Source organism: Rhododendron vialii, chromosome 13a (genome assembly GCF_030253575.1).
Source record: "Rhododendron vialii isolate Sample 1 chromosome 13a, ASM3025357v1".
NCBI classification, from domain to species: domain Eukaryota; kingdom Viridiplantae; phylum Streptophyta; class Magnoliopsida; order Ericales; family Ericaceae; genus Rhododendron; species Rhododendron vialii.
The window spans coordinates 15,205,429-15,349,607 of record NC_080569.1 but is presented as its reverse complement, the minus strand read 5'-3'; the positions used below and the strand labels follow the sequence as shown (position 1 = coordinate 15,349,607).

The following is a 144,179-nucleotide window of genomic DNA, read 5'->3' as shown; positions in this document are numbered from 1 at the left end:
CTCGAATCAGTGGACAATGTATATTTGAGAACAAGCCTAGTTCATTTCAATACGTAATGATTAGGGCTGCCCGCGGATCGGTTTGATGCAGATTGGTCCGATTCTCAATCCGATCCGTTCGCGTCGGATTGTCGTTTTCTTCATCCACCCTAAAGTCTAAAGATAAACTATTACATTATCCAATTAAGTTACGTTCATCCATAAAAATTTTGAAAGTCCAAAATGACATCATAATAGAGAAGGTTATTAACATTTTCAACATAAAACATAAAAACATCATAGAATACATGTTTATTACTTTATTATCTGTGGAATTTTGTTCAAATTGGTCAACATCATTCATAACCTTCCATAGAGAAATAGGAACATTACAGATTGACAGATTGGTGTGGGCTACCAAAGCCCGAGATGGGCCTTTTCGGAGGCCATCCCCTGCCGTGTGCTCGTTTGAAAATTGAAGAGTCGCCACCCGGGTTTTTATAAAATGGTTTGCTACCCGAGAAAACCTGAAATTTGAAAATGATATTTGAATTTTGAAAATAAACCAAAGATTGGGTTCGGGAGCCAGATTACGAGAGGGAAATGTTTTGTTTAGAAAAGCACCCCCGTTGCCCGATAAAATTGGTCTTTATTAATATTTGTGGGATTTAAAATTATTTTATTGCTTAACTTTTTTAGGCCACACAAACAGATATAGCACATAAACAGTTTATAGCACATAAGCAGATAATAGGCATGCTTTGAATCATAACATAGTCAAAACAGTTCAAGCTAATCACTGGAATTAAAAGACATGCTTGTATATAACCACTTAATTTGCAGAAATAACTAAACTGGCATTTTGTTCCACGAGAATACTACTGTACGGTAGAAGGGAGTGCCGTACGGCACAGGTCATTTGCACATAAACCATTATAGCATGCAGACAGAAACATGTATTAATTGATAACATGCTTAAACGTAAACATCTAATTACAGGATGCAAACGGGACTTTATCCCACAACTAACACCACCGTACGACAAAGCTTGTGCCGTACGGCACTAGGTTTATCTAGCATGTGGTTATTAGAAGCATGTATGCATTTTTTCATAGAAAACAACTGATGCCTATTCCGGAATATAATATAAGACTAACATGCTTTGCTAATCCAAAAAAAAACACAACAACAACTTAGCATGGTATATATTACTTAAATTCAGAAAACAGTTCTTCGCTGCAGATTGGTTGCTATGAAAAGAGTAAGGAATGAAACTTGAACGAAACTATCCCCTTGAAAGGACTCTGCCGTATGACAGTCATGTGTGCCGTACAATAGAGTTACGCGGGGTACCAACTTTATTTTCTTGTAAACGTCTAAATCATTTAGGCCCAAAACTGGTATGAGGAACCAGCTTGAGATTAATGGTGTACCCCTCAGAATACAAAGCAGAAAATCATACCTTTTGAAATGCAAGCCTTCTTTGGATGATTGAAGATATGGGAATGTCTTTGGCACGGTTTCGAACGACCGGGTTCGTATGCTTTGGTATACTACGGCAAAAAAGGCGTGGGTCTTGTTTTTGGATTGTGGGTTGCTTTTGAAAATGGTTTTGGACTTGGTTTTGGAAAAGAAGATGATATTTTTAGTGCTTGAAAAAAGAATGAAGAGATGTATTGATTTTCAAAACCGTTTGAAGCTGTTTTTGTCAAAAAAAAAAAAGTATTCCTTTTTTTTCAAAAAATGTCCCCTCTCTCTTTCTTTTTCTTCCAAAAAATTGTATATCATGTCTAATGATAGGGGGAGGTATTTATACGGCAAAAATGGCTTGGAAGCCAAGCATTTCGGCCTTCAACTGATTACCACCTTCCTGACATTTTTGACCAAAAGTTAGTCCACCATACGGCACTAAATATCTACCATACGGCCCTAGGGTCCACCGTACGGCACATACTAACCGACTTAAGTTAAGGCAGTTAAAAACTCTACCATACGGTAGATATATGTCCACTGTACGGCACAGTTGACTGCTCAACAGGTTGAACTTCGCAAGGCCGCCTTGGACACTCTGGAACTCGGTTTTGCGTGTTCTTTGAACCGTTAGAAAGCTCGTTAAGTCTACTTTCTAACCCAAGTGGTTTGGATAAAAATTATTTTTCACATCAAAAGATATGACGATTTTACCCTCAGGTGGTTGAAAAAGAAGTCATTTAGGCAAAATCCTCGTGTCTCCCTCATTTCAAATCGGATTAAGGGTTATCATATATCGATAAAGAGGGTTTTGAATGTACTAAAAGATGGTAGACTCAAACCATAAAAATAAGGACGTTTAATTTATGAAAAATGGGCTGAAAGCAAACTAAACCGAAGACCGATAGTGCCACGATGACCAAAACACGTACTCACTCATTCTAAGTGTCACTTGGCATTCTCATACCTAATTCTTAAGGTGTTTCCTCACTCCTTTGAGTGCAAAGGGCATTTTTTGAAGCCTTTCAAGGCAAATTTTATTATTGGGAAGCTTATCGGCCACTTGTGTACGGTTTCGAAAGGTAGTGCTCCAAAAGGTTTAGACCAATCCAAAGGTTTAAATCATGCTTTGTTTATCATCATTGGGGACTTAAAAAGTTATCCGGGATTTTCAAATTGGGGTGTTTACAATTGGGTGGATTGAGCGGAATTGATCCGGAGCCGTCAGAATTAGTATTTTTAGATCCATATCCGTCCTTTTGGATTAGTGCAGATTGGATGGATTAGATGGTTCAGTTCATCGGTTGAACAGCCCTAGTAATGATAATTGGCACTCCTCTGCATCCCATGATCTCCATCTAATCACTTGCTTTCTGATTTTGGTTTTGGTCAATTCTAATGGGTATACGAATACGATGCTTTTATTTTTGTGTGTGGGTGATGATCAGGATTGGTTGTGGCCCAAAATTCATGGTTTTCGCAAATCAAGAGGCTTACGGGTGCCGTCCCGCACGATGATGATGACCAATTTTTGTTGGGATTTTCCCCCTAAATTAATCCCACCCGCAAATAGAAGCATAATTGGAAAAATTAACACGCATAAACAAAGCACAAAGAGAACAATCAATATACGAGTATGTGGTTTGGCCTCAATGCCTATTCCACGGGGAGAGAGAAATTTCCACTACCACCAAAGTTTACAAAGTGTTTACAAAGAGATCAAAAATCTCACAAAATACCTGGCCTATTTTATAAACTAGATCTCACCAAATACTCTCCAACACGGCCGGAAATGAAAGCCCGAAATTGAGATCAAAACAGCAGTTACAGTCCCAAATGTCGTCAACAAGCTGCCATTGATTCGTCTTGACGAGAGGAATTGAAAAATAATTTTTTTTTTACATTTACCCAAATATTTTGAGAAATAACCATTTTTTACCGCTTTTTGTTCTAAAAAGTGTTTATTTCTCAAAATACTTGGGTAAAAATAAAAAAATTTACTCTTCCGATTCCTCTTGTCGAGATGAATTAATAACCTACAAAAGTTTATAACAAAACTAATAAATGCGAAAAAAATTCAAATAAAGACAATTTTTAAATTTAAGTTAAGTTCATAAGAACTCAGAGAACCAATGGCTGCCCTATAGCTTTCCCCTTTTCACCGAGAACACTCACACACAGTGCACATTCTGGTTTTTCCTTTTCCAGCCGTCCAAAAACCCTTAAACTAGCTTCCAAAGAGAAGCTAAATAAAACCCATGTGCAAGACGTGCCAAGTTGTGTATTCCACCCACAAACTACTAGCCCACAAATTAATCTTTGAGCTGAATACTATTGGGCCTATTTTCGTGTGCAAAAACCTAACAATTTTCTGGCCCCCATTATGAAAATGACGGTGGCGGTGTGGAAGTTTCTGCATTTTCAAGCTCAATCAGATCATTTCGAACCCTAGTCAACCTCTTTAAAGTTCAAAATCGAATGGATCAAATCAAACTGCGGTGGACTAGCATTGAAAAAGTTTCTCTGATCGTTGACCCACTGTCTTCGAGAGTTTCAGCTTGTCGGGTTGTGTGGTTTTGGAAAAAGGGAAGATCAAAAAATTCATAGAATATTTGCAAAATTTTGTCATGAAAGATGGCAAATTTGGCAGCATAGTTTGCCCCTTTCTTTGTTTTTTTTCAAATTTGTTCACAAATGGTTGTTGTAAATCGAAACATTCGGGAATATTTTCATTAAATGTGTCATGAAAAAATGATATATTCGTATGCAATGTTTTCTTGTTTGTTGTGCCTAATTTAGTGCCGAAATGATTTTTACATTTAACTTAGGAGATCATGGAATATTTACATAAATTTGTCATGAAAGTACATGGTCTAGTTGAAAGTACATGATCGATTCAATCATGTTAAATCAATTTGCAGAAATTTCAAATTTCACTACATAGTTTGCCCTTTTTTTTGGTCCAAATTGGTTCACAAATGTTTGTTGTGGTGAATCGAAACATTTTGGAATATTTTCATATATTGTCATGAAAAATATGATATATTTGAATGCAATGTTTGCTTGTTTGTTGCGCCTAATTTCGTGTGTGCCGAAATGATTGTAGTTTGTTTTCTTTTTTTTTTGTCCAAATTAAATTTGTTCACAAATAGTAGATGGTAAATTTGAATTTAGGATTTCTTTCGTTAAATATAGAAACAAGATTAGTCTCACTTTTTGAATTCCCTAATCAAAGGTAAAGAACATTAATTCTGTTGCACTAAGTTAGGAAACAATATAATGGAATCCCAATAAGATAGGAAATACTATATATTTATATATGTGTATATGATAATGAAAGGAAAAGATAAATCATATGTCAAGAGGAGGTAAACATAACCCGAAAGGTGTGCAGGATGAAAACTTACGTGGTATGTTCACTCAGGATGATTATTTAATTTCCTCTATTTTTATATTAAAAGGCAAAATTGATTTTTCTTGTTTAAACGAAACATGACATATAATATTAGGATAAAATTAATGCATATCAAGTAACTTTGTCTTTTTAACTCCAAATTTTGTATAATTTTTTGTTGTGTTATCAACAAGCATGTTGAATGTTTTGGTTTTTTAATTAAATGAAAAAATAAAAATGTTTTTGGGTTTGAACTTTGAACCATGAATCAGAGTTTGGGTTTATTTTTGTTTCAATAACTTCCTACCCTAAGCCCAAACAAGGAAAAAAAAAAAGAAAGGCCCAAATCAAAGGAAGACTACAGGTCTCTCTCTCTCTCTCTCTCTCTCTCTCTCTCTCTCTCTCTCTCTCTCTCTCTCTCTCTCATACATAGATTACTTTAAAAATTATTTATAGAATTGTAATATATATTAAATTTTGCAATATTAAAAATGAAATGATAAGTAGCTATAGCGCACTGGTGGAAGTGGTACTTTAGAAATTGGGGGATCTCAAGTTTGAGTCTGAGTAACCAACAAAAGTAGAAATAATTTTTTCTAGTTTGGTCAATTTTGGCCATGAAAAAAAGTTTTTCCGCCAAAATCATTCAATCAGCGAAAAAAAATTCGTCACTAAAAATGGCGACCTCTTCGGAATGAAACAAAGAATGACAATTTTTTGTCGCGTTGGCTATGGGCCTTTGCAATTAAAACTTAAAGGGCATTTAGTAGGAATATTGTGACAGTTAAAAGGGTAGTTTCGATAATATAAATTGAGTCGGTCTCAATTTTGATTTCACACCAAATGTTGCTCTCTCTTTATAAATACTCATTCCGTCCTATTTTATTTGTCTCATTTTTGAATTTTTATTGTCCCATATTATTTCTCCATTTTAAAAAGTCGTAGAGAGAATTCATATAAAAATACTATTTTACCCTTCTTTGTTGATTTGGAGTGATTGAATTGAAGTGTATTTGTGAAAAGAAAGTGTATTTGTGAAAAGATCAACTTTTTAACATGGAATGATTACATTTTTTTAATAAATTAAGGCTCTGTTTGTTTGAGTTTAAAATAATTTTCGGTAAAACATTTTACCTATTTTCCGATATTTGGTTGTGTAAAAAATAAAAAAAATATTTTATATGTAAAATATTTTTCATTAATTAGATGAAAATGACTTACCCTAAAATCTTCTGTAAATTATTTTCCGAAATGAACCTGCTGCCTTCTACTGCAATTCTCAATGCTCAGTTTTATTGATCGTGAGTTCTGACCCACGTTCAATTCCAATATTCTCAAATCTCTCCACTGTTTAAGCTCCCCTTTCTTTCTACACTATTTTGGTGATTTTTGAAAAAAAATTTCAAGAAAAAAAATTTCAAATGCCAACTAAACATCGAAAAATAAAAGTTTGAAGTTTGTTTTCTGAAAAAATATTTTACATGGAAAATATTTTATATTGTAAAACATTTTACATCGAAACAAATGGAGCCTAATTTCTCCAAAATTAGATACTCCCTCTGTTCTATATTAAGAGTCCCACTTTCTTTCTCTTGCCATTTTTCAAATCAAAAAATCAACTACTTTCGTGTATAATTTTTCGAATTTTTTCGTACCGTATAAAAGATCTCGATTAGTACTTTAATTTGGCACGAAAAATTAAAAAAATTATACACTAAAGTAGTTGATTTTTTTATTTGAAAATGGCACGACTTTTCAGTGCGGACTCTTAATATGAAACGGATGGAGTAAATAAATTGGGATGGAGGGAGCAAAATAGAAGATGTATTGTTCTCGTTTCTTGTGTTTTCTTCACACATTAAATGTTTAACGCATTTCTAAGGGATAGGAATGCGTAAGCAGCATACGGGTGGCAGAGGAAGATGTTTTTTTTTTCGATCGGCATGGGAGAGGAAGATGTTATCAACTACTACATCATGCACTTGCGGCTTGCGCGCTTTTGGTGAGAATTGAACACTCACATCCACGTGGAAGAGGTGAGGAAGTGTCATTAAGCACGTGTTAAATTTTCCCCCTTCTAGCACGTGTCCCTCCCACTTCTAAATCCTAGTTTGTAATTTTAGCAGCAAATTAAAGTACGTATATATTCTAGCTCGACAAAATGTATTTTCCAACCTTCATTGCTTGTAGAAGTTAAGTTGTACACATCAGACAAAAAATTCAAAACCTTCATCGCATGTGTCTCTTATACTTTTTCTTTAGAAATTCATAGTGAGGACCAAAATAAAAGGGATCCCTAAAATTTACATATTTTGGGGTCTTAAAATGATCACACTTTGAGTTTTTGTTAAGAGTTGACATTACGCTATACTGAAAAAATTGCATCTTGTCCAAATTCAGGCCAATCCGAAGAGTTTGGATATATTATCCAAATGGTTAGACGGGGCTAACCATTTGGATAATATATCCAAACGCATTCAGGCTTGATTGAAAGGAATTCCTATCGCTCCAACAAATAAGCAAATAATTAAGATCAGTAGAAGTAGACAAAATAAGATTATATTATCTAATTCATAAAGATATAAAAAAATATTATTGGAAATATTATTAATAGATGTCTTTCACAACCAACTCAAATAATGAGTAACCACTGTATTTTAAATCTAAGAGTGGTGACTTTGGTTTTTTTTTTTTTTTTTATCAATCGATAGAAGAGATTATTTTACATCAGATATGTAGTACAGAGTACAAACTCGGGACACTACATCAATTATGAGACTGCATGAGACAACCAAACTCAACAACTCAACTAATACAAAAAATAAACCCATTATAAAATAGAGAAACAAAGAAAGAAGGGTAAAGTATGGGTTACCTCTCTGAGGTTTGTTCGTTTGGCAGATGACCTCTCTGAGATTCAATAATAACCACATCACCCACCTGTAATTTTGAAGTAATGATTCAATTATGCCAAAAGTTACGGTGTCTTCAAAAGGGGTGGGCATAGTCGTTCCCCAAACTCCTTGACATACGCAAACAAATGTTGTGACACGAAAGAGTCTTTTCAATGTCCAACGACCTTTCCAATTTCCTGATGAGGAGTCCTTTTCCGAGGAGTTGGGCCCGAGACTTGATTTGGGTTTCTGAAAACAAAATTCTAACTCTACCGAGTCACCGACAATTACACAAACAAAGACATTGACAACAACAAGTATTGTGGGTCCCGCACACATTGTTCCACATATAAATAAATAAACAAACAAAGATTAAAGAAAAACAAATGGGGTTTGGTGCAGTTCAGGATGCTCAGTATATGAAAGTGTCTAAAAAAGAAAATGAATGATCCAAATTCACAGTAATAGATGGTACTGTGAATCTAAACCATCAATTTTATTTTTCGGGCACTTTCATAGACCGAGTGTCTTGAATCCTAACACTTTTGAAAACAAAGACGCACACTCACTATTATGATGGGTCCCACAAACAAATGCACAGGGACATGCTATATATAGTTATATCAAGTGATTGAATATTTTTATTCGCAAAAGGAAAAAATTGCATTGACATTCCTTGTTTATGAGTAGTATATTGTACTAATACAGAAATAGGCTTAGGTGAGCATCAATATCATTTTTTGCATTAAAATAAAAATGAACGTTAGCACGCACAATATATCAACAGATGTCACCTTATCATTATCCGGCACAAAAAGACAATGCGAGCATCTTAACGATAATAGTTTAGTAAAACAGTTCCTATGTCAAACGTTTATTCTAACATCTCCGTTTAAAACGTCAAAGCATTATATTGATACATTTTTTCACAATATATAATTATTGTTATTATTGTTATTATTATTATTATTATTATTATTATTATTACTAGGCTCCATTTATTTTATCCAAATTCATTTAAGTGTTTCAACATTAATTGCTCCTTCTTGTTGCCATCGTGTCTTTGGTCCTTTTAGTTCTGTAATTCAGCTTTAAAGATTAATATATAAGTTATTTTTCTTCTTATAAAAAAACACCAAATTCATTAAGACAATAAACACTACCGCTAAAGGAACCAAAATAATTAAGCTTAATAACATCACCAGTTAACGAAATAAAGAGTAATATGTTGTAATTTGTTAGTAATATGTTTGTCCTAGTAGTTCTTTTTGCTTTTTTAATACTACAAACGTCAGTCCTTTTGTTGCTTTACAAATTTGTTTCTATTGAACTCGAAGCAAAAATACCATAAATATTTTTACATTTTTGTAATGGTATCTTTTGAATTTTTTTTTTGTACCGTATGAATGCTATACATGAGTCTGCTTTGGGTTCCATAAACTCAGCACGGACCCAATCAACGCCGTTGTTAGAAAGAACTGGTAATGATTAATAAAAAATCATTAGGGGACTAGGTCTTAGGAATGTCATGATGACTAGGATGGCTAAACTCGTACCATTTCATCCATCTATAAAAGTAGTCCAAAGTGATGTATATAATTTCACAACTCAAATCATTCTTCTCCTAAATAGGTTCTACTTCCTCAGCTGATCTCATAATCTTTTCAATTTGTACTCCATCCCCAATGGCTTCTCATGTTCTTTTGCTAGGGCTCTTGGCTGTAAGTTGTTCCATTGCCCTAACATCTGCTGAAAGCCCTCTTCAAGACTTCTGTGTTGCAGATCTTACGAGCACCGGTACCATAATCTCTGCACTGTGATCAATTTCCAAATTTTCTTTTGCTGCCTAGACTTTGAATCACAATGTTTGTACTTTGTAATTATAGTCTTATAGAATTTGACATAATCTAACATATTTTTTTTGTTCAATATGGCAGTTGTAGTGAATGGCTTTGTTTGCATAGACCCGAGTCTCGTAGATGCAAACAATTTCTTATTCAGCGGGTTGCAAATAAAAGGGAACACAACGAATGCACTTGGATCAGCGGTTTCACTAGTAACAGTTTCGCAATTGCCCGGACTTAATACACTTGGCATCGCCATGGCCCGTATTGACTATGCACGGGGGGGCGTCATCCCTCCCCATACACATCCACGAGCCACTGAAATCTTTACTGTTATCAAAGGCACTATCGATGTCGGGTTTGTCACCTCGGCAAATATTCTCCTAACTAAGGTACTTAATGAGGGCGATGTGTACGTGTTTCCCCAGGGTCTAGTGCACTATCAGCGTAATGTTGGCCATGGTCATGCAGTTGCTATCGTAGGCTTAAGTAGCGAAAATCCCGGTCTGATTGTCATTCCTAATAATTTGTTTGGGTCGAAACCAGCAATCCCTACTGATGTTCTCGAAAAGTCATTCCAAGTGAGTAAGACTGTAGTTGAGGGTATCGAGTCTAAGCTCTGAGGAATGATGTGAAACTACTTGAAGAATTAGGTACGATATCAAAGCCAAGTGTTGATGAACAAACGTCTTGTTTAAGTTTCCTTTTCAGCATTTCAAGTTGTAATTTAGTATGAAAAAAAAATGTTATTCGTTGGTTGTATACCAAATATTAATAAAATTGTACGTTACATGCTTTTGTTATTTTGAATATATACTTTTGTAGTGATCGATGCTGGCTTGACAAGTTCTAGAAATATCAGTTAATTCAATTCTTAGTTACTTCACGAGAGAAATGGTTTGAACTTTCTCTTGAATTAATTGCATCTCCTTTTTTATTTTATTTTTCCGAAAAAATGCAGAATCTCCCCAAATTAAGTACTCACCGGAACATTAGTAACGCAAATAGTATATGGGGGTGTTTACAAAAAATTATTTTTGCTGATTTTGAGATTCTAGCTTTTCAAAATCAGTTTGGATTGTTTACCAAAAATTCTCTAGATAACAGATTCTCGAATTTTACAGATTTTGAAAACCTAGAAAAGGATTGAAATTCTGAAAATCCCAAAGATGAGTTTGGAGCTTTTTAGATAAGATTTTAGATTTTAAGTTTTATTCAAGCTGATTTTCAGCTTTTTGAAGTAAACAATAGCAGTTTTTAAACATTTTAATCTGATTCTACTAACATCTAAAATCAGAATCTACAGTAGAATTTAAAGCTAAAATCTATAACAATAGCTACGCAAACACGCCTATACATAAATATATACAGAAAGTTTCAAATGAGGATCTCTTAAAATGCGGACCCCACTTTTCTAATCGAATTTCGATGATCCGAGCTACTCAATGTGTTCAGAACGTGATTTGAAGGGTACCCGTGAAAAATCAAAATCTGCAGTAGAATGTTCAATCTGCAAACCGAGATCGAACTTAAAGAGATTATATTTTTGAACAAATAATTTTTTTTTTCAAGATTAAAATAACTCGTTGATATCTAGGTTTTTGCGGAAAAAGAGTTTGAAAGGTTTAGAAAGAAGAGTATTAATACCCAAAAAGTACACATGTTCTAAGATTAATCACACCTAATATCCTAGAAAATGCATATCGTTATTATAAGTTAATCATCATCAATAATTTATATAATACCTAAGCTAAGGGTCATCATCGGGCCGGCCAAGTCATTGCCCAAGCCCGGCCACGGGCCGGGCCTACTGGGCTTTTCCTTTTTTTCTGGGCCGGGCGGGTTGGGCTTCCTACCATAAATTGAAGCCCAAGCCCAGCCCACGGACTACCCAATTGACGGGCTAGCAGGCCAAAAGCCGAGTGGGCCAATGGGCGGGCTTAAATTTGGCCGAAACTAAATCAAAGGAAAAAAGAAAGGATTTTGTGAGATTTTAGGCTAATGGGCGGGCCCGTGGGCGGGTACCACAGGCGGGCTCAAGGGCCGGGCCTACGGGCGGGACGAGTAAAAATTCATAGGCCCAAGTCCGCCCATTACAAACTATGGGCCGGGCCAGCCCGTCCGTTTTATGGGCTCGGGCCGGGTAAAAGCCCAATGGGCCGGACGGGCTTTGGGCGGGTCATGGGCTTCGGGCTAAATGATGACCCTTAATGTAGAGACCCGTATTTTTATTTCAATAAATTTGATGTTGTATAATTGCTTACGTAAAAAGAAATATGATGTGAATATGTGAATTGGGTTCAATGTGCTCGAATTTGGGAGTTTGGGGGTGTTAGTGTGTTATGCACATGTGTACATATATATAATGGAGTGTGTGAGTGTGGAGGACAAAATTTTCCCCAAAACACACCCACACAACTCACGCCTCTCTCTCTCTCTCTCTCTCTCTCTCTCTCCCGTCCGACTCTCTCTCTCTCTTGCTCTTTCACTCTCTCAAGCTCAATACTCTTCAAACCCGTAGGGATTTATTCCTCCTTCACCTAATAACCATGATCTTGAGTTTGTATCGGTGGACTGGAGTTCGGAGGAGGTGTTCTCGGTGGATTTCGGGTCTAGGAGAGCTAGGGCTTGCTCGGAGTTCGTGAGTTCGGCTTTGATCTTTGAGGTAGGGATTTCTCACTTCTATTATGTGCTAATGTGATGATTTGGTGTTTGAATCATGCCTTAAATCGTTGGTTTTGTTGCTAGACTTGTTCTCACGAAATCTGAAATCATGCACTGAAAACCCAAGTCCTACCGGTAGAAAAGCTGTCCAGAAATGTCATTTTCGTGAAATTTTGGTCTCCTACCGGTAGGAAATGAAAAATTAGCATTTTTGGAAAACTTCAAAAGGGCATAACTTTTTCATCCGAACACCGTTTTGGGCAAATTTTATATCGAAATTCATGTACCGGAAATCTACTTTCCAATGGTGGCGGTCTCATCTCCTAATTCTTAACTGATAAGGTTTGATAGCCAAAATAAGATAGATATGTTCGAAAACATTGGGTAATCCTTTTTCCTTAGAATCGTGGAGTGAAGCACAGATGTTCTTAGGTTCACCTAAGTACTTAATTGAGTGATTCGACGAGACTAGTGGTATACTAGGCTTTGTAGTGGTCATTGGGTTCCGTATGAGTCCTTTGACACCGAAACAAGGGTTTAGAGGACAAAAGGAATATAGGTGGGCGAAGGTTGTATGTGTTGACATGCGATATGAGGAACGAACATGTAGAACACTCCTTTAAGTTAAACAATGCTAGGCGCGGGTACATGATACATTTTTCTTATGTTTGATATGTGCTACATCTCTTGCGTAACTTGTATGGTTGCATGAGTTGTAAGGTAAAAGTCTATGAATTGTTGTGAGAGAATATCCCTTGAAATGTGAGTGCTTGTATGGTGATGAGAAACTAATAACGTAATGATGGCGAGTTGATTGAGATGAGATTATCCGTACTACTTCTATGTGAATAACTAGTCGTTGAGATTCATTATATGTGATTGAGATCAATGGTTGAGTTGTGAAGTGTATTGGAGGAATTGTGGTACGGTGACCTATACGATGTGATGTGATTCAGTTCCTATAGTGAGGAAGGTACTTGTAGGGAGTAGCGGGACTCCACAAACGGCCCGGGAAGAGTACTCGTTTATGACGTGTGACGTGGATTTTGTAATGGTGATTGATATAAGTAAATGTAAGGGTTTGTTTGATGAATATACAATAGAAGTGATTGATCGTCGAACACTACCATAGAGACATATATCGATAGGTTGTTTTCTTTAAACATGTGTTATTATGACTAAGGTGAAGTCGGGGAGTGGATGGAGTATTCGGAATAGGACATTATGATTAGCCTAGAACCTTGGTGTTGTATTATCATGAACGACGGTGAGATATCTATAATTTTCCATTCCGTTTTAAACTTGAGAAATAGCATACCTATTTTATTCATTCTGTCTGTCCTCCCATTTGCATATAATGGTTGTGTAGATTTCTCTACTGGGCTAGTGTAGCTCAACCTATCATTTTTCAGGTGTGATCCCGGAGCAGTAGCATGGAGTGAAGTGCATGCATTCTAGTGCATATTTTCGGAAGGAGTGGTAAATGAGACTCATGGACATTTTGGCAAAACATATTTTGGGAATGTAATAGAACCTTAATTCCATTTCTTTTAATGATGTAATATGTTCAAACTCTTAGAGTTGGATATGTAATTTAATGACTAGGACATGGTGGACTCTTTTGGGGTAATATGTAAAAAAATGTGAGGAGTTTTATTTATGAAAAGCTATCTTTATTTATGTTGAAAATCGAGGACGTGACACTTAAACTAAGCTAAGTTTTTGAATCTTATATATATACATAAATCTAACGGCCTAGAGTAGTCCCTTGAATCCAACGGCGGAGATCCTAAGGCTGGCCATTTTTTGGAAGACCTCAATTGATCAGTCCCCCTCTCTCTCATGTTTCTCATAGTAATCCCATAGGTAAGTGTTGATTGTGAACTTGAAATCGTCATATCAACTAGGTTTGCTTATGATTATGATTTGTTTAATAGGAAAAAAATATTAAAAATACTGTAGCCATCATGTCTTAGACGATAGATTCATAGAAAAAAAAAAGCATTTGGGGTGATTCAAGTTTATTTGTGAGGCTGGTCAATAGTAAGAAGGGCAATTCAAGTTTAGATATGGACGGACAATGAAAAATCATATACCTGAACGTGGTGTTTAATTGCCGAAAATTATATTTATTGTGGACGTTTGGGTGTTGGGATTCGGAAATGCCTTCTAATTGGTACGAAATTGATTTGAACGCACGATTCAGTCATTGCAAACTCAATACTAAATTCTTCGAATTGTGCCTTCAAGCACAAGCATGCTGTAGTAGTTAAAAAACAATAGCCATTAATGTTGGTGGAAGGTTGTGAAGCAAAACAAGGATTTTTTTTTATATGGGAAAATGGGACCTAAGTACGTGGTGGTGGTCATCTCGCCTCCCTTGGAAGACCCACTCCTGAATGGGACTGAGATGGATTAAAAAGTCCCCCACTAGTCATGTTTTCTAGTTATGCCACTGATTGAGAACATGTGAGATTCATTAAATTTGATTATTAACAAAAATTTGCTAATTTTGATTATTTAAGAGCCAAAATTTAATTAGTTTAGTTATTTCAATATGAGTACTTTTTTGAACAAATTTTATTAATCTTAGCAACATTAGAGTTTTTGTTATGCCACTACGGATGCTCTAACATCTATCCTCACTTGTAGTTATAATGCTACTAGTTGCTATAAAAACTAAAAATTAACTTTTAAATCAATTAAAAGACAAAATTTGCTCCGAAAAGCATTTCAAAATCAGTTTCTCTAAAATTAGATTGTAGAGATCATTTTCAACTCTTCGAAAGAACCCAAAAGAGTCCCAATTCGAATTGTGAGAAATTTCAACCAACTCCTTCAAATTGCTTTTAAAACTCGGAATCTAAAAGCACGAATTTCTGTAATACCTTATGGTTTTGATATATGGTATTGACCCTTTAGAGAGAGAGAGAGAGAGAGAGAGAGAGAGTGAGTGGCACTACAAAAATGGCCTCAAAATGGAAATCAGACAAAGTCATGTGACTCATGTGTGTGGGGAAAATTCAAAATACCCCAGAACTTTGACTTTAATGTCTAATAGACACTCAAATTTTGTAAAACTTTAATTGAACACCTAAACTATTTATTGAAGCCTTATTCAACTATCCCCTGCCATCTAAATCCATCAACAATTCCGTCACCAATTTGACTAATTTAGACAACATGAGATAATTGAATAACGCCTCGATAGTTTAGGTGTCTAATTGAAGTTTAACAAAGTTTGGGTATTTCTTCTAGGATTGCCCTAGTTTATATAGTGAGGTGTCTTTCTTTCAAGGTTTTCCCATTGAAGTTTTGGGCTTGGTCCATTAATAAGTATCCTGTTCCAAAAAAAAAAGTTTGGGTGTCTATAACAATGAGGTCAAAGTTCAAGGGTGTCTCGTAAATTTCCCCATGTTTATTGTGGAAGGTCCTAGCTTTTAACAAAACAATGACTTCTTCAATCGGAGAGCCAAATCTTTGATGCTTCAAATACGTATGCAAATAATTTAAAATGCACCTTAACTTAATTAATATGTTTTAACAGTTCTCAGATCCCATGAAAATCCTTATTTTTCTCCTTATTTGATAATTGGAGACTCTTTCAGATGCCCAAATATTTTGCAAGAATTAAATTGTTGTCAGCATGTGCATAGCTTAATTACTATCTATTCATGTTACATGTCAGGTGAATTGTGACAGGATTAATTCATAAAGTAATTGTTATTTTCCACATGAATTTTCTTTTCCGGCTAAGTAACTTTTCGTTGAGTTGGCTATGTCAAAGATATCGTTTGATTTCCGGGACCAAAAAAAAACTTTTGTATTGTTGTGAATGTCCATTTCGACCCAAAGATATTCTCGAATCAGGCCTATAGATACTACTATAGTTTAATAGAAGGTTATAGTTTGAATTTTATGGGGGTGAACTAAGGGTTAAATACTTCATTTGTAACTTTCACATGAGGCAATCGCTGGTAGGGCTACAAATGAATCGAGTTATGCATGAACAGCTCCTCGGTTCGTTGTAGGCTTGCTCGTCTTGTTAGTAAACAGGTTGATCAAACTCGAGTTTTAAGCTTGTTTAGTAAAAATTAGTTGAGATTGAGTTAGTTGAAACTTATAGGTAAAAGTGTGATAGAGTTGTAGATGTTGGCTTATATATCCTTTATAGAGGCTTGTGCACTAAGCAAGCCGAACTAAAAAAAATCCCAATAATAAATAATCGCAAGCTCAAGTTCAATTGTTTGGAATCCATGAATTTCAAGGAAAGAATCCCGAACATCACTTTCCAACTTCTTGAAACGCTCAAAACTCTATTTTCATTCATAAGTATGCGCACCGCTGTAGTCGGAACTAATCTACAAGCATTAATTCTCAGGTTTCAAATTCTTGACAAGAATATTCAGTTTTGAAGCCTCAAAATGGTATCCGAGCAATCTACAATCTTGTTGGAGACGTGTGACGTCAGCCGCGAAACTCTCCATTTTTTACGATTCTCAAACCAACTAGCTACTCTGGAATTCGTAATTAAACATCTTGCATGGTACAGTAAATGATAACTTTACTCGACTCGAGATGTCTGAATCATAATTGGTGACATTATCCATATTTTTGAAGTGAGGGTTCTCACACCTTGTGTCTGTGTTGAGTTGATACCCAAATATAGCACCTAATCATGGGCACGGCCAACTTGATTGCTTTTTATTCGAATGGATCAAAATCCAGGGAGGTGCCTAGGCCCTGCCGCTGGGGGCCCATTTGTTATGGTATCGAATGGGCTAGAATAAGTAAGCCCAATCAATTTGAGTGAGGTGGCCCCTGGAGAATGGGCTGATTAGGCCCTTCTTTTTGGGAAAATGACGGCCAATGATGTGTTTTGATATTTAATACCTGCCAAGGACATTTTCAGCATTAACAATTGTTCTTAGTATGTCCTTGGCAGGTATTAATTATCAAAACACGTCCTGAGCTATCATTTCCCCCTTATTTTTTGGTAGTTTGGCCCATTTTAAGTGGGTTGTTGTGCATGACCTATGGGAGGAGGTGGTTATGGCCCCTAGGGAGCATCCCATGTTTTTTTTTTTTTTTTGGATAAGCATCCCATGTTGGTTGCTCTTTTAAACCGTTTTCTTTCAAGAGGCCGAGTTTCACTATGGCCTATGGGGCTAAGGAGGCTTTTCCTTTTTTTTAGTATTTTGTAAAGAAAAATAAACCCGTTTAACCCGTTTGCCTCTTTAGCCCCGTAGAAAAACTCCGCCTAAGTTTAAAGGCCGTTAGTCAAAAGGCCCGATAGTTCGTGAGAAAAGGAGATGGACTTCTTGGGTAGTTGGTTTTGGTTGCCTTTAACCACTTCGATGGAAAGAGGGTGTGAGAGCTTGGGACATGTGGCAGCATTTCAAATGGGCATGAACCATAGTTTTAGGGCTTTATCAGTTGAAGCTTTGCCTGTAAATACAAGGACCCTAGGGTTCCAACCCCGAAAAAATCACTTCATTTATCTTTATAAATGGATAGAGCTCCTGTCCATTTCCTACGTCAAGTTGGGGGTTTGGTTTTGGGCTTTTGTGGGTCCATACCTAGATCAAATGATCGAATTAGCTCGATCGAGTTGGTCAGTCCTTTGAAAAATTAGCTTGATCGAATATTGGCAGATACATAATTGAAATAAATTAGTATCTTAAAAATCTGTTGTAGCTTGAAAACCCTTCCATTTTAGTAGATCTGGGAGTTTGGATTGTTGGAGGCTTTACTTGCAACGGCGCGGCAACAAAGTCTCTGGTCCAACCTTATCCTCCCCACTCTCCTCTTCAATGATCCGTTTTTCACTTTCATTTTCTGCCAATGTCTTTGGTTTTCTCCCGTCGGTTTCACTATTGAAACCAATTTTCGGCTTAATAGCAAAGGTTGCTGATGAAGAGTTTTAGTGGTTTGCTCGTGGTTCGCTGAGTTCCCATACTTCCTTTGCGTCTCCCACGAGTGGTTTTGCAGTCGATGTGTAACGCCCCGAATTTTGGGTACGTTAAATAAGTAATTTTATTGAAAATAAACTGAGTCTAGCTCTTTATTATAACAAAACTTAAAAGAAGTACTTTTATTACATAAGGGAAGGGAACTAAGGTTCCTAACTACATCTTCGCCTGCTCCTCCATCTGAGCCAGCTCTTCAGCTCCAAAGGCCTCCAAGGTGTACAGCTTACCTTGTTCATCTACAAAGTCTGACACATTATACCAGCGTCGCCACCGATATAATATGTCAGGGTCACCAAAAGGCAACACCGTGAGCTACGAAAGCTCAATAGAAAAATCCTTACCCACTAACCCATAACTTAAAACAACAGGAAAATAATAACACATCGATTTCCACATGATACATAAATACACAGTTAATCATTGGCACATCCACATTCATTAATCATCTATCGTTGGTGTCCAAGATTTCCGGGTTTCTCCTACGCGACTCATCGTAGACCGTGTCAACATTTTCACGTACCAATTCATCTTTCAAAAATCATTTGTTTAACTCACACAATTTTGCATTGGCTCCGTACCGCGGATAACCAAGCTACACACCCAACCTCACAATGGTTTCATTTTTCCCGGATCCCATTGGAACACACACAAAACACACTCCACACAATGGGCTACCACGTCCGGCCACATTGCGGTTTCCAAAACATTTCCTTTCAAACCAAAATTTGTTTTTAACACACCCAACCTCGGTTCCGCCACGCCGGTCTCCCGAGTATCCTCACAATGGTTCCGCCGCGCCGGGTTCCCATTGGCACACAATTGCATTGGCTCCTCTCCGCGGATAACCAAGCCATACCCCACCATGGTTCCGCCGGTCCGGGTTCCCATGGGAACGCACACAACCTCACAATGGTTCCGCTATTCCGGATCTCCATTGGAACACACATAACCTCACAATGGTTTCGCTTTTCCCGGATTCCCATTGGAACACACACAACCTCACAATGGTTCCGCTTTTTCCGGATTCCCATTGGAACACACACAACCTCACAATGGTTCCGCTATTCCGGATCTCCATTGGAACACACACAACCTCACAATGGTTCCGCTTTTCCCGGATTCCCATTGGAACACACACACACCTCACACAATGGGCAAGTCCGGCCACATTGCGGATTTCCAAAACTTTTCACTCTTTTCAAATATTTCTTTTATACACGCACACACACAACTCACATAATGCCACTCAAAACCGGTCATTATGTAGTTTCAAAATATTTTCTCCTCGAAAAACATTTCCTTTCATTAACCACACCCTAGGTGTCATGTTTCTACTTTCTCGGTTCTTTGTGTCTCGTTTACATACAAAGACTCCGCGGTAGGACAAACGTAAGCAAGAATCCTAACAAGATCATCCAATTCTATATTACTCATCGCGCTCAATTACTACTTATAGCATAACGCCACATGTACGGACGCCTTTGGAGTGTATCACTTATGCTTTATTTCAAGCACAATGCCACATGTACGGACGTCTTTGGAGTGAAATCACTTATGCTTTATCGCATACCACAAGTAATACAAGCAACCCATATACGCATACTCATAACTATCTTAAAGATCAAAATACGAATACTTCTAATCAAACGATAAGTACGCAAAGATGAACTACATATAATTAGGAGTAGTAGATAGGGATAATCTACTTTATACTTGAGCAAGTAAATAAATAGGGAGTAAGTAAGGATTTCCTTACATATACTTAGAGATAGTGGACAAGGGATTCTACATTATACTTTCCAACATACAGTTCTACGTTATACGTTGAGTTAGTGGACGAGGGACTCTACCTTACTTCTTGGCGGTAGTCGGCTACGGAAGGTTAGTCGGCTACGGAAAGTACGTCGGTGGTCGGGCGGAGTAACTTCCTACGGTGGTCTCCGGTAGCTTCGAAAGAGAAAGGTTTCTCTCGAAACTTCTACTTGACTAACACTACTCTACTTTATGGATCGAAAGGGTGGTCGAGTGGCGGCTTAGTGGCGGCCTAGGATGAGTTTCTTGAAGAACTCAAGAACACTCAAGAACAAAGAAGAACTAAAGAAAGAACAAGAATTTCTAGAGAGAAGTTGGAGTAAAGTGAGAAGGTGTGAGTTGAATGCTTGGGATGGCTTGCTATTTATAGGCCAAGGCATGCCCTCTCCTCTCTCCCAAGGCCGGCCCCCCTCTCTCTCTCTCTACCTCAAATTTTGACACATGGCATGCAATCTTTGAAAGATCAAAGCCTAACCCTAGGCTTGCATGGCTAAGATTAGTCCTTGGATTGGACTATGGGAGATTTGTTGGAAGATTTGGAGACAATGGTACAAGATTTGATTTTAAACAAAGTATAGAAGTACAAATGGGGAGTTAAGTTTGGTTAGGAGAAAGATTCTCCAAGGATGAAGAAAGATCAAGGAAAGATCAAGCATGGTACAACCAACCTTCCTCTCTCCTTCCTCCTCTCTCTCTCTCTCTCTCTCTCAAGTACACACACACACATGTATATATATATATATATATATATATATATATACAAATGCAAGAAAGAATAAGAAAGGTACAAAGTACAAGATTTTCAAAATCAAATACCTATTAAAGAAATCCAATTAGGCACATGCCCTTTTAAATAAATAAACTAAGGTACTTTGTAATCTAGATAGATCACACCTCCCATTAAACAAATCCAATTGGGTACAAAACCCCAATAAAATAATAAAAGGGTACTTAAGAAAATCTTAGGCTTTAAAGGCTACTAAGTACTTTTATAATAAAATAAAAATACTTCATCACATGGGTTTTAAGAAAAAGACTAGTTTAATAGATTCATGTACTTGGTTGAAAGAATAAGGCTATTACCCAATGGATAATAAAATCCCTAACGGTTAATAACCAAAGGATAATAAGGTAAGAGTACTTTAAATATTAAACTAAGTCTTTGAAAAAGACTACATGTCCTTTTTATTATTACACATGCTTATATATAAATGTACTTACCAAATAAAATAAAGGAAAGGCTTTTGTCCAATGGGTAAAGATTACCCTAACGGTTATTGTCCAATGGTCCAAGGTTACTTGGGTACTTTTATTAGAAAAAATAATCAAAAGTACTTTTCAAAATAATTATAAAAGTCTATTCAAGTACTTTGCTCAAAACCCATTTAATATAAAGAATTGGGTTTCTATTATCCAATGGATAATAGTTCCCCTAACTTTTATTGTCCAATGGACAAAGAATAAAACCAAATTAATAAAAGGAAATAAATAAGTAATTTCTAGGGTTGAAAAAGGTTGACTAGTCAAATCAACTTTATTGGAAGGTTCCCTAGTTACATCGGTACTTTATTTGGTCAAAAGACTTTATTACTCAATGGTTACTAACTTCCCTAGCGGTTATTACCCAATGGATAATAATTTCCCTTGCGGTTAATAACCATTGGACAAAAGAGTACAAGTACCATTTATTTTAAAATAAGATTTTGAAAGACTACATGTACTTTTATAATAAAAAGTTTATTATCCAATTGACAAAAATTACCCTTGTGGTTATTAACCGATGGATAATGGAGGGGTGGGAGAATCCCCAATAAACAAAGAATAAATGTACTTTGCACATGTTTTTATAAACCATTAAAATACTATATCTTGTACTTACCAAAATATTTTAATAGGAAGCCTATTGTCCAATGGATAAAAATTACCCTAACCATTATGGACCAATGGGTAAAGGCAAAGGTTCAAAAGGTCCAAAGGTCAAAAAAGTTCATCGAGTAACTAGGTACGTTGGTTGCTTGGTTCCTCCAAGTAGTCGGTTGGAAATTAACTAAATTGGTCACGTAGGGTTTCTAGTCGAGAGTTTAACCAACGACCGAAATCTAACTACGACGGAAAATAACAAGAATCATATAGCCACTCAAGAGAAAATAAGTAATTTAAATAAAATTCAAATTTTTAACGAAATTTTTACTGACCAAAATTCAGGGTCATTACACGATGAATGTCGGTTGCTTAGGTTTGGTCTTGAGCCTTCGATCAGTGCTTCGTGAGTTTTCCCTTGTAGGTTTTAGAGACGCCACGTGCTTCTCAGTGTTGACTGCGATGGAGGCTTAGTGTTGATGCTACCGATGAATATTAGATGCTTCGTCTTGGGCTTGGGTCCATCAGAGCTTCTGGAAGATCTTCTCTTGCAGGTTTTTAGAGGTGGCAACGGTGGCCGTCGGTCAGTGGTTGGCAAAGTGGGGTTTTGGTTTCGGTGGCTAGGGTTGCTAGTGTTTGTTTTGTTTAGGTTTTTGGGATCGTCTTTGCCCATTAGGTTTTGTTTTAGGGTTTGAGCATAGGCCAGTTGGTGTTTAGACTTGGCCCGTTAGTTTTTCACCCAATTTTCTATTGAATGCTCGATGAACCCTTATCAAGCTTTAAGAAAATGTCACTTTTGTCTGTAAAAAAAAAAAGGATCACAAACAGAAACGGGAAGCATCAGGGTCACTTGCACTAGGATTTCCCTAGCTCCCAACAATTTCGGCAAATTATAAAGTCTAAGGTATATCATGGATTAATACAATATCATTGCTTATGCAAGAAAAGTATGCCAATATATATCAAAAGGGTAAAGCCAATTATTCAGGAGTAAAATGTGCGACATTAAAGAAATTGAATATGATGTCTCCTGAAAAGATAGGCTCAAGAATAGTCTAAAGAGTAATTAAGTAACAATTCCGGTAAATTTCAATTGAATGAGAAAAATGAGTTATCTCATAAGGTCGCCCAACTTTCCCGCCAAATTGAAACTTTACATCTTAGCAAAGTTGCTGGGGTGGCCTCTGTGGCCAAGGCAGAAGAAATTTGTGTTTTATGTGAAGTTGTAGGTCATGCTACGGGAGATTGTCAAATGCTCCCCGCCGTTAAGGATATTCTCAAAGGAACCGGGCAAGCGGAGGTCATTGACGTTAATTAACGGCTTAACCCTTATTCTCAACCTTTCAACCTGGGGTGGAAAATGCACCCTAATTTCCGGTGGAGCGATCGTCAACCTCTAAGACCGCCACAAGTTCCACCACCTCAACAACACCAAGCTTTTCGGCCTCTTCAATCTCAAGGAGCGCCGAGGTTCTCTCCACATCAACAACCTCCGGGGTTTGCACCTCCCGGACCTCCTCAAGGGCCAAATCAATTCCAACCTCAAAAGTGATCATTGGAGGAAATTATGTCATCTTTCATGCAAAGCCAAACGTCCCTCAACGAGCAAACCACTTAAATGCTCGGGGAAATCAAGAATCAAATGGCAAAGTTGACCAATACGGTGGGGATGCTCCAACAAGAAAAGGGAAAACTTCTGACTCAACAACAAGCGAATCCGCAAGGAACCAATTATATGGCGAGCTCTTCGGTGCTTAGTGCCGAGAAAGCCAAGTCTATTACAACATTGCGGAGTAGCAAGGAGATTGATAAGGCCATTCCTCCCAAGCCTATCAAACCACGGGTTACACCCATTGTATCGCAAGCTCCGGACCGTCTTATTGACTCACCAACCTCAGAGCCTTTTCCCATTGGTGAGCATCCGGAAAAATCTCAAGTGGAAGAGCCAAAGGCCCCCGTGTCCCAAATTCCGGCCCCTTTTCCCCAAAGATTGAAGGCGCCGGCCCATGCCAATACCAATTCCGAGATCTATGAACTTTTTAAGCAAGTGAGAATCAATATCCCGTTAGTGGATGCGATTAAGCAAATTCCCACGTATGCCAAGTTTCTTAAGGACTTATGCACCCAAAAGCATAAGTTGAATGTTCAAAAGAGGGTGTTCTTGACGGAGCAAGTGAGTTCTATCATCCAAACCAACGTGGCTCCAAAGTACAAAGATCCGGGTTGTCCAACCATTTCCATCACAATCGGGGGTACAAAAATTGAGAAAGCTCTCCTCGATTTGGGGGTTAGTGTGAACTTACTTCCATATTCTGTTTATGAACAACTTAGTTTGGGGGAGATGAGGCCAATGCCGGTGACACTTCAATTGGCCGATAGAAGCATCCGAGTTCCATGAGGAATGGTGGAGGATGTACTTGTGCAAGTTGATAATTTTATCTATCCCGTGAATTTCGTCGTGTTGGATACTTCTCATGTACCTACCTCCCAAGCATCAACGTCAACTCCGGTCATTCTTGGGCGTCCATTCCTAGCCACAGCCGAAGCTGTTATCCATTGCCGAAGTGGTTTGCTCAATCTTACTTTTGGCAACATGAAGATGGAAGTGAATGTGTTCAACATTGGGAGCCAAATGGGGGACGATGAGTGTATCCATGAAGTCAATCTTATTGATTCTTTGGTCCAAGAACATGTGGATACTATCTTGTGCAAGGATCCTTTGGAAGTATATCTTACCGCCGAAGAGGCGACATTTCTGGACTCACCGAAGGTGGAGTATTTGAATTTGTTGCTTGACATTGAAGATGTTTGTGGGACAGACGTTTGGTCTCCGAAATATGAAGGGTCGTATCCTAGCAGCACTTCAGCGTTATGACCCCGACCAGCTGTAGAGGTGCCCGGTTCACCTGTGTACTTTAAGATCTTGTTGATGTCCTCTGTTCGGACGTTGCTTGGTACACGTCTAGGACGCCTGTTAGCGTTTTCAGCTGCAAGGTCAAAATTGAAAAACCAAAATTAGACACATAGAAAAGCTACGAGAAAGCAGTAAATGAAAAATTGCAAAGATCAAAAAAAATGAGGAGCATACGTGGGTATCCCCATATGTGGGGGCAGTGGAGGCCCACCACCTGATCATCCTCTCCTAGTGGCTCAAAGGCTCCAGTAACGTAAAGGAAATCAATCTCGTGATCCCGAGCAGAATCTGGCAAGTTGAGCACGAAACGCTTATCTGCTTTCCTAACTTTGAAATAAAAAGTGTTATATTCAGGGTTTAGTTCAATACTGTACCACCACTGAATGTCCCAAATTCCTAGCTGGGTCTCCAGAATCCTATTCAAAGCTATTACTCCCATTATCAGCCTAAAAACGTTTGTTGATACTTGCATGGGGGTGAGACGGTACCAGTTTAAGATTTGGCGGAGTAATCGGTGAAGAGGAAATCAGACTCCACCTTCGACAATGGCCACGATTGGGATACACATTCTATCCCATGAGCCATCGTCCCTATCTGCTCCCAAGGGGGCGAGTTCGAGCCCCACATTATCAGGGATGTTATACTCAGACCTAAATGCCGCCATGGCAGTTGGGGTTTCACAGAGTTTCTTAAACTTACTGGGTTTTGGAGGGTTTTCATTATCATCCGCCATGGATACGAAAGAAATGGGCAGGGTAAAATCAGAGAACTAGATGAAACCGAAACCCTATGAAAACCAAAATCTGGATCGAATCTCAGAATATGATACAAGAAGGAGTAAGAATGAGGATCTTACAAAGATACTGTGACGATTCCCTGGAAACGCAATCGAATTTGCAGAAAGCGGCAATGGCGGATAGCGGGATATATTTGCCTGATTTTAGAGAGAGAAAGAGTGAGTTTGAGTATTTGGTGAAAACCAAAAAGAATCCTCTTTGGGGTTTAAGTGCCAGGGATGGAGACGAAACGTCTCGTCTCACACCGTTACTTGAGAAGTAACGGGATAAAAGGATACGACTAACGACGTATTGACGTCGTTTAGACAAAGCGTCATTTCACATTAAATGTAAAGCGTACGAGATACGCCACGTGGAGTCATTGCCTCGAGATGGTACGAAGGCAAAGGCGCCAAAGCATCAAATGAATATTAAAATTATGACTGCACGGGATCAGAAGGGTCTGGTCAAGCTAATTTTGTTTCTAAGCTTCATATATTACCCCCGAATAGTGGTAAATAAATGAAGCTGGGGAGCAATTGTAGGGAGGTATTCCCGAACAGGTACATCTAGTTGCCGAACACGTGGTGTATAAGCACACGTGAGAAATTGAACATGACTGATAGCCGGTCAGTGCATTAAACAGCGATAAGGGCCAATGATATGAGAAGTCATGGCTATAAACTGGCTGTTCGGCAATTAGAGACATTCCGATTACATTGGACCAAGTAACATGTGAAGTAGCTGGTCCAAGCAGACTGCTCGGTTATGATACAGCCGAACAGATGAAGTAAGAACCAAGCACGTAATACGAGGGATGACGGGACAGTCATCATGCAAGGCAATAATTGATAAAGGATCAGTTACAAGTGAAGTGATTGGTCCAGACAATCTGTTCGGCGATGAGACAGCCGAACAGAGAAAGAAATCCAATCAGATGTTGGAGTAAAAAGAACACTCTAGAAGGATCCAGAAACAGTGGTATTCCGTTAAGGGATGAGATCCCAAGAATATAGGATCTGAAAAAGATACCCAACGAGTATGGGATGTTCAGCTCATTATGGAAAAGAATCCAAAGAGGACTCTTTTCAATAAACTGGTAAAGGAAACGAGAATCCTTAATATCCTGGGTTTCCTATACGAGATGGAAATCCTATGGAAACAGGGATGCTTGGGCAACAAGCATATGAAAATCTATAAATAAGAGGTAAACCTAGAGGTAAAAGGTACGCAATACATTGCTTTCTGATTGCTTTCCTACTGATAATTAGGGTTTGATTGCTAGTACGTGATACTAACTTTGGCATCGGAGGGCCTTTGCCACGAGAGGCAAAGGTGCGCTCACCCCCTGTCTATTTTGTAGATTAGGGTTCCGACGACGAATTAGGGTTCCGGTGAAGAGGCACGAGTAAGCCGTTGCAGTCCAGTTGATCCGAAGCATCAATTGTTTTCATCCCCCTACAGTCTTTTCTCGAGTGCAAGACCGCTCCCTCTAGCATTCAACCACCCATGTAACAACCCTGATTTTTAGTAAGCAAAAATTTCGTTAAAAATTTAAATTTTATTTTAATACTTGGATTCGCTTCCAAAAAATTCCTTTTGAATTTCTAAAAATCTGTCATAATTAGATTTTAGTCTTTTAAAATTATATTTCTTGGCTAGAGATTTTACTTGGCAAGTATAGTTAGATTCTAACCAATTAGTTAAAAGGATCTAACTACCAATTCATCTAGTTACTTTCTCCTAACCCTAAATGAGCCTTTTGAACCTCCTTGAACCTTTTTAACCCTCCAAACCCTAGTGGAACCCTTTGGACATTTTAACCTTTACCCATTGGATGATAAAAGTTAGGGAAACTTTTATCCATTGGACAATAGATCTTTCATCAAAGATCTTTTGATAGATTTGTTAAAGTACAAAGATATAGTTATATATAGGTATTGTAGGGAGGTATTCTCGAGCACGTACAATTAGTTGCCAAACACGTGGTGTATAAGCACACGTGAGAAATTGAACATGACTGATCGCCGGTCAGTGCATTAAACAGCGATAAGGGCCAATAATACGAGAAGTCATGGCTATAAACTGACTGTTCGGTAGTTAGAGATATTCCGATTACATTGGACCAAGTTACATGTGAAGTAGCTGGTCCAACGAGACTATTCAGTTATGATACAGCCGAACAGATGAAGTAAGAACCAAGCACGTCATACGAGGGATGACGGATTGAAAGCAATGCAATTGATATCCGAACAAATGGTACGTGGGACCATAGTTTGATTTAGACAGGACACTCATCGTGATAAACAATGTTCGGCAATATGGACCAGTGACATGAGAAGTCAATGGTCCAGGAAGGTTGTACGAGCTTAAGGACCAGTTACAAGTGAAGTGATTGGTCCAGACAGTCTGTTCGGCGATGAGAAAGCCGAACAGGGAAAGAAATCCAATCAGATGTTGGAGTAAAAAGAACACTTTGGAAGGATCCAGAAATAGTGGTATTCCGTTAAGGGATGAGATCCCAAGAATATAGGATCTGAGAAAGATACCCAACGAGTATGGGATGTTCAGCTCATTAAGGAAAAGAATCCAAAAAGGACTCTTTTCTAATAAACTGATAAAGGAAACGAGAATCCTTGATGTACTGGGTTTCCTATACGAGTTAGGAATCCTATGGAAACAGGGATGCTTGGGCAACAAGCATACGAAAATCTATAAATAAGAGGTAAACCTAGAGGTAAAATGTACGCAATATACACGGCATTCTTATTGCTTTCCTACTGATAATTAGGGTTTGACTGCTAGTACGTGATACTAACTTTGGCATCGGAGGGCCTTGGCCACGAGAGGCAAAGGTGCGCTCACCCCCTGTCTATTTTGCAGATTAGGGTTCCGACGACAAATTAGGGTTCCGGTGAAGAGGCACGAATAAGCCGTTGCAATCCAAGGTGATTCGAGACATCAATTGTTTTCATCCCCCTACAGGTATATATACACATGCCTAAAGGACATATGGTATTATTCTAGTGTATATAGTACCTCACCCTTTTATCCATTGGTCAATAACCGCTAGGGAAATTATTACCCATTGGATAATAGAATTAGTAAGTATTAGGGTTTTATTTAATAATCATTTCCTAGATTTCCCATGTGATGATATATTTGTATAAATATATATGTGTGTACTTTATAATAAAATACCCTAGGATTCTCTTGGTACAAAATCCATTATTATAATAAGAAACATGTGCTAATTTAGATTATTTTAATAAGGAATTTTTACCTTATAATTTTTTATTGGATACTTGGGATCTACATAGATTGCATGATATATACTAATATATATATTTGTGTACTTGGACTTATTTATATATATATATATATATATATATATATATGTATACTTAATTTATTCCAAAGTACACATGTGTTTAATTGAATAGTTTAATAGGAAAAATCTTTATCCATTGGACAATAATTGCTAGGAAAAATTTTATCCCTTGGGTAATAGCCAAGACTTTTGCTATAAATAGCACCCTTGTCCAAGCATTCAACTCATACCTTCACCTAGCAACTTATCTCTCTAGAAAAAGATTAGTGTTCTTACTTTGTTTTTCTTGTTCTTGAGCATTCTTGAAGTTCTTCCTAAGTTCTTCAAGAAACTCATCCTAAAACCCCTTTTCGATTCAAAAAGTTTAAGTAGTTTAGTCAAGATCAAGTTACGAGAGAAACCTTTCTCTTTCGAAACTTCCGGAAGCATACCGTAGGAAGTAACTCCGCCCGACGTACTCATTTTTTTTCGTAGTCGCCACTACCGCCAAGAAGAAAGGTAGAATCCCTTGTTCCCCTAACTCTACGTATAGAACCGTATGTTAGAAAGTAAAATGTCTTTACTCTTTATAAACATGTGTTGTTTTGAACTTTCCACAAAAGAGGAAAGAATGGATTTTTGAAAGATAGAAACTTATCGCTTGTTTAGAAGTATTCGTATTTTGATCTTTAAAATAGTTATGAGCATGCTTACATGAATTGCTTGTATTACTTGTGGTATAATATTAAGTTGGATGATCTTGCTAGTTTAGTTTCAAGATTACAATGAATGATTTATGATTACTTTCGTGAAAAGTCCTACCGCGAAGTCTATACATGAAAACGAGACAAAGAAATCAAGAAAGTTAGAAACATGACGCCTAGGGTGTGTAAATGACAAGGCGTGTTCTGAAAAGGAGAAAAAGTTTTGACACCCCAATGTGGCCGGACTTGCCCATTGTGGGAACGTGTGTGTGTGTTCCAATGGGAATCCGAAAAAGCGGAACCATTGTGAGGTTGTGTGTGTTCCAATGGGAATCCGGATCAACGGAACCATTGTGAGGTTGTGTGCGTTCCCATGGGAACCCGGAGCAGCAGAACCATGGTGAGGAATGGCTTGGTCATCCGCGGAAAGGAGCCAATGCAATTGTGTGCCAATGGGAACCCAGGACGGCAGAACCATTGTGAGGATACTTGGGAGACCAGAACGGCGGAACCGAGATTGGGTGTGTTAAAAACGATTTTGGAAATGTGATATGGTTATGGAAATGTTGATAAAATGTTGACACGGTCTACAAGGAGTCGCGTAGGAGAACCCAGAGAATCTTGGACACCAACGCTAGTTGAATAATGAATGCGGTTGTGTCGTTGTCTGTCAAATATGTTTAATCTATGTGAAAATCTTTGATTTTATGGTTTAATGTTTGTAAGTTAAGGGTTAGTGGGTATGGGTTACTCTATTGAGCTTTTGTAGCTCACGGTGTTACCTTTTGATGACCCTGACATATTATATTGGTGGCGACGCCGGTATAATGTGTCAGACCTCATAGATGAACAGGGTGAGCTATATACAGTGGAGGCCTTTGGAGCCGAGAAGCTTGCTAGGATGGAAGAGCGGGTGGAGCAGTAGTTAGGAACCCTAGTTCATTCCCTTGTTGAATAAATGTACTCTGTGAGAATTATGATGTAATAACGAGCCAGACTCCATTTGGTTTTATCAATAAAATGATTATTTAACGTTCCGAAAATTGGGGGCGTTACAACCCAAGCTTGAGTTGAAGGTCCTTCCGGAAACATTGAAATATGTCTTTTTAGGCGAGAATGAAACCTACCCGGTGGTGATCTCCTCCTTTCTCAACAGCTCGCAAGAATCCCAACTCCTTGAAATTTTAAAGGGGCATACCAAGGCCATTGGTTGGTCTATCGCGGATATTAAAGGGATAGATGCTTCAATTTGTTCCCACCACATTGCCCTCGAAGATGATGTCAAACCTTATTGCCAACCCCAACGCCGGTTGAATCCTATAATGAAAGATGTGGTAAAGGCGGAGGTTTTGAAACTCTTGGATGTGGGAATTATCTATCCGATCGGTGACAGTAAATGGGTTAGTCCTATCCAAGTAGTTCCCAAGAAATCCGGTGTCATGGTGGTACCCAATGCCAACAATGAATTGGTCCCTACTCGAGTCACTGCCGGATGGCGTGTGTGTATCAATTATCGAAAGCTCAATGCTAGCACTCGGAAAGACTATTTCCCTCTACCTTTCATTGATCAAATCTTGGTGCGGGTTGCGGGACATGCTTATTATTGTTTTCTTGACGGATACTCGGGCTATAACCAAATAGAGGTCGCCTTGCCCGATCAAGAGAAAATGACGTTCACTTGTCCTTTTGAGACGTTCGCTTATCGACGCATGGCATTTGGCTTGTGTAATGCGCCCGGAACCTTCTCACGGTGTATGATGGGCATATTCAGTGATATGATTGAGAAGATCGTCGATGTGTTTATGGATGATTTCTCGGTGTTCGGCGACTCATTTGAATCTTGCTTGGAAAATTTGGAGAAGGTGTTGGCAAGGTGTGAAGAGAAAAATTTGGTGCTCAATTGGGAGAAATGTCACTTCATGGTGACTCATGGAATCGTTTGGGCCGCATTGTATCGCCAAAGGGGATCGAAGTCGACAAGGCCAAGATTGATCTTATTGCCACCCTCTCGACCCCTAAATGTGTCAAGGACATCCGTTTTTTTCTCGGGCATGCCAGTTTCTACCGGCGTTTTATTAAAGATTTTAGTGCAATATCTCGGCCATTATGCCACCTTCTTTTAAAGGATACCCCGTTTGAGTGGACTCCGGCATGTGAGGAAGCTTTTAAGAAGTTTAAGTCAAGTCTCATTTCTCCTCCCATTGTCCAAACACCGGATTGGAATTTGCCCTTTGAACTCATGTGTGATGCTAGTGACTACGTGGTTGGGGCGGTTCTCGGGCAACGCAAGGACAAAAATCCGTACGTTATCTACGATGCGAGCAAAACTCTAAACGAAGCTTAAATGAACTACTCCACCACGGAGAAAGAGTTGCTTGCCGTCGTCTTTGCCTTAGACAAATTCCGGTCATATTTGGTGGGATCCCCCATTATTGTCTACACCGATCATGCGGCTCTGAAATACTTCTTCACGAAGCAAGATGCGAAAGCACGGCTAATCCGGTGGATCTTATTGCTTCAAGAGTTCAATATCACGATCAAGGATAAAAAGGGGGTGGAAAATGTGGCGGTGGATCACTTATCTCACCTTGAATTTGAGGACTCTTCTTCTACGCTTCCAGTTGTTGATACATTTCCGGATGAACAAATCTTTGCCGTTTCGAGTTGACCTTGGTTTGCTGACATTGTCAACTATCTTATCACCGGGTGAATTCCGGATCATTGGACCCCACAAGACCGGAGGCTTTTTCTTAGTGAGGTGAAAAGATTCTTCTTTGATGATCTTTATCTTTTCAAATATTGTTCGGACCAAATTATCCGGCGATGTGTGCTCAACGAAGACCAATGGGGGGTCCTAAACTTTTGTCACACTGAGGCGTGTGGTGGCCATTTCTCTCATAAAAAGACCACCGCCAAAATTCTCCAATGTGGATTCTATTGGCCAAATCTTCACAAGGATGCCTATGCATTTTGCTGGGCTTGTTAGCAATGCCAAAAACTAGGTGTGGTGACTCGGAGGAACATGATGTCCTTCACCAATATCCTAGTCGTGGAAGTGTTTGATTGTTGGGGAATTGACTTTATGGACCCATTTCCAAATTCTTACGTATTCCTCTATATTCTCTTGGCGGTGGACTACGTGTCCAAATGGGTTGAAGCCGTTGCTACGCGCACCAACGATCTCAAAGTGGTGATTGATTTTCTCAAGGAGCATATTTTGTCACGGTTCGGAACTCCTCGAGCCATTATAAGCGATCAAGGCTCACACTTCTGCAATCGGCCTTTTGCGGCCCTCATGAAGAAGTATGGCATTACCCACAAGGTATCCACCGACAATCATCCACAAACCAATGGCCAAGCCGAGCTCGCCAATTGGGAGGTAAAACACATTTTGGAAAAAATCGTTAATCCGAACCGGAAGGATTGGTCACTTCGTTTGACCGATGCCTTGTGGGCATACTAGACCGCGTACAAGACCGTGTTGGGCGCTTCACCCTATTGGCTTGTCTACGATAAGGCGTGTCACTTCCTGGTTGAGTTGGAATATAAGGCATATTGGGCCATAAAATCTTTAAATTTTCGTTTACCCGATGCCGGCGTTCATCGTAAACTCCAACTCAATGAACTCGAGGAAATTCGGCGGGATGCGTATGATAACACCAACATTTATAAATCAAAAGTCAAAGAATTTCATGATAAGAATATCCAAAGAAAGAATTTTGACGTTGGGTAAAAAGTGTTGTTGTACAATTCCAAACTCCATATTTTTCCCGGGAAATTGAGATCTCGTTGGGAGGGGCCCTATGTTGTGCACAAAGTTTTTCCCCACAGTGCCATTGAAGTCGTGAATCCCGCAAATGGTCATATTTTTAAAGTGAATGGTCAACGTTTAAAACCGTTTTTGGAAAACTACGTGGTGGAGGAATTGGTCGATCCGGTTTATCCGGATGATCCGTTGGTTTAAAAAGTTCTAAAAAAAAAAAAAGTTTTCACGGGGAGCTCTTGCGTACTTCTGGACTTAATTGTTTGGAAGGCTCGGCCTCTTCGGAGGTACCCATCATTGACTTGGGTTTATAACTTCGCACGCCGCTATTCAAACAAGGTTTGTGTACCCAGCTCCGGTTAGTACGGACAAATTTTTTGTGGTCTGGTATAGCCACCCGTGTTTCGCTTAAGATGTTGATAACTTGGTTCACGACACCTTCAGTGAAACATGGGGAGAAAAGTAGTACCCGTTTAATCACGTGACGATTCAGTGGTCTTAATCCTCGTTAATAGTAATTTTTTGGTGCCACACTATCACGAGCCGGCGGTACTAATGTTTTTTGTCTCTTGGAAGCGTTTCCGTTGACGAACAGTGGCGATGACGCAAAATCCTCCAACTTGGTCGAGGTATTGGGTGGTTGACATTCCACCCCGTCGGTACATTTTTTGTTCTCCCTCTCTTATTTACCCTCTTTTGCATTGAGGACACTGCATATTTCAAGTTTGGGGGGGGGGGGGGGGGGGGGGGGGGGGGGGGAGATTATATATATGGTTTACGTTTTCGATTTTGCATAGGAAATTTTAAAATTTATTGTGCAATTTTCCCTTTTAATTAGTGAATTCAAGTGCTAGATACTTAGTTTATGCTCAATTTTCCCTAATAATGGCAAGAGTCGTGCACCCCGTCGAATTTGATTATGTGTTGAATCCATGTGCATGCATATACATGAACTTTGTTGAACAAATTGAGCTCCAATGTGTGTCAAGTAGTATGCATTGTTTAGAGTTGAAGTTCGTTTGAATCATCCATGCTTGTTTGTCTCTTTTTCCGCACTTGCGTAAATAATATATGTTTGTTCATACTTGAGTAGTGTCGATATCTTTTATGCATCATTTTGGAGTTGATGGGCATGCGTAGGAAATGATTCAAGGCAATTTTTGCGTGATAAAACCACAAATGTGTCCCCTAGTTCCAAATTAGTGAACCGTAGTTCGAGTCTCCGTTTTTGAACGAGCTTAGGAAACCGGATGTGTAGAGGGTGGTGTGGAACGGTGTTTGAATTGTTGTGAGGTGGCCTGGGCGTGTGTTGAATGTGTTGGAATTGATCGAAAGTCGAAAAGTTGGTGCAGAAAATTTTTTTGGCTCGGCGTACCGGTACCGTAGAATAGTGGTACAGCTACATGCTAGTTAGATTTGAAAAAAATCTGGACTTTGACCCGTACGGTCCTGACTCAATTGTTTAAACCAAAATCCACCTTTTACCTTTAACCCATGACTCCTTAGAAACCTAATAACCCCATTCTCTCACCTCTCTTTCATTTTTCAACACAAAACCCCAACTTTCCTCCGAAAATCTCTCAAACCCACTCCAAAAATCTCACCCAAACTCCACCAATCACCAAGATTCAAACCAAAACCCATTTTTATTACCTTCAATCCACGGTTCCAGCAGAACCCTCCACCCCATTCCCTCATCTCTCTCGACTCTCAACCAAAAACCCAAATTTCCTCCAAAATCAGTCAAACCCACTTCACATCTTCAAGTTCTAACCTGGAAACCACAACTTCGACCATCAATCATGGCTGTTGGGGGTTTGAAATCAAGGATTCAAGACCGAAATCGAGAGTTCAGTGATGGGTACTCTTTCTCCAGTCCGAAATCCCCTTTAAAGAGGTAACTCTCACTCTCCTTCTCTGTATACTCGAAAATCTCGAAGTGCACCACCATCTCTCACCTTTTTCTAGCCAATACCAGTCCGAAACCCTATTTCGAACGAAGTCCCAACTTTTAGTTTAAAAATAAAAAATCGAAAATCCCAAGCCCCATTTCTGCAATTTCCTGGCGTGGATTATGCATGGGTGGTGCTTGCTGTTCTTTACTTGGTTTTAGGGCTGAAATTTCTGCTCTTTCCTCTGATTTCTGTGTTTTTAGAGTTATGCTCACTGCTATAGTTCATTATTGAGCTATGTGATTGCTGTTACTGTGGGATTTTGCTGACGGAGGTGGGCTGAAATTTCTGTTGATAGTTTTTTGTTATGAGGCTGAAATTTTGTTGCTCCTCTGGTTTTTCGTGGTTCTAAGGGTTGTGCCTACTGTCTGTAATTTCACTTGGGGCTGAGTTCTCTGTTGTGTTCTGCTGTGGGTCGTTATTTGCTGCAATGGGTAGATCAAAACTAATGGCGGATGGAATTAAAGCCTACCGGGCTGACGGAACTCGGGTTCCAGGGCATTGTAAGCCCGTGGACCCGGTTGTGGCTACTGAAAGGGAACAAGAACAGGAGGAGGAGGGGAGGAAACGAAAAAGATATCACAAGGAAACCGAACGGAGGAGTGGGTGAATGGGTTCAAAGGCCGAAATTTCACGTGCGAACGACAAGTGGACCGTACCAAATTGGGAGCTCACTGAATAATCGAGGTCATTGAACGGAAAGGTTTGCATTTCTTTTTCTCTCCAATTGAGGGCTATAAACCAAAATTGGTTGTAAATTTCTATGCAAAAATGGTTGTGCACAAGGAAAATGAGATAATTGAGTCCCGCATTGGGAACAAGACAGTAATCGTTAACCCTACCATCATAGCCACTTATTTGGGGGATTATCAACGCCCAAAGCCCCATACCATCACGTACCCGGACCACGGTTGGTCCAAAACTGAAACTGAAATCATAAACACTCTTACGGACAAACCGCTTGGAAATGAGAGATTTGTTCATGGGCGTCTATTTGAGTTGTATCGGGTGGTTAATAAGGTGGTGCACTATAATCTGTATCCCCACGGTTCTGAGCAGATGCCGCAGCAGCCAGATGGGGAGGTTCTTTATGTGTTTGGCTCTAATGATGATGTGGTTTGGGCTAGGTGGATTTGGGTTGAATTGATGAAATTTCGGCAACGTAGTAATTTTGGCACCAAGCCCAATTTTCCTTTCCTCGCTATGATCACTGCAATCTGTGAAAGCCAAGGAGTTCGAACCTCTGAACCATTCACCCCTGATTCCCCCGGTCCCATTACGGGAGGTTCAGTGGAGAAGAGCAAGTCTATGTCAAAACCTCCGTTCGTAGCGGCGAGCAGCTCTTGCCCCATCGTACCAAAAGGACCCGAAAGAAATGAACAATGGTGGGAGATCATGATGTGTCGTTTCGACACAATTCAAAAGGAACAAAGTGAGTTGAAGAAAGTAATAGAGAAAGAGTTAAGGAGACGAAAGAAGGAGGAGGATAAGATGATGAGAATGTTGAAGCATGTGTCAGGTTGTGGTGTGGGGAGTTCTAGTGAGCCCTATGTCCCCACGCAAGAGGATGAGGAGAACACCACTGAAGAGGAAGAGAAGGAGGAGGACATCATAGCAAATTCGAGCGAGCCTCGTCGCTCAGGAAAGGAACAAATGAGAGAGAATGATGTTGAAGATGAGGAGGATGATTGAGGAGTAAGCTGGAAAATCCCCAAACTTGGTCGGGGTATTGGGTGGTTGACATTCCACCCCTTTCATTTCTGTTTTTCAACTTTAGTTTTAATATGTTGTTTTTATTGTCTTCTTTGTAGCTTTCTTTTGGGCTATCCTCTTGGTGGCCGGCATGTGGCCGTGGTTGGGTAGTTTAGGGGATGGTAATGGCCAAGGGTAGTTGAAACCAAGCTAAAATTTTATGGCCGCTATCCTTTTTGTTTCCCTTTTCTTGGCACCAAGGTCATTATAAGCTCCTAAAGTCCTTAGTTGATCCTAATGTACGCTCGTCTAACTCCTTTTGATGCATGATTGATATTGAAAGCTAATCTAGTATGAAATTTCTGTTTGACTTAGTTTGTTGTGAATAATTACTTAACTCTTTTTGCTTAGCGCTCTTTTGATTAACATGCATAGCTTTTTGTTTCCTGCTATTGCGATTCTTGCTAGCGCTTATCATGGGATGTTCTAATTTTTTACTCTATGCAAGTTCATATCAGAGTATATTCTTTTGAGTCTTGGAATTGAAATTCAAGGTGGATGTGTGTTGTTTGGCCATTGGCATGATTTGTTCACCTTAGTTCATTATATGCACGTACGTGGGTTGCATGTGATTGAGTTCGAAGGAGTGTTGATTGTGGACTCTTGCCGTATCCTAAGTTGAGCATAGTTTCGTATCTTGTTTCGAGGGAAGATTGCATAGTATTAGTCGTTTACTGTTGGTTAAGTTTGCTAGGGACTAGCAAAGTCCAAGTTGGGGGGTGTGATAAGCCTCGATAGTGTATATAAATGGGCTTATCGATACCAATTTTGTCCCTCTTTCGTGCATAATTTACCTTAATTAGATGATATTCCGCGGAGTTGGTGTTTTTGGCCCTTACAGGTTAAAGGTGGAAATAAGGCGTTTTGAACGCCAAGGAATCAACCCGGGATCATCCAAAGAGTCAAGACCATGTGCACCCCACCAGCAAGTCCCAAGGAGTGTTTAAAGAAGTGTCGAAGAGTGTTCGGGACGCCAAAGGGACCGTTGGAGGGAAGAAAACAATTCAAAAGAAATCTGCCAGCAATGTACCGGTACGGAAAAAAGCTGTAAGGTTAGGTTGTTCTTCTCTTGTAAAATGAGTGAGTAGTGTAGTAAGGTTAGGTTGTGGGATAGTTAACATCTCGTAACCAAGGATGTAGCTTGTTCTTCTCTTGTAAAATCCCATTTTCTAGCTTAAACATGGCTTAGGACTAGTTTTATGTACCAAAACTTAGAGATGTTAATCTTTTTGATCAAATGAAGGCAATGGCTAAGCTATTTGCCACATTTGATGCTTGGAGCTATGTCCCTCTTTGTGTTTGTCAAAATGAACCAAAAGAGCCCTAGTCATGTTTAACACCGTTGTTAAGAAGAGAAGAATCGAGTTTATCCTTATATTATAGGTGTTAATTATCCCTAAACCTAGCCTTTAGTTTGATCTCCAATTAAAAAGTCGTAGTTAGGTTATGTTGGAATTTGGAGCCGGTCCGGGACCAAATCAGGTCACCCATGTGGGCATGACTCGGTGACCTAAATATTAAAGAGTCCTATCTCATCTTGGAAAAAAGATAGAAGAAGTTGAAGTAATTCTAATCTCTTAGGATTAGAAGACTTCTAAAACATCTAGAATGCTCTCTCTATATTTATTTCCTGCAGGATGTTCATAGAGAGATAGACAATATGATACACAAGAGATATACAAAAGAATAGAATTTTGGGAAACTCTCTCTCTTCAATAGTTCTCTCTCTCTACCATTAAAGAGCAATCCGAACTTTTTGCACCGTGGAATAGAGGGTGATACTCGATCCTCGTAGTATCACTCCATCGCAGGAATTGTCGCTGATTTGGTGCGTGATCAAGAGTTCGTAATCCATCCAAACCAAGGTCTGGATCGGTTAAAGTTCGTAAGATAACCCGAACCACCCGCTTCCACACTATGGTTATATTTTTCTAACATGGGTATCAGAGCCTTAGTTGGATGTTTTCGTGCTCTTTAGTACTTGAATAGCCATATGTATCATGCTTTAGGTGTACATATTGAATGATTTTCGTGTATGCTGGATTAACATGATTTTTCAAAAGTTCTCGGAATTGCTTCAAAATTTTACAGAACATAGTCCATAACATTTAGATCATATCTGGAAAGTTTCGTGGTTATTGGATTGACCGTTTGTGAGAAAAATCAAACTCTAGTTGTTTTTTCCGAAACTTTGACTGGACAGTGTTTTTTTTTGTGTTTTGATTTAACATGCGGGACTTGTATCATTGTGTAGCTCTTATTTCTAGCTTTGCAACGGTATATTATAAGCTTAATTTGGAGTTACGGATCAAAAGTTATGACTAACCCGAGTTTTGGTTGTTTTTTGTGAAAAACCCTAACTTGGGAATGAAGTGCAGATTATGCACACCCTCACTCTCAACCAAGAGAGAGTGAGATTCACCCCTCACTGTACCGCTGTCATATGGAAAAATTGAGAGTACCACGGAACGCGAAATTGAATTTCCTACGTTTCTGTGTATTTATTTTATTTTTCTGAAATTAAATTATTTTTCAGAATTTTAAATACAAGAAAAATAAAATTTTTGACTCGGTTTATGAGAGAGTGGGGATGCGTGCCTCCTTTGTTGGGAACCATATTTTTGGTGGCATATTCTGCTACTGTTGCCCATTGTTTGGGGTACAAGGTGTAATATTCCAGTGAACATGGTTTTTTATTCTGTATTTTCTATTTATTTTTTATTCAGGAAAATTAGAATAAAAATCTGAAAAATTATAAGTTTTTGGATTTAACCTCCTGGAATCAGAACCAATTTATAGAAGTGGTTGGTGTGATTTTTCAGTGTACGCTGATTTTTTATTCTATATTTTCTATCCGTTGATAATTTGGGAAAATTAGAATAAAAATCTGAAAAATTATAAATTTTTGGATTCAACCTCCGGGATTCAGTACCTATTCAGTGGTGTAGGTTGTGTATTTTTTCAGTACATGTTGATATTATTTAGCATTTTCTACTTGTTATTTATTCTTGGAGAATTAGAATAAATTCTGAAAATTGACAATAATTGCATGTGAGAAACTGGAAATGTACAAAATATTGAAAACGGCATTTTTAATATTTTGGACGGTTTTACATGTTGTATGTGGCATGTTTGGATAATTTTTGGCATTGTTCAATGTTTAAATTATTCATTTTGGTAGCATGAAAAATACTTTTTAATGCATAAATAGTGTTATGCACTATAATAAATTTGTTTCATGCTTGTGATATGCCATATTTAGTGGGAGGTTGTTCGGTAGAGAAAATATTTTTTTCAAAAACTAAAATTTTGAGCATGAATTAAATTAAATTGTAATAATAAAATACTTAGAGGCGCAGGAGGTGATTATAAGCTTTGCGAGTTTTCGATCTTGCGGCATGTATGGTATTATTATTTTCTAATTTAGATTCTTGCTGCAAAATAATTCTGTGTTGTGTTGTTATTAATAATCCCATGCGCATTTCTTTGATAGAGTTAAAATGGAAGCTAAGAAAGTTGTAGCCGATTTGACCCAGGTTGAGAAATTGAAAAGCGACAGTTATAATGTTTGGCGCTATAAGATCCAATTTCTCCTCAATGAGCTAGAGGTCTTGGAGACCCTCGACCATGAGATGGTTGAGCCAAAACATAGTGACTCACCACAGTATCTTCGTGATCTTGAGGCCTTTGAAAAATGGTACAAGAAAGATCAGTGTGCACGACTTACTATGGTACGCAGCATGCACAATGATTTGATATGTGAGTTTGAGTACTATGAGATTGCTCATAAGTTGTGGGAAGCTATCAAACATAAATATGATATTGACTTCTTGACTAAGATGGTCTCAAATTTAAAATGTGATGATGAACATAAATTAGAGGACATGAAGGCTAAGCGCCAAGAGGCGGTTGAGCCAAATGGTTCATACATCATAGTTGAGACTGTCCCTCGCAGGTCTGGGTACCAGCGAAGGAAGGCTAAACGCGCCCTTAAGAAAGGAGCTGCTATAGGCCTTAACCCTATTGGCGCTAGTTCTTTTAAGCGCAATAGAGGCAAGAAGAAGAGTGGTGACAAAAACAAGGCCAGAAAGGCGTGCTTTTACTGTGACAAGTTGTGACATTTTGCTCGTGAGTGCACAAAACCTAAGAAGGAACACCATATTTTTTGTTTCTCGTGTTGACCGTTTTGGAACATGTCAAGGTTTAGTTGCTCATTCTCCTCATTCGTGGGTTGTAGACTCAGGAGCAACCAACCAATTAACGAGGAAACAAGATAGGTTTGTGGAGTATCGATGAGTTCCAGTTGGAGGCTAAAGAATTTTCATGGGAAACAAGTCTAGTGTGTTAGTGCTGGGCGTTGGCAAGCTGGACATGTGACATGGGCGCACTTTGTTTTTACATGAAGTACTTTATGCTCCAAGAATTTGACGAAACTTGTTATTAGTCACTAACATGATGGGTCTAGATTTTTAATTTTGTTTGAGAGTAGCTAAGTGAGGATTGATTTGGGTACAATTTATTATAGTTTTGAATGGTTCGATAATTCTAGATGTTATGAATTTTTATTTTAATAATATTGCTAGTGATTCTATTTGCTTTGTTACATCTTCTGTTGATGTTGATTCTTTTAAATGGCATTGGAGATTAGGTCACATTGGGCAAGAAGGGGATTTGTTAAGTCAACCTGCCCATTTGTGACCATTGCCAAACAAGAAAAGCAATTTGAAAATCATTTAGAAAACCATAAGGGCATTTGTTCAACGAGAGGCGCACCAAATTGTTCAGTTGAGAATGGGGAAGAAATTCTCCTACCTCCTTGGGATAGTGGGAGCGACTTGCTTAATAACAGATTAGATTTAATGGTTATGGATTCTCAAGATCCTCTTAGGCATAGAAGCAAACATTGAATAATCTCTCGTCATCCGTTTGAGATTGAGGGGGAGTTTGTCATGATTGCTCTTGAAGATTAAGAAGAGCCCAAAACAGTGGGAGAAACTCCTTTATCGCCTGCTAGTAAGGAATGGATAGCTGCAATGTAAGATGAAATGGAGTTTATAAAGATAAACCTTGTCTGGGACTTGGTTGATCTTTCGCTTGGGTGCAATATCATTGGGAACAAATGGGTTGTTAAGATCAAACGCGAAGCAGATGGTCCCATACTGAGCAATAAGACTCGTCTAGTAGCGAAGGGTTAGACCCCAGCCGCATTATTCTAACCTTGGAACTATTTTGGGTGGACGTTAAGGCAATAGGCTAGGAGCACAGAGTTTGCAAGCTCTAACGCTCCATCAATGGCCTAAAACACGCATCTAGGCAGTGGTACCTGAGATTTCATCGAGCCATTTGGGTTTACGATGATCAATGAAGGTTATTTGCGTGCATATGAAACGGTCCAAAAATAGTTTCTTGATATTGTCATTCAATATTGATGGCATTTTAGTTGGCTGGAATGACTAGGAGATGATAGTCGCCACACAGTTGTGGTTATCCTTCACTTATGAGATGAAGGAATGGGCAAAGCAAGCTATGTGCTCAGAGTTGAGATCTTGAGGGATCTTTCTAGGAAGATTCTTTCTTGAAGAATGTTTTTAGAATGATTTCGGAGACAAAGCTGCAAACTCATAGACACTTCTATTGTTAAAGGCAAGACTTAGGGGCTTAACATGGAACCTAAAACTCCTAAAGAATTGGAACTGACGGCCCACGTGCCCTATTCAAGTACCATTGGCAGCTTATAAGTAGTTATTGGTCCAATCTTGGTCGTGATTGTTGACAAGCAGTCAAGAGGATATTAACATATCTCTAAGGGACTGCTGATTATATGCTTTGCTTCCAGAGTATGTATCTATGCCTAGTCGGGTCAAAGATATTGTTGCGCAAAAGGAAATGATTATAAAACACATAACTACGAGTCGCATAGTTGTATGCCCTTTGTCTAAGTCCATTGCTAAGAGGACTTTTGAGACTCATGATAAGACTTTAGGACTGCGTAGATGATGATAGATGTGTTTTATTTATTAATTTCATTAATCACTTCTTTCAGATTTATGGGATATTTATGCCATTTGTGCACTTAATATTAGTTTATTATTGCTGCAATTTGGATAATTGTTTATTGAACAACACATACAGAATTTAAAAATTAATGTGAGCAGGCTAGATTGGCTCACTCACATGAGCAATCGCCTTCGGCGCTTGAGATAACAAGCGAAGATGAGACGGATGGGTAGTAAGATATACAGGTTGGACCTGTGATATAGTCTGATAAGAAGAATCAGTTATGCCCACCATATGTTGCCTTGGTTGGAACCAAGATAAGGTCTATTAGCAAAAGACCAATTTCGGATAGTTCCCCTGATCTTGAGATTTGCCTGTTTTTGTTAGCCAGATGTGAGGACTCGTATAGCCCCATGAAGGCAAGCTATCTGAGAACTCGGGTTGGGCGCTAGGTAGCGAGTAGACTAAAGTCTGTATAGTGTTTGGGAGTATGACGTCGCTTTTTGGAAAAGTAACTCCATTGTAGCATGTATTCATACTACATGTGCTTGGCGATCATTTATTTTAGAGGTGAGTGAATGGATCCTTGTTTCCTCACTGTGTGAGTCTAAGCAGTCATTTAGATAAAGTGACTACATATATATTAAATGTGCTCTTTGATTTTTGACTACGTCATGTAGTAGAGATTTTGTGTTGCTACTCTAGCTTGACTACCTAAGACCACGAAATGTCAGGGTCCCATGGAGCATGTCTGGGAAAGCAGCAAGGTTAAAATGAAGTGACATGAGGGCGAAAAGAGGATCATTTAGTGATACACCCTTGCAATATATTCACTGTTGACAACTTAGGTCGCTCTATTGGGACGCGGATCGGGTGTGAATATAGAGTGCATGATGTTGGGTGGTCAAGCATGCTTTTTGGAAGGATTAAAGATGCTTGGTCTGGTGTAACTAAATGGATTCAGGGTACATGAGACACTCTTATGAGTTGATGTCTCTATGCTAGCTCTTAAAGAGTTTCTAGTGTAGAGCCCCCACTTGCAGGTGCTCCAGCGATCGCACGATTCATTAGCGCGTATGAGTTTGCTTCTTAGTTGGGTAGATGGAAGAGAGATTGATACAACTTGTCATGCCCATGCATGGACGAGTGGGAGATGTTGGAATTTGGGGCCGGTCCGGGATCAAATCGGGTCGCCCATGTGGGCATGACTCGGTGACCCAAATATTAGAAAGTCCTATCTCATCTTGGAAAAAAGATAGGAGAAGTTGAAGTAATTCTAATCTCTTAGGATTAGAAGACTTCTAAAACATCTAGAATGCTCTCTCTCTATTTATTTCCTGCAGGATGTTCATAGAGAGATATACAATATGATACACAAGAGATATACAAAAGAATAGAGTTCTGGGAAACTCTTTGTCTTTAATAGTTCTCTCTCGCTACCATTAAAGAGCAATCCGAGCTTTTTGCACCGTGGAATAGAGGGTGATACTCGATCCTCGTAGTATCACTCCATCGCAGGAATTTGTCGCTGATTTGGTACGTGATCAAGAGTTCGTAATTCATCCAAACCAAGGTCCGATTCGGTTAAAGTTTGTAAGGTAACCCGAACCACCCGCTTTCGCACTATGGTAATATTTTTCTAACAGGATAAGTAGCCAGTTAACTAAATCTTTCAGTTGGCCGTCTCAACGCCAAAGTTTGGTTGGCGGTCCTAACGCTAAAATCTCTACACAAGCTAATCTCTGAAACAAGTTATGGATGCGCTCCCTGTGGATTCGACCCCGGACTTTCGGTTATTATTATGCTTTCAACCGACCTAGCCCTATGCTTAGGGTATTCTTATTGCAACACACATTAAGGTCACAAGCACAAACTATTATGCCAAATTTTCCATCATGACAAAATTTTGACAATATTCTATGAATTTTTTGATCTTCCCTTTTTCCAAAACCACATAACCGACAAGTTGAAACTCTCGGAGATAGTGGGTCAACAATCGGAGAAACTTTTTCAATGTGGAATGCTAGTCCACCGCAGTTTGATTTGCTCCATTCGATTTTGAACTTGAAAGAGGTTGACTAGGGTTCGAAATGATCTTATCGAGCTTGAAAATGCATAAACTTCCACACCGCCACCGTCAATTTCCAATAAGCTTCACCCTTTATGAATCTATCATCTAAGACCTGATCGTTGCAATATTTTTAATATTTTCTCCCTATTAAAAAAATCATAATTGTAAGCAAACCTAGTTGATATGATGATCTCAAGTTCACAATCAACACTTACCTATAGGGATTACTATGAGAAACATGAGAGAGGGGGGGATTGATCGATTTGGATCTTCCAAAAAATGGCCAGCCTTAGGATCTCCGCCAGTGGATTCAAGGGACTATTCTAGACCGTTAGATTTATGTATATATATAAGATTCAAAAACTGAGCTTAGTTATTGTATATATATATTGACGATGATTAACTTATAATGACAATATGCATTTTCTAGGATATTATGTGTGATTAATCTTAGAACATGTGTACTTTTTTGGTATTGATACTCTCCTTTCTAAACCTTTCAAACTCTTTTTCCGCAAAAAACTAGATATCAACGAGTTATTTTAATCTTGAAAAAAAAATTATTTGTTCAAAAATATGGTCTCTAAGTTCGATCTCGGTTTGCAGACCGGACATTCTACTGCAGATTTTGATTTTAGATGTTAGTAGAATCAGATAAAAATGTTTAAAAACTTCTACTGTTTACTTCAAAAAATTGAAAATCAGCTTGAATGAAACTTAAAATCTAAAATCTTATCTGAAAAGCTCCAAACCCAACTTTGGGATTTTTAGAATTTCGATCCTTTTCTAGGTTTTCAAAATCTGTAAAATTCAAGAATCTATTGGTAAACACTCCAAACTGATTTTGAAAAGCTAGAATCTCAAAATCAGCAAAAATAATTTTTTGTAACACCCACATATACTATTTGCGTTACTAATGTTCCTGTGAGTACTTAATTTGGGGAGATTCTGCATTTTTTCAGAAAAATAAAATAAAAAAGGAGATGCAATTAATTCAAGAGAAAGTTCAAGCCATTTCTCTCGTGAAGTAACTAAGAATTGAATTAACTGATATTTCTAGAGCTTGTCAAGCCAGCATCGATCACTACAAAAGTATATATTCAAAATAACAAAAGCATGTAACGTACAATTTTATTAATATTTGGTATACAACCAACGAATAACATTTTTTTTTCATACTAAATTACAACTTGAAATGCTGAAAAGGAAACTTAAACAAGACGTTTGTTCATCAACACTTGGCTTTGATATCGTACCTAATTCTTCAAGTAGTTTCACATCATTCCTCAGAGCTTAGACTCGATACCCTCAACTACAGTCTTACTCACTTGGAATGACTTTTCGAGAACATCAGTAGGGATTGCTGGTTTCGACCCAAACAAATTATTAGGAATGACAATCAGACCGGGATTTTCGCTACTTAAGCCTACGATAGCAACTGCATGACCATGGCCAACATTACGCTGATAGTGCACTAGACCCTGGGGAAACACGTACACATCGCCCTCATTAAGTACCTTAGTTAGGAGAATATTTGCCGAGGTGACAAACCCGACATCGATAGTGCCTTTGATAACAGTAAAGATTTCAGTGGCTCGTGGATGTGTATGGGGAGGGATGACGCCCCCCCGTGCATAGTCAATACGGGCCATGGCGATGCCAAGTGTATTAAGTCCGGGCAATTGCGAAACTGTTACTAGTGAAACCGCTGATCCAAGTGCATTCGTTGTGTTCCCTTTTATTTGCAACCCGCTGAATAAGAAATTGTTTGCATCTACGAGACTCGGGTCTATGCAAACAAAGCCATTCACTACAACTGCCATATTGAACAAAAAAAATATGTTAGATTATGTCAAATTCTATAAGACTATAATTACAAAGTACAAACATTGTGATTCAAATTCTTGGCAGCAAAAGAAAATTTGGAAATTGATCAGAGTGCAGAGATTATGGTACCGGTGCTCGTAAGATCTGCAACACAGAAGTCTTGAAAGAGGGCTTTCAGCAGATGTAAAGGCAATGGAACAACTTATAGCCAAGAGCCCTAGCAAAAGAACATGAGAAGCCATTGGGGATGGAGTACAAATTGAAAAGATATTAAGAGATCAGCTGAGGAAGTAGAACCTATTTAGGAGAAGAAAGATTTGAGTTGTGAAATTATATGCATCACTTTGGACTGCTTTTATAGATGGATGAAATGGGGGAGAGGTACGAGTTTAGCCATCCTAGTCATCATGACATTCCTAAGACCTAGTCCCCTAACGATTTTTTATTAATCATTACTAGTTCTTCCTAACAACCGTGTTGATAGGGTCTGTGTTGAGTATATGAGACCCAAAGTGAACTCGTGTACCGTATTCATAAGGTACCAAAAAAATCAAAACATACCATTACAGAAATGTAAAAACATTTATGGTATTTTAGCTTCAAGTTCAATAGAAACAAATTTGTAAAATAACAAAAAGACTGAAGTTTGTAGTATTAAAAAAGCAAAAAGAACTACTAGGAGTCTAGGACAAACATATTACTAACAAATTACATCATATTGCTATTTATTTCGTTAATCGATGAAGTTATTAAGCTTAATTATTTTGGTTCCTTTAGCAGTAGTGCTTATTGTCTTAATGAATTTGGTGTTTTGTTAGAAAAAAGGAACTTATATATTAATCTTTAAAGCTGGATTACAAAACTAAAAATACCAAAGACACGATGGCAATGAGAATGAGCAATTAATGTTGAAACACTTAAATGAATTTGGATAAAGTAAATGGAGCCCAGTAATAATAATAATTCTATAAAATCATTAATTGTGAAAAAATGTATCAATATAATGCTTTGACTATTTAAACGGATATGTTAGAATAAACGTTTGACATTATGTAACTGTTTACTAAACTAGTGTTGTCGTTAAGATGCTCGCATTGTCTTTTGTGCCGGATAATGATAAGGTGACATCTGTTGATATATTGTGCGTGCTAACGTTCATATTTAATTTAATGCAAAAAATGATATTGATGCTACACCTAAGCCTATTTCTGCATGTTTTACAATATATTACTCATAAACAAGCAACGTCAATGCAATTTTTCCCTCTTGCGAATAAAAATATTCTGTCACTTGATATAACTATATATAGCATGTCCCTGTGCATTTGGTTGTGGGACCCATCATAGTTGTGAGTGTGCGTCTTTGTTTTCAAAAGTGTTAGGATCCAATATACTCGGTCCATGAAAAGTGCCCGAAAAATAAAATTGGATGGTTCAGATTCACAGTACCATCCATTCATTTTTTTTTTCAGACACTTTCATATATCGAGTGTACTGAACCGTACCGAACCTGCTTTGTTTTTCTTTAATCTTTGTTTGTTTATTAATAATAATACGTGGCACAATATGTAGAGTGGTGCTAGTACCACACCCATTTTCACACCCAAACACACACCCACCACTCACATGAGTGGTGGGTCCCACACACACTACACACTCCAGTGTGTATGGGGCCCACCACTCATGTGAGTGTGTGTGTGTGTTTGAGTGTGAAAATGGGTGTGTCACTAGAATTATTGCAATATGTATGGGACCACAATACTTGTAACCAAGAATGTAGCTTGTTCTTCTCTTGTAAAATCCGGTTTTCTAGCTTAAACATGGCTTAGGACTAGTTTTATGTACCAAAACTTAGAGGTGTTAATCTTTTTGATCAAATGTAGGCATGGCTAAGCTATTTGCCACATTTGATGCTTGGAGCTATGTCCCTCTTTGTGTTTGTCAAAATGAACCAAAAGAGCCCTAGTCATGTTTAACACCGTTGTTAAGAAGAGAAGAATCGAGTTTCTCCTTACATTATGGGTGTTAATTATCCCTAAACCTAGCCTTTAGTTTAATCTCCAGTTGAAAAGTCATAGTTAGGTTAAGTAGCTAGTTAACTAAATCCTTCAGTTGGCCGTCTCAACGATGAAGTTTGATTGGCGATCCTAACGCTAAATCTCAACACAAGCTAATCTCTAAAACAAGTTATGGATGCGCTCCCTGTGGATTTGACCCCCGACTTTCGGGTATTATTATGCTTTGAACCGACCTAACCCTACGCTTGGGGTATTCTTATTACAATATATATTAAGGTCGCAAGCATTTTTGGCGCCGTTGCCGGGGAGCGCTTTCTTTTATAGCTTATTTTGGAGGTTCGCCAACCCATTGTAAGTATCTCGTTAATTTTTACTTTGCGTGATTTGTACTTAATCTAGCAGATACCTCTAACTTGAGTTTCTCAAACGTGAGGTGTAACGAAGCTAGAGTAACTACAAATCACCTTTTCTTTTATTGTCTTTTCTTATCGAGGCGGCGATATAGCCCCTTGAAGCTGTTGTTAGGGGGTGGCGGCATAGCCCCTCTTGTTTGTTTACTTTATTCTTGTTTACCATTGTTTCTCGAGAAAGGGTGTGAAGTGTATGCGTGGTGGTCATCGTGGTGCCTTTCGGAGCCCGAGTTCTAAAAGGCTTCATAGATCATTTTTTCCTCCTCGACCCAAAACTCCTCATCGGGTTCGAGCTAGGACACCATCACCCCAAAGAACTCTTTTTTCTGTAAGAACCCCTCCTCGAGAAAGAATGACTGGAAACGGTGAAGGCGAGATGTCGCCGGTTGTGCCCGAAAGGATTATGAGCGACTATCTGAATCCGGCCCGTACTACTCCGCGGCCCACTATAGTCCTCCCGGCCCCAACCGAGGCAAATACTTTCACCGTTAAAATGCATCACATTAACATGATACCCTCTTTTTTTGACAAAGACAAAGAATGCCCGTACACTCATATGCAGACATTCGAGGAGTTGGTATCCACAATAGTGTCCACGCCCGCTCAGCTTAAGCCCACAAAGCTAAAGCTCTTCCCATTTTTCTGTGAAAGACAAAGCTAAGATTTGGTTGAATAACATGAGGCCGCAATACTTGACAAATTGGGCGGATTTATCAAAGGCTTTCTACAAGAAATTTTTTCCCCCACATCACACAAAGGAACTCATGAATCAAATTCAAACTTTTAAACAAAGAGAGAGGGGGAATCTTTTTATCAATATTGGGAGAAGTACAAGGATTTACTTAACTCCATCCCACATCATGGCTTATCGGTTTTTCAAAGAGTCGAGTATTTGCTAAAGAGATGCTTTCCGAGCACCCAACTTCTTATGGATAACATGTGTGTGAGTGGAGTCATGGCTAAAACCCTTGATGCGGTGTGGAACTATTTTGAGGAGTTATGTGAAAAAACTCAAAACTGGGATTGCTCGAATCCCTCCAATTAGCGCGCCTTACACAATTTACATTGCCAAATAGTCATTTACAAAAAAAAAAAAATTTACTCCGTATTACCCTATATTTTCAAAATTGGAACTCACATTATAATAATTAATGCCTTGTTCGTTTCCCTTTTTGGAAAAAAAAATTTAACTTAAAAAATACTTATTACTCCTACTTTCAATCATTACTCTCCACTCATTACTCCTACTTTCAATCATTTTTTCTCATTTCTCTCTCTATCTCTCTCCACCCATTACCTATATTTACAATCATTATTCTCATAAAAAAATTCTCAAAAATTCATCCAAATACAGCATAAATTGGCAACGCTAGTAGTATAGTCAAATTTCGCCATCCTCAGTCATAGTCTCACCTTTAGATTTGCTATGAATTCAATAATTCTATACAAGGAAGATAAAGACAGAAGTACTAGGAGAAAAAAAAAGATTAAGAAATTATAACAAAGTACACTATACTTTGCTAACCGAACGTTTATTAAGTTTATTTATCATATCATATTATTCTTAAAAGGAGACAGAGTATGACGACATCATAAGAAGGAGCAAGTATCCCAACTATTAAATGAATTTTGGCAAATTAAGTATTTAAATGGAACCAAAAAATGATAACAAATCTATCTATTATATATCATTGTGAAATAAAGTATCATGAATAGAGTATGAAGCAGCAAAAGAACCGTCAATGTAATATAATGCCTTTCGTACTTCTATGGAGAATTTTTTTTTTTTTTTGGGGGAATTATTCTACGGAGATTTTTTTAAATAAATATTTTTGAGAAAACATCGACCGATATGTAATAAGCAATAGAAAATTACAAAGCAGTCTATAGCCTGATTGGAGATTGAAGTTCATGACGTCGTGTGTTGACCTTTGATTTTCAAGATTCTGTTTTGAAAAATCCTGATCCACTCTTTCGATTATTTCTTCTTGTTCAACGGGCATACTTTAATTACACGACCATTTTAACTTTGGAATATGTTATTTTTTTCACCTAACTTAGGTGACCAAGAGAATCCACAGTGGAATAAGCAAAATAAAAAATTATTAAAATTAGCAATATTTGATCAAAAAAATGCTCACATTGGAATAATCAAACCTAGCAACCTCTTACCAACTCATAAAATTTTGACACTTCAATAATCAAAGCTAGCAATATTTTGTCAATAACTAAATTTTATCTCTCAATCAAGTACACCAACATTACACAAAAACCTTCTCTCTTCCATTCTCTCTCTCTCTCTCTCTCTCTTGACAATGTTTTCAAAAAATAATTTTAAAAAACTGTAACTTTTAGATTTTTTTATGTTTTTTTTTCAGAATTTTTTTTTTACAAAAAACAAATTTTTCAAAAATTTTAAAAACTATAAGTAAATAAAGTGTGTTTTTCAAAAATCTGTTTTTGAAATTTCAAAACTCTTTTATAGAAAACTGTTTTTTTACACAAAATATGTTTTTAAAAACTGTATTTATAGTTTTTAAAATTTCAAAACTATTTGTGTAAATATAATTCTTTCAAAATTTCTAAAAATTGTATTTACAGTTTTTAAGTGAACAAAAAGTGTTTTTTGAAAAACTATTTTTTCTTTCGAAAACCTTTTTTTTAAACTGTTTCTAACATAAACTATTTTTTTTTCCTTCAAAAATCACTTTTTCAAAAAATATGCATGAAATGAAGGGAAAAAGTTTGGAGGGTCCATTGGTTTTGATTATGGGCAAAAAATAACTAATGTAGGATTTGACATTGCTAACTTTAGCAACCTCTAAATGGATAATCAAAATCTGATGTGGCATGTTTTGATTATTCATATTTGCTTATTCCACTGCTGATGCTCTAGTATGTCAATCTAACGATGTTGATCTATTTTTCTAGTTACTTATCATTTAATATTGTGGAATAACAGTTGCTTTAGAATTAATTACAAATTCAGTAATAATCATTAACTTAGTGCATGGCTGCGTTCTTATGAATTTAACTTAAATCTTAGAATTTTGTCTTTATTTGAATTTTTTTTGCATTTGTTAGTTTGCATCAAACTTTGTGGGTTATTGATTCGTCTTGATAAGAGGAATCAAAAAAATATTTTTCTTTTACTTTTACCTAAATATTTTGAGAAATTACCATTTTTAGCAAACAAAAAAGGTCACTTTTTGCGCTAAAAAGTGGTTATTTCTAAAAATATTTGGGTAAAAGTAAAAAAAAATTACTTTTTCAATTTCTCTCATCAGGATGAATCAATAACCTACAAAAGTTAGGCACAAAACTAACAAATGCAAAAAAAATTCAAATAAGGACAAAATTCTTAGATATAAGTTAAGTTCATAAGAACGCATCAAAAGGTGAGTTCTCCTAAACTTATTACAAAATAAGTTTGTTTTGTCCTTCTTTGATTAATTTTTTTTTTTTGCATTTGTTAGTTTTGCACTAAACATTTGCGGATTATTGAATCGTCTCAACGAGAGGAATCGAAAAAGTATATTTTTTTTTACTTTTACCCCAAATATTTTGAGAAATAACCATTTTTTAGCAAAACAAGTAAGCTTATTTGACTTATTTTGCTAAAAAGTGATTATTTTTCAAAATATTTGGGTAAAAGTAAAAAAAATTTACTTTTCCGATTCTTCTTGTCGAGACGAATCAATAATTCACAAAAGTTTGACGCAAAACTAACAAATGCAAAAAAAAATCAAATAATGACAACAACTTATTTTCTAATAAGTTTAGGACCTCACCCTAAGAAGAGATTATCAAGAACTAGAGAGAGGGAAAACGGAGAACAAATTTAGAGAGAATCATTTCATTTCTTGTCTTTTAACCAATCTCTAGCTATTCATGGTTGAATTTACGTCAGGATTCCCTTAAACTCTTTCCCGAAAAAGTTATCTTTTCCGTGAAGGAATTTTTTTAAATAATTTGGACCATCCAAACATATCTGAACAGTCAGAATTAGTTACACAACCTACACAATAGTTGTGCACATAGCATTTTGGTTCTTGAATGATGCTTACAAGCTACGATTCCCTTTTTATACTAAAAAAAAACAATAAGTCTAGAGACCTGGAAACCAGCCCTTCCCCCAACCCAGGATAGCTGACGTCAGCTTAAAGTTTAAAAAAAAAAAAAAAAACGAAGTCCTGAAATTTTGAATCGGCCCTCCCAGGAAACCCACTCGCGCGAAAATAGAACGGAACAGAGAGATAGAAGAGGAGGAGGAGCCCAACCATCAACTCACTTCCACCATTGTCGACCATCAGCCTCACCACCACCACCGGCGGCCACCGGCGTCACCTCCACTCCGACCATGAGCACCACCGGCGACCGACCCGTTGCGAAAACCAATGCACCAGCGACGTCAAATTCACCGCCAAGGTCTCTCTCTCTCTCTCTCTCTCTCTCTCTCTCATCTATATATGTTGATATCTGTTGGTTGTCAATGAACCCTTCAATTTCAATCGATTCTAGCTAGTTCAAAAAATCCCAACATTTTGGGTCGAACCAATTAATATGACCATATTTTGGGCCTCATGGGAATTGCTTGTTGATATCTCGTTTTTATTTTGTAGCCTATTCTCACTTTTTGTATTGGGGTTTTAAACTAGAAGTAATTTTTGACTGATATACAAATCAGCAATATTTTGAAGTATTTTGATATATGACAGAAATATCATGGTCTTGAAAAGGTATTTTTTTTAGCCAAGTGCTTATTTGTTTGAGTGTTGTTTGTGTAGAAAGTAAAAAAGATTTGTTTGGCTTCTGATTCTATCTAGTTCATACTTCGCTGATGTATATATAGTGGGCTCGTATTAAGAGATAACCAATCACTTGGGTATTGTCCTTAATGCTTGTAGAGTTAAGAAGTATAAGCATTATTGCATTAAAGTTTCAGCTTGTGCTGCCACTGGTTCCGTAATTGGGAGAATGCGTGGAGGTATCTATTAATATCTGAGATTTACTTAATTTGGAAGTTGAAGCTGGTAGTTGTATTGCTAATTTATAGTATGTCCTGCACATATGTAGAAATTTACTAGCTATCATTGTTATTTCATGCCTTTCCATTTTTCTATGTTGCTTGGAAATCTCCATATGTCTGTGCTTGGGTATGCATAATTGCATATAGACATGTGAATGCATGTAACATTTTTTTATCTCTTATCCCATTCATTCATCAGCTAGCTGATTTGCTCCACAAATTATGTTGTTGCTTTGTTTTAGACTGCCTGAGAATGGAAACCCCATTTTGTTGAGGGGCTACATGGTTCCTACATGGTTCCTAGTCATCACTTTGCCTACCCCTGCCAACACCACCCTCTCTTCCTCCTCTATACATACGTATGAATTGATTGTTCATATGCATATACCCCACTAGATTGATATTGTGGTTTGCCAAGATAAGCTCATGTCATAATTTTGAGATAGTGGCTTTTACACTTGATATTTGGCATGCAATGATACTGCGGTTTGCCGAGATAAGCTCATGTCATAATATTTTTATTCTTGAACATGCAGGTTTCCGTTGCCATCACCAACATCTCTGATGTCGCCGGAGTCCGTTCCGTCGACAATGCCTCCTCGATTGTTGAATCAAAATGAGATAGATACTAATGAGGCGGAGGTATGGAGTGGACACAATGAAGATGACGAAGAGGTATTGAGTGGTTCAATAGAAAAAGAGAGTGATGAGATAGGTACTAATGTGAATGGAAAGGAGTCAACAAAAAATTTTGAAGTTAAAGTTGAGCAACCGAAAGTGGGAATGATGTTCGACACACCAGATGAAGCTTATCTATATTACTCAAGATATGCTAAAGAAAATGGGTTTGGTGTGGCAAAAAAATGTCACAAAAGGGGAAGAGATGGATCCTTGAGGCATGTAACTTTTGAATGTGGTCGTGGTGGAAAGGCGAGGGTGAGAACAGCCAATCCTGTCAAACCAAGGCCGCAAACAAAAGCTGATTGTCCAGCTCGCCTTAATTTTGCTCTATACCCGAATGGAAAGTGGAGGTTGAATCGGGTTGCATTGGAGCACAATCATGAACATAGCCCGGGAAAGTCCAAGTTTTACAAAAGCAATAGGGTTCTTGATGAACATGTGAAAGAAAGCTCATATTGAATGATAAAGCCGGAATTCCATTGCATAAGACTTATGACTCACTTCAGATTCAAGCGGGGGGACATGATAACCTTCCATATTATCAGAAGGATTGTCGAAATTATTTGGATACTGAGCGACATAAATTACTTGTTGAAGGAGATGCTGAGGCGATGCATAGTTATTTCATGAAGATGAAAGCCGACAATTCTGACTTCTTTTATGCCATGGATTTGGATGATGAAGGACGACTAAGGAATGTATTCTGGGCCGATGCAAGGAGTAGGGCAGCTTGTAAGGAGTTTGGTGATGTTGTCACATTTGACACAACATACTTGGTAAATAAGTATGACATGCCTTTTGCTCCATTTGTAAGTGTTAATCATCATGGTCAGTCGATATTATTGGGATGTGGACTCATCTCTCATGAAGACACTAAGTCATTCTCGTGGTTATTCAAGACTTGGATGACATGCATGTGGGGTTGTGCTCCAAAAGCAATTATTACCGATCACCCGACACCGGTGATGCATATGGCACATCATGAAAAAGGTGCCAGAAAAGTTGGGAATATATGATGCGTATAAATCAATTTCACCTTCTTTCCACAATGTTGTTTATGATTCACTTACAAAAGTTGAGTTTGAGGATGCTTGGGAGGTGTTCATTAAAAAGCACAAGCTTGAAGATAATGAATGGTTACATGGGTTGTACTTAGAGAGGAATCGATGGGTGCCGGCTTTTGTGAAAGATGTATTTTGGGCGGGAATGTCATCCACACAAAGAAGTGAGAATATGAATCATTATTTTGATGATTACATTAATTCGAAGACGACCTTGAAACAATTTGTAGAGCAATATGAGAACGCCTTGGCAAAAAAGGTGGACAATGAAAAGAATGAAGATACAAAAAGTTCGCAATCTTACATCCCATGCATAGTTGAAGATGAGTTGGAGAAACAATTTCAAAGTGCTTACACGAATGCGAAGGTGAAAGAGTTTCAAAATGAATTTGTTGGGAAACTTAATTGTTCTTTGCATGAAACAAAAGCCAGTGATGTTTGGTCGGAGTACGAGGTAAAAGAGTGGGTTATATTCGGAGAAGAGAAAAGGAAAAAACGTGTGTCATTTACCATCAATTTTAATGGTGAGACTAATGAAGCCAATTGTAATTGTCGACTATTTGAGTTTAGAGGAATGGTGTGTAGACATCAATTGATGGTGTTCCATGAAAGGGGAGTTCAACGAGTACCTGACAAGTATGTCTTCAGAAGATGGAGAAAAGATGTGAAAAGAGTCCACACTAAAGTTCGAATCAAGTACGATAACTCGTCATCGACAATTGAAGCACGTCGACATGACAACATGTGCAATCTCTTTAATGAGGTTGCCGATTTGGCGGAAGATAGTCAAGAGAAGTATGATAAGGTGATGACACGGTTACTTGAGCTAAAAAGAGAGTTGATTGAATCTTCGATTGTTTGTGGAGGTACTATGACTTCTGGTACTCCTAATAATTCCTTTTTAATTGGAGATGAAAGTCTACCCTCTAAAGAGAGCATGAACATACTTGACCCGGTACAACTTCATCGAAAAGGGAGACCGCCAACCAAAAGGAAGGAAGGCTTTGTCGAAAAAGTTGTTAAGAAGAAAAGAGAAACACAAAAGAAGACATTGTCGAAGGAAAAACCCAAGGTATAAGTTCATGTAAAATTTGAAATTATTTGTATTGCTAATTTCATGTTTTCTATTAAACTTTTTATATTTATGTTCTATGTAAACTATTTTTTAGGAGGTTGAGACACAAGAGAGGTTGGGACACAATAATTGTCAATTTTAGGAGGTTGGGACGCAAGAGAGTGTGATCAATATTAATGTAAGATTTTCTTCTTTTTTTTTTGTATAATTAATTTGTTTTTGCTCTACTTGTTTAATTTTTTATGTTTATGTTTCATGTTAAATTATTGGTGATGTTGTTGGGCAGAGTTACCCAAGCTACATGGGGCAGTTAATGTGGCCAAATATGATGTCTCATAATATGCGGTCAAATATGGCACAAGGCGGAAGCGTCCTCCCAGCACAAGGCGAAAACGTCCTCCCATTTTCTCCAAGTTTATGCCCAACTGCTACAAGTTTTAACCAATTTATAAACAATTTCCCGAGTTCACAAAGCACCATGCCAAGTTTTGCCGGTACTCAAGTTTGGGGAAGAGGACGATCAAGTTTTTGGGAGATCAACGTCAAGGTTGGGAAGGAGCACAATCAAGTTTTATGGAAAGTCAAGGGCAAGGGTGGGCAGGAGCACAATAAAGTATTTTAGAAATGTTGAATGCAAATGATAACGGCGAATAGTAGAAGACTTGTTTATTGATATAGGGAGTTTCTTGTATTTTGTTAGAAACTAATTTATGGTAATTCTCTCATTCATGTTTTGTGGTGAAGTGAAAATTATGTGGTGTTTCTATCATTTTGTTTAATGAAATAGGTATCACATTAAATGTTGGTAACAGTCGTGTTTGCATTTCAGTTTTGAGTTTCAATGTTGGTAATAATTACTTCATGAGTAGGTGTTGGAAATTGAGTTTCTAGAGTGCTGAAATTGAGTTTCAATTTGGAGTTTCTAGACCGGTGGAATTTGAGTTTCTAGAATGTCCTTGTGTCGTGTCTGTTTCCGTGTCGGACATGGCTCGTGTCCTAGTTTTTGAAAAATAATGTGAAACATTGGTGAGATGTGAAATTTGATACCAAACTAATTTTCTGATGCTTGGTTGTTGTTGCAATGTGACACTCCTACCATAGATTTGATCCCAAATATGAAATCTTGAAAATATTATTCAGTTGGTTCCTAATGCCATATTTAGCAAATGATGACACATTTTCTATACACTTAACTGGAATTGAGAGTGGCATTCATTTTGAAGTCAGTAATTTGGTCAACATGTAAAGTTTTGTATTTACTTCTATGAGGTATCAGGGGTGACATGAGGAGCAATTTTGGCCCCCAAAATTGATCAACTGGAGTTCAAATTATCCAAAAGGGCATAACTTCTGAACCTATTTCTCACCACAATTGAACTACTAATTCCAAATCACAGTAAGCAAATTCATAGTCCACGCGGAAATTTCGGCAGGGTTTCCCCTATTTTTGGTCCTAGCCCGACGTCTCGCGTCTTAGTCAATACAACAAGAACAACGACAGGAACAACATCAGGTTACTTACAAGCCCACATCGGGCATTTCACATTCTAAATCACCATTCACAAGCCACATTCATAGCCAAATTCCATTGCCAAGCTATCCATTCACAACAAAAAGGTCATTCTCATTTCATCCAAATAAATAAGAGTACTATCCATTCACAACAAAAAGGCCATTCTCATTTCATCCAAATAAATAAGAGTACTATCCATTCACAACAAAAAGGCCATTCTCATTCTAATTATCATTCACATCCAAATAAATAAGAGTACATAATACATTCTCCTCTCTAATGATTTAAACCTCCTTTGCAAAACAAAAATTGGCCACGTTCCAATGTTCATATTTTCAATTGTAGGACAAATTTGTCTAGGAATTACATCTCCATTTTTATTTGCCATCAAATCATTCCACTCTTCTTCGCCACCAAATCAGGTGGAGTTGCCCCGAGTTTGTTTTGGAGGTCATTGATCCTTTGCAAAAGCTCCTTCAAGTATTCAATGGCATCCCAAGTACTGAAGCTCTATCCACAAATAGAACCAAGATAACTTAGAAGCAAGTTTATTGGGAAAAGAGTGTAGCTTTAACTTCCATATGCTATGCCAGTTGTGCCATTGCCATTCTCCCTTTTTTTGCCAGATATGCTCTGCTATGCACAACAAGAAGATATTAGCTCAGTTGAAAAAGGTATGCATTATATCATTTAAGGACATAATTTTAATTAGTTCAAATGAAAAAAAAAAAAACTGAAAGCTGTAGCAACCATTGAAAAGTTCCAATATAGAGTAGCGTCCATATGGAAGCCATGTTTTTTAAGGGGTAGCTACCCAGTTTTTGCCATAGAGAAGTAGAGGAAAAATCTCATAGCAATTTCCTTTTTGATTTCTCAGTTGTAACTTGTATCTTAACGTAGGAGACAAAATTTCGGTGGCACTCTCAGTAAGAAAGAAGTGGATTTAGGATGCGATGTCTATTTTGTGATGTGATGTGATGTCCACTTGCGGTACTGGAACAGAGTATAGTGACACCATTCACTAGAATGCGAATTAGCAAAAATGGAGATAATTGGACTCTCAATATTCCAAATGGAAATGGCTTTGCTAGCTATTTCTTTGGGCATAATTTATCCATACCCAGAATGGAGAAGCAGCATTCAAAAACTGCTGCCAACTAGAGAGATTGTAGATAAGAACCTTGATGTTTTTCACCGTGATGATCCAATAACAGTAATTGCCCAGTCAAACTAAAAAGGTACATGCTTCTCATCTCAGAAAAGCAAAGAGATTTTAATGAAAATTGAGGAGGACTACCACCAGAGCTTTGTTCATTCCTTCCACCTAACACATTGTTAAAAACTTAAAATTGTTGCATTTGTGATATTGCCCTGATAGGGTTCCTTAAATGCTAACTATAACGCTAAGAGGTTTATCTTATCGTGTAAGTCTAACAAGTCTAATGATGCTTTATAGCAAACATCGGATGGCAGGCAAAAGGGGGATAACAAGTCTATAAAGCTGGAATGTGCATAAAATTCACCAAGCATCCACTGTGTTGAAATTATTAAGCTTGTTTAATCACATGGGAAGCAGGAGACAAAAATACAAGCTTAGGGTATCTCCAACCCAAAGATACGTTTCTTATTGATATATAATCCTGATTTTATGAAACCAAAAATAAAAGGCTACGGTTCGACAAAAAAAAACCCCCCAATTATGCAAACCCTAATTTTTTTTCTTGTTTGAACAAATTATAATGAAATTAAAGGCTAGAATCGACAACACTCCAGTATATAGACGAGGAAAGAGAGAGGGAGAGACCTTGGCGGTGGGTTTGTCGTCGGTGGTCGTCGGCGGAGCGTCGATTTTCGCGAAGGGTTGGTCGCCGGAGGCGAACCTGATGATGGTGGTGGTCGCCGGAGGTGGAGGTGAGGCTGGTGGTCGCCGGAGGTGGAGGTGAGGCTAGTGGTCGCTGGTGATCGCGCTATCAGTTCGTCCGTCGACCTCTTTCTCTCTCTTTCTCTCTCTCTCTCTCTGTTGGAAGACGATCAGTGAGGTGGGGGGCGATTCAAAACATTTCAGTATTTTGTTTTTTTTAGGGACGCCCAAAACGACGTCGTTTTGGGCTATCCAAGGTTGGGGCATGGGCTGGTTTCCTGGTGTGTAGACTTATTGAAAAAAAAAAACAAAAAACAAACCACAACTATTGCCACTGCCACATGGCAGTTATAACTGAAATACAAAACACTAAACACTCAACTAATGACAGCTTAATTAGATAATATCAACTAACTACAATATTGGCCTTTTAATTAATTACCCTTTCTTACACCTAGTACTACAAACTTCAAACTTTTTTGGTTTCTCGATATCTTTACTATGACGATATCTTTTAATTACTACTATAACGATGTCTTTTGATTATATTTTCTATTAAAGTACGTAGAACCCCATTTTAACAAACTCAAGGCTGGCCCTGTCAACACCGTTGTGAAGAATGACGACTATAAATCAAAACTCATTTGGGGCTTAGGCATACCTTAGACTGGCATACCTTAGACTGGTCTAACTAAAGGCGCCACTCTTCCCTATCCATCATCTATCTATAAAAAGCAGTCCAAAGTCGTACATATACTTTCACAACTTTCTTCTTTTTTCTAATAAATAGACTCTATACTTCCTCCCCTTTAAGTGATAGCTATTCAAAATTTTCCCGATGGCTTCTCGTGTTCTTTTAGTAGAGCTCTTGGCTGTAATAATTAGTTTCATCGCTTTGACATCTGTCCAAAGCCCTCTTCAAGACTTCTGTGTTGCAGATCTTAACAACACTGATACTATACCCTTCACGTTCAATTTTCGATTCATCTTTTGTTGCCTAAAGTAAAATTGTGATATTAGTAATTATATATATATATACACAGTTATTTTCAAATAAGAAGGTCCTTATTTTAGTTAAAATAAGAACCTCTCCATTCCTCCCATTTTCCGTTCGAATTTCGATGATCCGAGCTGTTCAATGTGTTCAGAACGTGATTTTAAGAGTACTCGCGAGGAATTAAAAAAAAAAAGACCGGAAAGGGCTTCATCCGAGCAGTTTTTATTTGAACCGTTCAATAAAAAACAAACAAAAACTACTCGGATGAAGTCTTTCCGGTCTTTTTTTTTTTTGCTGATTTCTCGCAAGTACCCTTAAAATCACGTTCTGAACACATTGAGCGGCTTGGATCATCGAAATTCTATCGGGAAAGGGAGGTCCTTAATTTATTAAGTTAAGCTGGTCCTTAGGAGAAGGGGACTCTCTCTCTCTCTCTCTCTCTCTATATATATATATATAGGAATTTTCAAGTGAGGGATCCCTCATTTTGTTAAAATGAGGGACTTTCATTTCCCGATCAAATTTTGAAAATCCGAACCGTTCAATGTGTGTAGAACGTAATTTTAAGGGTCCTCGTGAGAAATCAGCAAAAAAAATGACCGGGAAGGGCGTCATCTGAGCAGTTTTTTTTGAACTGTTCAACGAAAACTTCTTAGATGAAGCCCTTCCCGGTCAGTTTTTTTTTGCTGATTTCTCACAAGGACCCTTAAAATCACGTTCTGATCACTTTGAGCGGCTCGGATCATCGAAATTCAATTGGGAAGGGGAGTCCCGCATTTTAATAAAATGAGGGATCCCTCACCGGAACCAAACTCTATATAACTTATCTAACGTAACTTTCCATTCAATATGACAATTGTAGTGAATGGGTTTGTTTGCAAAGACCTGCAGCTCGTAGAAGCAAACGATTTCCTCTTTAGCGGGTTGCAAAAAGAAGGGAACACGATAAATCCTTTTGGAGCAACGCTAACTCCAGTGACTGTATCGCTATTGTCCGGACTTAATACACTTGACATCACCATGGGCCGTTTTGACTACGCACAAGGTGGCGTCATTCCTCCCCACACACATCCACGAGCTAGTGAAATCTTCACTGTTATCGAAGGCACTATATATCGAAGTAGGGTTTGTCACTTCTAATCCAACAAATCGTCTCTTCAAAAAGGTACTTCATATGGGTGATGTGTTTGTGTTTCCTCTGGTGCACTTTCATAGTAATGTTGGCCACGGCCATGCAGCTGCAATTGTAGGATTTAGTAGTGAAAATCCAGGTCTCATTCTCATTCCTATCAATGTGTTTGGGTCGGAACCAGCAATCCCTACTGATGTTCTTTCAATGAATGCCATTGCAGTGGTAACTACTCTTCTTTGTCGTAATTCAAAAGTTATTCTCTATGATTATCAACCAACCAACCAACGGCCGGCATGACATTCGTGTTATGCACCAAACATTTCACCTAGTTATCATAAAGTTAAGGTGTCACTTAAGTATGTAGCGACAAGCATATAGTAATGATGATTTTTAACCTGTTATCCCTAAAAGTTTTTGTTCAATGTGACGTGACATGTCGTCTTTGAAAACAGTAATTTAGTGGGGTTTTTTATTTTTTATTTTATGAAAAGTTAGTCCAAGGCTTGTACAAGTGACCCCTCGTAAAAAAATGAACAGCTATTTTTACTGATAAATTAAATTAGTTTCATCAGTAAAAGTTGTACGGTTTAAACTTAAACTCTCATATTTTGAAGACGGCTTATTCTCAGGCAAATGATCCAATGCATTTATTACGGAGACCTAATGACCTCGGATCCCTACACGATCTCTACAACGAACTCTTTACGATTGCTGGAAATTCAACTGTACACGGCTAAGTCGACCTCTCTTGTTGTCTTTGTTAGAGATTCAGAGAGTTCAGTGATGTTATTCGCTATGGGTTTGTCTCTACGTTGCTCGCGGTGTGCTTGCAAGTGTAGAAGACTGAATGCGGGCCTTTGTTTGGGTTCTTCCCATGTAATCCTGTTATTACTTGTTTCTTTGATCCGATTTTAGGAAAATGACGGCTCAAGACGTATTTTGATAATCAATACTCGCCAAGAACATGCTGAGAACATATGTTAATGCTGAAAATGTCATTGGCGAATATTAATTATCAAAACACGTATTTGACCGTTATTTTCCCTTGGATTTTTAATTGAAGATATGCCTTTCAAAAAAACTAGTTGAACTCTCACCTGAGGATTTTGGTCGTCACTAAATCTTTAGTGTCATCGATTTGTTGTCATGAAGTAGTCAATGACAACACTTTTCTGATTACATAATGCATTGGCATTTTATTATGTTCTTTTATAGGATTTATAATACCATGTAAAGGGAAGATCAATCACCACTTCACCAGTATACTAGAGTCTAGATGTAACTTAGGTTGTAAAAAACAGTATCAATGGGACTAGAGACGGAGTCAGGTTTCAACGTCGACCGATGTGGTACTCAAATTTATTACTATTATAATATGAAAAAAGTATACATATGTTTTGGATTACTTATTTGTTATACTGTAAAATACCCATTTTTTATAGGTTAATTAATCATTCACCAAACTATTAACTATCCAAAAAATATGTGTTGTATTATTAAGTATCCATAATTACCTGAAAAGATATGAATCTAGAGACTTGTAGTGGTGGGTTCACTACAGGGGTGTGTGTGGGCCTAGGCCCGGCCTTGACTTTTCAGAGGTTTAAAGTGAAAATTAAAAATGAAATTTTTTTGTTGCATTATTATAAGGGGTAAAAAAGTAAGAAGGGCTCCTGAAATTCAAAATTTTTTGGAGGTCTAAAGCGGCCACAACAAAGGCTTTAACTCAGGACTGACTCTGGGTTGGGCCAAAACGTTACCATTTTGTGCTACCTTTCGCTCTTACACTATAGATGGTTGTGAGGGCCTGTGGGCAGCATGCCCTTTGGAAATTTCTGGATTTTCCAAAAAATGCAAGGGCCCAAAATCGAGGGAGCACTTTTAGCTGGACGACAAGCGCTCGCAAGATACAGAGTCGCCACTCGGGTTTTGAAGATCCGACACCCAAGGAACCGTATTTCGAAGCACCTGCCGCGCTATTTTTTATTTGAAAAAAGTTAAGGAACCAGTCCGTCATAACCATATCTGGGTTCGGGAGCCAGGTTACGAGAGGGGAAGGGTTTTAAGGCACCCCTCTCGCCCTATCCGGAGATTGGTCTCTATTTAAGCATTTTGTGAAAAAGTTTATGATTCTTCTTTTATTAATCAATTTTTAGCCAATTAGGGCGGGGGAACAGTTTAATGGGGATTTAAAGCTGTAATATATTTGCAGGATGTGATTAAAGACAAAATAAATGGATGGCATGCTTGAAAGATAAACGAGATAAAACCCAACACCATTATCGGGCATTAAAACAGCGCGTTGGCATGAATTAGGCACAAGTAGCAGCCAACTTGCATGCATGGCTCTGCCAGCATGCAAGTAAACTGTCGCGCGACTAACTCACACCATCGCGCGATGGTTGTATCCCTCCAAACAGGTTGAATTTCATCTCTATTTGGGCTCTGGAAGGACCAGTGCACACCCAGGATTCAAACCAAGCAGATTATATATACTAAAAGGAAATAATTATTACAAACAGAATGAATAGGAGATAAGAACAAACCCCTAAATAGTGGGGGCATTTAAATAATGATCATGGACCAAGCTGCCCATGCAAGGGCAACTTCTAGAAACAGACCGACCATCGCGCGATGGAGTCACTTCATCGCGCGAGCGTCACAACTAGACTTCCAGGACTTGCTTTGCATGTCTGAGCTCTGAGACATGTTCAAGAGCAACCCAGGGGCATTCCAAAGTTAAATTACTAAGAGCTAGGCATTAAACTACAAATTTTAGCACGCAAGATTGGTGGGTCTGGTTTTAAACATGCTTCATAATTATCCAAAGCACTATAAAACAGAAAATAACTAGCATCCCATCCCCACGAGGACTGTCACGTGCTGACTCAAAGCGTCGCGCGATGCAGTGAGTCCATCGCGTGTGGGTTTGCTTGTTACACGGCTCTTATAACCCTGCTAACTTTAGAACCAGGACTGATATTGATTATCAGCCTTGGCTCTGCCAGCCCCCCTCAGGGATCAAAATAGTAAACAGTAAAGGAGTTATACCTTTGCTTGTGTGTTACGAAAATGGATCAAACTAGGTGGAGCGGCTTGGGAGATGAGTGTAGGGGAATGACTTGAGTAAAGAAGTAGGAGGAGTGTTTGAAAGTAGTATTGTCTTTCTTTTTTGATTTTTTTTTGTAACCCTTTTTTAAGATGAACAATGGGGGGTATTTATAGGACAAGAGAGGGTGTGAGGTGGGTGAAGGACTTGGCCTAGTGACCAGCCAACAGGGCTGGCCAGCCCTCCTTGGTGGAGGAAGTGGCCAACAAGGTGAGGGGAGTGGTTGTGAGGGTGGTACAACCCATGCACCTGCAAACGCTGTTCAGCCCACGAAAACGGGGTTCCCAGATCAGTAGCCCCCTGATCATCATAAAATCCAGCTGGAAAAAGGTGAAAACGATAGGAGTTGACCATCGCGCGAGGGACTGGGTTCATCGCGCGATGGTTTTACCCACCCACGCGACGGTCAACAGTCAAGGTTTGACTTTGACCAACACCTGGCAAGTAGAGCATCACGCGATATACTCAATGGGTCGCGCGATGGTCAACCCCTGAGGTCAGGGTTTTGACTTAGGTTGTTTTTTTTTGGGTTCAAGATGGATTTTGCCTACTCCAAGCTCAAGCCGCTTCACACTCAATACTGTTTTGACCTAATCCATCATCGAGGAAACAAGAAACCGAAAAAGAAAGTAAATCAATTGGGAAACCAGATTGGGGTGTCTACAGTAGTCCCTCTTTGACGGCACGCAGAGCACCATTGGCTGGTACGGGTAACGTCAAAGATTTCTAGACACTCATCCAATTTATCCAAAAGCAGATAAAATGGAAAATGCAAACAAGCATGTAAAAATACCGTGCGCCGATGGATCGGAAAGTTGATCAACCGTTTGAAGCAGTTCTCTTGGGGAACAAGTAGATCGGACGGATGGATAGTCGTTGATTGATAATCGGACGGACAGACCGTTGCTGATTTTGAAACTGGGACGGATGGATAGTCGTTGATTGATAATCGGACGGACAGACCGTCGCTGATTTTGAAACTTGGATGGATGGATCGTCGTTGATTGATAATCGGATGGATAGATCGTCGCTGATTTTGAAAATGGGACGGATGGATCGTCGTTGATTGATAATCAGACAGATAAAGCGTTGCTGATTTTGAAAATGGGACGGATGGATCGTCGTTGATTGATAATCGGACGGATAGATCGTCGCTGATTTTGAAAATGGGACGGATGGATCGTCGTTGATTGATAATCAGACGGATAAATCTTCGCTGATTTTGAAAATGGGACGGATGGATCGTCGTTGATTGATAATCGGACGGATAGATCATCGTTGATTTTGAAAATGGGACGGATGGATCGTCGTTGATTGATAATCGGACGGATAGATCGTCGCTGATTTTGAAAATGGGCTGTACACGGGCAGACCACTGCTGGGGATATAAATGCGCCTCGAATTTTAAAAGTCATCAACTCACAATAAACCTCAAAATTGTTGCAGCGCCTAAGTGAGAACCTATGGGCTCTTAAGGGTGGATAAGCATGATTGGGCCTGTCCAGAAGCTGCATTGGGCCTGGAGGCCCAACCAAACCATCGTGCGACAAAGTCACTCCATCGCGCGAGGGTTTCCTGTTCAGGCCTGGGTCTGTTAAGAGCCCAGACCTGGCCCAGACCTGTTTTCTTCCATACAATCGACGGGGACGTTCTGAAAACCGCTCAGAACAGTTTCAAACTCTCTCCAACTCTCTTCTCCCTCAAACCCCTAACTCAAACCCTTTGATTTCCCCATTAAAATTGATAAACCCACGCGCAAGAACACACCCATGGCGGATCACGGCAATGGTGGCGGTGGAGGAGAAGTTGTTGATCGTCCGGGGGACGAGGGAGGACGAATGGAGGTTGTCACAAGGGATCAAACGGCAACGGCGGTAACCATGGGTGCCGATGCAGTGGCTACAGGCAGCGGCGATGGCGTTCAGAGCCGCGAGCAGGAGGTTGGTGGTGGAGGCGAGCATCGCGCGACGGAGCCAGATCGTCGCGCGATGGAAGGGACTGAGACGACAGGGTCTGTTGTTCGGCCCTTGGACCTGAGGATGGCTGTGGAAGGCTCAGTGGTGATTGGTAGTGGCTCTGGAGACGCCGGTAGCGGTGGTGCTGGTAGTGATAGCACTGGGCCGAACGGGTCTCCGCCGAGGATCCGGCAAGAGGCAAGGGTGTGGCATCCGAGGATGTAGAGAGTACGGGGATCCCCTTTGCGTATAGAGAGGAGGATGTACTCTTCCGGTCGGAGGCCACATCATCGGGCCACAGGCTGATCACAAAACAGGATATTGCCGAGCTTCTGAGCGATGAGCAACTTGCTCAACTATTAGAGGACAACCCCGCAATTGGGGCTGCTATTTTAGAGGCTCGGGTGGAGCGTGAGAGAGTAATAGCAGCTTCAGAGGCTGCAGCGAGGGCCGAAAGGGAGAGAGCCACTGAGGAGGAGGTATTGAAAGGCTTGGAGGCCGAAGAGAGAGCCGGAGTTAGGGTGCACGGGCCTAGAGTGATGGCGGTGACAGAGGCGGAGGGGCTGACCCGGGCTCCTTTCACAGCAGAGGGATACGTGCCACCCACACCACACTTATTTGTGCCGCCGGGTTTCGCAGCGTACAGGCCACGGCGGACGGAGTACGACTCCGAGCTCGTTTTGAGAGATCCCGAGACCCATATTTCAAGCAACTGGACAGAGATAACTTTCCAAAATCCCCTTTTGTAGTTTTAAGTTTGAATTTGCCCACTGGTGCTTGACTGTTGAAATGTTGATGGTAATTCTTGAAAAAAAAGACCAACGTTACAAAATCACGAACTCGACCTTGAATGCCATGCATGCAACATAATAACTTGAACCAACCATCTGTAGCCAAACTGTATTGATTATCTAGAACTTGAGAATGAAAGCCTCGCATGCTAACATACCCTCTTATTGCTCGTATTATGTTTTGTGCCTGACACAGAAGAGAGCGAGGCAGAGGGATATCCGCGGCATTTGAGGTGCATGCAGCTCTTTGGCACTGTACCAGGGTTTGCCTGCTAGGGTGAGACAGTTAGTAGATGAGGCGGGCTTTGGCGAGTTCATTCAAACACTTACTTCGGTCAGAAACGATCACGCTATCTTGGGAGCACTTGCAGAGAGATGAAGGGATACTACCAACACCTTTCACCTACCGCTCGGGGAGATGACAGTGACATCGGCTGACTTTGAGGCGATTACCGGTTTGAGAGTTGGGGGAGAGCCTATTCCATTTGACTCGGGCATTCACGAAGACTCAGCGGCCTTGGAGTGGTTCTTGGGAGAGATGCCCAAAGTTGAGGAGGGGATGGCAAGATATGGTCAGTTCACCAGGTATCTTAAGAGGAAGGTGACGACTGAAGAGAAGGCGGAGCAGATGGCCCGAGCATACCTGCTATACCTTTTTGGTGCGATCTTGTACCCGAATAGGCGTAGCAAGGTTCACTTGTTGTACTTGCCCGCGCTGAGGGACTTGAGGACGGCCTCGCGGTTCGACTGGGGTGGAGCAGCACTGGGCGCGGCCTATGGCTTCTTGGGTGACTCATCGAGGACAGAGGTGAGCACAGCCGGATATTGGAGAATCTGGGAGGTATGATTTCAATAGAGTAAAGCACAATTTCATATTATACTTATTCACTTGATTGCATGGCCTGCTTGATCGTATTATTTAGATGTACTGATGACTTGCTTTGCTTGTGAACCATGCAGCTTTGGGCATACGAGGTTTTGAACATGTGCCGTCCAACGTCTAAAAGCTTGGACTTGGGGGTCTTCCCGCGTGCGCACATTTGGAGCAAGAAGAACATAGGAGAAAAGAAGGGGAGAGGCGATCTGAATGGTTTCAGAGTATACTTGGACGAGCTCCGGCCTTCACAGGTATAACATAAAACTTTATCGAGCAGAAATACACACCCCTTTCTATTGCTTTAATGATGTCGCTGACCGATACTTGCATTGTCTGTTTACCACGTGTACAAGTCGAGTGGGATCCTTGGAGGGTGGCAGGGCCGGAGCCCGAGTACTTGGCTAGAAGCAGGGTTGTGACGGCAAGTAGAGTGTTGCTGGAGTCTGCCTTTGGTTGGCAGTGGTACTTGGGAGATCAGGTGACATGCCAGTCGCTTGGCCTTTTTGAGTTCCAGGTGCCTAGGCCACTTCCACCACGGGCCTCACACACAGGAGAGTACACACTGGCCGAGCTGGAGACGTTCACGCAACCTGACACCGACCTGACACGCCATTTGCGTCCTGACATGGACTGCGCGACATACTAGAGGGAGCGTTTGGCAGGACCATTGAGAGTCCGGGAATTCAGAGAGGTCCGGAGTCAGGCTCGTAGAGCTACCGAGGAGAGGAGAGCTGCAGGGGAGAAACAGAGCGATGGTGAAGGCCGTGTGAGACGAGGCCTGAGCAGACCAGTGAGAGGTGGGCCACCGGAATTGGTGTGGAAGATAGCAGTAGTAGACTCTCAGGGCAATCCAGCTGAGCTACACTTAGCACCCGCCAGAGTGAAGCCTTCACCTATCACCGTTCCAGTAAGACACCATTGTTTCCTTTCATTGCATATCACTAGAATAGAATTATTGTTGAAATGTTTGGCAAATCCCCATTCACTATTGAAGGTACCAATCGAGTGGGCGAACGAAGCTGTTCATCGCATGCTTGCGCTGGAGAATGTAGTAAGAAGAGCAACAAGTGGTTTGCCATTGGACTTGCGCTATCTAGCGCAAGCTTCTTCATCGGCGGCTCAGAAATCTCAGGTATACCCTTTAGAAAATGATACATTCCTGCTTTCGATACTTGATATACACTTCCTTGCCTTAGACATATTACACTTTGATAGATGTTGATTTGAAATCCATCATACCTGCTTTCAATCATACAATATGCACAATGTATACTAATGCATGAATAATTACAATGCAGGCACAAAGGCAGGCGGCTCCTAGGAGGAAAAGCGCTAGAGACCCTCCATAGAAGATGCTGGCAGAAAGGGTTCCTTCTCCTCCAGCCACTACTAGATGACAGACGAGAGGCCCACAGCCGACCGCCGCGAGTGAGGAGGCAGCCCGAAAGGCTGTGGTGCGCGCTACCAAATCAGGATGCGCCAGAGGCCCTTGCAGGACGAGCCGGCCCGCAAGAAGCGACTAATCCTGCCTGAGGTCTCTGAGGAGGAGGACAATGAGGAGGAAGAAGAAGAAGGAGAGGAAGAAGAAGAAGAGGAAGAGGGGTCGTCCGATGACAGCGGCTCTGACGACACCACGGATGATCCCGGGTACAAGCAAGACCCCAGGGAGATGGATGACGACGACGGCGACGGCGATTGGCTAGGAGAGGATTGAGGGCCACCGCGAAGCCTCATTTACTTCCTGCACTTTTGATTTTTGCTTTTGGGCCTGCGTGCCCAAGTAGATAGGTAGATGGTAGGCAGACGGGCCCCAGCTGACGTTTGATTGCTGTTTTGAGGCCTGCGTGCCTTTTTGATTCACGGGCGGATGTGCCCGGGTAGACATGATGATTTTGATAGGCCAAAGTGCCAAACATGCAGTAGTTCTCTTTGCTTCAACATGGATAGATAATAGTTTAGCTATAAAATTTACATTTTCATGGTTTATTTTACTCTTACAATAGATTAGAGCAATTAAAACCTACCACCAATACCGAACTTGCATTAATGACATACTGAGACTGCCTACAGACACAAAAACATGTATAAATATGGCCAACTTAGAAGAGAAATTAAGGATACAACCTAGGACACGACTAGGATACGAGGATACAGGAAATATAATGAAATTTTGGGTAATAACTATCCAAAACTCCAAATACTTGAATCTTATGAAAAAAACGCTCCCGTGAGGTCAAATATGTACAACATGACTCGTACAAGTCGATGGAACTAAAAAATACCTTCCAGAGCAAAATTTAGACCTAAAAGTGCTAAAGAGACACAAAGAGGGACACGAAATGCAAAACATGACTCGATTATGTCTCGGACTAAAACCGACACCTCCGTACAGTCACTTTAGGCGCATATGACCTGTACAGTATGAGAGAATGGGGTGAGAACCTCTAAAACACATTTCGACTACCCGAAGTCCCAATGTGAACTTGAAATGGGCCACCGAGGGTCCAAAATCCTCGTTAAACGCGATATTCCGAATCCGACACTTGGACACAGTCACATATAACGATAGTGACTTACTGGAACCATGAAAACTGCAAAACAACCCCCGGAACGAAAAATGACCAAAGTTGGTCAATAGCTGCTGCAAACTGTCAAATAACAGACTGAACCATCGCGCGATGGACGGGAAAGGTCGCGCGATGGAAGAACCATCGCGCGATGAAGCGAGACCATCGCGCGATGGACAATCCCTGCTAAGCCACCTTTGTTTGACCAAACTTGAATCTGAGACGTTGAATGCCTTGTCACTGTCCTTGGCCGTCCAGAATACACCTGGGGCAGTTCACAGGTGTGCCCTTGCATTGAAGGGGGCAATGCCACCTTGCTTGGATATTTGCCTTGGTAAAAGGAGATATTTCTACATGCCTTAACTATAAAAGGATATGTCCTTGGAAATGTGAGGCACACCCCCCAGAGCAAGCACTTCCAACTCCCTCATAATGGCAAATAACCTTCCAGTCTTGATCAGCCCGTGACTAACGGCTTTTGTAACCGGAGATTGGCTATCCTTTCGCTTTCACAGGCTGGCCACTTTTCGTTTTCTTCGCATCGTGAGGGTCCGGCCCGAACTTCTGATGGCGGCGCTACAATTCTGGGACCCAGAGGTTCATGTTTTCAGGTTCGGGGACAACGAGCTGTGCCCAACCATGGAAGAATTCCAAGCATATCTCCAGGGGTTTGGTTCGAGTGTGATTGTCGTACTGCCTTATAGGAAGAGCATGCCAAAACTGCTGCAATCATGTCTCGACATCTCGAGGGGAGCAGCCGAAAGTCTGTTAACTGGGGGGCAAATAAACATCGTGCGTTTGGGAGAGGTACGGGCCTGAAGGAAACATAGAAGACACCGCCCTGCAGGCCCGACATCGATTTGCCCTGACGATAAGTGTATTGGCCGCTTACTTGCTAGTATCTCCAAATGGGCGAGTCAACCCTTTGCTGGTGAGCGTTGCCGCTCAAATGGGTACTCGAAGGAATGTGGTTTAGGCCATATCAGGGCTCCTCACTTGTTTTTTCACTCAAGTTTTATATGGCTCCTTACTTGTCTGTTACTCTCACCTACAGCTATGGTTATCCGACAAATTGGGATTGCTCACGACACCAGAGGCAAACTGGCCTCATCTGCCTGGTCGGATGCATCAGCGCGGGATGATCTACCCGGAGATGTCCACAAACCAGTGGTACACGTTCATGAAGGAAATGCTCCCAAATGAAATCATCTGGAGGCATGAGGCCCTGGACATACCAAACATGGCCCTTAATTCTGCAGGTTTCGAGAAGATGGTGATAGCCAGGCTGATTGCCTTCACATTCTACATTCCCGGTCGCATCCTCCGTCAACTAGGGATAAGTCAAGGATTTCACCGAGCCGGAATTGAAACTTTCAATATCCCCACATTCACTACACAGAACTTGACTGGATACGAGCGCAATTGGGGCCTGCGGCAACTTGGTGGAGCAGAACCAGACTTCAGCACAGAGCTCATGCATCGATACAAAACGTGGCTAAGAAAGGAAATTACAAGAAGACAAAGTGACTACTGACTCCTGACAGACTCCTATGATCTAGAATAAACTGTGAGCCTGCTAAGGCCTCTAGCATTTTATTCTGTTTTTATGCTTAACTGTTTTAAGGACTTTGCTCAGCTATGTAATAGAAGTAGTAGTTTGAATAAAATCGAAAGATTTAAAACTTTCCCCTGTTGACCCAAATGTTGAACACCACGCCACTTTGAACATTGAAGATGATTCCAAAATGGTAAACCACAGATCATGTTGATGGAATGTGATCGAATCTCATGAAGAGATTGCCTATGTATCCTTTTTCAAGGAATCAGGTCAGAACGTAGTTCAAGCTAAGGTTCACTCGTGTGTTTTACCTCTCCTTTTACGCTCTAACTTTTGCCTAAAACCGCCCATTCGGGTTTTCAGTCTTGCGAGCTGTCAAATATTGCCTATGTATTTTGCCTAGACCGCCTTCATAGGTTTTTGGCCTAGCAGGCTTGCTCTAACTTTTGCTTGAAACTGCCTACCCTTGGGGTTTTCAGCCCAACGAGCTTCTCTCGGGGAAAAGCCAGATAAAATGGTTTTGATAGCGCAGGATCCAGAGTGCTTTAGTTAACATGCCTCGCTCCAGGCCAATCTTGAATTTTCTAACTTGTGCTTGGCGGAACGCTGTTCCTACAAACTTGAACATGGTATGAGGCGCTGGACCTTCTGAGCTTTGCTTTACATGGTTTGGCACCCGATAACAAAGGGATTTGATGTTCCCTTATCTCGAGATCAATGCCAGGCGTGTCTTTTGAGAGACCATGCCAAGATGTCGATGAACTCTTTGAGCCTGTCTGACCGGGCGCAATACTTCTCTGGGGATAGTGTTGAACCAATTTGAATTATTCGAGGGTCTACCTCATCTTTCAAGTTTATTTGAATCTACTATTTCAATTAATAGGCTGAGCATGCCTTTCGTCTTCCCTTTCGGCGAGGGAACACATTTCCTTGAGGATGATCCCATCGAAATCTATCCCTTCGTCGTCAGGGTTGACACAGTTTATTCAAAAAGCCAGCGAAGTACTTAGAAGCAAGATAATGCATATCATAAGAAAGCCCATCGGGGTTGCCAAGTACAACAAAAGACTCGAATAGAAGTGATGACATGGAGGGCCAAAAGGCACAACCTCCGACTCAGAGCTAGACTTAGACAACTTGACAGACACTGTGTTAGACTCAGACTTAGAAGTGTCAATGCAACTAGACGCGGTTTGAAAATGCAATTTCAAAAGCTACCCTTAGTTTCCTCACAGAGAGGTGGGATCCAGCAGGTGTCAGGCCCATGGAACAGCACTTCAGCTTCCTCAGCTTCTTCGACCAAACCTACTCGATACTCCCATGAATAATGGACCTCAGCCCGTCAGTCCGCTCCTTTAGAAGCTCCTCCTGACTGTCAATCCAGGTGTTGGAAGCGAAAGTCCCATTTTCACAAACAGCAGCCAACAGGCTATCCTCGGGCTCAGACGAGATGGGTACAGTCGGCTTAAAGCTTGGGTTGATTTGAGTGGAGATAGTGAATGTCTGACCAACTTGCGAGCCAGAGTTGGACTGAGGGAAGGATTTGGAGATAGTATCGGCTGTTGATGGAGGTGGGGTTGTGATGATGCCATAATCGATGAGATCTTGAATGGCATGTCGAAACCGGAAGCAGGCATTGGTAGAATGGCCAGCCCCTTGATGGTAGGCGCAGTAGAGGTTAGGTTTGAAATTAGCAAGTGGATTCTTGGGTAATGGAGTTGGATTGAGGGGCTTGATAGAACTAGAATCAAGGAGCTTCTCATAAACTGAGGCCAAAGGTGCAGTGAAGCATGAAAAAGTCCTCGGTGGGTTTCGGCGAGTGAATTGAGAATTTAAAACGGAACCCTTGTTTGCTTTGCAATTGCACCAAATCACCTCATCAACAGGATGCATTCTTTTGCCTTTGGGGTTGAATTCATCACTAAGCATGTCCTCCCCTTTGGCAATGTTTGTGAATAAGGACCCAGCAACCTCCTTTGGGTAGGTCTTGGCCTCATGAAATTCAGCCAGGTCTTTGAACATGTCCTTCGAGCACAACTTGAGACCAACCGCAGGAGTGTGGTAGGCTTGAGAGGGTTCCTTGACTTGCCCCATATTTGGTTGCGGGGCTATAGAGGTAAAAAGGCCAATCAGTCCCTGGACCATAACCATTTGTTTGTCCATCTTGTGACCCAATTCCTCTACAGCTTTCTTGAGCTTAGTCAGCTCCATTTGTTTTGCCATTCTGGATTGATGAATGAGGAAGGCGATATGACCTTGGAAGCAAAGATGTAACAGCCTTGGTAGATGTCCCCAAGCAGGTTTGGTTCTTCTTTTCAGTACTCTCTTGTTTGGTGCAATGGTTTCCCAAACTAGACAGTAAAGTAATTGAAAGCTCAGTAACGTTCCTGCAGCAGCAGTTAATTGCAAAAAGAAATGCAATGTACACATCATTGTCGTCGGTGTCCTCCTAGACTCTATGACTAGAGACGAGTCTGTCTCATGACGTTCAGACGCTGCCAAAGTCCTTGGATTTCTTTTCGAGGGTGTATCCTTATTTGAATCGACTAACACTAAGAGATGTCAAAATAGTCTAAGCCTTTGACTACTCCGTTCTCGAGGTTCCAACTTCTGGAGTTGGAACAACTCGATGTAGATGACGTGATACCTTAACCGGGCTGGCGTAGGCAACACAACGCCATAGCCTGAACGGTGTACGTGCTGCGCACGATAACCAGGGTGGTATAAGCATCATGGCATTCTCTCCGTTGTTCCTCGTTTTCTGTTTGAAACCTCGATCGGGCATTAGACAAGGATTTAGAAAGTCTTGATTTCCCAAAGTCTTGCTGATCTAAGGACTTTGAAAATTGATAACATGCACCATCAAGTTGCATGACTCTTCATCGGGCCAAAGCAGCGTCCTAATAGGCGTAAGATAGACTTGAAAGAGAGACAACCTAAAAGCCGCCCTAAACATGCTCCTACGCAAAACGATATGTATGTACAGTGCATGCGATAGGGAAAGCAGTAACACGTAGATAGTATATGGGGTTAGATGCAAGTAGATCTTTCCCTGTAGGTATCTGTCCTAGTTTGGAGAGTTCTAATGCTTTGTATATGCAAAGGTTGGTTTTGGCTTGTAACAGGTTCCTCGGACTAGAGCCAAGATATACCTCCCGCTGCCCGCGTAACCGCAGAGCAACAGTCAAACGGTAGAATGACTCATCATCGTCGAAGGTTGTTGGTCATTTGGGGTCCCCGGGCTCCAGTAAACCGTGCCAGATTGCTAAAACGATCCAACGAGGCTTATCTCACATCGATGCATATGAAGTTGCTAAAGAATTTTCTTAATGAAACAGAATCGCAAATTCGCAAATGCCTTTTCAAATTTGGCTCTCTTTATTAACCAATACTTAGAAGAAACTACACGAGAGAACAATCGGAAAAGCCCCAGTCAGGATGGCCGGACAGGAGGTCCTGTTAAATCACCAATCATTTCTTTAGCAGCGCGAAGCTCACTATTTTGATAGACTTTTGTGGGATTGTTCTCAAGTGTATTAAATTCTAAGTATAGACCAATATTGATTCGATCCCCAGCAGAGTCGCCACAGTGAGCAGCATGCCCTTTGGAAATTTTCGAATTTTCCAAAAAATGCAAGGGCCTGAAATCGAGGGAGCGCTTTTAGCTGGACGACAAGCGCTCGCAAGATACAGAGTCACCATTCGGGTTTTGAAGGTCAGACACCCAAGGAACCGTATTTCGAAGCACCTGCCGCGCTATTTTTGATTTGAAAAAAGTTAAGGAACTAGTCTGTCATAACCATATTTGGGTTCGGGAGCCAGGTTATGAGAGGGGAAGGGTTTTAAGGCACCCCTCTCGCCCAATCCGGAGATTGGTATCTACTTAAGCATTTTGTGAAAAAGTTTGCGATTCTTCTTTTATTAATCAATTTTTAGCCAATTAGGGCGGAGGAACAGTTTAATGGGGATTTAAAGATGTAACATATTTGCAGGATGTGATTAAAGACAAAATACATGGATGGCATGCTTGAAAGATAAACGAGATAAAACCCAACACCATTATCGGGCATCAAAACAGCGCGTTGGCATGAATTAGGCTCTGCCAGCATGCAAGTAAACTGTCGCGCGACTAACTCACACCATCGCGCGATGGTTGTATCCCTCCAAACAGGTTGAATTTCATCTCCTTCTGGGCTCTGAAAGGACCAGTGCACACCCAGGATTCAAACCAAGCAGATTATATATATTGAAAGGAAATAATTATTACAAACAGAATGGATAGGAGATAAGAACAAACCTCCAAACAGTGGGGGCATTTAAATAATGATCATGGACCAAGCTGCCCATGCAAGGGCAACTTCTGGAAACAGACCGACCATCGCGCGATGGAGTCACTTCATCGCGCAAGCATCACAACTGGACTTTCAGGAATTGCTTTGCATGTCTGAGCTCTGAGACATGTTCAAGAGCAACCCAGGGGAATTCCAAAGTTAAATTACTAAGAGCTAGGCGTTAAACTACAAATTTTAGCACGCAAGACTGGTGGGTCTGGTTTTAAACATGCTTCACAATTATCCAAAGCACTCTAAAACAGAAAATAACTAGCATCCCATCGCCACGAGGACTGTCACGTGCTGACTCAAAGCGTCGCGCGATGCAGTGAGTCCATCGCACGTGGGTTTGCTTGTTACACGACTCTTGTAACCCTGCTGACTTTAGAACCAGGACTGATATTGATTATCAGCCTTGGTTCTGCCAGCCCCCCTCAGGGATCAAAACAGTAAATAGTAAAGGAGTTATACCTTTGCTTGTGTGTTACGAAAATGGATCAAACTAGGTGGAGTGGCTTGGGAGATGAGTGTAGGGGAATGACTTGAGTAAGGAAGTAGGAGGAGTGTTTGAAAGTAGTATTGTCTTTCTTTCTTGATTTTTTTTTGTAACCCTTTTTTAAGATGAACAATGGGGGGTATTTATAGGACAAGAGAGGGTGTGAGGTGGGTGAAGGACTTGACCTAGTGACCAGCCAACAAGGCTGGCCAGCCCTCCTTGGTGGAGGAAGTGGCCAACAAGGTGAGGGGAGTGGTTATGAGGGTGGTGCAACCCATGCACCTGCAAACGCTGTTCAGCCCACGAAAACGGGGTTCGCAGGTCAGTAGCCCTCTGATCATCACAAAATCCAGCTGAAAAAAGGTGAAAACGATAGGAGTTGACCATCGCGCGAGGGACTGGGTTCATCGCGCGATGGTTTTACCCACCCACGCGACGGTCAACTGTCAAGGTTTGACTTTGACCAACACCTGGCAAGTAGAGCATCACGCGATATACTCAATGGGTCGCGCGATGGTCAACCCCTGAGGTCAGGGTTTTGACTTAGGTTGTTTTTTTTTGGGTTCAAGATGGATTTTGCCTACTCCAAGCTCAAGCCGCTTCACACTCAATACTGTTTTGACCTGATTCATCATCGGGGAAACAAGAAACCGAAAAAGAAAGTAAATCAATTGGAAAACCAGATTGGGGTGTCTACAGGGCCCACTTCGGGCTCCCATACAATTGATCTGAGCCATTCAATAATTTTGAAATAATTATTTGAGTGTTCCATAAAAAACTTAGCTCACGGATAATTGCAAGTACTTTATCTAATCTTTCAATTTTTCATTCAAAATTTAGGATCAATGAACTTAGAAAAAGAAGTTAGACAATTGTGTGCCAAGTATCTCCTTGATCTGAATAGCAGATATTGTAGGTCTTGTTCAGAAGAGTACTGATAAAAAAATATTTTCATCGGACATCAATAGGTATCTAAATGCAAAGATTATTTTAAAACTATACACTATTTTGATACCTATCAATGGCCGATCAAGATAATTTTTTTGATTAATGCTCTTCTCAACAAGTCCTACAATATCTAAGATTCCGATTAGAGGGATACCGAGAACATAATTGTTTAACTTTTCTTCAAAGTTCATTTAGAATTTAGGATCAATAAATCTGATTGAAAATTGAAAGATTGGATGGAGTACTTACAATTATCCAATTGAGCTGATTTTTTTCATGATCAGGCAAACAATGATTCAAAAATTGTTGAACGGCTCGGATCACTAAAAAGTTTAAAAAATTGGTTTGGAGCTGATCGGGGGTGGCACTTGCCATCCTGTGTTCCTCAATGCCTCCACCCCTGATCGGGACACATAACATTAATGGTAGTCACAGTGTAACGGTATTCGAAGTATCCAATGGCGTGTAACAAGAATCGATTTGCCACGGTCGTGAATTTTTGAAAATTATGTTTAACAAAAATTTTTTTTGAGCGCCTAAATCACCTGTAACAGTCAAGTATATATCGGCGGTGTATTGAAAACGGACCAACACTACTAGAATCGGCTGATATGCATGGGATTTTTGTAACGGGATAATAAGCTCAAAAGCTATTATTGGTAGGCCAATACTTAAAACCTGGAATGTAACAGTACCAAAAGACACAAATACCATTATGTATAAGCTAATATGTTACTTAACAGTGAATATTTAAAACATGAATCCTGGCCGCACCTGATCATAGGAATACCCTGATTAATTACCCCCAATTTTTTTTTCTTTTCTGAACTGGAACAAAAAAAATTTTCACCAGAATTCAAAAAGAGAGAAATAACAAGTTAAGGCTAACAAGAAGCCAACTAAGGTGACAATTAATTGAGAAACTGAAATTAATCAATTTCTCCGTAAATAAATGCATTCTTGACATCTAGAATCACTCACCAAAGTATTCCCTTGTGTGAGAACTAAAAAATCTCTATTTTATTATCAAGAACTAAAGGATTCTTCTCTGTTGATGCATTTGGTTTGAGGTTTATTATTCATTTATCTTTTTCTTCTTCTTCAATCCAATTACGTTTTGAAAAGAAAATAAATTAATGTTGGTGATAAAAAATAAGGAAGACAAAAACAAAATGTCTATTTATTGAATGTCATCCAACACAAGCATTAGTACGTACTTAGGTCCCGTTCTTACTAATTTTTTGTTTACTAAATTTTTGTTTTGGTATTAATTTCATTTTTTAATTTTTATGAGGTTCACGGTAAATTTTTTATATTGGTCATTTGTCTATGACAGGAGTTTAAAATTAGAAAACTATGATCTAAAGAAATAATTTTTTCACTAAAGACAAAAAAAAATACTACCTAATAAATGTCTTTTTTTAGTGTAGTCTTATATGACTTTTTTTTCAACTTTGTTCGGTTTTATATTTTTCTAATTCATCTCGTCAAAGACAAATGATTAATCCAGAAAGTTACCATAAAAAACTAAATAACAAATTATTAATGTTAAATAATAACGAAAAAAAACCAGAGCGAAAAATTTGGAAGAATAAGCCTTAATTTGTTGAGGTTGAGCAATGATCTCGAAATTGAATTATGAAATCAAGTTGTATAGATAGATCTCAGCATGTAACGGCCCTTAAAAAACAGCCGTTGGATCAATGGAGGGTCAAAGGAGAAACTTGAACTCGGAAAACCTATTCGCTCGGCCCTCACTCATCGACTGCTACCTCTGTTCGAAAACCTATTCACTCAGCGCTCATTCATCAATACCCATATCTCATTCAGCCCCCACGAGTATATATGCTCGTGTGTATAGAGAGAGAGAGAGAGAAAGAGAGAGAGAGAGAGAGACAGGCAGACAGACGTATCAAAGGGGAAAGGGTTTAGATCTCAAAAGAAAGGATACGGTGGTGGAGAGGAAGAGACGAGGAGGGAGGGAGGGAGGGCGAAGCCTAGTGGCTGCTCGGAGGTATGGTTCGATGACGGTTGGAGTCCGTAATTTTATTTTTTTTGACAGAGGTACCTCTGTTCGAAAACCTTATTTATTAGAAATTAGGGCTTTTTTTTTTGGGTCTGTGTGCTTTGAATGTTCTCCGTTGTTTAATCCCCCATTTTAAATAAAGTATGTACTTTGCAAAAGATAAACCATAATTTGTTTTTAAAATGTGGTCTCCTACCCTGGGTTTATGAAACAACTACAAAGAAAAAGTTTGGTAGTGGTCCCCCAGTTGTGTTCTAATGTCTGGGTTCCAATGTCCCCAAATCGTTGAGTATATGTTATATGCTTATCACTTTCAGTGTATAAATGGTGAAGATGTGTTGTTTTTTTGTATTACATGATGACATCAATTTTTTTTTTTTGTTTATGTTGGTTGAGTAAGTGGGTCTGATTTCCAGGACTTTTTAGATTTGATTTATGCATTATTTTTTTACGTGTAGTGCTCTCTTGACAATTTTAAAGACCGTGGGAGCCTTGACTGAGATGTTTCTGTAATTAGTTTAATGTGTTTCTGCTCTTCTGGTAACTCACTGTCTCGTTCTCTGTATTTTCTTTTTTTGATTTCACTTTTGTGTCTTTTGTTTCATTAGGGGTAGGGCGAATCATAATGTGATGGGTGAGGTGACGAGCAAGCAAACGCTGGTATTTGATAACAGCTTGCTGTTAGGAAAATATGTGATTCAATCAGAAAATCATATCATTTAACTCCAAGTTCAACGGATGTATACTATGAGAGTAATATCTTCAGGTATATATTTTGCTTACCAAGGTTTGAAACCTCTTCTGTATAGTGCGGTTAGAATTCTTGATGTTGTTGTGCAATTTTTTTATAAGAAAGAGCTACGGCAAGAGGGTACGCTGGATGCTGATTACTTAGAAACTAAGAACAGTCGGCCTTGGCTGAAATGTAGTTTGCATAGAATCATATTGCTGATTGCTCGGCAAATAAACTTCAACTGGTTCTTTTTAACTCATTGGTACTCCTGTTATGTATAGTGTGGTTAGAATCCTTGATGAGTAAAACAAGTACCGTATGTCGTGCAATTTTATAAGAAAGAGCAACAGCAAAAGAGGGTATGCTGACCGCTGATTACTTAGAAACTAAGAAATGTTCAGCCTTGGCTGAAACATACTTTGCATAGTTTCATATTGCTGCTTGCTCGGCAAAGAAATTTCATTCAGGTTGGCTTTAACTCTGTGAAGTACCAAAGACCATATGGTTTAAACTAAGCACAAAACATTTAGTTTGGATAGCTTTATTTTTTTAGATCCTACACTGATAGACATATAGAGTACCACAACCAAGCAAACACTCATCCCAATCCGTATCCCTCAGTGCTAACCTTGCAACCAGAGTCAAACACCTCAACAGAGGCTGTTAGCTGCTGCAACAGTGGCTTATTCCATCTGTAACCAAATTAGTTAGAAGGAATCTTTGTATTATGTCACGTGTAGTTAGTTAGAAGGTAGTTACTCTTGCGATGTAGAGTTGTACTCAAAGCATTTGGTAGGAATGAACGTACACAATTTCTGGTTTTCCTTCATATACCATCTAGAATGAGATGCTGAGGAATGAGATTCTATACGTTTTGGTTACTTTTGAATGGAGATCATTTCTTGCTCGTTCTGTTTTAGCTGCTTATACTGCTCAGAGCTCTAGCATTTTGTTCCTAATCTAAAAGGCAAAAGTATTAATCTGGACCCAATTTTGAAGTGTAATAGATTGTTTTTCAGTTGCTATGCAACGCAACAAATAGAAGGTAACTAATTATAGCATGCAAATTTGTAGCTACCAAAAGAAGTAGGCATGAGGGGCAGTAGGTCATGGTAACTAATTATAGCATGCAAGTTGTGGGACTCTTTTTGCCTTTAAAGCATGTATATGTTGTGATCTATTGCCCCCGTAGGTGCTTAATTTCTGTGTCGTTGACTGGTTCTATTGGCCGAACTCCTTGTGTCAGCTCTGCTCTACAGTATGTGCCTGTGTCTTGATGATAGAGATCAGTTATTTCTACTTTGATGTAATTTGTCTTTCTTGTTTGTTTTGGGTTGCACATTAGTTTTCCTATCTCTATATTTTAGGTGGATTCCTTTGTAAGTGCTGTTGGGCTTATTGAAATGATAGGATCGTGATTGACTTGTAAAAAAAAGTACTGTGGCACATTGAAATCATTTAGCACCTTCATCTTTTGTTTGTAGTGGGTTCATTCTTATTATTCAGGTACCCTATGTTGAGGGGAACAACATTCTGTGTTGTACTGCTGATGATTTGAGATTGGCAACAAAGTTCCATCATTTTCTCCTTGGTGTGCCTTATGGCTATTTGAAGGGATGGAAAGTCACACAAATACCAAACTCATGTCTATAAATATATGAAGGTATTTAGTTAGTGTTTTGTCTCAAATATGGTTTTAGTTTATATTGGTTCTCTACTTATGCTATTTTTATACTTCGTCTGTTAATGTTGTGACATTATTTTTTGAATTTGTGGTTTGAGAAACTTAGGTTGCAATGAGGAATACATTAGGTCCATGAAACATGTTTGACGAAATGCTCCAAAGGGGGAAAAAGAATTGCTGCATAAAATGACTAAATAGCATTTTCTTTTTTTTAACATTGGCACAAAAACTCTTATGCAAGTGCACCTCTTTGCTTCATGCACATACTGTTGTAAGGAAAGATGGTAGATATATTGCTTCTTTGAGGGTAAGATACATAGTTGTATAATTGTAGTGGAACGTTAGTCTTGCAAGTAATACGTGGTTGAGTAGGATTTTTCATGTGTTCTTTTCATATTTTTTCCTTCGCATTCATGGAGAACATAAAACGTTGGACTCCTCTTTTGACCAAAATACTTCCGATCAAGTATAATCTTATTTCTTGTGTTTGTATGCATTTATGGATTACTGTGTGATTTTCAATTCAAGTATGTTGTGTAATGTTAAGCCCTATTGTCTTCGTTGGGTGGGTGCGTAAGTATCATCTGAAAACAATTAGGCTAAGTGTTTTCATGTTGGATTCATATCATCTTTATTTTTTGGTGGCACCTCAGTGTAATTCGATTTTTTTTTTTCTGTTTAATTATGATGCAGTCATTGTTTGATTCTTTGGAGCTTCATTGTGTTTTTTGTGAGATGTAACAATCTGATTCTTGATGTTTTAAAGAACACATGTTAGCAAGTATCTAAAAGTTATGACATTGTATCTGTTTTTTTTAGTTGTTTCTTTTCTTTTCTCCTTTTCTTTAACAAACTAATTTGAATTACATTATCCTCGTGTTAAGGGCTATTCTCATCAATTGGTTAATGATCACTCTTCAGAGCGGGAACTTTCATCTATGTTGCTGTAAAAAACAGCGTTGTGAATCCTCATCCACTATTTGCATGTCATAAATTTTCTCCGTGATTGTCATAGAATTGGATGTTTATTTTGGGCAATTATTAAGTGAATATTAGTTTTGAATGGATTAGATTTTGCAAAGTTCCTATGCATGTGGACTCTACGGTTTTTCCTCAAATTAGACCTTATATGCACGTGTCGTTATACCCTACGGATAGTTTCTCCTTTCCATAGGAATTACATGCACTATAGTTTTTTGATGTGTACTGCAGCTTTATGATGGGGTAGAGGTGTTTATGAACAACTTTCAACCTGTAACTTTTATGTTCTCTGCCCGACACCTTCACCTTAGGTTCCTCACTTGGGCTTCATTTTTTCCAAGATCCTACCCTTTTCTTTCTCAAATTATTTCGAGCAAGAAAAAGCTTGAATTTTCTGCTAACAGAGAAAGATGATTAGCTTCAACTAACTTGGTTATATTTGGTACGAAACTAGCATTGATCCATTAAACCTTTTTGCAGACGGATAGGGCTGCCATGTTTGATGAAATTATAGATTATGTGAAGTTCTTATATCATCTTTAAAGTGGTAACCATTTTGCCTATATGATTGTTATCTTTACCGAATTTTGCTATTCTTCATAAAAATATTCCTGGGGATCCATTGGTTGCTTGTGCATTTCCCTCCTTGTTTTTGTATTTGTCACCATTGCCTTTCCTTGAATCTTTTCATGGCCAACTCTTGGTATTCTTTCGCATCTTCGCTCAGATGAAGTTTCATGGAACTGATAGTTGTCATCACTGATTTATTGGTCTTCTACAAATTTATTAACTTTTTTTGTAGTCATTTTCAGGCCATGCAAAACTATCTTGCACGATTGAGATGGACCCTTGTCTTTTTGCCTAAAACAGTCGATCTGAGCAACTCATCATACATATATCTGTTACTCTCCTCTCTCAAATTCACTTACTAATCTTATATATTTTATCTCTGATAAGCAAATGAGAGATTGGGTCTTTAATACTTTATGTTTGTTTGGGGTTTGCCAGTTCACCTACTATTGGTATGTTTTCCGACCCTTGTATAAAAAAACCACGTTGGAGATGGGTAAGCGAAGAAATGTGACACAGCTGCGTATTTCCTTTTTACCGATTTTTCTTCTTTTCAAATGTTCAGTCACATGTAGAGGGTTCTATTAGGGTCAAATAAAATGCAAAGGTAACACAATTTAAATGTACGGAATATAGTTCCTTAAATTTTATCTGCCCTTCAAAAAATCCCTAGACAAAACCTTGATCCAATTACAGCTCCGTGTGCATTACTTAGCATATGATGATTGACCTTCATGGACATTCCTTAAAGCTATGCTTCCAAACCTTTGCTAAAGTATAGCAGAACATGTGGGCGTTCTGTGAGATGAGAATTAGGACACATTGCTTGACCTAAATTTTCTGGCCCAATATGTGTGACTAACTTGATTACCTTTGACTCCCCTAACCTTTTCTTATGAAGAGGAAGGATATAAGGCTATCAATTTAAAATTGTTGGTTTCTTTCTGTTTTTCGTCTCGGATCTACCATTGGAAAGGTTTGATCAGTAATATTCTGGTTGATAATGGTGCTTGAGAGATAGCCAGCATTTTGCCAAATTTTGGCATTTTTTGTTACCTCCCCCGGTTTTTAGTATAAAATTGTATAGTTATAGCCCCTACCCAGGGATAGAACTAAAAAAATAGATTATTATTATTATTATTATATAATTCAAAAGATTGTTAACAATACGATTATACTGTGCAAGGAAAATCGTAACATATATGCCATGTACACATTTTTGGCAAAACACTTGGGCATGGCAATGTGCGGGTCAAAGTATAATATATAGCTCAAATGCAACTTAAAATGGATATCCTAAAAATTAATGCAACAATGGATATTTTGGTCACTTAAGTGCAAAATTTTTGTGTGCCAATACACAGGATAGGCACTTTATCTGATACTAGTGCTTGAGACCTCATAGGTTTGAATTTGAGATAGATTCAGGGCCTGTTTGTTTGTTTGCTTCCAAGTAGATGGATCAAGTGCTATCCCAAGGGCTGTGAATCTGTCTCCCTGTATCTTTTCTTTTTTCATGTTGTGTGTAGAGGAATTGCACTGTTCATATTAGTAAGACAAACTCATTAACTGGAACTGCTAGGTGGAGACTGTTAGGTTCTTGTTTTTTTGATGATCATCCCTTGTTAATTTCTTGGGCCACTTTTTATTTGGGCTTGTACATTTAGAGCTACACTTCATCTCACAGTCTGGTTGGAAAGCCGGATGGAGTTACTGTTGGAGTGGCGGTTGACTGTTTACCCATTAGGGGTGTTCTCACCTATGCTATCAAAAAGAAGGAGCCATTTCCCTGGTAGGCTAAGCCAGAAAGAGAGAAAGAGAATATTAAAAGGATACGCACCTTGGTCTTGGTCCAGAGTGAGGATTGGGATAAGTTGAACCCGTTCTCTTTAGTTCTATTTGAACTAAGCCGAATTGCTATCTCTGAAACGTCTTACTCTCTTTATCTGATCTGAGGATTCTGTATGCAGCGTCTAGATGTATCTATCGTTCTTGGCTTCTGCATGAAGCAACGTCGGGTCGTGTGATGGTTATATACACTAGACTCCCAACCCTGCTTCTGAACTGAGACACAACTTCAATAAACTCGCCGTCCTCTGAAGTGAGTCTATGCCTCTTTTCTATAGGAGATTCACAAGGCCTACAATGTTGAGATTTTATGTGGCAGGTATATTTTTGATTATTTATATTGTTCCATTGTATTTCTCGAAATCGGGGGACTTAGTAGGTAACTTCAAGTCGGGGAAGATACATAAGTCCGCGAAGCTCACGCTACCATATGCATCAACTCCCTGCATAATTATCTTCTTTTCTTCTAAACTTGAAAGTTGACTTGCCACAAAGAGAATTCCTTTAACGGCTAGGGACTCGTGATAGAGTCTCTTTTCCGTTCCTGTTCCAGTCCTGACCGTCTTGGCGATTGAACTTTCCATCTCGACTCATGACCACTTGAAAGTCAAGGGGATAAATCAATCTTCGGATAGGCAAGCGGTGATTAGTTGTTTCAATGTCTGTCTTTCAAGTTCCTCTTTCAAGTCAAGCTAACAAAACAAAGTCTTTCTCACTTCACTATTCAGAACAAGCAGCCAGGTACGGGTAGGCGGTTCAGGTCATGGACTCGTGGTAGGCTAGTTTAGTGGATAAAAGAATCTTCCCTTGCTTCTGGTTGCTTTGACCAGAGTCAAATCCTTCTATTAGCTCGCACTCTTTCATTACTAAGCAAGTCAAGCGGCTTTGGAGATACAGGCATTCTATCTCTGTCTTTCGTTCCATCGGTGACTCCATGGATGTAGATCAGATAGGGGAATAGCAATACTCTGTTTTTTGTTTACTTTCTCTCTCCTCTCTAAACACGGGTCCATGTTTCTCCTCATAGATTTTCATAAATCTTTTCATGTGGCTTTTATTCTCACACATATATTTATTATTTGCCTCATTAATTTGTAAGTTGCAAGCATGATTAGAATGTTGCAGCCATTTTCAAATTAGCCTTTTTTCGTGTTTCTGAAAATCTAAAAGAGTATTTGTAGTAAATGCAAATATTTGAATTGGGCTGAGAAATACTGACTCTGCATTCTTGTATTTCAAGCCACACTTGTATCTCACAGATTTATATCACTACACTTATCCTACCTGTAAGAGTGAGAGCCATATCCATTGTGTATCAGTTAGGATTTGTATCTTGGTTTATTTTTGAGCTTTAAGCTAACTGGTCTGCGTGTACTAGTAGTTTGAGGATTTTGTGGTTCTGGTCTGCACGTACCAGAAGGTGAGATTTGGGATATTCAGTGTTGTATAAGAAGTGCCAAAAACTTGTTGTGAAATTTTAATGTACTCGCAAGTGCACGAATCGTACCGAAGTATAGTAATGCAAGAGCGAGGTCGAACCCACAAGGACTTGTGATTTTTTTTGTAGGAAAGCTAAATAACTTTAAAGGGATTAAACCCTAACCTAGTTGACAAAAAGTTGTGATTGATTTTTTAAACTAAAAGTGAAAAGTAAAAACAATGAACTAAATGATCAAAGACGAGAAAATTAAAGTTTCTTTTTAACCAAAGGAGAAAATACTAAGGTTTCGGAATCCACACCCATTAACTAGTATCATTAGATATTCATGATCATTGACTTTACCCAAAATTCCTTCATGATAATCTGAAAGCTAATTTTGTTACCACGGAAAATATCATCGTGAAAGTTCATCAAAAAGTTTAATGTTTGTTCCTCTCCGCTCGCAAGTATAAAACCAAATCATTAATTGTATCCGCTTTTAACAAATCACAATAAATATCCAGTTTTATAGTTAATGATGAAAAACCAGCGTTCAATGATAAAGACAATTCCAAATCATGAGAAAAACATGATTGAACTCATATTCAGAATTTTATCCCTAACAATTGATTTGGAGTAAGAACAATTTAATCATAATCGAAACCGCATATTTGGGTAAAATCAAATCTCATAAATATATAAATAATAATCGTTAATGGGGCTTCATCCTCAACCCTAGTTGAAGAGTTTAGCCGCTCATGGAGTCAAAACACATACTCAAATAATAAAAGAACTCCATTGAAGAAAATAAGGTCTCACAAAATATGAAAAGATGTTCAACACTTATTCCTCCTTGCTCCAGCCGAGGTAATGCTTCTGTTCTTCGAATTGCCGTCGTGATCGTCAACTCCAGCCGAGGTAGTGGTCTTGTGCGTGGCAAAGTGATCTTTTTGGCCAAAATCTATTGGCCTTCTTAAATAGACATTGCCGAGAATTCATTAGGTAAGAATTCTCCTTTCCTAAATTCCTAGCCATTAGGATTTCTTTCTATGTAAACTAAAGACAATCTTTATTTCTAGTTGACCAAGATTTCGAATAGTTCCCCTTGATTGCCTTGCCGTAATAAGCTTGGACCTAACACTTGAATTTATTTTGATCACAGGCTTTGCATTGAATCTAACGGCAAAAATATGAGTTGTTATCATCTTTTCCTACAAATTGAATAATTCATTGTTAAAGACAAATAAGAAAATAATATAGTAAATTATGCGCAATTAAGGGCTAACAACATGTGATATTGGGGCCTCTAAGTGTCAATATTTTGTGCTCATCAGCTTTTGTGAAAAAAAACCAACAACGGTGCTAGTACTGAGCATAGTGGATACCATTGATTGTTCAAGGGAACATCACTTAAGAGTGGATTAAGCAATTAGCTGAACCACTAAATAAATCCTTCGTCTCCATTTCGTTATTCTGTACTTAATTTTTTATTACTAACATAATTATTTGGAGTTCATTCAAATAGGTTTAAAAACAGGAGTTCAACCAATTCACCCCCCTCGAGGCTGCAATATCAATTGCTATCAAAGTTTGCAGCCTTCATTCAAAAGGTTTAACAACCTGAAGGAGATCCTATGGCAACCAACAGTTTAATCAAATGGAGGGAGCTGGAACTGAGAGACCACCACTATTAACGGAACTCACTATAGCTACTGGGAAAATAGAATGAGAATTTTCATTGAATCATGGGAGTTTGATCTATGGACAATCATGGAAGAAGGGTACACAAAGCCAACCGTCACTACTGAAGGTATTACTACTGAGAAACCTAAGTCTAAATGGAGTACTGATGAAAAGTATAAGTACACTTTAAATTCTAGAGCCATGAATGCTTTATTTTTCGGACTTAGTCCAGACGGAATATAACTAGGTGTCTGTTTGTAAAACTACGAAAGAAATTTGGGATACTTGAGAGGTTACTAATGAAGGTACAGTCAAGTGAAAGATCTTGTGCATTGGTACACTTATGCACAAGTATGAGATGTTCAAAATGAAACCTGATGAAACTATTTCTGAAATGTATATTCGTTCTACAAATATTGTGAATGGACTAACATCACTTGGCCGAGAGACACCCTCTGTGGAGATTGTGAGAAAGATTTTACAGGCATTACCAAAAAGGTGGAGACCAAAAGTCAGCCATTGAAGAAGCAAAAGATCTCAAAACTCTTTCTGTCAAGCAACTAATTGGATCACTCATCACACATGAAATGGTACTAACGGAGGAGGAATATGAGAAACCCGAAAGGGGGATTGCATCACAAGCTAACAAGGATGAAGAATCTGAAGAAGATGAAGAAATGGCGCTTCTAACCCGCTGATTCAAAAAGTTCATAAAAAGAAAGAAGTTAGAAGAACGGATCAAGGAGATAGAGAAAGAAGAAACAACAACAAAGAAGAGGAAAGAAGATGCTTTAACTATGATAAAATTGGTCACATAGCCGCCAACTGTCGAGCAAAACAAAACAATGGAAAAAAGGCCTTTGCCGCTACTTGAGATGATGAGGATGATGAGTTGGATATCTCCGACTCCAATGTAAGTGAAATTGGATTTATTGCTTCTATTGATAATGAGCATGATGATTATGAGGATTTAAATGATGATATTTATATTGCCTTTGAAAATTTGTATAATGAGTCAATAAATATCAGTTTGAAAAATAGCAATCTTAAAAAGGAAATCGCTTCTCGCAAAAAAAATAATCGCACCTTGATCAATAAAATTTCTAGTCTTGAAAATGATTTAAAGCAAAAGAATATTGATCTGGAAAGATTTAACGTAGGGTCAAAAAATTTGACTACTTTACTTGGAAAACAGAGATTGTTTGGTGATTGAAGTGGCATAGGATACGAGATGTCTTTTGCGTCTAATCTTGCTAAGAAAAGACTCTCAGATTATTTTGTCACCAGAAAAACTTTTGGAAATATCATGTGCTATTATTGTTCTGACAGAGGTCATATTTCTATAAACTGTCCCAAGAGAAATACTAATGTTCAAAGACCCAACGTAAGATGGGTACCAAAAGGCAGATGTTATTTTGCAGAGACTATGGGATTAAAAGCAAAAGTACATGATTCTATGTGGTACTTAGACAGTAGATGCTCGAGACATATGACCGGAGAAAAGGAGAGATTCTCTTTCCTATCTAAACATGATGGAGGAACAATCACCTTGGGGGACAATAGTAACGGTGAAATCGTTGGGAAAGGTACGTTTTGTAATCCTAGCAGCATCGAAAATGTGTATCTAGTCGATGGCTTGAAACAGTCTTCTTAGTATTAGCCAACTTTGTGATAAGGGAAACCAAGTCATTTTTTATTCAAACCATTGTGAAGTTCAAGGCAAGTAAACTGATGAAAGTGTTTTCATTGGAAAAAGAGCTAACAACACCTATGTCATTGACATAAATGAGATTTCAAAAACACGTGACAACTGTTTTGCTAGTTTTGAAAATGAAAGTTGGTTATGGCATAGAAGACTCGAACATGCTAACATGAAACTTTTGAAATAGATTTCTCAAAAAGACCTTGTGAAAGGTATTCCGAAATTGAATTTTTCAAAAGACAAAGTATGTGAAGCATCTCAGTTAGGGAAACAAATTAAACGGTCTTTCAAACCGTCAATATTGTCTCTACTTCCAAGCCACTAGAATTAATACACATGGATCTCGTTGGACCTACTAGGACTACGAGTATCAGAGGCTAGAAGTATTTCCTTACTATGGTGGATGATATTTCTAGATTTACATGGGTGAATTTTCGTACTCACAAAAATGGGGCCTTTAACCACTTTGTAAAGATTGTTACTAGAATTCAAAAAGAGCAGGGTCATGTAGTTCTCAAAATCGAAAGCGATCGTGGAAAAGAATTTGACTACTCGGAGTTTGAGTCATATTGTGACAAGAATGGAATACAACATCAATTCTCAGCCCCAAGAACTCCACAACGAAATGGAGTAGCAGAAAGAAAGACTAGATCCTTACAAGAAATGGCCAGAACAATGCTAAAGGAAAACAAGCTACCATTCTACTTTTGGGCTGAAGCAGTTCATACGGCTTGCTACATTGGTAATCGTATATTCTTGAGATCTATCATCCATAAGACTGCTTTATGAATTGTGGTTTGGTAAGAAACCAAATGTGTCTTATTTTAAAGCTTTTGGATGCAAGTGCTATATTTTAAATACTAATAATGATATTGGAAAATTCGATTCACGTTCTGACATTGGCATATTTCTAGGATACTCCTTATCTAGCAAAGCATATAGAGTCTTCAATAAAAGAACTCTAGTTGTTAAAGAATATGCTAATTGAAAAATCTGCTAATGTGACATTTGATGAAGTACTTAGTTGCAATGTCATATAGTGCATAATGTGGATGATGATGATGTATTCCCATGATTTCACATGATAAGAGCATCCGCAATGGGAATAATCAAATTCAATAACCAAAATGTGCCACGTCAGCATTTGATTATCCATTTAGTTCATAATCAAACTTAACAAACTTTACCTCCACATTGGTTATTTTTGCATCCCCATAAAAAAGCCCCCCACAATACGCAATGCACCTATGTCCAATTGCAAACGAGTTTTAATCACGCACCCGACCACACCAAATTATTCGTCTCGATGAGACGATTCTAATGTGGGGTGTTTTTTAGTTTTTTAGTTTTGAGTTTGGTTATTGGGTTTGATTATTGAGTTTTGGTTATTGGTAAAAGTTGTTAAGTTTGGTTATGGAATGGATGGAATTTGATTATTTGCTAAAAGACTTGTAACTTTGCTTATTACAATGTGAGGTGTTTTTTTAGCATTGTTGTTAAGTTTGCTTATCCATACCAATTTACTTATTACAATGTGGATGCTCTAATGTCTGCTTACCTGATAATGCTAAGAGAGAAAAATCTTCTAAACTTCTATTGTATCATCCTACTGATAAAATTATTGGAGACCCTGATTCCGGTATTACAACACAATTTTCCCTTGATTTTTCCAATTAAGTCCCTTGATTGGGAGCCATAAGGCTAGAGGTTGGGGTAATTCCATCCATTTGCTCGGTTCTATCTTTGTAATTACGGGTGTCTTGAGGGGCAATTGAGAATGTGCCATTGCCTTTTTGAGTACACGTGGTTTTCTCCCGTCCAAGTATTTTCCTCCACTTTGTTCTCTCTCCCCCCGAAATACACGTCACCGTCCACTACCATTCATCTCTTCACTACCTTTACGAAACTTCCATCAATTTTTATAGAGATTGCATTAGTCGGAAATGGTTGAATAGACATTTTTGAAATATAAGGTTCTCTAATTTGCAAATTCATTTGTTGAAATAGGTTACGTGCTTCCTATTTGAAGCTTGGGCAAAATCAATTAGATCCATTGGTGGGTAACATCCTATTTGAAGCTGGAGAACCCAGACACCTCCGTGGGGTGTGGTCAGTCCTAGGGAAGGGTATTCTATTGAGGTTAAATCAAAAGGGTATCCTATGTTGTCGTGCTTTCAGTGGTCATCTGATCAAAACGAAGAGTTGCTTATTTATCTTGTCGTCCATCGCTTTAGTGGATTTTTTTTTGGGTCAAACGGAAATATGCTTTAGGGGATTGTTAAGCAAAAATAGGAAAGGTAAAATAACAGAATGCTTGGTTCCATTTCTTTTCCTCCCCTTAAATAAAAGGATGGGATGTCAATTTTGGCTCAAATTTTCCAATTGTGCCCCTCGATTTTTATTTGTGTATTGTTGTTGGTTGTCTTGAATGGTAATTTCGTGTTTCACTGTGATAGTGGACCACTTGGCGTGATCTGGGTGTTTCGTGGGATGCGTGATGTGTTTTGGCCATTGATTTGGGTGCCGTTGTTTCTTTCTCCTTATTACGCTAGTGACTTGGACTCTTGGTTATTGTGTCTTCTCGACTCTTCTGTGCTGCTTCCGTTACTAGAGTGCTCTATTTTCCAAGACCTTCTGCGCGTTTGGTGGGAAGAGGTTACTATTTCGATCTGGTTTTTTTCCTCCCAAACTGGTTTTTGGGGGGTTTGGTTTTTAGTGTTGGGTAGGTTTTGGTTGTTGGCGGTTGTGCTTTTTATTTTGGGGTCAGTTTGGTGATGGGTTGGGGGTTGGTTCTGTACTTTTCTGTTGGTGAAAATAGCCCATGGAACAAAATAAAAGGGTGGGTATGCAAAGTGGTTTTTAGGGTTATCTCTCTTGCTCATTGATAGTACCTGTTCACGTAGGGTTTTCTTTCTTAGTCACTGATAGTAATTGTTTGCGTTAGTATCTTTTGTGTGATTGGATCAGCTATGAAATTTCAGAACCTTTTTAAAGTTAGTATTATGTTATTTCATTACATGTTATTGGGTTTAGTTTGTGGAAAGTGTTTTTTAGGGTTATCTCTCTTGCTCATTCATAGTAGCTGTTCGCGTAGGGTTATCTCTCTTAGTCACTGATAATAACTGTTTGCTTTAGTATCTTTTGTGCGATTGGACACATGACCTATAATCCTTTTGACTGTTTCTTGGAAGTTTACCATGAGATTTTACCTTCGGGTACTGTGTTCGAATGAAATGTTAGCTGCCAACTGGGTGCGTGGTTAGATGGCATTGTGTACCATTCATTCGTACGGTATAGCGAAGAAGGTAAAGCTAGACTATAATTTCTTGGATTTATTTACCATTGTTCGTTATGTTTGTTCTTATTTTTTTAATGTTTAATGATTCTACTTAATGCACAATTAGTAGCAAAGTTGCTTTTAAGTTTCTCTGATTATTATTTATGTAAGTATGTTTCTCCTGCTAATCATGCTTCTTTGTTAGTCCAGTTACTTGTGCTCCATTTTAATTTGTGTTGTCCTATTGCGTGCAAAATTATAGTTTTCTATTGTTTCCAAAGATATCCTCAGCCTTTGGCAATATTTTCCTACCAATGATGCAAGAAATAAAGTATAAAAGACAGTAAAGTTTGTTACCGGACCAAAGTTCAGGGACTTTTATGCAAGCAAAGGATACACACGTCAGTTGAAATTAAAAATCAATAAACATTTTACGGGATTCTAGAAAAAAAGAAGTCATAATGATCTTACATGGTTTACAATGAGGTGGCTGTTTTAAATTTTTGTCAAAAACCTAGAATGTATATAGAAAGACCATCACAACATCTTTTTGGGATGAGAAAGCTGCCCTTTCACCAATGGCAGCTGTTTTGGATACTAAAACGTGACGTTGATGTTTGTTAGCCCCTCTAAATTAGCCCGAGCTGATCTAACTTCATTTCATATACCATGTCAGATTGCTGAAATGTTCGAGAAGAAAATGTTTTACAAATGGACAATTTGTGACACTGTAGTTTTGATTGCCGCTTTTTCGATCTCTTATATTGCATATTCAGCCGTTAAGTATTGGGGTTTCAAAATCATTATCTACCTTAGTCCTCCTTGACCAGTGAAAAGCAGACCATTTTGGGTTATTTATTATTTGTCTCAGATATATGCGTATCGTAGTCCCTCTAGAAAATTATAAGTATGGAGATGTAACTGGTATCTACAAGTACAGTATCATCAAATGAATTGTTATTAATTTACCTTTTGTTACATTGGCCCACATTATGTTTTTTTGCAGTATCCAAGATAACTGTCAAAATTGATGGTGTGAAAGACTTTACTTATGGAGAGTTGGCGCCTATGCTCAAGTTGGTCAAGGAGGATATGGGAAGGTCTACGGAGGTCCTCTTGCTGACGGCACTGTTGTGGCCATAAAACATGCACAAGAAGGATAGGGTCTAGAAGCAGCAATTAAGGATTTGCTCCCCTTTGTTGAGCACAGACACCATGTAAGGTAATATGAATCCCACAACCATTTGATAGCAAGGGGAAGTGTGTTGTTTTCACAATTCCTAACTCCACTCTCCTGCTTTTGTCATTTTCTTCATAGACCAGGTCTCCATCTTTGGTGTGCCTTCCTATCAAATCAAAACTCATGATTTAAGGGCACGCACCCGAGCAAAATGAGGCAAAAAAGATGGTGATTTAAAGGATGTTCAACACAAGTTAGTTGTAGGTGGAAATGTGCTCACACATCTACTAATAAAATGAGTGTGCATTCCAAGTGGTTTAAGGTCATCCATAAGATCACCTTTAAACCTAGAGGCTTGTGTTCAACTCCTGCTAGCGACCTTTGTTTTACCCAATACATGTGGCTTTGGGAGTGGCTTGTGGGTGTTTTGGTTTATATACCTTACAGGGATAGGTCAAAAGTGACCCTGCCTGATGAGTGCACATAAGAAATTTAGCTTCCTTATGCACCTCTAAATTGATTATCCCATCCTCATGATTTCTTCTTTGTTTCTTCCTGCAGGTGTATATCGATTTTTTCCCCATTCCCTCCTCTGCTTTTTTGAGTGAAAATTGTGGCAACCAATTTTGCGCGGACACAGACATGGACATGAAAATTCAAAATAATTGGAGACATGGCCAAAACGTATTTTTTCATACTTAGATGAAAAAAATTAATAGTATTGGTTTAGCAAAACAAGACCTATTCGAAGGCATGTTCTCACCGTGCATTTATATATAGCTTGTGTGGAGAGAGTTGACACACCTGTTCTTGTCGTAGCTCTCATCGATAGAGACGAGATAGTGTCTTCAAGAAGATTTTGGGGGGGGGGGGGGGGGCGGGCGTGCTGTGTGGTTTGTTCAATTTGATTGAGAGAGGAGATAATGTTATAACTTATATTTGGCCAAGATTTAGGTATCTTTCTTCTCTCCCATTTGCAAAGGTCTCCCTTTTAGGAAACTCATGCCGATATAACATTTCTTTTGATGCATATGTTTTCAGGTGATAAGGGGTAAACTAAGTGACAGGATGGAGCTACTGCAGGCTTTTGTTCCTGTACATAGAGTTCCATTTTTTTTGTTGGTTTCAAAATTTTTTTTTTTTTGATCCGTACTGGTTTCAGTTACTTTGGTGCTTCCAGACGTTGATGTGCTGGCTTACTTGGATTCCAGTTTAGTTAGAATTCAGTTTACTTTGCTACTCCATAGATTATTGAGACATATCCGTTTTGAACTTATTCCTTGATTTTTGGGTACTTTTTCTGATATTCCAAGTTAGTACATTTTTGCTAAAAAAAAATTGTGTTTGTTGTTTTTTTCTAATTGTTAACTTGAAACAAAACCAGTAATTTCTTTAAGTAAAATTATGAAATGATTGATTGTTGGGCTCAACATTCCTAAACCTTTTGTGGACCACCACTTGTGGCCATGCATGTTTCTGACTCATTTAGGGCTTGCCATAGGAATGATAATTGCACAGTAATGCAGAATTGGACTTGCTTAGAAGTTTAAGTATGCGAGTGCCATGACTACTTCCATAAACCTATTGTTATTGTGCAGGACATTAGTCATGGATTGAAGGCGTTCTCTTTTTTAAACTAATCGTGGGTTAAGGAGGGAGGTTAAAGGGATGTTGAATCAAAAGGTACTATGCCATTAGTTTTGAACATTCCAGTTTTGTTGCCTCTTTATTTTCTGTGATAGTTGACTTCACTTACATTACCCTCGATATGTTAGCAAATTTTACTTCAAGTCTAGATAAGCTAGGATGACATGCATGTTACACAATTCCTACACTTTTTAACAAAGTTTTGCTTTGGTTTTATTTTTTCAGGATTGAGCAATTCGGAACACAACAACAATGGAATTATTTTAGGACTACATACGAAGCTTCTCTCTCCTTACTATCTCAAATCTTTGGTTATAATAAAGGATGGGTATTATATATATTGTTGTGGCCTAGGTATTGGAAAAGTTATGTTAGCTATCAATTACTCTCTTATGTTAGGCTGATTATGCGTACTCTTTTTTTTTAGCAATATAATTTATCGAGTGCACTTAGTGAACTTGACCGGTTGATACTGTATGTGTTGGTTGTGGGTCACATTGAGACCACTTCACATGTGCTGTTGAACTCTAATATGGTGGTGAAAGCTTGGTGGTTGTCCCCTTTTCGCTCCAGACCGAAGCATTTGGAGAACGAATAGCTAGGTGATATTTGGAGGCAATTGGGATCAAGTTATGAGGGAGAAGAGAGAGCATAGTTGCCGAGGCAAAAGTGCTATTATATGATGCATCCTCTAAAGAAGAAATTCTTTCTTGCCACCTTGATTTTGTGTTGGACTGCATAGATAACGTAGACACGAAGATAGGACACACTATTTGTTCGCAGTGAGTAGTATCATCCTTGAATGCTTACCGAAAACAACTACTTGGCTCTCAACCTTTTTACTGTTACAATTATGTTCAGAAGTTTAGGGTCATAATTGGTTGCTGAAGTGAGATGTGTGTGTATGCTTGCATGTGTGCGTGTGTGTGATAGGCACATGTATGGTTGTTTACGAATTGCCATGTTTAATTATTTGAGCAAGAGCGCATAATAGCATTAATGGACATAGGGTTTGGAAAATTATTGCACTTGCAGAGATCTTTCATTGTACCTTGAATGATGCATTTTGAGAATTTATAGGTTAGAACTTGTGAATGATTAGTTTTCAGTAGAAAAATATTTTGAACTACCTGCATTCTAGTTATTAAGTTGTCCATCATGAGTTCAAATACCTTATGAATATGATAGAGGCATTACTTGTCAATTTACTATTTCTTGATTCATAATGTGTCACAGGTGGCACTTCTTGCAGCATGTGTGCGTACGGGCACTTCAAAGTTCTGTTTGCAATGGGAGCTAGGGCGAGAACTGACCCTACAAAAATCCGTGTGGCTGATTTAAGAGAGTCGACAAATGACCCACTATCTTTAGCTGTAATTCTTTTGGTGTGCATGATTTGCTTTCTAATACTTTAGGACCATGTAACTAACTACCATAAACTTTACGAAAATAACGTTACTTTAGCATTTGTAAATAGGGTATGCATTATATGATCTACATGTAAATCAGCTAGACTCTTGTTACTTTAATCAATCGATGTAATACGCCTTTCCTCTTCAACGGGCATGACATTCGTGCCTTGCTCCTGGCCAGACCTAGTGGGTAGAAAGGTGAAACAAAACCTCATTTTGGAAGCTTCTTATTGCTCAATTTGGGGGTTTTTTGCCTTTGGGTTTCTCTTTTGCTGTAAAGTAATTATCTCATTTCATCCCTCTTTATCTCTTTCTTAATAACCTCTTGCAGTTAATGGTGAAAAGAATTACACAGAAGCCGAACTCAATCGAGTGCAAGATGGGCGGACTAATTTCATCCCAAAAATTACTATAACTATGTCTTATATGCTAGGTAATTCTATTCTATCTTCTGCTGTTTGACATTGGAAGTTAGATTTGGATTCTCATGGAACAAGATTTCGTTGTGCCATAATTTTTACCGAGTTATTTTCCTTGTGGCTTTATGGTTATTTATGTGATGCTTTTTGGTTTTCTCCTGTTTCACTTGAATGGATTGCTCTCTTTGAAATAGGACTACCTCTCTCTATGTGCTTTAATATAATTTTCTTTTCCAAATTTTTTTTTGGGTACGTTGGAAATTCACAAATTAAGTCTATTAACGGAAGTGCCTTTTGTTACGACTATAGAGAAATATTTTATTCCATTCCAATTCCTTAAATAAGTGTCTAAATTTTGGGTTGTAGCCTATTTCTTCAAAGAGGTAAAAGTTAATACTATTTTTCGAAAGTGGTAAAGTCGATACTTAAAAATACACATGCCTGTTACTCTTTTATCGATTTTGACCATTAATGTTTGGTGCTGGCTTGGCACGCAGGTTGCTTTTAAGAATTTATTGGGGTACACTAAAATGGTTTGGAAACGCTTCATAGATTCCTTGGTTGGCTATGGAATTATCTTCCGATTCATTGCAAAGGATTCCTGTGTGATTTTTTGATAAAAAACAAAGTATTCCCGTGCATATTACTTGCATGTGTAAATCTGTTGGACCATTGACTACTTTAACCAGTCCATGTAATATGCTTCTATAACTATTTCAATTTGCTTCCTGTATTCCCAACTTCACCATTACAAGCTAAACTAACCTGTGCTAAATCAAGCCTGTCATTCGTGCTATGCACGAAGCCCTTGATCTAGTTTTAGTCAATATATAACTGTTGTCTCAATTTCACTTTGTTCTTCTAATCAAAACATTCAATTTTAGGTGAATGATGTCGTGGTGCTTTCAGATTGTGTGCCTTTCAGGTAGTTTTAGTCAGGTCATCTCTCTAGATAGTATCTCTTAGTTTTAGATTTTGAAATTTGATGTTATATGCAAAATTTCATCACACTAAGAGATTTCAAACTCTATTGACCAATAATCTACCTGTTAGTCCAGTTTTTTTTTGCATCCATTACCCATCTCAATACGCTTCCCCCTCTCATAAATGCTCAACAAACTAGTATGTGTATTCCACCTTGTACAATTTCTCTCCGTACCTTGTATGTCAATTAAAAATTTCAAAACCATCCATTAAGAATTTTCGTGCCCCAACTTTTAACATGGTACTTTGTTTTGGAAGAATTTTTTGCTTGATGCATCTAAGTTTCCACCACCATTTAATACAAAGGGCAGTGTGCTTCATCTCCAATGAGAAAGACCTGTACAACCACAATGCCACGCATCTTTACTCGAGCATCGTTACCTTATCAGTGTCAGTTCCTTTTAATCTCCTCAAGTTCATTAACACCATCTTAGCAAACTAGATTTACCGAGAGACCTTCCTCCAAGGGATAAAAATCTCGTCTCACGACAACCCGATTTCTTTTTGAATCATTTAGACATGTGCTTTCACTATCATTATGTGAAGTTTTGCTTTATGATACCTTCCATTTCTTGATTACAAATTTATGTCATACACTTTCTATGATTGCATATGTGTCTTAGAAACTCTAGCCGTATCATTTAAATTTGAGCTTGTTATTGAGCTTGATGTTTCGAATTCACGTACCATGAAGAAATGCCTGCAATTATTTCCCACATTTGAGTTTTGTTTGAAGTACATTGTAAAGTCGCTCTGATTCCATATTTTGTCCCCTTCTTTTGTGTCCATCCATTGGGCCAACAAATAAGGCACTCCTATGAAAAATTACATTATTTTTTCACCGTCACAATTAGTCCTCAACACAAGGTTTTGAAATCCTTTGAAACACAATCAAAATGTTAAAATGGACGAATAAATAGAGGCAGAGGAAGTAGTTTAATAGATTTTATAGGTCGTTTTATGGTGTTGGGCAGGTGCTGACTAGTGACTGTTGAGCACAGTTACACAACATGGTAACTTGTGCCATAAGGTTGAGAAACCATCCTGATACCACTAAACCTATAAAGCTGGTGTTGAGGACCGAAATGTGGCACTATTGAAATTTATTTTTCGTTCTCTTAACTATAATTCCAGGAAATTTTGAAGATAGTGTTGGATTCGGAAAGATAGTAGAAGATCCGTTTAGCTTTAGTGATGATAGAATTTGTATTTTATATGTGATCAATGCAACTATCAGAGAGGTGTGGTCAGATATATTAACCAACATTTAGGAATAAAAGTACGTATCCTTCCAAGAGTTGTTACAGAAATTGCACGACATGTAAATTTAATCTTAGGTTATGCATGTTGAAAATTTGATGTTTCTTGGGCTGTACATGTTGCCAAGGCTTGTCGCGTTGTTTGTGATTCCTTAGTTACATGACAATTCTACTTCTAATGGGAAGACCAAAAGGATCAACAATTATAGCTTCAGTTTACCTATGTTAGAATAGCTGCCACGAAACAAATTCACTTTAGTTCTCAAAGTTATGACACATTTAAGAATTCTCTTGTCATCTCAATACCCCATGGCACACCCAGAATATAGGGCATAAGCAGTTGCTTGATCATGTCCCTATCCTAGTTGCGCGAAGTGGGAGCGGGTACGGGTACATATAGAAGCTCCGAAGGTTTGGAGTGTGAAAGGAACGTGTACATACATTACAAAAATTATGTAGCATAGAATCTGCACTTTAAAAGTACATTCATTGTAGGGAGTAAAAACATGGGCTATTGTAAGATCTATACTTGTCTTAGGCATTGCATGGTTCTCAACGACCTCTAATTCATAAATTGAGTTTTGAACTTGTTGACTTGATCACTTCTGATGATTGTAGATGTCTATGAATGCTGATTTAGGAGGACAAACAATTAGGAAAATAAGTTTTGATATATAATTTTGGAGAATCGAATTATATAATACTTTGAATCGTTGATATAGTTTTTGAAGCTAAATTGAGGAGACAATTGTAGTTTGTGGGCGTTTTTGTGGGCGTGTGTGTAGCCTTGGTTATATTTTTTAAGTGCAAATTGTTTTTGAGTGTGGAGAAATGAGTTATTTGACATCTCTTTCCATTTCTTCACTCTCTTCACTTTATTTTCGAGGGACTATTTTGATTTGTCTCATCATCTTATGCTTTTCGGATATTTATTCCTTTGAAGCATTGGTTCATCTTCGATCTTTTTGGGGAGGGATGCTTTCTTACTCACATATGGATGAAAACATATGCAAATTACTCATTGTATCTAATCCTTTGCATTTAATGTCAAATAATTGATCTGCACTCTTTATGAAAAGTATGAAAATTGCATTGTCTTTTGAGGTCCTTTTTCAGCTTTTGCTCGACTGCCTATTTCTAAAAAATATGTATAGTATGGAGACCAATTGTCATTCTATCTTTACTACTTTCTTTTTGGGTGCAGGATTCCATATGGGTTTGGTGTAGGTGGGCTTTGAAATAAGATGGTGGTGAAAAACTGCCCTTCTTTGTCGAATTATTTGAAGCTAGAAAATGCCTAGACTTTCCGCTAACAGAGAAATATGAGTTTTTGTATAAGTAGGTACTGTTGGTTCAACTACTTGGTTATATCTGGTAGGATACCCTCAGCTTTCTAGAGCACTTTGGAGAGCTATGAATGGTAAAATTTTCCTATTCTCTCCCATCTATTTTCTTTGTGTTGATTTATTTGTCTGTTGTCAATTGGCTTACTTTCATTGATCAACGTTCTCAACACTTATTGTTTATCCACCGATGTTCATAGGAAACGGGCTAATGCTTAACATCACAGTAAGAGAATTCAAACTCTATTGACCAATAATTCACACTTGTTAGACCCCTTTTTTTACATCCATTACCTATCTCAATGCCCCTTTCCCTCTCATAAATGCTCAACAAACTAGGATGTGGAATAATGAATTGTTTAGCATCTCTTTCCATTTATTCACTCTTTTCTTTTTATTTTTGAATGACTATTTTGATTTATCCTATCATCTTATGCTTTTTAGATAGGGTTAAATACTTGGACACCCCTCGAAGTATACCTCTGTCTCGATTACCCCTTCTAAGAATTTTGGCTACAAACAGACCCCCTCATTAAAGTTTTCATTTGGAGGACCTAACCCCATTGGACGGAATGAATGAAAAGCCCATTTTGCCAAAGCATACCCATACCCGTTTTCTTTCTCTCTCCGACTCCCATACCTGATCCAAACTTGGGTGTGAAGTCTTGATTTGAGTTGGCGGCACCATCGGAATCGGGATCACATATCCCTTAGTGGAGAAATGGTTGTCTCCTACTCTCACAAACCTAGTTCATATAGAGAGAAAGAGGAGAGAGAAACTCAATGGAGAAACACATAAGCTCTGTTTCAAGAGCTTTGCTAATGGCATAGGTTTGGGGCTCAAATTAATCAATGGCAAAGAAACCCAAATTAATCAATATCTCGCAATGCCAAACCCAATTTCGTGGCCAATTTATGAACCAAGGTAGAGTTAATTTGGGGATTTTGTACTCTTGGTTCAGTTTATGGGTTTTGGAATTTATGATTTTTTCTGTTGTGGTTGGAATGGAGCAAGGGATCTTCTTATCTATGAACTGTTGAACTGTGTATAGAAAATGATTCATTAAGTTTTCTTGTATAAGAAAGTGATGTCTTTGCTATGTCTCTTCTCTGTATTTTTTTTCCCGTTTGATCTAGTTTGGAGTTTGATGATTGAGGGTTCTGACTTAAAGGGTTTAGATCAATCTGGGTTTTCATTTGGGCTTTTTGATTTTGGATTTCAATTTGAGAATTCAATTTCATTCAACCTCATATGAATTTAGTGATACACTAATTGAGAGAGAGAGAGAGAGAGAGAGTTGGAGTGAGAGAGAAAGGGTGGCTTAGGTGGTGGTCTCTGGCATCTTGGTGGTTGATTGGTCACTAGAAGGTTAAGTTTTTGCCAAAGTGGGGAAAAGTGTAAGTAGGGGGCAATATTGAAACATTTTATCATTTTTGACAGAATTTTGGTGAAAATAGTAATGGTTCTAGACGGAAGCCTAACGGAAGGGGTTTAGAGGACAGGAAAACTTTAATGAGGGGGTCTACCCGTAGGCGAAATTCTTAGAGGGGGGTGAGTGAGACAAAGAGGTATACTTCGAGGGGTGTCCAGGTATTTAACCCTTTTAAATACCTATTCTTGTCAAGAATTGGTTCACCTTCAATCTTTTTGGGGAAAGATGCTTTCTTACTCACACAACGATGAAAACGTATGCAAATTACTCACTATATATAACCTTAGCAGCATATAATCCCAAATAATTCAATCTGCACTCATTATGAATCGTATGGACATTGCATCTTGTCTTTTGAGGTCCTTTCTCGGCTTTTGCTTGACTTCCATTGCTTAAAAATATGCATGGATTGGAGGTAAATGGGATTTCTATCTTCACTAGTTTCTTTTGGGTGCAGGATCCCTTTTGGGTTCGGTGCAGGTGGGCTTGAAATTAAATGGTGGTGAAAAATTGCTTGATTAGGTCCTTATACCAGGGTCTGACATTCGCTCAATGTTCCAGCAAGGGTGCCAAACTTTACAAGACTTCTAATGGTCTCTTGGCATCATTGTTGCCATTCACCAACACTGGTCAACACTCTTTGGTGTTTTTCTTTTTTTTGAACTTCCCCGCCAATGGATCACAGACTTTGTTATTTGACAGTATTAGGATATTTATGGATAGATTGCATACTTTTTACGCAACTATTACCTCCACGAGCAACCATAGTTGTATATTTTCGCATACGAGATCTAGAATGTAGTAGTTTGCCCATTGGTATCAAGGCTTTTAAAATGTTTGCCATTACTTATCTTGACTTCATACGCCCATAAAATACTCTAATGTGATTCTTCGACATACAAGTACAGCTATGGCGTTTGATATATTTTGTTGGTGGGATTTTGCGTACTCATTTTGTTGTTTGTTTGTAGTATGGAAGTAGAACTTTGAAGACCTAATAGAAATAATTGGACTTAAACTGACTATTAGTAAGATTCTAACATTAATGATCTCAGTTCAACTAACCCTTTGTGTATACCTGATATGGATCTTTGATATTGAGCTTCTAACTGATCAAGTGCTTGTACTCCTAGGTTTCTAGGGGAGGTTTCAAGGCTTTTAAAATGTTTGCCATTACTTATCTTGACTTCATACACCCATAAAATACTCTAATGTGATTCTTCGACATACAAGTACAGCTATGGTGTTTGATATATTTTGTTGGTGGGGATTTTGCGTACTCATTTTGTTGTTTGTTTGTAGTATGGAAGTAGAACTTTGAAAGACCTAAGAGAAATAATTGGACTTAAACTGACTATTAGTAAGATACTAACATTGATGATCTCAGTTCAACTAACCCTTTGTGTATACCTGATATGGATTTTTGATATTGAGCTTCTAACTGATCAAGTGCTTGTACTCCTAGGTTTCTAGGGGAGGTTTTGGGGTTTGGGCTTACGAAGAAGGGTCAAATGCCCGATGGTGCTAATCTTCTAGCATATTAACTTACTAACATCCAATTGGTTACGTAAAAATAAAAGAATGTATGGATCTGAATTTTCATGAATATATGGTTTTGGCAGATATAATGTTTCTTTTTGTTTGCTACAGATGTTTCAACCGATGGGAGATGGTGCTCAATAGTGCTATGGGTGGTTCCCTAATCTCGCATCCATGTTGTGAGATGGTCAAATTTGAAATACCACCTTCTATCTCTTTGTCCATTTATGCAGTCTCACTGATTTAAACCAGGCATATCCACGCTCTATGCCATCTCTCGTTTACATGCTTGCATTTTGTTGCCTAGATAGGAAACTATTGCTGCACAATAATGGCTAATGACAAATGCCTTTAATACAGAATATTATTTTATTTTCTGTAGAAGTCATAGCATAAACTTTATCTTTTTTAGATGTAACTCGAGTTCACCACGAGCTTTAGTTTATCATTCAGAGGGTAAAACTATCGATGACGCCAGGTGGTACCACCTGGCAGGTCCAGGACCCTACCACATTGTATGACATGCTAAGTGTGGAATTACAAGATGTGCGCTTTAGAGCACAAATTGGTGGGCTACTTTGCCATTAGTGGATTACTTCTTGGCTAACCTATGTTCAACTTATGAAATGCCTCTGTGGTGAGTCTGGTGGTTTTCACTAACTCCTAAATGTTGCAGCTTGATGACATCATGCTGGTGCTAGCAGCCATCATGTGATATGTTCTATTGGTTTGTTCCTTTCTTTTTACTTTGGCACACGCCCCACTCGTTGGCCTCGAATAGAATTTTGGGGTGGGGATTCATGTCATGAGAATCAACCTCTCCCCAAAATATGAGGTGAGGCTGCCTGCGTGCTACCTTTCTTTAACTCTGCTGTAGCCGGAGCCTTCTGCACTAGGATCTTATGTTGTGATGACCATTATGATCTCAGTGCTCCACAATAGTATATTCACGACATTAGGTTTAGAAACCCATTTTAATTTTAATTGTACTTCTAAAATAGCATGCAAGTGTTTTGCTTATGTGCTTACTATGTAAATCATTTCCCCAGGAATGAACTTTGTCCCCTATCCGAGTTTTGTCATTAAAAGTTAAAATTTCTCATGGTACATTTTCTTTTTGGGTTCATTAAGCACTTTTCTTTATTTCAACAAGAATCGGGATTTAAATTTTGAGGATTTTTTTATTGCGTCACGCAAAAGGTTGGCTGCATATGGTTTGTTCTCCACCGTCTACGTGAAACCGTTATTTCCTTAAATAGCATTTGTACGAAAACATCATTTGATTTCTTTTTAAAGGCTATCATTCTATGGAAATCCTTTAATCTATTTTGGTCGTTTGATATAATATCATCTCAGGGTGCCACTCCACATGAAAAAGAGACAAGATGAGACATGTGAACAATTACATTCTGTTTTAGGCGACTCATCTATTAGGTGTGAACTTAAGTTGGCTGGACCTCAGTATGATTTTCATTAAGGTTCCTCTTCTTTTTCTCCAATTGTTTCTGAAGAGTTTTTGTTTCTATATATAGTCTCGACATGCCATGAGTAGGATATTTCCTCTAATCTTTACATGTTTTTTCCTTCACATGAGATGGGTATTGTCAAGCTTGATTATTTAGGACAAAAGAAAAGTAGTTTACATTTGGTATTTTTCAATCTATATGTTGGTGTTTATCGATTGGTGTTTTGATGCATGATGTATTCCTTCTTTTGCTTTTGCATGCAGGGTGTTAAAACTTTGTGGTCTGCGGTACGCCAATAGGTAAATACCTTCTTCAGACTATAATGGATATAATAAGTAGCTTCTTATTTTTCAATAGGTAGGCTGATGCTATTAGTATTACTCAGTTCTCTTAGTTTTCCTTGAGTGAACCTGGAAGAAGTGTTTTTATGTCCAATTAAGTTGGTGGCAGTGCTAATATATTGTTTGCTTGATTGTGTATGTGAATCTCTCCAACAATCACATATAACATTTTGTTTGGGACCCTGTATTTCCTCGAAAGTAATTACTTCAGGAAGGATCACCTGATATGAGAAAGCACTTTGATTTATTTTCTCTATTGTGTAAACCATTCATTTCGAGTTTTTGATGCAACCTCTGTTTGATTCTTTGAAGTCTTGGTTGGTGTCTTTGAAAAGAAACTTGGCCTTCTCTTGGTTGGAGGAGGTGAATCGTACTGTATGTTATGACCTTCTTCAAAGAGGCCGGTGTTGGCCTCTGGCATTTAGCTGTCTGTGCATTTTCAGATCCTTTTCTTTTCTTTTGCCAATAGTGTTCCGCATGGGAATACCTTTGGAGTTCTGTTATTTGTGTTTGGAGTTATCTTTTTTCTTTTGTGTCAAATTTTCATCACATATTTGTATGTACAGTTATGTTGCGAAACAAAAGAAAAAATACAAACATCTGGAGACAAAATATGACGAGAGAATTCAAAATTTCCCTTTTTTTCTACGGGAGAAGAATGAAAAGCTGACGATGTGCCATGTTAGGTTGTTGATGTATTTGTTTTGGAGTTGATTTTGTGTTTGGTTGGTGTCTTATCAACTCTCTGTGGGGTTTGGCTAGCTCATGATTTGTGGGGTGGTATGAGCCAACTTGGTATATATTTCCTTCACGATGATGCCATTTTTCATTCTCCCTATTAAGTTGTTTTAGTCTCTACTCAAGCTAATATAATTCTTTTTCTTATAACGAAGAAAAGGAAAAGATCTTTCTCCTAAACTTTAAAGTTGCTTTGTGCGGAGATTAATACTGTTATTATTTTGGTGATTACAACTAGGTCAATGATTGGTTGCTGATTCTTTCGACAAAGCTTGTGAATGCTCTACTTGTATATTTAACAATATGGCATACTAATAATAACTCATTTTCCCTTGCTGGCTGGAAACCCTTTTATTCGACAATTACTTTCAATTTGCTAAGGAGATTCAATATTTTCTGGGGATCAGAGTGTTGGTGTGTTGTACTTGACAATTACTTTCAATTTGCTAAGGAGGTTCAATATTTTCTTGGGAGTGTTGGTGTATTGTAATGTGGTCATGCATGAGATCTCGTTGAGTTCAATATGCTATCGAAAAAAGTAGTGATGAGATGTCCTTTTTTCATTGACACGCTAATTACCAAACCAAACTAAGCCTTGTGTCCCAATCAATTGGGGTCGGCTACATGAATCCTGTTTTTCATTGAGTTCTGTCTAGGGCTGCCTCTTCACTTAGATTTAGTAGCCAAAGGCCTACCATATCACGGTATCCAAAGTCAGTTTAGGTTTTTCTCTTCCCCTAGCCCGACTATCCATTACTATCATGTCACTACTCTTCTTGACTACTGTGTTTGCAGGTCTACGGTAGTCTACAGTAAATATGTCCGAACCACCTTTGTCTATTTTATCTCAACTTATCCTATATAGGTACAACTCCTACAGTCTCGCGGATACTTTCGTTTCTAATTCTATCACTCCTAGTCTTACCACACATCCACTTCAACATCCTCATTCCACCTAGACTCATCTTCCTCACTCATTGCTTCTTGATAGGCCAACACTCCGTCCCGTATAGCATCGCTAGTTGGATTGGGTTTATCTAAGGAAACTAACCGTGGTGGTTTATTTGGCGTTTCTTTCCATTTGAATTTTTCATATAGACTAGTGCTTTGTTTCTATTCCTTTGAAGCATTGGCTTATTGCCAATCTTATAGGGAATTATGTGTTATGGTTAGGGATGCAAGTTTTCGCACTGATGGTTAAGGTTTTTTTTTGTTTTTTTGTAGTGAGGCCACTATTTTGGCTTTTGCTTGATTGCCCATTACTTTAAAGGACTGTCTTCTGAAATTATTACTATGAGATGTGTAATGGTTGTAAATAACTAACACATGCAATTAAAAAATGTATACTTGTCTTGGGCATCGCATGGTACTAACGACATCTTATTCATAAATTAATGAACATGTTAACTTGATCACTTCTGATGATCGTAGATGTTGATTTACGAGGATAAATGATTGGTGAAACTAAGTTTTGATGTATTATTTTAGGAAATCGAATTGTATAAGACTTTGCATTAATGTTAGAGTTTTTGAAGCTTAATTTGAGGATACAATGGTAGTTTTATGGGCGTTTTTGTGTGTGCAGTGTTTGTTATATTTGTTAAGTGCCAATTGTTTCAAGTGTGGAGAAGTTGGGGGAACCTTCAATGTATCGAGGGGGCTCTGTTTTCTTACTAGTTTCTTTTTGGGTGTAGGATCCCATTTGGGTTCGGTGCAGGTGAGCCTCAAACTAGATGGTGGTGAATAACTGCTCAATTTGAGTTTTTCTTTGATTGCTTGGTATCTCTCTCCATTTCTTATTTGATTTTATATTTATTTTCGTATATTGACTGTGGTTGTATTTCTATTCCTTTGAAGTATTGGCTCACTTCCAATCTATTTAGGAGGAATAATTGTGACTTGCATATCTACTACTGAAAAAAATGTGAAACCCAGTTAATGGTTTCCCACACTTTACATTCCAAAAATACCTTCTCAGAACTCTTGAAATTGCTTATTCACCCCAAATTAAAAGACGGCTTCCTTTTGGAATCATCTTTCGTGTGAAACATTTATCGTTCCAGTTCTCACTTCTGCACTATCTTTCGCACTGCATCGTTTCTAAACGACACCCAAATCAAACTAAAACCCAAGCAATGCTCGATTCCTCCTCCTCCAAACCAAAGAAGTGCATAAGACCCTCACACCAAATCCTATCAAATCCATGGGGTTCTCCACCTCCTGAAGATCCCCTTTATGGTGGCCTTGAACGTCCTGTGTCAACAGTTGCTCATCGCCCACAACCACTTTAAACATGAGTTCCTTCTAACCTCTATTATGGATGGTCCAAACACATCTTGTATGTCCCATAAAAATAAAAAAAAGGAGACTAAGGAGAGGATATTGTTTAGGAAGAACATATGACTCTCCAATTCATAGTTACAAGGTCTGTCAATTGACACTCTTTTTCTTGGGTTTTTAGAGAACAAAAGAATGTATACAGATGAATCCAGAGTGAAAACTAGTTGATGGTACCTTTCAGAATTTATGCATCTTTTTCGTACAAGAAACCAAGAACTTTTCAAGTGAGTACCTTGTTCTCTAATGGGAAAAACCTTTGAGTAAGGTGTTCAATAAAATGCCTTCTCCATTTTGAATTTTAGTATATGTATCTCGATTTGGTTATCTTTCTCTATTTGGGCACATGTTTTGTAAATACCAATCCTTTTTTGGACAGGGATTTTATTTTTTTATAGGTCTTACATGGATGACTCAAACATTAACTTGCAAACTTCCTTTTCAACAATTTGTCTCCACAGACCTTTTCTTGAATTCTCATGTTATATGCTTAGTTTGTTTTTGCTGCTTGTACAATTTTATGGTTCATTTCCTAATTCATTTATACTGAAAGGCTTTTTCTTCTTTTACCCATCGGATATACTTATTCTTTTAGCCCCATCATTTTTGTTATTTTTTTTATTTATCGAATTGGCTTCATTTTTGTTATTCTTCTGCATTGTTGTATAAACAGTATGCCCTCTACAACTCCCATGCAATGTGTGGGTCTTCTTATTTGAGTTATATAATACGTTGCATCGGGTGTGTTTTCTATAGTTGTAGTCTTCAAATAAGTTTTTTAGATGTGAGTTAGTATGGCATGTTATGCTATAAATCATTTTTCGTTCCTTTATTTCTTGAGATAGAACATAGCTTCAACATATTGCCTTCATTCATAAACTTCTAAAACCATTTTTTGCCCATGGGTTCTAGATGTAAGAAACAAGCATGCAGGTAGGCCTGTCAATGGACCGGATTTGATTCGAATCCGAATCCAAAATTGCTCAAATCCGATCCAAATCCGAATTTCATAAATCCGATAGCAGTAATCTGAATCTGTAAAATTGGATATCCGATCCGAAAATACAAATCTGATCCGATTTTTTTTTTACTTCCAGAATTTCAGCAAAAACGGGAAAAAAAAAAATTTAAATGGTGATTTAGAGAGAGAGAGAGCAAGCAGTCTTGGAGGCTGCCGTTGCTTATGAGCTCATCGCGGCTCTTTAAGGTCGGCGGAGAAGCCCCTAACGGAGACAATGTAGTCGGACTCGATTTGGCCGGCGAAGAGAAATTTGTTATAGAATTTGCGCTCGGCCTGGATGGAGCCGACGTCGATGACCTCGATGGCAATTTCTTCTTTATTGATGGTGGTAGTGGGGAGGGAGCCGCGGTAGACAAAGTCACAGCCACCACGGCCGATTTAGTGGGAGGGGAGAAAGAAGAGGTAGCGCGGCGGAGGGCGGAATAAGGATAGCGGTAGGGGGTTTTGAGTCGGACAGGAAGGTTCGCTTGCGGGTGAGTTTGCAAAGGAAGATGGTTAGGGGAAAGTGAGGGAATCGAAGTTGAAGAAGCTTTCTGGAGCTCTGCTATTATTTACAGATGGTTGGCGGAGGACGATGCATATATGTCAGAAAATAGGGTTTTTAAAAAAAATATAGTTCAGATCGGATACATTACGGATTTAATCCGATCTGATCTAAATCCGTATTTGGATTACCGGATTCAGATTATTGGATCGGCGTTGTCGGATTCGGATCAAATCCGATCCATTGACAGTCCTACATGCAGGTAAATTAGTGACATTGTGTGTGTGTGTGTTTGGGGGGGGGGGGGGGGGGGGGGGTGCATTTAACTCTGTATGTTCAAGCATGCATGCGCTCATATGAGAGGTGCATCCCATTATGATATGTGGTCTTCTTATAACTTCTATTTGTTGTTGAAGCATAATGCCTGTCTATGCCCATTGACTCTTTTTCATAGCAATAACTCCTTATATGTGTGCAACAAGAGAATCTAGAAACTACTTATGTCATTTTGATTTCTTTTGCCCATTTCCTATCATTTTCGAGTTTTAGGATTAAGATACGAACAATGTGAGAGAATGAACAAGTAAAGTTTCACTGCCATCTGTTTATGAAATGTGGTCAAATTGGTAGGTCGAGAAACAATCATCATTCTTTTAGCTTTACTTTTTAAGTTGGGCCCATATTTCTTTCTCTACCAACGAGACCTGGGCATGTTAGCATACTTATATTGTTTAACTATTCCAGCTTGTCTTTCTTTTCCAAAAACTTTTGCATTAACATTTTTTTTGGCAGATTGATAACATCATGAAGTTTATGAATCTTAGCAGTTCTCGTGGAAAAAGCACTAACATGTATCTATAGTCAACAATGTAAAGTTACTTTTTTGTCCATCATCAATAGCGGCTATGTAGCATCAACACTTCGCCGGAAGCAACGTGTCGGTGTCGGGCACATTTTGGAAACGAACACACTCCGGACATGTGTCTGACACTTAATCATAAAGTGTCCTTATTTTTTCTCAATATTTAGGAGTTTGAGATGAAGTGGTGATCACATGTCTGGAGCGTGTCTGTGTCTGGCACCGGTATGTTGCTTCCGGCAAAGTGTCGGGTCTACAATGTGTGACATGTCCCCTAGTCGTGTCCCCCATTTTTTGAAAATTTGTGTGTCGGTGTCGTGTCCTGTGTCAATGTCGCACTACGTAGGATAGCAGTATTTGCAAACTTAATGGGCGTTATATTTTCCTCGTGATCATAGATTCTTCATACCTAAATAATAAAGTCAACTTTGGTGGTACAAGATTTAGAGAGAGTGAGAGTAATGATGATTTGTGATTCTAATGGGGACTTATAACATGTTAGTTTAGCAAGTTTCAAGTTGGCTTAGTTGAACTTAAAGAAGTTTTTCCAGTTAGATAGTAGTCCAGTTTGTCAAAGATAAGCGTTGAGCCAGACTACTATATATGGTTATTGTGGAGGCTTCGGTAATGGCCTCGGTTATCTAACCGGACCACCATTAGCCGAGGTCTCATATCAGACGGGACAGCGTACATTCTCCTTACTCGCTCGGCGTCAGGTCTCCTGTTGATACTTCGGTTAATTACCGAAGTGTGCATTCCGTTAGGGTCTCTTGGCAGAGTGCAGCATAGCAGGAGGGGACCAAGAGCGACACGTGGCGAAAAGGATCATCTGGGCAAGGTCTGCCCATGTGCTTCGTAACCGTCTTATCCCGTGCGTCATCTATGATGTCACCAAGGGCGGTTACCTAAGCGTGACCTCCACGCACTAGCTTGGAGCCCAAGTTAACCTAGGTTTATAAATACAAAGGGATACTCATCTTTGAGAGGTATGCCATCTTTTCCTAACCCTAGACCTAAAAGCAACTCTCCTTACATCTAACTTGATCGTCGGAGGGTCACTGGGCTATTCCAGCCTTAGTGACTTGTTGCAGGTTCAGCGGCGGAGGAACAGAGCAGCGGAAGTGAAGTACTGGTTCAGGCCAAGGTCCCTCCTCCTAAATCGAACCCCTACAATTGGCGACTCTGCTGGGGACCTAGCCATCCTTTCAACTTTCACCTCCCCCCTTCTGCTCCGTTAAAACATCCAGAATCAAACATGGTGGAGATCGACGACGCACATCACGGTGGTACCGCCCACGGGCTCGGTTCCCTCGTGGACCACAGCCTGGCTTCTGGCGGAGCGGCGGCCCTTGGAAAGACCCACATATCCATCGGAGTTGGCGCCGGAGCGTCAGCTCCAGACGCAGGTCCATCCTCCGAGCTCCACTCCTACATCCGCCATCTCGAGCGCAAAATCGACGATCTCACGACGGTTGTGGACCGCGACAGACACGTCCGAGACGAGTTGGCGGAGATCAAACACCTCCTCATCTCCCCATCTCATTCCTCCGGGAGCCGCGGCGGAAGAACAAACCGTCGCACCCCCCCACGCAGTCACGAAGCCGGTCACCTGCTAGAGCACAGATCCCGCCCCTCAGTCAAGGACCGTCTTGAGTCACCAAGAGCGGCGAACACTTGAGCCCCAAAAGACGCATCGCACAGGGACCGTTCTCGTTCCCCTGTGCAACTTCGAAGGAGATCATCGGCCTTTGACAGGCTCGGTGGTGCGAGCGTCTCTGCCTTCTCCACCCACTCGGTCCTCATGGGCAAGACAGGCCGAGAATCTACCCCTAGCCTCACAAGGGCATCCAGGGGAGATGACGGCCTTGTCGAGATCCAAACTAGAGGATACCGAGAGCGGCTGAAGAGCCCTCGAGCCAGAAGTCCCATTGTCTCGCACCCCGGCGGTGCACACAGCAGGAGCCCGGTCACCGAGCGCCTCGAGCCTTCCGCTCGGGATAGCTACCGACATCACCGCCAAGAGCGTTTTCCCAGGAAATCGGTTAGTACTGACCCAAAGAGAAAGGAGCATGAACGATTGGACAAACTCGTTCCCAAGAAGCGTACAGCGACCGAGCGTCCAGACGGCCCCGACCGTTCGATCCGACCTCATCGCGATGCGCGACTTGCACGACTCACGACCTCTCCCTTCACAAGAGAGATCGACTCGGTTACCCCCCCCAAAGGATTCTCCCAACCCAAGTTTGCCAAATATGACGGCAAGACCGAGGCGTACACTCATCTGGTCCAGTATAAAACCGTCATGTCTCTGTTTCTTCGGAATGAACCTTCGGACGACGCTTTCCTGTGCAAAGTGTTTCCAGCAAGCCTCGGCAACCTGGGCCTCACCTGGTTCAATCAACTCCCGGCTCGGTCAATCTCCTCGTTCGACTCCCTCTGTGACGCCTTCATGGCCCGGTTCGTAACGAGCAACAAGCACGAGAAGGAGATCGACTCCCTCTTAGCCCTCCGCAAAAGGAACGACGAAACGCTTCGGCAGTACGCCGGCCGTTATTGGGAGTTGTTCAATGAGATAGAAGGTTGCGACGGTGTCATCTCTGCCCGAGGATTCAAGCTCGGTCTCACCTCCCAGGACGAGCAAGTTTATGACGACCTCGCTCGCCATAAGCCGAACTCTATGAAGGACCTTATGACTCGAATTGAGGGCTGGTGTCAGCTCATCGAGTCCAAGGCAGAGAGAGGCATCGGGAAGCCTACAAGTTCAAAGACATTAAACACCTCAGTATCAATACCGGTCCCAGCACCTGTCTCAACACCGAAGAAACAGGTCAACACAATCAAGTAGTCGCCAAGGAGGGGACCGAAGCCAAGCGATTTCAACGCAGAAAAAACCGTCTTCACCATTCCCATCTACCGGATCATCGACCAAGTGAAGGACCAGCCCTTTTTCTCCTTCCCCAATCAAAAGCTCGGAACCGAAAATGGGAAAATCAAGAATCCCATCGTTCGATGCAGTTACCATAGCGAACAAGGTCACTTCACCACGGCATGCAAGCCCTTCAAGGCCTACTTGGAACAGCTTGTTGCTAGTGGCCACCTCGGCAACTTCATCGATCACGAGAAGACGACGGCTCGGGCACAGCGGACCGAAACTAACACCGAGGAAGAAGTACAGACAATCCACGTCATACACGGTCCATTGAACCCCGAGGCCGCTCGAGTCATCCGGGCAGAGCTGAATGAAGCCTCCTCCTCCAAGCAGGTCATGTTAGTTGGCCCCAAACCAAAGCGCCCCAGAACCGACGACGGCTCCAAATGGACGATAACGTTTACCGAGAAGGATCTCGACCGCGTCCAACTTCCCCACAACGACGCCCTCGTGGTCACGCTACGCATCGGAAATTTCAACGTCCGTCGCGTCCTCGTAGACCAGGGTAGCTCGGCCGAAGTCATGTACTACTCTCTTTTCAAGGATCTGAAGATTCCCGAAACCGACCTCCGTCCCTCCGAAGTTCCCCTTATCGGCTTCAACGGAGCTCCTGTTTGGCCCATCGGTATGATCACTCTTCCTGTCCGTGCCGGCTCGGTAACGCTTGAAATGGAATTCGTGGTGGTCGACGTCCCTGGCCCTTACAACGCCATTGTCGGTCGAACCTGGCTGCATAGGCTTAAAGCGATTGCCTCCACTTATCACCAAGTGGTACGTTTCATTGGCACTAACGGGCACCAGGAAGACTTATACGGAGACCAGACCGCGGCCAAGCAGTGCTACGTCAACGCCGTCCGAAGCACCAAACAGACCCCCCGGGTGAATCTCATTGAAGCCCCCGAAGCCCCAGTTTTGGAGGACGTCGGCAGATCCCCCGACGACAAAACAGTTGAAGATGTGGCCACAATCCCAATCACCGAGGACGGCTCCCGCTTCTTCCTTGTCAGTTCCTCACTTAGTGATACTGATCGGAATGAGACGGTAGCTTTTCTCAACCGAAACATTGAAGTGTTTGCCTGGACCCCCTATGAGATGCCGGGGCTCGACCCCTCTTTCATCTGCCACGAGCTCAACATCGACAAAGCCAAGCGATCGGTCGTACAGAAGGCACGACGGTCCTCTCCTATTCACTCCGAGGCCGTCATTGAAGAAGTCAACCGACTCCTAAACGCTGGGGCAATCAGAGAGGTCCAGTACCCCAAGTGGTTGGCTAACACCGTCGTAGTCAAGAAGAAGAATGGCAAATGGCGTGTCTGCGTCGACTACTCCAACCTCAACGACGCTTGCCCGAAGGACTTCTTTCCTCTTCCCCGTATTGACCAGCTCGTCGACGCCACCTCCAGACACGAGCGACTCAGCTTTTTGGATGCGTACCGGGCTACCACCAGATCGCCATGAGCGAAGGCGATATCGAGAACACTGCCTTCATTACCCCCCACGGGATCTTCGGTTACCTTGTCATGCCTTTCGGTTTAAAAAATGTCGGAGCAACCTTCCAGCGAATGATAACCAAGATGTTCGAGCGATTACTGGGCGACACTATGCTGGCATACATTGACGACATGGTGGTTAAAAGTCTTCATGCCGGTGATCATCTAACTCACCTCGCTGAAGTCTTTGAGATACTCGAGAGCCACAAACTCCGCCTCAATGCCGAGAAATGCGTCTTCGGCGTCAGCTCCGGCAAATTTCTTGGCCACCTCGTCTCCCAACGCGGTATTGAGGCCGATCCTTCCCAAATTCGAGTTATTGATCAGCTCTCGGCTCCCCACAACAAGCGCGATGTTCAGCGCCTAACCGGTATGGCTGCTGCTCTGAATCGGTTTATAAGTCGCTCCTCGAACAAATGTCAGCCATTCTTCGCACTACTAAAGGGCAGCCGACGAAGCTTCAACTGGACAGAAGACTGTGACCGAGCCCTCCTGCGACTAAAGGAGTATCTTTCCACGGCTCCACTCCTCGTCACTCCTAGGGACCAGGAAGACTTGTTCCTCTATCTAGCTGTCTCTCCGCACGCCGTAAGCTCGGTGCTCGTCCGACAGGAGGGTCGGGAGCACCAGCCGATCTACTACTCCAGCAAAACCATGACTCCTGCCGAGACGCGTTACCTCCCCCTGGAGAAGCTCGTGCTCGCCCTCATCTCAATCTCCTGAAAGCTTGCCCCGTACTTCCAGTCTCATCGCATCATCATCCTGACCGAGTTCCCCCTCAAATCTCTTCTCCGGAAGGCCGATCTCTCCAACCGAATCTCACAATGGGCCGTTGAGATTGCCAATTTCGAAATCCACTTTCAGCCTCGGACAGCAATAAAGGCTCAGGTGCTGGCTGACTTCATCGCAGAGCTTACACCGTCCAACGTATCTGCTTCGGCACCCACACCGAGCACCGAAGCAGTACTCCAGGCCAACCCTAGCACAGCATGGCAGCTCTTTCACGGAGATGTTTGGAAAATGTACGTCGATGGCGCATCAAACAGCCGAGGCGCAGGTGCAGGCGTCGTTCTTCTCTCACCCTCCGGTGTCTTGCACAAAAGCTCCTTCTCCATCAATTTCCCAGCCTCTAACAACGAGACCGAATATGAGGTGTTGATTTCCGGACTCAAGACTGCCGAAGCCATTGGCATCGAAGAGCTCGTCGTTTACAGCGACTCCCAGTTGGTGGTTAACCAACTCTCTGAAGAATATGAAGCTCGGGATGACCGCATGCGTACCTACCTCAGCGCCGCAGTCCAGCTCATTCAACGCTTTAAAGCAATTAGAGTCGAGCATATTTCAAGGGAACAGAACACCCACGCCGACGCCCTGGCAGGGCTCGCTTCGGCATTCTCATGTACCGGGCACCGATCCATTTCTTTCAATTCTATTGACAAGCCCAGTTTTGAGCTCGAAGACCTACAGAAGGAAGTACTCAACATAGAGCTCGGCCCGAGCTAGATGGATGAAATCGTCCTTTACCTGAGGGAAGACTCCCTTCCCACTGACAAAAAGGAGGCTCACCGACTCCGAAACAAAGCTGCTCTCTTCTGGCTCAATCCCAACGACAAGCTTTACCGAAGATCATTTACCGGTCCGTACTTATTGGTTGCGCACCCACATCAAGTTCCGGGCATCATCGAAGAGCTTCATTCCGGTGACAGCGGTTGTCACTCCGGTGGACGATCGCTCGCCCACCGAGCCCTCACTCAAGGATATTGGTGGCCGACAATGAAAAAGGACTCTGAAGAGTTCGTCAAGCGTTGCAAGAAGTGTCAGATGTTCGCTCCAATTATCCATCAGCCGGCCCGGGACCTTAGCCCTCTTACCAGCCCCTGGCCCTTCTCCCAATGGGGCATGGATATCGTTGGAAAGCTCCCTGTCGCTCCGGGTGGATTCAAGTTCCTCTTAACCGCAACCGATTATTTCTCAAAATTGGTCGAAGCCGAGCCCCTGATCACCATTGAAGAAACAGACGTCATCCGCTTCGTATGGCGAAACTTAATCTCTCGCTTCGGTGTGCCATTCGCCATAATTACAGACAATGGAAGGCAGTTTACAGGACAGAAGTACCGGGCCCTTCTTGTCGAATACGGTATCAAATGGGATACATCCACCCCGGCTTACCCCCAGGGCAACGGACAGGCCGAGGCTGCAAACAAGGCAATTTCATCTGGACTCAAGCGCCGACTCGAGTCACGACGGGGGAAGTGGGCCGAAGAGCTACCCAGGGTACTCTGGGGCTACCGTACGACGCCTCGGCGATCAACCGGTCGCACTCTCTTCTCCTTGGCATTCGGAATGGAGGCGGTCATCCCACTCCAAGTCGGACTCCCAACAATCAGAACAGAAAATTTTGATGAGTCGGTCAACAACACCACCATTGCTTCGGACCTCGATTTAGCTGAAGAAGAACGGGACAACGCAAGGATCAAGCTCGCTTCATACCAACAGGAGGTTGCAAAGGGTTACAACCGAAGCGTGCGCCTCCGGTCGTTTAAGCCTGACGATCTCGTTTGGAAAAAGGTGGTGGAGAAATCCAAAAAGCGAAAGCTAATGCCCAATTGGGAGGGTCCTTACCGAGTTCTCAAGCACCTCGGATCGGGTAACTACAAATTGGAGAAGCTGGATGGTTCCCCCATTGCTAAGTCATGGAATGCAAACAACTTGAAAAAGTTCTACGGATAGTGCTCGGTTACCGAAGCCCGTTTGGCCTTTATTACGTTGCATTTTCTTTTAAGAAAGCTTTGAAGGCAATCTGCTTATGTATTGACAATACTCCAAGTTTTAATGAGAATTCTCTTCGGCACTATTCGTACACTGATTGTTTAAATTACTTATACTTGGTCTGTTCTTACCCGGACCATTTTATACCGACTTCAGGGATATTGTTCTCCCATAGGTGATACCCTCGGACAAAATTCCCACCAAGTCGCCCAGGCCTCTTCGGTCGTTTGGATTTCTGGTCACTCGCTGTAAGGATACTCGGCTTTTCTCTCCGAGCCCCTTATGCCGACCCACCAGAAATTTCCAACTGTTCGGACTCGCTGCGTCACGAACCTATGGCAGAAGCCATACCCCTTCGTGACCCCGGCCTACATCCCTAGCAGTAAAACCATCTCGCGTCTGCCCGATAGACTCTTTTCTATTAATAAGCAGGGGCGTGCAAGTCAAATATTCATTGAACGGTTGCTTCTGATTCGATCCCTACCGACCCTCCTACTAGCAGGGGCTTCGGATCAAATCACTTTTTCTTGATTAAACATCTTTTTTATGCTTGGCAAATAGATTCGGTTAATGCTTCGGTTTATACTTGTTTCTACAAACTTTTCAAGTCTCACCGAAGCAGGGGCATCTTAAACCAATGAGCAAACCAATCATACAAGCATTTCAAAGATTTAACATTCAAGAAAACAAAGCATCATAAAGTTTCAGCAACAATCCATGAGCAGAAAAGTCACTGCTTCAATATCAAATATTTACAAACTCTGGAACGGCAAACTCCAAGTGTCCGGAGCCGTCCAGTCAAAAGTTGCAGAATCAAAAGATGTGAAATCTCAAAAGTAAGTAAAAGAAGACTATCCTAAGAGTGAGCAAGGTGGTCAGGCTGGTCCTCGGGCGCTGGGGCATTTGGATCGGCTTGGTTCCCGCGGCCCTGGTCCTCGGACGCAGCCTCCACCACCTCCTCCTCCTCTGGCAGGATGAGCTCCTCGGGAGGCGCCTCGGGAAGCGTTCGGAGATCAGAGTCTTCAGGGAGGTTGAGCCTCCTCACCAAGGCTTCATGGCCATACCGAAGGCCGTCCAGAAAACGGTCCCGGTGCAGCTCAGCCTCAATCTCCCGAACCTGCTTTTTGTACTCTACTCCGGCCGCGTCCCAGCCTTCATCGTAGCCTCCCTTCCTGGCAAAGTCAACCTCTGTGGCCCGGGTGACTCGCAGCGTGTTGGCATCCTCCTCGGCCTTGGCGGCTCTGGCATCTGCCTCCACCCTCTCCCTGTTGCACCTTCGAAAGTCCGCCAGGTAGAGCTCGCAAGTCTCCCGAGCCAGCTTGAGGTCTTCCTCTTTCCGAGCCAGCTCCCGAGCAAGCTTGTCAGTCTTCTCTTCCTGCTTTTTGCACCGGTCATTGATAGCCAATGCCCGAGCACCAGCCTGCAAACAGAAAAATACAAGAAATTCAACAAAATGCAAACTTTCAGATTGAAGGAAATGGGACGCAAACCATTAACTTACATTGAAGAGGGCCTGAGCTATCTCGGCCGTAATGTCTTCGGTCAAGCCGGTGACAGCCCTGGCATCCCTAGGAAGGATGCTTCCCTGGAGCATCCCGAAGGCCACGCCGAGGTTTTTGACACTGTCGGCATGGTGGATCGGGCGGCCAGCAAAGTGGTGGAACTCCGGAGCCCAGGGGAGGTCCCTCGGGTTGACCCAAGAACCCTCTTCCGCTACTCCGGTCCCCCCTCCGGCCTCTTTCCGCTCCTCCTCGATCAGGATTGTCTCCTGACCTCCGTCTTCGTCTTCCCCCTCCCGATGAGTCCTCTTCTCCGGGGGCTCCTGCGGTGAGACTGGGGACGCCCTCGAAGTCCCGGCACCAGGAGTACCGAGGACTGTCCCTCTGCCCCGACCAGCAGGTCTTCGGCGCCTGAGGTTCAGCACCTCCCGAGTTCCAGGTCCCGCCATCTCCGCGCTCAAGCCGGTCCTTTCTGGCGTCTCCCGGTCGACCTCTTCTCGGATAACTCCCCGAGGCACGAATGTGCTACCCTCGGCTTCGTTCTCCCCGCCTGTCCTCTCCCCTCTTCCTACACCTCTTCCGGCTCTCCCTCCTCGGCCTCGCCCCAGACCTGCCCTTAGAACCCCCTGCTGCCTCGGTTTCTTCTTCAGAAAGCCTGTATAAGTTGGGGTGTACCCGAGTAGCTCAGGAGCGTACCGACTCGAGATCAGGATGGCGAAAGCCGTTGTAATTCGGGCTCGGTCAGCTCTCTCCCGAAGTTGCTGAACGATTCCCTCGGCTGCACGGCAAAATCAAAACAAGGGATTACTACAAAGTACACAGGGCATAACGAAAACAAACAAAACTTCTACCGAAGAGTAAGTTCTACCGACCAGGAGCCCCGGTCCCAAATTGCACCCTGGTAGTCGTATCGGCATTCTCCCCGAGCCCGAACATGAAGTTGCCGGTTACCGAGAGGTAAATATTTGCCCACTCCTCGGAGTCGGGGAGACGATCGACAAGGAAAGTATCGTATCCCGTCCGGCAAGAGAGGTAGTACCGGTTGCTCTCCCGGTTAACTCCTAGGAGGTATACTCCGAAGAGCTCCTCGACCCCAAAAGTCAGATTGAACTGCCTCCTCAGCTCAATAATGCTTGTGATGATCCGGTAGGAGTTTACTGTAAGCTGGGAGGAGGTAAGGGAAACGGTTCGCAGGACTCGTCGGACAAATTGGTGGAGGGGGAATCTGATCCCTCCCTCGGTGATTGCCATCAAGGGAAAGATCAATTCCCCCGGTCGGTGAGGAAGTGTCTTCGGGTTGTTGTCAGGAAGCAGCCGGACTTCCACGTCAGGAGGGATGCTGTAAACCCTTCTGAACTCGGCGAGGGCAGCCGGTGTCCCATTAAAGTATTGGTTCAAGTAAGGGCATGGCCTCATCGGCCTCCTTCGTCCCCGAACCTCCTCGGGGGCATCAGCGAATGGGCCCGGTCCACGGCCAGAAGTGCTTGGGATTTCCATCTCCCAAGATGCGAGGGCTGTAACTGGGCGCGAAGTTCTAGGGTGGCCTGAGGGCTCAATGACGTCCAGCGGAATTTGGTAGACGGCCTGGGCACGACACTCCTCAAAAATCTCCTCAAGATCGGCAGAAAGGGAGCTACTGGTACTGTCCGAGGAGACTTCAATGACCATTCGCCCCTACCTAGCAAGAAAAGACGTGCAAAAACCCGTTAGCTATATGCTCAGGGAAAAGCAACATGACCTAGCAAGCATGGGGCGAAATGGTCATCGCTCCTCGGTAGGTCTCTAGGCACCTCCACCTCCCCCCGAGAAAGGTGCCCGAGGCCGGTGGTCATTTCTATGGTCTCAGGTTGAAGATTGGCCTCGGGAAGAATGCGGGCCTCGGGTTGAATCTGGAGCTCGGGAAAACTAAGAACAGCGCTGGAAACGCCCAGCGCCGCCACGGAGTAGACGACGGCGAGCGGCGGAACAGTCGCAACGCTTAAGAAATGTGGATTGGAGTCGAGAAAACTTGAAGAAAATGATCAAAACGTGAAAATCAACGACTGAAGATCGTCATACCTGAGTTTCGTGACGAGATCCGCGTCCAAAACGCTCAAAATCTCGATTGAATGCTGGAAGCAGACGGCGGCGGCGGTTCGACTTCAGAAGCAGAGAGAGAGTAGCCGTCTTCCCTCTATCTCCTCTATTTATAATAAGAGAGACGGAGAGAAGCGCGGGAAACGAAGCGTCGTGCACCGAGCCGTTAGATCTTCGACGCGTGTCGCCATCGGACGGCGAGAATTGAGGGGTTTGCACCGAGGACAGGCGCCGGATATTCAGACCTTAGGCGTGATGACGCGTGTCACCGAAGCGACGTTTCGTACCAATCAACTGACGCAGCACGTGCCGAGACAGCCTTTTTTATTCTGAGACTTCGGCTGCTGCTGACACGTGGCTCTTCTCTGGCGCGGGTTGAACGGAATCTACCGAAGCAAATTCACTCTCCGGTTACTCTCTAAAAAGGATCAAGGCCTGATATTTTGTACGATGGGATCAAGACCCTGAAGCAGAGGTGCAAAGCTCCAGGGGCTTGAGGGGCTATTGTGGAGGCTTCGGTAATGGCCTCGGTTATCTAACCGGACCACCATTAGCCAAGGTCTCATATCAGACGGGACAGCGTACATTCTCCTTACTCGCTCGGCGTCAGGTCTCCTGTTGATACTTCGGTTAATTACCGAAGTGTGCATTCCGTTAAGGTCTCTTGGCAGAGTGCAGCATAGCAGGAGGGGACCAAGAGCGACACGTGGCGAAAAGGATCATCTGGGCAAGGTCTGCCCATGTGCTTCGTAACCGTCTTATCCCATGCGTCATCTATGATGTCACCAAGGGCGGTTACCTAAGCGTGACCTCCACGCACTAGCTTGGAGCCCAAGTTAACCTAGGTCTATAAATACAAAGGGATACTCATCTTTGAGAGGTATGCCATCTTTTCCTAACCCTAGACCTAAAAGCAACTCTCCTTACATCTAACTTGATCGTCGGAGGGTCACTAGGCTATTCCAGCCTTAGTGACTTGTTACAGGTTCAGCGGCGGAGGAATAGAGCAGCGGAAGTGAAGTACTGGTTCAGGCCAAGGTCCCTCCTCCTAAATCGAACCCCTACAGTTATGACCCTTTACAAAGCGTACATAAATTGCAAATACGAAGGTTTAGTGGATGATAATATTCGTGGTGAAGATGAACAATAGGTTTATCTTCTTATCCTTCCTATTATGGATTCTGATTAGACTATTGAAAGCTTATTCAAGGACTTCCCTTTGTTTTGTTTTTTTGTTTGCCTTTAAGGAGTGCAGATAATTAAACATGATTTGCAAATGTCAATAATCTTGAATAACAAAAATGAACAGGCACGACACTTTACCTTGTGTAGGTGGATTAGAAGGATAAGAAACAAAGGCATAAGTAAACACTTAATTGGATCTTATGACAGGATATGTATTAAAATAGAGATCAATTGTCATTGGGAAACAAAATCGAAAATGGGAAAATGCAAGATAGTCATGTATGACTAGCCGTTGAACCCTTAGGTTCGGCCATGGTAGAGCTCGGGCAGAAGACACTCTCTGACTCACATACTCCAAAATTCATGTCGCTTGGCCATATTCTGGTAGACCAGTACACCCATATGCAAGTAACTGCTTAATCTCAAGGTGACGTGTATGACGTCACCTGTGTCAGTTATGCTAAGGGATAATGATAGCGCACACAGGGGTGCCCACTTATACCCAAAAACGGTTATCAAACCCTATCTATGACATCAAATGTGACATTAGCCGACGTGTGCAAAACACATGGACGTACTTGGAGAGCAAGCAAATGGATCTCTATAAATATTCAAGAGTGAAACCCTAAAGAGGTACATGGCATCTCCCCCACTCAAACCATTGTCCTTTGCTTTCCTCTCTGCACTTTCTCATCCTCACACCGGAGGGCCATACCGTAGCTCCTCCGGTCTGGTCTTTTAGTTGTGCTTCATGGTTCAAGTTAGGTTCAAGGAACCATGCCTAGATCCACTCGAACCAGAGGCTCGAACTAGATATTTCAGAACCCCACAGTTTGGCTCCTCAATGTGCATTTCCCCTTCCCTTAAAGCGAACCACCTCTATTAATTTTGATCATGCCAATTCAAATAGCCAATATTTTTAATAAGCCCTAGAATTGGCTCTAGTAAGGACATCCAACTTTGACCACCATCATTTAAAGAAGTATTCCAGGAGATGAAAACCTCAAAATCAAGCTTTTTTGTGCATTCTTCTTAAAACTAAAATTCTCCTCTCCCTTTCCCTTCTAGTCTTTTGGCTTTTTATGGTTTACACTCTTATCCGTGCAATACTATATCTCACATTGCCTGCTACACTAGATTACATGGTGGTTGTAAGGGCACATACTTGGGAAATACCCTTATCTTTTGCACTCGATCAAGGATGAGGTTGAAAACATTATAAACCACTCTCTGAGCAAAGGTATTGGGTGTGTTTCAATCTAGAATGTTGTTTAACAGGTTTGCAGGTGAATTCACTAAGGGTAGACATTCTATTATCTTACCGCTCTTTGCCTTGTCTCATTTGATACAGGTTTTTCAGTTTCGTACTAAGCGACGGCTACTTTTTCCCTGCTGCGAACATATTTTTTGGTGTGTCCCTTTTCAATTGATTGTGATCTGTTGAATACATGTCTATAATTCATTGAAGATAAATAAAGCTCTATGACCTGCCCTAGATATGCTTTTTGGAGGAGTAGCTTACATTAGGAGGGAAAATTGGGAGGAATGGACGAATTCCTATGGACAAATGTTGGGGAATCATAATATATAGGGAAATTTTTATAAATGGTCCCTCTAGTTTGCATGAATTTTCATTTTCGTCCCTCTAGTATCAATTGTGTTACTTTTAGTCCTATAATTTGCATTCTGTCTCAATTTCGTCCCTCTCGCTTACGGCGTTAATGAAACAAACGGAATTGAAGGACAAAATTGTCATTTCTCCTCACAGAGGGACTAAATTGAGATTTCATGCAAACTAGAGGGACTATTTCTATAATTTTATTTTTTACTTTTGTTTTTGTAAATAAATTTAAAATACATCATATATAATATATTTTTCATCTCATTTTATATTGAATAATAAAAAATATGTTGAAAATTTTTAAAGTTTTTATTATATACATCACAAAAAATATGAGAAAATTCGAAAAACAACCCTTATGTTAATCGTCTTGGTCTTGTATTTTTTTTTAAATTGAATTTTCACTATCGTTATTTTTTTTGTCACATGATTAAAAAGAAAAAGTTGTTCAGTAGTATTTAGAAATCTTGTAATTGTGTTTAATTAAGCAATGAAACACTATTAAATATTAAGAGATCAAATACATTAAAATATGCGTATAAGTATATTTATTTTGGGACTTACTCATAAGATCACTCATATAATAAATAAACATGGATTTTAAACATTTTTTTTATTGGGTGAAAAAATAAGAAGATTATAAGAACATGATACAAAGACATTAGCTAAGGGGTTGATTTGTACATTTTCTAATATTTTTGTAATGTGTAATGAAATATAAATTTTTCAATATAGTTTGATTACCCAATAAAAAATAATTCAGTTGTCAAATATATTGCTTATGGTCTTTTTTATTTTATTTGCAAAAAACGAAAGTAAAATGTAAAATTTTAAAAATAATCCCTCTGGTTTGCATAAAATTTCAATTTGGTCCCTCTGTGAGAGAAAATGACAATTTTGCCCTTCAATTCCGTTTGTTTCATGGATGGCGTTAGGGAGAAGGACAAAATTGAGATGGAATGAAAACTATAGGGTTAAAATTGATACAATTAATAGTAGAGGGACGAAAATGAGAACTCGTGCAAACTAGAGGGACCATTTTTATAAATTTCCCTAATATATATGCATGCTAAATCTTCAAGAAAAACAACTAATTGAGTAATTATTAGCCCTTCAACTACACCAAATGTTGTATTGACATGATACGTGCTCATATTTCCCACAAAGACAACTGCTGCTTATTCTATCTTGGCCTTATTCCCTTTTGAAGTGGTGAAAGAGTCCACCAATGTAGAACAACTTGCTCGGGGTCAAAATGGAACTTAGGAGATTATTAAACTGTTGAGAAAAAACATTACCTGCCTCAATGGGCTCTATCTATTATTTGAGATTTGCCTCCACCCTTGGTACATTATTATTATTTTTTAATAGTTCCACCCTTTTTATATGTATTGCGATGGACTTCCTTGAGGCCGTTGAACAAGCCTTTCAGATGCAAGCTCAACATGATAAGTTTTGCATGATAACTATGCTATATTCAAGGGACTATTGAGATTCTACTTCATGACAATTATTGTGATTGGGGATCTTTTTTTGAAGGTTATTTGCTCAAGATTCAAAGAAAACATTTGGCATTTGTAGCTCTTTTGTGGTGTGGTTAATCCAAGTGAGTAGCAACTTCCATCATCAAAATTTGCTTTTGTCAGTACCTTAATAAGCAATTTATTCTTCATCTGTTGTGTTCAATTACACAATATCCCTCACACTGGAATCTGGATATATGGAATTCAACTACATTAACTAAGGCAAAAGCCACTTGCAACCCGGCTAGAGACCACTTTATGAGAGTGTGAAAATAAGCAAAGACCAATTAACTAATATAGACCTTTTTTATATTGGAGAAAGCATGATAATTTGCCACATGCATAAGCACGTGATATTTTACTAGTTCGATGAAAACGATTGGACATTACTCGCTGATCAACCATCATTCTTTCCAATTTGATTATGAAAGTTATGAAAATTTTATGTTTTGTACGTTGTCACTTTTTTGGCTTTCGCTTGACAACCCATTACATAAAACTATTAATGGATTGGAGGTAAATGGACTCTTTATCTTTATTGACTGTAGTGAATTGTTTGGTATCTCTTTCCTTTTCTTATTTTATTTATTATTTATTTTCGAATGACTGTTGTGATTTGTCCTATCAGCTTATGCATTTTACATATTGACTACTGCTCTATTTCTATTCCTTTGAAGCATTGTCTCACTTTCAATCCTTTTAGGGAGGAATGATTTGTCACTGACATATTTGATGATAACGTTTGAAAATTATTCGCTGGTCAACCATCATTCAACCCACCCTGATTATGAATTAGCGGTGCTATTGATATAGCTATCCAATCAGTAACAGCACATACCGACCCATTTTGGACCCTTTTTGGGTCCTGAAAAAATGTTCGGAGACGTTCATTTTGTTTAAAAATATTTTGTTTATGGTCTCTACCGAAAATCAACCCAATTCGATATCGGTAAGGGCATTCACGAAACATCTAATTATGTCCTAGAATTCAGGCCTAAATTCTAAAGTAAAATTGGATGTTTTGGAAAACATCTTTACATATATTGGATTGAACTTATTTTTGGTGGGGACCATAAAAGAAATATTTTATACAAAATGAGCGGCTTCCATCATTTTTTTGGGTTCCCGAAAAGGGTCCAAAACGCGTTTGTGCATATTGGTACAGATTTGATATTTGTTACCATTATCCTTTATGATTATGGAAGGTACCAAAATTTCATCTTTTGTTCTTTGTAACTTTTTTGGCTTTTGCTTTATTGCCCATTTCTAGTATATTCATGGGTTCGAGGTAAATGGGCTTCTATCTTTAGTAGTGTTATATTTGTACAGACTAATGCTATATTTCTATTCCTTTGAAGCATTGGCTCACTTTCAATCCATTTAGGGAGGAACTCTTTGTTACTCCCACATACGATGAAAATATATGAAAATAAATGACACTGTTTCAATGCTTTTGCATTTAATATCAACCATCATTCAATCTGCATTGATGCTATTTCTACTTTTGTATGTGGCTTGTTTTTGTCTTCCTCTTCCCTTAGAACGTTACTTTGTTGTAGATGTTATGTCCCTTTTCGTACTCGATCATTTGAACACTTACAATGCTATTTATTTTGGAATTTCATATTTTGAAATTATCTACTCATGTTGATTAGTAATATTGCTTTGATGAGGCATGCCGCGTTTGCCCCGCCTTGCCAGAGGCTTGAGAGGATCGTGGCACTTTAATGCATTTATAGATTTTTGAAACAATGGGATACCCCTTCTCTCCAATGTTTTTTCCTATTTTTTCTTGATGACTTAGTCCCATTTCCTATCTTCATGTGGTCTCTTTCTTCATCTCATTTGCAACTAGTCATGTTTTTCTTTCATATTTAATTTTCTTTTGCTGCACTTGATCAACTAATAGGCTCACGAACTTGGGTTCAAAATGTAATTAACAGTACGTAAGGGTCTGGCTATTAATATTATATATTTTAGGGGTATATGTATAATTTAAGTATTACTTTTACTACTCCCCAATATATATAGTGTCAATAGTATAGTGTCGAATAAACAAAACGACGAGTTCACCTCAAAAAGTTAGGGCTTCTCAGCTGCTGCTCTACATCACCTCACTCCACCACCTCCTCAACATTGCCTCCATCTCCAAAATAATCAAGTTGCTTCGTTCTAATCCATCCAATCGTACCAGTATTCTAATAACTGTATTTGTGATTTATTGGAGACTTGGAGGCTGGAGCAAAGCTTCGTGGCTAATTTTTTGACACGTTTTTGTAGTTGTTTTCCTTTCTTTAAGTTTAATTTTTTTTATTGATAACACTGGTCATGATTTTGTTATTTTTTTCCCAATTTTGTCATATATGCATGAATAGTGATTTGGAACTGGGAAAGCATTGTCACAAGCCTAAATTCAAGCCTGAACTGTATTCAAACAAAGAACTGTATTCGAGCCTGAATTTGGCTCGGTTCGGCTCGTCTAAGTCTAACGAGCCTAAATTCGAAACTGAACTGTATTCAAACAAAGAACTGTATTCGAGCCTGAATTTGGCTCGGTTTGGCTCATTTAAGTCTAATGAGCCCTAACGAATCGAGCCCGAACTTTGAAAATTTTTAGTGAGCCGAATATCACAAGGTTTGGCTTGATTCGGCTCACTTACAACCCTATCTATACATATATGCCATTTACTTTTAATTGATCTTCGTGAGAACGCTGGTGCGAAGAAACGAAAGTACGACGTTGTTCTCTGTAGAAGCGAGAGAGAGAAGTAATGAAAAGGGGGAAAGGGGAAGTGGATATTAGGCCTTTACATGTGAAACGGTGTCGGTTTTGTTCCCTTTCAGATTTTTCTAGTGAGAGAAATGTTAGATTTCTTAGAGGGTTCCAACCTAAAACCAATTGGCAATAGGTGGAGTAGCCTCTAGAATTTATTAACCAAGCTTGGGTGGCTTAGATGAGCGATGTGGGACAAGTCTAACACTCCCCCTCACGTGTAGCTCGGATGCACATGGAGGTGACAGACCAGGAGCTGACTGACTGACTCGGGCGACAGAGACTTTCCCACTAGAGGTGAGGCCACCCAAGACCTAGCTCTGATACCATGTTAGATTTCTTGAAGGGTTCCAACCTAAAATCAATTGGCAATAGGTGGAGTAGCCTCTAGAATTTATTAACCAAGCTTGGGTGGCTTAGATGAGCGATGTGGGACAAGTCTAACACTCCCCCTCACATGCAGCCCGGATGCATGTGAAAGTGACAGACCAGGAGCTGACTGACTGACTCGGGCGACAGAGATGACAAAGACTTTCTCACGAGAGGTGAAGCCACCCAAGACCTAGCTCTGATATCATGTTAGATTTCTTGGAGGGTTCTAACCTAAAACCAATTGGCAATGGGTGGAGTAGCCTCTAGAATTTATTAGCCAAGTTTGGGCGGCTTAGATGAGCGATGTGGGACAAGTCTAACACTCCCCCTCACGTGCAGCCCCCGGATGCACGTGAAGGTGACAGACCAGGAGCTGACTAACTGACTCGGGCGACAGAGATAACAGAGACTTTCCCACGAGAGGTGAGGCCACCCAAGACCTAGCTCTGATACCATGTTAGATTTCTTAGAGGGTTCCAACCTAAAACCAATTGGCAATAGGTGGAGTAGCCTCTAGAATTTATTAACCAAGCTTGGGTGGCTTAGATAAGCGATGTGGGACAAGTCTAACAAGAAACTCTCTTCATTCTAGATCTATAAGCATTCTTGATGCTTAAAAGATGATTTAGACCAAGTGTTTGATCATCCTTGTCAATCTAGAGGCTAATGTATACTCTCTAGGTTGATTCCTTCACAAAAACTCACATTTTCATTGTTTATGGTTGCTAGTTGAGTCCTACATGAGCCAAATGGTTTCGGTGCCGGGGTAGCTCGGAGATCAAGTTGGTGAAGCTTGTGGGGTCCATTGAATTGAAGAGGTGTACCGGGTACTTGTTCAAGAGGTGGAATTTGGTGTCGCATCTTGTCTTCTGGGTAATTCCTAATTCGGTATCGCTTATAACCCTCTTTAATTAATGGAAAATAGTAGGATTAGCCAGTGGTTTTATACTTTGCGTGTTTAGATCCTAAGTAGTTTCCACGTACGTAAACCGACTTGTCTCGTTTCTCTTGTTTAATCGCTTTATTTAGCTTATCTAACTGTGTTATGTGAAATGGAGATTGCTTGATTTTTGTCGAGTGATTAGAATTGATTTTTAATTGGTTGATTTCGTTAGCGCGTAAGATAATTTCAATCGGTATCAGAGCAGGTTGCTCTTTGTTGGTGTAATTGCCTGAGTTAGATCCTATTGTCTTGCACCATGGAATGCGATAACCCTATGGAGGGTGCTTCTAATTCTCGACCCCCTTATTTTGACGGTAGTGACTACACCCTTTCGAAAACGAAAATGGAAAACTACTTGATATCCCTAGGATTTAGGGTTTGGCGGTCCGTTCTGTATAGTTATGAAAAACCTACTATAGAAGATGCTACCACTAAAGAAATTAGAGTGAAAAAGGAGGCAGAGTGGGATTCCGGTGATATTACGTGTTGTGAGGCAAATGCCCATGCCCTAGATGCCATCTTTGGAGCTATGTCTAGAACCGAAGTCACACACATATCTTCTTGTGTCATGGCCAAAGAGGCTTGGGAAATTCTTCGTACATCTCATTAGGGATGCATGACGGGGAAAACTTTGATAGCATCATCTCTCGGTTAACCGAAATTCTTTGCTATTCACGGTTGATGTTTTTCTTTTGGTCAGTCTTATTGATTCTTTTTATTTTTTCTGCACTAGAAAGAACCGAAAAAATATATATCGAACAGCTTTTGAAAAAAAAGTTAATTAGAAAAAAGAATTTGTAGAAATAAAAACTAGGGGTACGGTTTTATTACTTTTAGCATTGTTTTTGGAGGTTTTGTCCTTATTAAAAAAAAAAAATTGTGTTCGTTAATTTTGCACCTAAAAAAGCCAGCTTTTTGACTTTTTTTTAGCTGAAAGTGATTATTTTTCAAAATATTTGAATGAAAGTAAATATTTTTTACTTTTCCGATTCTTCTTGTCGAGACGAATTAATAATCCGCTAGACATTGGCGCAAAACTATTTTTTTTTCTAATAAGGAAAACCGTTAAAAAAATCCTTTTATCTTGGTGGAACAACACTAGTTTTGTTTGTTATTGGAGGAACTTTTATTATATTCTATTTTTCGTCATTTTTCTTTTAAAAATTTGATTCATAGTACTTTGATTTTTCGGTTGGTACAACCGGCTTTGAATAACTAAATATGATACTGATTTCTATTGTGGAATGCCCGTCTAGGCACACCCTTGAACCTATTAAAGGCCCAATGTGATAGATGTAGCTCCTAGCCATTTGATTTACCCCTTGACTTTTCAGGGGAGGTTTAGGTTTCGAGTCTATAGAGAGATCGACGTCGAACCTCCTTTATTTGTTAACTCACTAATTTTTTGCAAACCCCCACTAATCTATACAATAATGTAAATTAAAAAAAGAAGCATTGTCCAAAGTCTGAAAATATTATCTGAACCGTTACTGTGTAGATTATGTAGAGTTTGATGCATGGAACAAACTTGCAAAAAATCAAGTCAATCGGACATTGATAACTCAGTAAAGGAACCACATATTTTGGCAGTTATAAATGTCCAAAAAATTATGGGAGACTTAGCCAAAAATCCCTCATATTTATATTTTTTGAGCTCAAGGACAAACACCTTTTGCAATCAAACATAAGGACACATGTGCCTAAAACTCTAATTACCCTATGAAAGTTTCTAAAACCCTAGGGTACCCTATGAAAGTGCCTAAAATTCTAGGGTACCCTATATATGAAAATGCCTAAAACTCTAAGGTACCTTATAAAAGTGCTTAAACTACTAAAACCCAATAATTGGAAAGTGCACCCTAAAACCTTATGAAAGCACCTAAACATGTTTGGCCTTAGGGCTAAAAAATTCAAAAAGTTGAAGGACCTTCACTGAAAACTATTTTGCTAGCGTCCTTCCCCTAAATGAAAACTATTTTACCATCCTTAAGGCTAATTTTCCCAAAAATTATACTGTGGACAAATCTGGTCCATTTTTGGGTGGGTAAATTACACTTTGCACCCTCAATACGCTCGGTCTCACTTTGCCCTTTACACTTTCAATTTCATTTTTCAAGCCCTCACACTTTTAGTCAAGTGTCAATGCCATCCTTAAGGCTAATTTTCCCAAAAATTATACTGTGGACAAATCTGGTCCATTTTTGGGCGGGTAAAGTACACTTTGCACCCTTAATACGCTCGGTCTCACTTTGCCCTTTACACTTTCAATTTCATTTTTCAAGCCCTCACACTTTTAGTCAAGTGTCAATGCCCTCCTTGCTGTTAAATTCCATTAGTTTCCGCTAGGGAACAATATCAATTCAGTGGTTCGAGGTTTAAATTTTTTTTACTATCATTGAAGAATATTCTTAATGTGCATACCGATGCTCTGGACTATCAATGAAGGAAGCATGGTAATGTGGACATAAATTGATTTGGGTCTCTAGGCCTACTCTCTCTGATGCCATTTGGCTTTGATTTGGGGGCATGATTTTACAACAAAACGTCCTTATAGCTCCTCGGTTCTTGGAGGTTTAGGAGGGCCACTATTTTAGTGGTATTCTGAGAGCAGTCACTTTGTGCATATATTGCCAAAGGTTAGGTCTGTCTCCAATCATCCTCCGCCCATACCCCCAATGATTGGGGACTAGATGAGTTATGTTATGTTGTTGTTGTATCATTGAAGAATATTCTAATATAGATACGAATACAAAAGGGTATGGAAGCATTTTTTCATAGACAGTGTATATGATCATTATGCCTTTTGGAAAATGATTTTCACCCCATTTTCCTGCATATTCACTTCATAAATTGCCTTTTAGTGTGTGCTTTGAAAACTGTTTTGTGTATATATGTTGAAGCACTAAAAGACATTTCATAGAAATAATAATATTTTTCCTTTTTTGCAAAAATAATAAAAATAATATAGTCATATTTAAGAAGTAATCTTTTTATTTACCAAAAAAAGTAAGGATAGTTTTTGGCTTAAAAGGTAAAAAGTATGTTCAGTCACTATCTATTGATGGGCCTAATGAACTAATATGCATCAAATGTATGGAGGCTCTCCGTCTAAAACTTGCAATTATAGGTGGGTAGGCTGAGTTTTTCGACAACTTAACGAATATCCCAAAATGTACCTAATAAACCTTTTATGATTATCCTTAAGAAGATATATGCACGTGGTTATAGACACCCCATTCTGGACTGTCCGGAGAACACTTTTTTTCCGATCTTTTATTTCCCAATGATGATTATAGTCGAGAACATTCGGAGGACGAGGGTGTGTTTGAGCTTTGAGCGTCCCGAACCTCTTGCAAACTCCCTTTTAGACCCTTCAAACCAGAGCCAAACAGCCCCAGCAAGACCCAACTAGCTTACGCCAGTACCATGATGACGGACGCCAGTTAACTGCCACGTGTCGGTCATCGACCGTTGACTCAGTTACAACTGGCGCACGCCAGTCAATATATGGCGCACGCCAGTCAATCCCAGTCAAATCAACTTTTTTCAGCCACATGGACGAGACTTTTGTGCCACCCTGACGTCGGCCACAGTCTCCCTGATGATTACATTCGACAGGGACGCTCCCCCTCTCCTACACTCCCCATCAAGGCAAGTCCCATGCATTTAATGCATGGGAGGCTCCCTTTCTCAAACAACCAGCCAAACAAGGCCTTAGCACCAACTGATCTCAGTCCCTCTCTCCTCTATAAATACCCCCCTTGCATTCATTTGCAAGGGGTTAGACACATTAAGAAGCAAAAAGGCATTCTTCTCCTCTCTTCTTGCTCTTTATCTCTCTTCTTCCATTGAAAGAGAAAGGAAAGCAACCCACTTCCGTACAGCCACTGATGTCCAGTCACCATACAACCTCCATCTTCAATCTTTAAAGCTCAATACCATCTCCAAACCTCAACACAAAAAAGGTACACCACCTTTGTGTCCCTTTCTGTTTTCAACTTCTGAGGGAGACCAATAAGGCCCAGGCTAGTAAGCAATACTAGTCTTGGCCTTAAACTGGTAAAATACAATAATCGTATGAGATGAGACATGGCGCACGCCAGTACACCTATGCCGTACGCCAGTCATGGCAGTACGAGCACTACTGGCGTGGGGATCATGGATCATCATTTCTGTTATCTTATCTTTCTGTCAATCACCCTTGCATGCTAATAATCAGTTTACTGCTTTCTGTATATTTCGGAGTTGCTTAGATGTTGTTGTTTATGCTTACCTTTTATCTGCTCAAAAGGCCTCTGAGATCCTTCTGGTCATGTTCCAGGGCCCAGATGATGCAAAGCCAAACACTGGATTACGGGAAAACTGGCGTACGGTCTTCTATGACTGGCGTACGGCAGTGTTGCCCAGGATCCAGTGGCTGGCCCTTGCATCTTAGCTTAGTCTTGGCCTCTTTCATGTCCCCACACTGTTTTTGCGGTATTCTGTTGTCTTTCGTGGCTTGAAGCCATTTTATCTATCTGTAAATATACATACTCTGCTCTATTAATTGCGTGGTTCGTCCTGGGTGTGCGCTGATCCCTTTCCAGAGCCCAGAGGATTGCAAACAAAGACTGAGAAGCTAGACAAGTGGAGTACGCCAGTCTAAGTGTGGCGTGCGCAGGTTGTGCCAGCATGCAGTGACTCGGCCAGTGCATGCTGGTGTGGATCCTGCTCATGTTCCTTCAGGGCAGTGTGCTCCAAATTGTTCGGGTTGCTCAGTGCTTGTTCTCAATCTATATTTATCATTACAAGCAACCATTTATAAACATTTTGTCACATAAATGCAACTTGTTACCGTTTTAATCCCTATTAACTGTTCTCCCGCCCTAATTGGCTAAAAAATGATTAATGAGAGAAAAATGCAAACGCTTTATAAAATGCCCGAGTAGAGACCGATCTCCGGATTGGGCGAGAGGGGTGCCATAAAACCCTTCCCCTCTCGTAACCTGGCTCCCGAACCTCAGATATCGAAGGTGACGACGGTCCAGTCTACAAGCCTTTTTCAAAATCAAACAAACGTGGCAAACATTTTTTTTCGAGTTCGGTTCCTTGGGTGTTTTCACCGCTAAAACCCGAGTGGCGACTCTGAATCGAAGCGTTTCGCCGCGCTTTTCCGAAAAAGGGGCCGCACCCCACTTTTTTAAACAAAACTTTCCGGGGCGCGTGCCCACAGTGGTCATTATTATACTAAAAAAATAACCATAGTTAGAAAAGAAATTGAGGTGGATGGATCCTTCAAACAATGAGGTGGAAAGCCTTTGAGAAGAGTGGTAATTTTCTCTTCAAATCGTAGATTCAACGACTTCGGCTTTGTTCGTTTGCCATTTTAGTTTAATTTTAATTTTGTTTTTCAATCATTACCTTACTTCTTTCTCCAATCATTACCCTATTTTTCCAATTATTACTTTCACACCCCCCTCTATCTCTCTCCAATCATTACCCATATCTTCAATCATTACTCTATTTCTCTTTCTACCTACTACCAAAACTAAACTAAACTAAACTCTCAACCAAACACAACCTTCGATGTACATAATCCAGGTTTTTTAAATAATGACATCATTTGTACCTAGTACTACTGAACTTATATTTTTCCATGACTCAATCTAACAGAATGCAACAGCAAGGTAGACGTTGACACTTCACCAGAAGTGAGGGCTGGACAATTTAATTTGATATTGTAAGGGGCAAAGTGACACTAAGTGTAAAGTGCAGGGGTGCAAAGTGAACTTTATCCTTTTTGGGCAGTTATGTCCAAAAACTTATACTGTGGACAAATTTGGTTCATTCACTGAATTATGATATCTGACCAACTTGCTGTGTTTGGTTTGGTATTTGAAAAGTTTTTTGAAAAATAGTAGGGGTAATAAGTGGAGGGAGATAGAATGAGAAATGTTTGAAATAGGGAAAATCTAGGAGGAATCTAGGGGGAATTTTTTGAAAAATGCTTTTTGAAAAGGGAAGAGAACACAGATTTTTTGCAAATTTGTTTTACGCGTCAAGCAATTGATAATAGGATGTTTACCATACAGCCTGTACTTTCTTGTAGAGGAGATTGAGAACGAAAAATGAAGCGGATCCCATTAAAATAACGGTATGCAATCTTTTCAGTTTCTGCTTTGGATTTTTCGTATCTGTATGGTTGCAAATACAACTTCGTCTCAAAATACAGCATGCGGGTTTCGTTGTCGTGGAAGTGTTCGATATCATATGAATTACGATCACTCTTGAGTGTTGATTCTAATCAAGATCTTGACCATGATTTGTTTTCTTCAGCAGAGGAAATCAAGCACTGAAAAAGATGTGGGCTCCCTTGGACTCAAGGTATGCAACACTAAAATGTCACTTGCTTCCCAGCATGTACGTATCTATATGCACTTAAGGCATATAGTCTTTTCATGGTGAATTCTTTTGCCACGGACTGTTTAATCTGTGACTGTGCTCGTATGACCAACATGTGGGTACTGGCCTCCTGCTTTTGGATACGTGGTTACGGATATCTTTGTACGGTTTTGGTTAATGTTCTCATTGAGGTTTAAAAAGAACAGTTTAGATTAACAAGGTAGGCTCAAAAAGGGCCTACAATAGCCCTCAACAGGACCATCCAGTCCCTTTAAAAAATGAACTAGAGAGGATCCTCTCCCTTGGGAGAAATCTTCAAAAGGCCCAAGTGTATCGTGCAGGTGTGGTTTTCTCTGATTGGGACTTACTACTTGAGAAAAAATGGGAATTTGTTAACCTTAAAACAAAATAAAAGAAAATAGTAATAAATAAAAGTGGTATTTTAGTATAATGGTGAAAATATTAGGGTAAGAATATAACTTTTTTTAGTATAATGATAATAATATTAGGGTAAAAGTATAAAATCTTGCGTATAATGATAGTTAGATTAGGGTAAAAGTATAATAAAATCTTGCGTATAATAATATGAGGGTCATGGATGGTCAGGCCGGTGTATTAGCATTGTACTTCGTGTTATGAGTTAATAAAGCTTTATTTTTGCAGATAAAAAAAAAGTATAATTTTACATATAAAAATATTTTGGGGGCAGGTTCGGTGTGGGTAATGAGGTGTGGTAATATCAACCCGACCCCGGCCGAATTTTTCTAATTTCAACCTGAACATGCCTTGGTACCCGAAATTTTGATAAAAACCCACCCTAATGAGGTGTGGGTAATGAGGTGTGGTAATATCAACCCGACACCGGCCGAATTTTTCTAATTTCAACCTGAACATGCCCTAGTACCCGAAATTTTGATAAAAACCCACCCTAAACGAGACGGGCCGAGGCAAATTGTCATCCCTTAGAGTAGCTGGTCTTCTTTGCTCTCTAATAGTAGCTAGTGGAAGTAGACAAAGAAACATGACATAGGCAAATATATTCTCTCTCTTTTTTTTTGTTTTTTTTTTGTTGTTAAGTATATATCATTATATTGTTCTCTTGGAACATTAAAATTTGGGTTTGAATAGTCAACCGGGGCTAAGTAGAGATCTTCTTGAAGATGCTCTAAAGCCCCCCAGCTAACCCCAACCAACCTGCAAAGTGAAAACCCAATCCAATACTCTCTCTCTCGTCACCCTATTGTCATGAAAGTGAAATAAAAAACTTGAGATAAGTGCCTTAAAACTCAAATTTCTGTCCGGCCATATTTTGGCACGATTTTTCTAATTGAGGCCCTTGGTGGGAGAGCCTCAAGGCTAGAGCTCGGGGGCAATATCGACTTATCGTTGCTACAGTAGAGTACTGTTCATGAACTGTAGCTATCTTTTAAAATTTATTTTAAAGGTTTTTTGGACTTTTATTGTTTTCCATCTGTGTCCTTTTTTAAGTTTTGGTGGATTGCAATTTTGGCATTTAGTGTGGGGGTGTTTCGGTCAAAATGCGGGCTAACGAAGGGAAACTTAATACATGTCCGACGTCTCTGTCTTCCCTCTCTCATCTGTCGGTTGCTAGGGATGGCAATTTGGACCGAACCGATAATCGAAATTCTTCGAAAAAAACAATTGAAATTTTCTCTGTAGATATGGATATGGTTAAGGCCTTGAATAACCGAACGGGCATCGATTTGGTTATGGTGCATCTGCTACCCAAACCGAAAATACCCTCTCTCATCTGTCGGTCATATGCAATGGGGACCATTTCTTGATTTGTTTCTCACCTGAATCTGAAATCTTGTTCAATTTAATCTCAGTGCAAGTGGGTTTTTACCCTTTTTGTGAGTTTCAATTTTATTTTCGTTGTAGAGGTAAATTTTGGTTCCTGTTTATGTGTTTGGATCCTTTCAATCTTCGGGAAAAAAATCTTCCAGTTAGTATTCTCATTGTACTTTAGGTATGACAGAAAATTCCCTTCCACGTTTTCGCCCTCTTTTGTTTGCCTCTCGTTCCTTTCAGTTTTGTTTTCCAGTTATGGGTTGTGATGGAAGCTTGAGAGATTCTGCTATAGACGAAAATGTCACAGTAGAAGATGAAAACCTACTATGGTGGTTTCTTTTGCTGGGTTTGGGTGGAAGTTGAGTAAAGGAGCTCAGCTTTTTAGTTTTGTCCATGAGTATTAGTCCCACATCGAGAACTAAAGAAAGAAGGAGAGCTCCCTTGCTCTATATATTGAACAGGTGTAATGGACGAAATTTAAATTGAATCAATGGGTACCCATTCGGTTTGGATATTACCCGAAACGCAAATGGGTTCGGTTATGGAACCTCTTATCTTATCCCTGATGGGTATAGGGGTGGATTTGGGTGAATATAGATTTTTGCGTATCGGGTACGGCTACTTTGATACCCACCTCAATCTGTCCCATTGTCATTCTAAACGCATAAACAAGATTGTTTTGGTAAAGTATCCAAACACACAAACAAAAAACAAAATTTACTGGATTGTTTTGGCTAGGTGGATGCCAATAATACACCTCAAATTCTTTGTCCCTCAATCCAAACTGAAATAATTTCCATCAGAATGTGCAGGCCAATAAAGAATTTGAATTTTGGCGTCTTCTATAAATTCAAACAAGCAACAGGGAAAACACATTAACATCTTGTTGGTAGCATAATTAATTTCAACCGAAAAATTGTAGCATACTTTACAGCAGCAAGGCACCATGTCTTCATCAACCCCGTCCTTTTTTACAATCTATTCTATACCAAAAGATAGAAGCAAAAAAATTCCCAAATAATGCATTTCATAAGGTTTTTAATCAGATTCCATTTAGTTTTCTACCTTATTCTAACATGGTTTTTGCTTGTATTGTGCCAATTTGTTGGGTAACTCACTGATTTTTGGAAGCCACTCGGCTGGAGGTTGCTCTAGATCAACTCTGTGTTCTATGTTTGGGTTCTGGGTAAACACCTTGAATGGGGATGAAGTTCTCTATATCGTGCGATTAGGGTTTCTCGAATGGCTGCAGCCCTAGAATTCGAGACATGAAAAAGTCTTCTCTTCATATTAAAATTAGGGGTAGTTCATCTCGTCATTTCATTTTATCAATTGTTTCAGGGGTATTTTTGTATTTTTGGTGCTTCTAATGTTACCAAAATGAATTGATGGGTTTTGGGGTTGTAGTGAGTTTTTTTATGTTTCGTTTGATACTAATTTTCTTGTCAGTTCGTATGTTGCAGTGGCCAGAAGCATCGTCAACGGTGTCGAGGGAATTCAGGTAGTTCATTGCATGTTGTTTGCAGAGGGATCCAGTGAAGAGATGTTCTACTAGCCAATTGTTTTTTGTACTTAGGGTTTTGGTGTGAGGATTGGTTCAGGAATGGAAAGGGCGATGGCTCAAGCTGTTGAAAAATGGTACAAACAAATGCCAATCCTTGTTCGGTCGTATCTCACTCCTACAATTATTACACACCTATTGATTGCTCTCTCAATGTTAGCCCTCTCTCGCTATCATGGTTTCATAGTTTGACTTCCTATTTGATTATCCCAAAAAAAAAAAGCGAAATTCCTTTTTAGGGGTTGGGTTTATTCTCAAATGCGCAATTTGGAATTGCATAGATATAATTTATTTGCAATGTGCGTTCAACGTATCAAAATTGGGTGTTAAATTTTAGTCCATTCCCTGGTTCCAAATTTGGATCCTATCCCTGTTTGAGCTGCATTCACTATTCATTGGTCATGTTTTACTTAAACAGGCGGGGTTCTCAATGTAATAATCTTTGTGGTATGATTTTATATTTCAATTGTTCATTTGTTGGTGTACAGGATCGACTAACAAGAGAGGATCAGGTACCTTAGAGGTTTTTCTCATGTTTGAAGGCTATTATCATTTGTTGCTGGAGAAGATCATCCTTATTCAACAAGAGAGGTTTCCTTTATTATCCCTCTTTAGGTCTTTTGCCATCTTGTGCTGCTCACTAAGTTCAATACAAATCAGAATGGTTGGTTACTGGTTATAGCTTTTATGGAATTGCTGTTCAGGAGTCTTAGCTTTTGATGCATTTGAGGTTTATTTACATGTGCACTCTCTTGCTTTCATTCTTTCTTTCTCACTCAAATGAGCAGTTAAAGAGCTGAGGATGATTCGAGCTCAAGTAGTTCAGTTCATTTCATGGCTCTAGCTTGATGTTCCTAAAAATGTCTTGATGGTTGCTTTTCTTTTATGGAGAGTGTTTCAAGTTTCCACATTAACTTTGGTATTTTCACTTGCATTTAGGTGGTGCCATACTTCTGAAGATTTTTTGGAAGAGCAAGTGCAGTTCTAAAGCCAGTCTATTGAAAAATTTCAATGCTAGGAAAAATTGGTTCAATCCTTACTGATATCTTTTTACTTTTGGGAAAAATGCAGTGGAGAGCTTCTACAAACATATCGACGGGACATGCGAATATTTTTGGATTATGTGATCTTCAGTAGTTTTATTTAGAAAGCTGTAACGCCACTTAGGTGGATGTTGATTATGTAATCATTTGTGCTAGGTAAGGTTCTTGTTGTCCGGCATATAGCTTAATACAACTATGAGCACAACAAGAACATTTCCTAGCCCTTAGGCTTACAACTAATTAAATAGGTAGAAAAACCTAGCCCTGATTGATTCATCCAAAAAGGAAGCTGAATCAATTAATTAACGAAAATTACCAAAAGGGAAATCCTACTTTGACTAGGAAATGAAATACTAGAAAAAAAATATAAGATTGCCAAAACAAGCGACCGCAACTAAAACGGAATTTTCTAACAAAATAATAAACTCAAAATATTGCGTTATCAGTATTTTT

The 144,179-nt window shown here is 39.8% G+C and overlaps 3 protein-coding genes, 3 long non-coding RNA genes, 2 other non-coding genes and 3 pseudogenes across 8 annotated transcripts; 7 read left to right on the top strand and 4 right to left on the bottom strand.

Moving 5' to 3' along the window:
* The first annotated feature begins 9,340 nt into the window (after positions 1-9,340).
* On the top strand, positions 9,341-10,393 carry LOC131312957 (putative germin-like protein 2-1). The gene is made up of 2 exons (XM_058340994.1): positions 9,341-9,534; positions 9,675-10,393. The coding sequence occupies exons 1-2, from the start codon at positions 9,423-9,425 to the stop codon at positions 10,202-10,204; spliced, it is 642 nt and encodes a 213-aa protein (XP_058196977.1). The 5' UTR covers positions 9,341-9,422; the 3' UTR covers positions 10,205-10,393.
* A 24,475-nt stretch (positions 10,394-34,868) lies between these two features.
* Positions 34,869-37,374, top strand: LOC131312956 (uncharacterized). Its single transcript, XM_058340993.1, has 2 exons — positions 34,869-35,253; positions 35,662-37,374. Exon 2 carries the CDS (start codon positions 36,080-36,082, stop codon positions 36,998-37,000), a length of 921 nt encoding a protein of 306 aa, XP_058196976.1. The 5' UTR covers positions 34,869-35,253; positions 35,662-36,079; the 3' UTR covers positions 37,001-37,374.
* Positions 37,375-46,225: 8,851 nt separating this feature from the next.
* Positions 46,226-47,197, bottom strand: LOC131312954 (putative germin-like protein 2-1; annotated as a pseudogene).
* Positions 47,198-50,140: 2,943 nt separating this feature from the next.
* On the bottom strand, positions 50,141-50,249 carry LOC131315431 (small nucleolar RNA R71). The gene has a single exon (XR_009196757.1). It is a non-coding gene; the product is annotated as a small nucleolar RNA R71 (small nucleolar RNA).
* A 3,318-nt stretch (positions 50,250-53,567) lies between these two features.
* On the top strand, positions 53,568-57,972 carry LOC131312953 (protein FAR-RED IMPAIRED RESPONSE 1-like; annotated as a pseudogene).
* Positions 57,973-58,939: 967 nt separating this feature from the next.
* Positions 58,940-60,836, bottom strand: LOC131312952 (uncharacterized). The gene is made up of 2 exons (XR_009196024.1): positions 60,546-60,836; positions 58,940-59,374 (listed from the first exon to the last, which is right to left on the bottom strand). It is a non-coding gene; the product is annotated as an uncharacterized LOC131312952 (long non-coding RNA).
* Positions 60,837-61,440: 604 nt separating this feature from the next.
* LOC131313909 (putative germin-like protein 2-1) lies at positions 61,441-63,468 on the top strand (annotated as a pseudogene).
* A 17,495-nt stretch (positions 63,469-80,963) lies between these two features.
* Positions 80,964-109,088, top strand: LOC131312950 (uncharacterized). Its single transcript, XR_009196022.1, has 14 exons — positions 80,964-82,155; positions 83,629-85,334; positions 96,294-96,504; positions 96,606-97,151; positions 97,509-97,562; positions 98,066-98,150; positions 98,340-98,468; positions 99,351-99,724; positions 99,858-99,959; positions 100,830-100,870; positions 103,393-103,608; positions 105,422-105,593; positions 106,615-107,338; positions 107,860-109,088. It is a non-coding gene; the product is annotated as an uncharacterized LOC131312950 (long non-coding RNA).
* On the bottom strand, positions 86,858-95,315 carry LOC131312951 (uncharacterized). Its single transcript, XR_009196023.1, has 2 exons — positions 95,230-95,315; positions 86,858-94,669 (listed from the first exon to the last, which is right to left on the bottom strand). It is a non-coding gene; the product is annotated as an uncharacterized LOC131312951 (long non-coding RNA).
* Positions 109,089-126,009: 16,921 nt separating the features above from the next.
* LOC131313908 (uncharacterized) lies at positions 126,010-143,183 on the top strand. The gene is made up of 6 exons (XM_058342402.1): positions 126,010-126,105; positions 127,049-127,061; positions 132,732-132,859; positions 139,018-139,062; positions 139,248-139,292; positions 142,586-143,183. Exons 1-6 carry the CDS (start codon positions 126,010-126,012, stop codon positions 142,625-142,627), a joined length of 369 nt encoding a protein of 122 aa, XP_058198385.1. The 3' UTR covers positions 142,628-143,183.
* Positions 135,367-135,474, top strand: LOC131315378 (small nucleolar RNA snoR100). The gene has a single exon (XR_009196713.1). It is a non-coding gene; the product is annotated as a small nucleolar RNA snoR100 (small nucleolar RNA).
* Positions 143,184-144,179: the final 996 nt, after the last annotated feature.

Excerpts from the sequence above, each read along its gene's own strand:
- LOC131312957 (XM_058340994.1), top strand. The coding sequence starts at position 9,423 with ATGGCTTCTCATGTTCTTTTGCTAGGGCTCTTGGCTGTAAGTTGTTCC. Across the intron at positions 9,535-9,674 it reads TGCAGATCTTACGAGCACCG|TTGTAGTGAATGGCTTTGTT; the intron begins GTACCATAATCT and ends TCAATATGGCAG.
- LOC131312956 (XM_058340993.1), top strand. The coding sequence starts at position 36,080 with ATGGTTGTGCACAAGGAAAATGAGATAATTGAGTCCCGCATTGGGAAC.
- LOC131313908 (XM_058342402.1), top strand. The coding sequence starts at position 126,010 with ATGGTAGAGCTCGGGCAGAAGACACTCTCTGACTCACATACTCCAAAA. Across the intron at positions 139,063-139,247 it reads CGGATCCCATTAAAATAACG|AGGAAATCAAGCACTGAAAA; the intron begins GTATGCAATCTT and ends TTTCTTCAGCAG. Across the intron at positions 139,293-142,585 it reads TGGGCTCCCTTGGACTCAAG|TGGCCAGAAGCATCGTCAAC; the intron begins GTATGCAACACT and ends CGTATGTTGCAG.